Genomic DNA, 144179 nt, shown 5'->3' on the forward strand with positions numbered 1-144179 from the left:
TTTTTTATTTTTTTTCTTCTCCTTTCTTCTCCGTTGCCCCATGCGCTGCCACCCTTGCCTCTCCGCCACTTGCGCTGCCATGCACACCTCAATCTTGACTCCCGTGTTGTCTCACACGCCCTGGGCCCTCTTCCCCCGCATTGCATGCCCACGACCACTGCCCCCTACATCGTCGCATCCGGTGCCACCGCCCTTGGACCTCCGTTCCCATCACTGGTAGAGAACAGAGCTTTACTCCCGGTGGGGAACCCCCCCTAGTCCCGGTTCCCCACCCGGGAGCAAGCATCCGTGACTAAAGGGGGGGGTCCTTTAGTCCCGGGTCAGGAACCGGGACTAAAGGGGGACCTTTAGTCCCGGTGGGTAACATCAACCGGGACTAAAGGTGCCTCCTGACATGCCACGATGGCCGGCACCATTTAGTCCCGGTTGGTAATACGAACCGGGACTAAAGGTTTTTTTTTCTTTTTTCTTTTCTTTTTATTTTTTGTTTTCTTTTCAAAATAGGTTTTCGAAGTCGTATTGTACGCTGCTAATTATACATTTATACGCGCGTATAGTATGTTTCGGTTCAAGCACAATGAACGTATTAAATCACACAATTCAAGCACACACACACACACACACACATATATATATATATATATATATATGCATGCATGCATGCATCATATATATATTTACATGCATGCATGCATATGTGTATTTTACATTATATTATTTCATGTGCATATATTACAAAAGATTGCATTACAGTTGTTGTGATATAACAAGTTTCCTCTCATCCTCTAGCTTGGCTTCCATGGCAGTGTTGGGTCGAAGTAGAACTCGCCCTTGGAATCAATGACCTGGTCATTAAAAAATCTAGCTATAGACTCTTGAATTGCTTTGATTTGGTCTTGCCGTATGACCTTTTCCTCCAACCATCGAGCCTACAGGTTTGAATTAAAGAAAAATAAATTAATATATATATATATATATATATAAAGACATAGTAACACAATCAATAATAATAATTAAATGAATATATAGTGTATTTTTAACATACTTTGAGTCTCTCTGTAGGAGTTCTTTGGGAGACCACCTTGATAAACTTGCAAACATAGTAACCACAGTAGTTGTTCCCCTGTTCCTGCCTCAGACACCACTTTACGAGAAAAAGATTTGTCATCCAATCTGGTGATCTGGTGAAAGCTATATGTTTAATTAATAAAGATGATGCGATTTAGGGGACTTACTTTCAAAGGGATTACATTCAGTGGTGCTTTGCATTTTCCCATGTGTTGCTTCTCAATAAAGGTTTTCCAAACACTGCCCAATAAAAAATTTGCCACGTCATCAGATATAGTTAATCATCATGTTTGTGTGTATATATAGTTGCTAGAGATACCGAAATTACCTCTGGATAATATCTATCATATCTTGGTAGTCTTGTTGTGGTTTTCTCATCGAGTCATAGATTATTAAGTGACTTTTCATCAGATCGATGTCCATCAATATCCAGTGATTGATGCATGTGTTTATAGGATATAACGCATAACACTCATTAATTAACTAGAATCAATATATGAGCCATTAAGGATGATCGACATTATTAACACTCACTTGAAGTTGTAGGGAAAGAGTATATCCTTCTTGTGGCGTTGGTTCACTAAGAAGTTCATGAGGTTACTCTCTGACTCAGACTTCCAATTAGGCTTTGGAGTAACTGGGTCTTTGAATACTATATGGGGATCAACAAAACCAATTTCATTGCAGCCTTCCTTTCTAAGCTTTGTCATTGTAAATCTGCATATATATAGTACTTGTTAGGATAATTTATATGCATATACACATATGATGAGTTTAATAATAGATCAAAAGAATTATTACTTACAGGCAATAGCAGCTAATGATAATTTTGTCCAGAGAGGTCAGGTGGCATAGTTGATGAAATTCTGCAAAGTCAACATACATAACATCATCGCCACGGAACCAATGTTCGTCTCTAATTCTGACACCAACGCAGAAGTCTCCACCGGTAGACGCCTGCATGTACCACTTGTTTAGCAGGTACATTTGCGTCCCCAGATCACATAAGGCTTGAGGGTTGTATAGACTCTGGCCTAGTACAAATTTTTTCTTCCAAATATCAACCTCCGCCGCACTCTCAATGTTTCCATCACCAAACATTTGGTAAAGGTCGAGACCAGTCTCTTCAATAAATTCACCAAGGTGATCCAAATCGACATCCGGAGGTATGTTTGCCTGATGCATTAATCCTAAATTCGAACCATATTCATTACCAACAACTAGCGGGGGGACTGATTGGTGCGATTGTTGTCCGAGTTGTGCAACTACTTTCCCTGCCCGCTTCTTTTTCTGTGCCGCCTCAATTGACTTGGTGAGAGTGCGGTTATAGTCCGTTAACGTTGATTTGGACGGCTTACGAGATTCCCGCTGTTGTTGCTGGTAAGAAGCCACCTTTTTTCTTAGAATATCTGGAGCTACGAAGAAGTACGGTTTCTCCTTGCTTCTTGATCCTTTTTAAGTTTGTCATAGAATCTGGACATATCTTTTTTATATGCATCAGTTACTTCTTCCTTCTCTTCAGATATTATTTTGGGAATAGCCCTTGGTTTCACGGTGGCTTTCTTTGCTGGTGGGGACTGGTTCTTCGTTTGCGGGGCTGGCCTCTTGCTAGTACTTGGCTTCTTGGTAGGCGGGGTGAAAGGTCCTAATGGCTAGAGGGGGGGTGAATAGCCTAATAAAAATTTCTACAACAACACTTAACCAAATGGTTAGACAATTATGAGGCGAAGCGAGTGTTGCACTAGCCTACTTAAAATGCAAGCCACCTACCACAATTCTAGTTTAGATAGTGTCTATTCACACAATAGCAAAGACACTATCCTATGTTAGTGTGCTCTCAAAGACTAACTAAAGAGCCACACCAACCAAGCAAGCAAGCTCTCACAACTAGCTACACTAAAGAGCTTGTCAACTAGTTTGCGGTAAAGTAAAGAGAGTGGTTAGGATAGTTATACCGCCGTGTAGACGAAGAACCAATCAATCACAAAGATGAATAACAATGAAGACCAATCACCTCGGAATCAATGATGAAGACAATGATTTTTTACCGAGGTTCACTTGCTTGCCGGCAAGCTAGTCCTCGTTGTGGCGATTCACTCACTTGGAGGTTCACGTGCTAATTGGCTTCACACGCCAAACCCTCAATAGGGTGCCGCACAACCAACACAAGATGAGGATCACACAAGCCACGAGCAATCCACTAGAGTACCTTTTGGCGCTCCGCCGGGGAAAGGTCAAGAACCCCTCACAATCACCACGATCGGAGCCGGAGACAATCACCACCTCCGCTCGACGATCCTCGCTGCTCCAAGCCGTCTAGGTGGCGGCAACCACCAAGAGTAACAAGCGAAATCCGCAGCGAAACACGATCACTAAGTGCCTCTAGATGCAATCGCTCAAGCAATGCACTTGGATCACTCCCAATCTCACTATGATGATGAATCAATGATGTAGATGAGTGGGAGGGCTTTGGCTAGGCTCACAAGGTTGCTATGTCAATGAAAAATGTGCAAGAAAAATGAGCCACAGCCGGCCATGGGGCTATAAATAGAGCCCCAATCAAATAGAGCCGTTATACCCCTTCACTGGGCAAAACGCGCTCTGACTGGACGCTCCGGTCATACTGACCGGACGCTGGCCCTCAGCGTCCGGTCGCCCGATGGACGCCACGCGTCATCAGCTTCAAACGTTGTTCGTCAGATTCCAACGGCTACGAAGCTGACCGGACGCTCCGGTTAAAACTGACCGGACGCTGAAGCCCCAGCGTCCGGTCGTTTCTAGTAAGCTCCCCGAGGCATGTTTTTTTGACCGGACGCGTCCGGTCCACCTTGACCGGACGTAGCCCAGCGTCCGGTGCTCAACCCTACCTACTGTGCCGTCTGACAGCTCGACCGGACGCAGCCTTTCAGCGTCCGGTCGCTGAGTGACCCAGCGTCCGGTCAGTAGACCGACGCCAGCATCATTTCGACCAACTCCATTTCAACTCTAACTTCTTCACCCTTGCTCAAATGTGCCAATCACCAAGAATTTTGCATCCGGCACAATAGAAAATAGACATTTCATTTTCCCGAAAGCGCCGAATCCCGCCGAGCTTGCGATACGAGTGTTAGCATGTGTTAGCATATTTTCACAAATATTATCAAGGGTGTTAGCACTCCACTAGATCCTAAATGCATATGCAATAAGTTAGAGCATCTAGTGGCACTTTGATAACCGCATTCCGATACGAGTTTCACCCCTCTTAATAGTACGACTATCAAACCTAAATGTGATCACACTCTCTAAGTGTCTTGATCACCAAAACAAAATAGCTCCTACAAGTTATACCTTTGCCTTGAGCTTTTTGTTTTTCTCTTTCTTTTCAAGTTTAAGCCCTTGATCATCTCCATGCTATCACCATTGTCATATTATGATCTTCATTAGCTTCTTCTACTTGAAGTGTGCTACCTATGTCATGATCACTTGATAAAATAGGTTAGCACTTAGGGTTTCATCAATTCACCAAAACCAAACTAGAGCTTTCACGGGGGTGGGGGAGGCGTTGGAGACCTCCTTGGAGGTGGTGGCAGCGGCGTTGGAGACCTCCTTGGAGGTGGCGGCTGCAGCATTGGAGACCTCCTTGGAGATGGTGTGGATGTAGCCTCGCCTTCCAACACATTGTCATCGTACAGAGCACTATGATGATCTGGCGATTGAACAATTGGATTTAGGTTGGGGGAGGATCTGCTACAAAAAAGGAATGACATATTATTATGAGAAAATTGTTAATTATTTAAGCCAATATAAATTAATGATGTAGTGTTTTCATCCCTGGTGTCTTGGTTCGGTCGATAGGATTAACAAGACTGATAGCCACCTTGATTGTGGAATTCCCCTTTGGAATGTGTAGCTCACACAATGTACAAGGTTCAGTGATGTCATCCATAGGGAAGCGTAGTCCTGTGTCCCCTTGATTTGGTATCTCTGTGGAAGCGCAGCTGCTTTTCAACTGAATAGATTGGCTAATGTTGATTCCTGGCTCTGATGCCTGCTTGCTTGCACTCACTGCTATTTGCACTTGCCTTCTGATTTCCTCCTGCATTCTCGCTTCAAGGTTTTTTTCCTGCTCCTGTGCTTCACGCACCGCTTCCTCCAACCTCTAGAGCCGCTGTGCCTCTTCTTCCTTCTTTCTCTGGCGGCTTCTGTAGGAAGGTCTGTCCTGAGGGAATCCATGCTCCCATGAGACACTTCCTTTGCCTTTAGTTCGACCACCGTGTTCAATAGTCCCAATGGCGTATGTCAGTTCATCCTTCTCTCTGTTGGGCCTGAATGCACCACTAGCAGTAGCTCTCTAAGCATAAAACAATCTTTCTGCTGCTTCTTGCAGTCTTGCGCCATAAACACACTTTCCTGTCTCCTGGTCCAGTGTTCCCCCATGAGCAAAAAACCAATTCTTTGCACGCTCTCCCCACTCGAGTGATTCTGGTGTGATACCCTTGGCAAGAAGGTCTGCTTCCATTTTGTTCCACTTCTTAATGGCAGTCGGGTAGCCACCTGATCCCAAGTTATGGTGGTATGTCTTCTGTTGGGCATTACATTGGTTCTTTATCACCCGACTTAATATAGTGTTTAATTAAAATTATTAAAACTATTGGTTTTGGATAGTAAATTTGTTTTCACATCATTTTAACGTTAATATTTTAATTTTTCATCACTCAATATCCTAATTTAACTTTTCGAGAGAGAAATCCCACCAAATCAAACATTGATTTAATTTGAAACACGACATAATAAACATCTGAATTCATAATTATTATATAATATCTCAAACACACACTACATTAAATCACTATATCAAGTGGGCACAATAGTGAACTTCTTCTTTATGTATGTCCCTTGGTTATGATCGCGTCGTAACCATGGAGTGTCCTCATCATTTACCAAGATGCTAGGGTCTTTGTTCACTTTGAAGGGCGGAATTCGGTCATACTTTTCATAATCTTCTAAGATGTCCGACTTGTCCTCAATTCCCACGATGACTCTTTTCCCTGAAAGAACTATGTGGCGCTTTGGCTCTTTGGTTGAGTCATTATCGTTTTTCCCTCTTTTTGGTTTGGTAGACATATCATTGACATAGAACACCTGATTCACATCCTTGGCAAGGACGAATGGTTTGTCTTTGTACCCAATATTACTAAGGTCTACTGTTGTCATTCCATACTCGTTGTCTACTGTTACCCCACCTCCGGTCACCTTGACCCATTGGCACTTGAACAATGGGATCTTCAAAGTAGGTGCATATTCTAGTTCCCATATTTCATCTATGCGGCCATAATATGTCTGCTTATTCCCATTCGGGTCTGTGGCATCTATGCGGACACCACTGTTTTGGTTGGTACTCCTTTTATCTTGGGCTACTGTGTAGAATATGTTCCCATTTATCTCGTACCCTTTGTATGTGACGATATGCCATGATGGTTGCATAGCCAATAAATACAGTTGCTCATGGATGCTCTCATCACCTTGACATTTTTTTCGCAACCAACCGCCGAAAGTTTCCATGTGCTTACGCGTAATCCAAGCTTTAGTCTTCCCTGGAAACTCAAATCGTAAGAGATCCTTGTGTGTCTCAATATACAGATCTACCAAAGAGGAGTTCTATAGAACTGTGTAGTGCGCTTTATTGAAATAATCATCCTCCGTATCAATATATGTTTTCCTCCCTAGTGTCCCCTTTCCGCTTAGTCTCCCCTCATGTCTCGATTCAGGAACACCAATCGAGTCAAGGTCAGGAATAAAGTCAACACAGAACTCAATGACCTCTTCTGTTCCATAGCCCTTGGCGATGCTTCCTTCTGGGCGAGCACGGTTGTGAACATATTTCTTTAGGACTCCCATGAATCTCTCTAAGGGGAACATGTTGTGTAGGAACACAGGACCGAGAATGAAAATCTCCTTGACTAGGTGAACTAGGAGGTGTGTCATGATATCAAAGAAGGAAGGAGGGAACACCAACTCAAAGCTGACGAGACATTGAACCACATCATTCTGTAGTTTAGCTAGATCAGTTGGATCAATTGCCTTATGAGAAATTGCATTGAGGAATGCACATAGCTTCATGGTGGCTAGACGTACATTTGGAGGTAGAATTCCTCTTAATACAACTAGAAGTAATTGCGTCATGAGAACGTGACAGTCATGGGACTTTAAGTTACAGAATTTCTTCTCTAGCACATTTATAATACCCTTTATATTCGAGGAGAATCCAGATGGTACCTTGATGTTGTATAAGCATTCAAACATGATTTCCTTCTCCTCTTTGCTTAGAGTGTAGCTGGCAGGATGTAAGTAATGGCGTCCATCATCTGTCTTCTCTGGATGCAGGTTGTCTCTTTCTCTCAAACAACGCAGGTCCTGTCGTGCTTCAAATGTGTCCTTAGGCTTTCCATACACACCCATGAAGCCTAGCAGGTTCACACAAAGATTCTTCGTCAGGTGCATCACGTCGATCGAGCTGCGGACCACTAGGACTTGCCAATAGGGTAGATCCCAAAATATGGACTTCTTCCACATGGGTGCGTGACCGTTAGCGTCGTTCGGAATAGGTTGGCTGCCATGTCCTTTTCCAAAGATGACTTTCACATCATTGACCATATCGAGTACATCCTCACCAGTTCGATTGCGAGGCTTGGTCAGGTGGTCTGCCTTCCCTTTAAAATGCTTGCCTTTCTTTCTTACGGGGTGATTTGTAGGAAGAAATCAACGATGGCCAAGGTACACGACCTTTCGACATTTTTTCAAGAATACACCTCTAATATCACCGAAGCAGTGTGTGCATGCATTATATCCCTTGTTTGACTGTCCTGAAAGATTACTTAGAGCAGGCCAATCATTGATTGTTACGAACAACAATGCTCGTAGATCAAAGTGTTCCTGTTTGTACTCATCCCACACACGTACACCTTCTTTATTCCACAAAATGAGATGTTCATCAATAAGTGGTCTCAGGTACACATCGATGTCATTGCCAGGTTGCTTCGGGCCTTGGATGAGCACATGCATCATAATGAACTTCCGCTTCATGCATAACCAAGGAGAAAGGTTGTAGATACTTAGAGTAACAGGCCAAGTGCTATGACTACTATTCTGCTCTCCAAAAGGATTGATACCATCTGTACGTAAAGCAAACCTTAAGTTTCTTGCGTCATATGCAAACTCCGGGAATTCTCTGTCGATTGCTCTCCACTGGGACCCATCAGCAGGGTGTCTCAACATATTGTCTACCTTACAGTCTTCTTTGTGCCATCGCAACAATTTTGCATGTTCTTTGTTTCTGAACAAACGTTTCAAGCGTGGTATTATAGGAGCATACCACATAACCTTGGCAGGGATTTTCTTCCGTGGACGTTCACCCTCAACATCACCAGGGTCATCTCGCCTGATCTTATACCATGATGCATGGCATACCAGGCATGCATCCAATTTCTTGTACTCTTTGCCATGGTACATGATGCATTCATTAGGACATGCATGTATCTTCTCGATTTCTAGCCCCATAGGACAAACAACTTGTTTTGCTTCGTAGGTAGTGGCGGGCAATTCATTGTCCTTCGGAAGCATCTTCTTTTGGATTTTTAGTAACTCTCCAAATCCCTTGTCAGATACACCATTCTTTGCCTTCCATTGTAGCAATTCTAGTGTGGTTCCCAACTTTTTCTACCCTGCATCACAAGTTGGGTACAACAATTTCTTGTGATCTTCTAGCATCCGCTCGAACTTGATCTTCTCCTTTTCACTTTCACATTCTCTTTGTGCGTCATGAATGACCTGACAAAGATCATCAGCAGGCTCATCTTCTGCGGCTACCTCTTCTTCAGCTTCTCCCATTGCAGTATCATTGAAGCACGCACCATCGGGAATAATATTATTGCCGTCCCATTGTTCTTCTTCACCTTCTTGCATTACAATGCCGGTTTCTCCGTGCTTCGTCCAACAAATATAGTTTGGCATGAAACCCGACTTGAACAAGTGTGAATGAAGAGTCCTTGAGCAAAGATATTCCACCGTATTCTTACATATGGCACATGGGCAGCACATGAAACCGTCGCGTTTATTTGCCTCGGCCGCACGTAACAAAGAATGCACGCCGTCAATGAACTCTTGGGAGCGGCGATCAGCATTGTACATCCAATGCCGGCTCATCTGCATTACATGACATAAATACCATATTAAAACCTAGATCATAATTAATTATTTATACAACATGCGTGCCACCACAAAAAGGTACAAATTTATGAAAGCATCGCTACAATGTAGACAATCCCAACTACCACTAAAAGAACTAAAGCTAAAATACATTTCAGGAGCACAAGGATTTCGCGACCAATCTCAACTAAAACAGACAGATCCCCCGATTGTGCAACATCTTTGGGCTTCTTCGGCTGGATCACTGCCTCATTAGCCGCCGTATCTGCCTGTTGTGCAAGATATTTTTGCACGAGTTCAACATACTCTTTCTCCTAGTAGAAGCCTGAACATCGTCCACTGCCATCCCACTGAAATTAAAATAAAGAATTAGAACTTTAATCACAACCATCATGAAAATAGGTATAAATTAACCATAATCATTAAATACGATAAAATAACTCACATTGCGATCCGAACACTTGTAGAAGATACGATCCTTGTTGGGACCCTCCTTCTTCACTCGGTACTCCATCACAATCTTCGTCTCATCATGACACTTGCCGCATGGAATGAGAGGGAGGCCCGACCTAAGTCGCTTTGGAAACCCATGAGAGGCCGAGGACCCGGAAGCAGTTGCCATCTACTCTCTATACTCATTTTTAATACACTATAAATTTCTTATTTTATAAACAAATAAAATTAAGAAACTATAAAATTATCTATATCTCTAAACAATGATATTTTTAATGGTCATTGTGTTCTCGTCTTTTACTGCGGCAGGTAAGTAATTCACATGATATTTCTACAAATTAACAGAAGAATGGGAGTGTACACACATTACAATCAATTATCGTTTATATTTATATATATACTACGTTTGGGTACGGTGACTAACAGATTACTACGACGATATTGGGACGTGTGAATAAATAACCATCTGTACTAGTTGACCTTGCTTACGTTATCATCTCGGCGAGCATTTCTCCACCGGACGGCACCGTACTTAGCCACAGAAGAGCTCCGATTCTACGAGGAAGGGAACACGGTCTTCCACGACCATTGCTGCTCTCCCTCGTAGAATCAAAGCTCCTCCTTGACGTCTGTTACCGCTCGGCAGAGAACATGCTTGCCGAAATGAACACAGTCCGCTAGTTCAACTAGCTATAACCTTCCTTCATGTAAATATGCAAGCTTGAAGTGATTTTGAGCTCAAATTGCTTACAAATGAAAAAACCACAATAAAGAACCATATATATATATAGTGAACAAAATGGGATAAGACAATGATGAAACATGAGAGTATGAAGTTGGTAACCTTTAGAACTGAAGAATCGACGGAGGAATCGAAGAAATCGATGGAGGAATCGAAGAATGGATGGAGAAAGAGCAAGAACACTGCTTAAATTTGAACTTAAGCTCTCAGGCGGGCTCGGGGAGGAAGAAGACGGCCAGCAGGATTTATAGCTCAAAAACATGTTTTAATAAATAACCATCCGTACTAGTTGACCTTGCTTACGTGATCATCTCGGCGAGCATTTCTCCACCGGACGGCACCGTACTTAGTCAAGGAAGAGCTCCGATTCTACGAGGAAGGGAACACGGTCTTCCACGACCGTTGCCGCTCTCCCTCATAGAATCAAAGCTCCTCCTTGATGTCCGTTACCGCTCGGCAGAGAACATGCTGGCCGAGCTGAACACGGTCCGTAAGTTCAACTAGTACGGATTTTCTATAACTTTCTAACAATTTTCTAAGTTTTTCATTTCATAAAAAGTTAAAATAAAATGTTTAATGACCATATTTTGACCTAGCAACGCATTGTCAATTGTCATTGCGTTGCATTGCACCCCGGACCGGACTCCGGACAATAAAATACTATGGTCGATCGATGCCGTTCTTTGTTTACAGTCGCACGGCGACGGCCGACGGACCCGTTCAACCACCAAATCTGTCAGGCCTGGCTGTTCGAGCGTATCGTCAAAAGAGAACGGATTTGCTTCCTATTGCACGGCCTTGCATTGCATCTGTCATACCAGTCGGAGGCACTAGTCCCTATACTCATTTTTTAATACACTATAAATTTCTCATTTTATAAACAAATAAAATTAAAAAACTCTAAAATTCTCTATATCTCTAAACAATGAAGTGTGCTATGCATGCTACAAATGAACGGTGAATACTAGTTTTTAATAGCTACTTTAACCTTCCTTCATGTAAATATGCAAGCTTGAAGTGATTTTGAGCTCAAATTGCTTACAAATGAAAAAACCCACAATAAAGAACCATATATATATATAGTGAACAAAATGAGATAAGACAACGGTGAAAAATGAGAGTATGAGATTGGTAACCTTTACAACTGAAGAATCGACGGAGGAATCAAAGAAATCGATGGAGGAATCGAAGAATGGATGGAGGAACAATGGAGGGAGGAAGCAAGAACACTAGTGCAGTGAGCTTCAAAATGTGCTGAGCTCGGGCTCGGGGAGGAAGAAGGAGACGGCCGGGATATAAAGGGGGGACCTTTAGTCCCGGTTGGTGGCTCCAACCGGGACTAAAGGTCCCTCCCAACGGCTACTGCGCCAGACAGAGGTGGCAGAGACCTTTAGTCCCGGTTGGAGCCACCAACCGGGAGTAAAAGTCTACCTTTAGTCCCGGTTGGTGGCTCCAACCAGGACTAAACGTCTCTGCCACCTCTGTCTGGCGCAGTAGCCGTTGGGAGGGACCTTTAGTCCCGGTTGGAGCCACCAACCGGGACTAAAGGTATCTCTAGTCCCGGGCGCAAAAAATGCTGGGACTAAAGCCTATTTTAGCCGAGGATCAAAGGTCTGTTCTTTACTAGTGCATGCTACCTACACCTCATGCACTCGATAGCCACAATGAGGCCTCCTTGCTGACGGTCATAGGAGCCCACACATCACCCGCATCCTGAGCCAGAAATCGGCAACGTCTGTGCACGAACCGCTTGGGGGAGCGTAGGAGCGGTGCGAAGGCACTATCTCCGTTGGTGTAAGGGACCGATTCATGGTCACCTCCAGAGGCGCAACAACTGCTTTTGGGCGTGCCAAGCTGACCCGTTCCTCCTCTTCTTCGTGAGTCAGCATGCTAGGCTAAGAGAAACCCTCATCCTAGCTAGGACGAGTGAGTTTGTGAAATTTCTAAGGGTAGTCAAAGTGGGATAACCTATCTTGTCCCATTCCGTCCTTAGGGCCTGTTTGGCCAGGCTCCTTCTGGTTTTGGCTCCATGCTACAGTGTCGAGGAGCTGGAGCCGGAGGAGCCAAAAATAGTGGCTCATTCGGCTTCCACTTTATTTAGATAAGAGAGAGAAAAATGGCTCTAATAAACAGTAGCATAAACAGTCGCGCTTTGGAGGAGCCCAAGCCCCTGGGAGCTCTCCCAAACGACCCCTTAAGATCAAAGACTACGTAACATAGGCTCTTGGCTCTAGAGGCATGCGTGTTATGTACATAAGATAGATCTGGGTAAAACTGAGCAAGTTAATGAGGCCAGTCTCAGTGGGAGTTTCATGTGAGTTTTATTTGCATTAAATAGGTTGCCACATAGGTATTTTTGATGACATGACAGTGTATTTAAGAAGAAAGAGAAGAATGAAACTCTTATGGCACGATTACCAACTCTCTATAAGTTATGAAATTAAATGTCTATGAAACCATAAAATGAAACTCTCTATTGAGAGTAGCTGTTTCATACGAGTTTCATTTCATTTGGCATGACATGGTAGTATTGTAAGCAACACCATGAAACTCCACACTGAGACTGGCCTAATAGCACGTCATAGGGTGATGGTGCGCCGTGGGCCCAATCAGTCACCATGTCACATTTAGTAGCAGGAATTGACGGTGACGGTGGCACATTCATCGAGGAGTAAAGGCAGCTGGGCTTTGGGTGTGTTGGGCCGAAATCGATCAACTGGCACATTGGGTTTTCCATGAGTTGCGAACAGATCCGTCGGTTCACCAATCATTGATGGCTCTAGAACAATCCCAATCAAACCCTCTTCTGGTGGAAGAGTAGGTAGCTATTATTTATACCGGAATAAGATTTCATCTTTTTTTATTCAAGATATTTAATGCAATGAAAAATTAAAGCACGATTCCCCGTAGGGATATCTACATAAGGGGGCAGCATGCGTATGCGAGAAGGCCGCTCGTCGGCGGCGGCGGCAGAGCAAGCGGCACAGCAGCGCGTGCTGTGGCGGAACCTGCGCTCGGATCGGATGGAGTCCAGAGGCAAGGAGCGGTCTTTGGAGCAGGTCCAAGAACACGATGAACATGTCAGCAAGAAGCGGCGCCATGGAGTCATGGGAGCAGAAACGACAGAATCACTGGATCAGGTAAGCATCATCACTTGTGATTTTCTCCTTTCCCGCGCACGAGCTTGACAAATTTCCCAGCATGCTGTTCTTGGAACAACTCCTGATCCATTCCAGATCCAAGGTAACTCTAGCACCGACGAATGGTGCTCCGAGTTCGAGGCTGAGGAGAAAGTTGCTAGTCAACTACCCAAGAAACCATGTTTAAATCCAGCAGGTATATATATAGATAGATGTATATATACTTCAAACTCGATCGCTAGTCATGCATCAACAACTTTTTTTTGTGATGATTGACCATGCTGTTCGTACTACCTGTTCTCTTTCTTTCTTCAGATGTAATGGTGAACATAAAATCGGTTTCGCTTCTCTCCACTGAAATAAGATCCAGTTTAGAGCGCACCATGCAAGTATGGGGCTACATCAACAAGCTTCTTCGCCACCCCGAATCAAACCAAAAAATCGTGGTTCCTAAATCATACGATTCATGGATAAGCATGGCAATGGGATACGTGCGGCAGGATTTGGACAAGATCAAGGAGCTGATAGGTGCGCCTGTGATGGACAAGGTTGCTCTGGTCGCCAAGATATCAAAGAGCCTAGAGAGCTGGAAAATGCTGTTGCATGGTCATTCCGTCTCAAAGGAGGTATCCAGTTTGATGCGCGAGCTAGAGGATCTGAAGAAAAACCTCTCTGATGATGTCGCAAAAGCCACGAAGCAAAGCGAAGAAGAACAACAAATAATGCCGGGCTATCGGACCACGGAAAATAATTCCCTTCGCTCTGTGACGCGTGGCCTTGCCTCTATCAAGGATTATGATGCGGCCTTGGACTGGGAGAAACTCGTCGGAGAAGCGGAGGAGAGGAAGAGGCAGCGTCTCTCAAAGGTCAACGAGCTGGAGAGAGCACTGCGCCTGGCGCAGTCCGATCTCTCCAAGGAAGAGGAGCGTGAAGCAAACAGAGTGACCTCACGCGCCCGGTACAGCAACATGGTGAGCAGAGTTTCAGAAGCTGTCACAGATCTTGCAAAGCTACTGGCACAGACCAACACCTACTGGGAGGCCATGAGAGGTAGCATCCAAGACGAAGGGATCTCGGCACAGCTGTGGTTCCAGCTCAAATTCGTGGAGTCATGCCAAATTAAAATAGAGGGTGCTGATGATGATGAGTAATATATATAGTTGTACCATAATCAGTGGCATGCATGACTGATTATGATATATGACTGATCGACCTTTGCATACATATCATATCATATATTCTCTCATTTGCACTGAAATGTGATCTCTTCGGTCCTTCCCTTTGCTTGCTGCATTGTCATGGTCTTATGGAATAACTCCAGAGGATTATTATCACTTCAATTATCAATAATGTCATGAATCATGCATACATTAGGTTTATACCAGTGCATTGCAACGGGAGAAAAACATTAAGCTAAAGCAGTACAATAAAGCATGACACTGCATAACAAAACACACGAAAAATGATTGAAAATATTGAACACAATGATCCATGGTACATGCTTAAGACTCGTGAAAGGAGATGCAGTTCTCGATGATCTAGGTGACCGATAGGAACAGCAAAGGCAGCAGCATCATGTGCGATGTGTCCATCGTCTTATTGCTGCGGCACCGGAACTAAAAAGCAAATTAAACTAATGCACTGATGAGATAAATAGGAACAAGCTGCGCATGCCTGGCATTGCTGTAGTTTAGACAGTATAAACACCAATCGAGTAGAGATGTTTGCCAGATCTACCGTGGAACCCCACGATCCTGCTATCCTTATCAGCTTTGAACCTGAAAGGTGTTGCTGGCACATTTTGATGATGTGCATTTCCAAAAGGACCATAGGTTCTGATATTGGTGACAAAAGTAAGACTCGTCACAAGAACATTCCCAGAATGACTCCCATATGCTCCCGATACTTCTTCCACGAACTCAGAAATGTCAAAGCGGATCTGCAGACATTCCAAATAAAGGCTGGAGGGATGAAACTGGCGCCATATATAATTAACTATAGCAGCGCAAGGAGCAACTATCAAAACTAGATTATGCACGTGTATGAATGACAGACAGCATGAGAATTAACACACCGTTTCAATTTTGTCGTGATGGTATCCTTCGCCCCAGGGACCAATGCTGTGTTTCTTCCCAGCTTGGTCAGTGTATGAAAATGAGAATGCGTCGATCAGGCCCAAGTAGCTAATCGTTAGGCTCTCCAGACGCCAGGGCTTTTCGTTGATGTCACGGGCTATACCTGCACTTCCACCCCATGGTCCCGTTTTCGTGGGAGTGGGCAAGATCTGCATCCAAGTGTCAGCAATTAATCATCCAACGCAATGTTACGTCTGAGATAGTGTAAAATGGGAACCAAAATAAGCGGTTACAGAAAAAAGGGTCTCAATGGGCTGGGCGGTCATTCAGAAGGCCTGGAAAAGACATTGCTCCAGAATCTCGTACTTAAGAGAGGGTGATGCAAACTGAGAAAACAATTGGGATATGCCTTGGATTGCCCTAGTGTGATGAATGATTGACACATGTGTTTGAGAGGTTTAGAGCTTCCAGTGGTGCATCACATATTGCATGTGTGTGTCACACACCTAAATATGCCCCCCAAGTCAGGCCGAGCGAGGCCCAGCGCTGGCCCAGGTCGGCCTCGGCCTCTTCCTGCTCGGGCAGGGAGGCGTGCGAGTCAGGGGGCACGGCCGCCGCCGCCACCCCTTGATCCCCTCCCTCCCGGAAGAATCCGGAATAGATGAAAGTGTTGGATAATTTTAAGGAAAATAACATAGAGTTTTGTTTACAAAATAAGATTCTGTTTGCTTAGGAAATAGATCGGTTTTGTTAGGAAAGGAGAAGTTCAAATCTATAAGGACTCCTCTTCTAGTTTGCTTGGGATCCAAGTCCGCTAGGAACAATAAATATAGGGGCAATGTAACCGTTTCAATCTTAAGAAGAAATAGAGTTTTGCTTTTTCCCCTATCCCTCTCCCTTCTCAACCTCAGTTCTCTCTCCCTCCCTCTCCCGCTACCATCGCGCCACTCCTCTCTTCCTGCGCTCACTCCTTCCCTGCCCTAGCTGCCGCCGCTCCCTGCGCCCTCAGCAACAGCCGCAGCCCCCTCCCCCAAGTAGAGTTGTGATAGTGTGCATATGATTATGCTTTAGCTAACCAGAGAGTATTATTTGAGGATGAGGCATGATGGGTAGTGGATGAGTGGTGTGGTGAAGTGCAGGCTAGGCGCTTCACACCGATAGACCATGCAATGCTATGGCTTCGTGCCTATGGACTATGCTATGGTGAAGGCCGAGTTGAGACTTTGGTGCTGAAGGGACCGTCCTTTCCAAGGAGCCATGGGCAATCTGGGTTGCTCACATGGAGAGTGCAGTAAGAAATGTCGACAAAAGAATGATGAAGCTGGCGTCTCCCAAGCCGAGGAGGAGGATGATGGCATTGTGGCACTTGGCATAGGCTGGACACACGCCTACATTAGGATAGTGAAGATGATGTCAGTCAAGTCAAAGAGGAAGGCAAATGCATCTAGGCCTTGGCAAAGGTTGAATACACATTGATATTGGTGAGTCACACCTTGCGTGGTGTGTGGGGAGGTTCGCTAGTTTGGTCCTCAAAACTAGGCATAGAGGACTTTGTAGTTTGGGCCTCAAAACTACTGGTGGGAGGTTTGACCCGTTTGGCCGGGCCTCAAAATTGGGGTGACGAGTTTCATTATGCATGGCACCATCACAAATCTTGCAGTGAGGGAAAGCGAAGTCATGAATATGTTAGGAGCATCGGATGCACCGACAAAAACATGGATTGTTTGTGTTGACGGTATTTGGGTTAAGTGCTTTATGTAAGGGAAATTTGAGAGATAATAAGTGCCTATATATAGTGGAGGTGGATGGTTGGGGAAGCCATCCCTTGGAGGTGTCTATCTCATTTTGTGTGTGAAAGAGAAGGCTAGGATTAAAGGAAGAGATGGAGATTTTCACAACTATTTTTCTAGTATTTTTTATATTTTCCTTTGCATGAGTTATAGGCACAATTTTTTAGTGTATTGAGGTCCTTGGAACTTGTTCATATCATGGCTTCAAGCCTAGCTCTTATCACCCAAGTTCCTCCCTCCAAAAACCTTCTCTAATTGCATGCCTGTTTTGGTGGATTAGTGGCATGGTGGATTAGTGACAACTATTTTTCTATAGTGTTTTAGTGGCATGAGGATCGAAGGATGGTTTCTATAGTTTCTATAGTAGGCCGCACATCCACAAAGGATCGGAGGCTAGAGAATGGACCGTGTGTGGCTCTCACACTAGGCTACATGGGTGATAATGGAGATGACGTCGACTAAGTCAATGACAAGGCTTGGACCAAGTCACAGCGCGGTGCCATGAGCGCTTGGTGGACCATAGGGCCAAGGACAAGGAAGGTCGAACACGCGTCGATATCAGTTAGTCATGTCTGACGAGGCGTGCATGATGGTTTCGTGGTTTTGGGCCTCAAAACCATTGGAGTAGGGTTTGCTGGTTTGACCGGTTTGGTCCTCGAAACCAGGGAATGGCAGACTGACAAATACATGGTGGAATCTCGGAGCTTGCAACTAGGCGAAGTGAAGTCAAGAAGGCACCGTGTCCGTTGGATCGATGGCTAGAAACTTGGAACGTTTTACCCCTAGGGGTATTTAGGTTGAGTGCTTTATGTAAGCGAAACATGGGAAATAGCCAAGTGTCTACATATATGGGAGATGGCTGGTTGAGAGACCAAGCCTTTGGGAAGCCCTTGGATTAGACTCTCATTTGTTAGGCTGAGAGCTTTTGGTTAGGGCTAGAAGAGAGGGAGAGACGAGTGGCTCTTTGATTGAGATTTTTGCCATCAAGCTTTGTGATCTGCTAGGAGTGTCTTGTAATCACATATGGTGAAGTAATCCAAAGATCAAATTCATGCACCACTTGTTCTACTCCCCCAAATCTGAAATTTCTCATTTTCGGTGATTTTCGTGGTCATTTTTGAGAGAATTTCTTGCTTCTTCTTAGGCTGAGTCTTTGGCACATTTTTGGGAGTCTTTGGGATCCTTGGAACATATCTAATCCATGTCTTGTAGCCCAGATTTTAATCTCTTGGTTCCAAGCCCCAAAACTCTCCTTTTCAAGCCTCTTTTGGTGATTTTCTTGGAGATCTTTGAGCTGAAGCTTTTAGGTTGTTCTTGGTTGACATTTAGGTGCTATGAATTCTTGAGAACTTATCTAGCCACTAGTTTTTACTGATTTCCGATGAACACCTAAAAATCATCATTTGGAGTGCTCTTGACAAAACCCCAATTTGAGAGAGTTATTCTGAAATTCTGTTTCAAGCTTTGATGTTTTCAACTTGATATCTTGGGGACAACTTCTTAATGGGTTATTCAAGTTGTGTGCAAAGTTTCAAAAATTTTCAATTTGAATTGATTTTGAATTTTTCTTGGAGAGGATTCTGCCAAAAACAACAAAAAAAACTTGCCAGACCAGTTTGCAAAACTAGCCAAACCGGTTTTCACGACTTTCTCCATTTGAGGTGATTGTTATGGACATGTTATTTATGATGTTTTGACAAAAATTCATGGTATTTGGAGGTCATTTGATTGAGTTTTGACTTTTTCCTTTCCAAGTTTATGGGCTGAAAACAACAAAACCAGTTTTTGAAACCGGCTAAGCCAGTTTTGACTGAATTTGTTCAGATTTTGTCTTTTTTTTTTGCACCCAATCGCTTTCGTATCTCTCCAAACTAGTTTCTTGGGTCTGTATGTCTGTTGTGACTACGAGATCTTGGCTAGTACTGTTGAAAGAGGTTTGTTGGTAACGTTTGGGACATTGCCAACATATTATTCATCTGCTTGGCTTGAACAAATTGAATCCCATTCACCCCTTCTCTGGTCACCATTCCAGGCCTTCACTTATATATTTAGGGCCTGTTTGAGACTGCTATGCTTAAGTTTTCTCAGCTCTACTCCACTAACTCTTTCATAAAGGACCTCCACTCTGGAGTTACGAGAGCAGGTTGTTTGGCACATACTTGGAAAAGGTCTAATATATGCACCGCAATGATTTTTGGTGTATGCCCCTCAATGATGTTCGATATCTTTGTGTAATGGGGTGACAGTGGTGGATAATTTCCCTAACTCCTGAGAAAGTATATACGGAAGTCGAAATCCTGGAGTATCCCTTGAGGTACTCCTTTAAAAATATGGAGCTGGCCTCCAAATCCATCTTTTCCTCGAGCGGAGTTTTAGGAGCAGGAGGTGTTTTTTGGCAAGATAAAGTTGGAGCATAGCTGCAAAATCTGGAGCAGAGCAGTGTCAAATACCCCCTTAACATCCCACGGATATAAAGTTGGTAGGTGGACCAAATATTACAATATATATAATGTTGCTGGTATATATGTAAATAGCGTTAGAGTTCTTACCTGTCCTGGCATTGGGAGGGGCCGACGTATCTTTATATTGCTGGGGCACTGGGTCTGAAAGCAAATTAAACACCTCCATTAACTAAATTTTTGACACGTTGCATGCATCATAGTACGTGCTGTAATTCATACCATGTATACTCCAATTGAATAGAGGTGTTGTCCAGATCTACCATGGAATCCCACTATGCTACTGCCCTCTGCAGCCCTGAAGCTGAAAGGGGTTGATGGCACATTTTGATGATACGGATTTCCGAAAGGTCCGCAGGTTCTGATGTTGGTGACGAACGTAAGTGACATCATAAGAATGTTGCCAAAATGAATCCCATAAAACCCAGATACCTCTTCCACAAACTCCGATGGCTCAAAAAGGATCTACAAAACAACACACCAATAAACGATTAGAAAACCATATAGTTAATTATAGAACGGCATAACAAAAGATCCAAAGACTAGATTATGTACTGCATGCGTACAAACACACCGTTTCGGTTTTTTCTTGCGGGTGACTGTATCCTGCGCCCCAAGGGCCAACGGTTTGTTGTTTTCCAGCTTTGTCAATGTACGAAAACGAGAACTCATCGATTAATCCTAAGTAGCTAATTGTCAGACTCTCCAAACGCCATGGCTTTTCCTCTACGTCTCGTGCAGTACCTGCTTTTCCACCAACTAGTCCACTCTTAATGATGTCACTGGACAAACTCTGCATGGATGTAATTTGTAGATGCGTGTCAGCAATTTTTCATCCAACATAGACATAGATGGACTCAAAGTGAACCCAGTGAAAAATTAAAGCTACAATGGTTTGTTAGTCCACGAACAAAGACGTTAGTATGCGAACAATTAAGTTCAATATCAAAAGATTAGCCATACTGATAATACTCTATCCATCCTATTAGTAGACTTATATAAGGACAGTTCCATCCTAGAAACTATGAGTATGTAGACACTACACATATAAATATCCGTGCCTTTGATTTGCATATGAAACTGTGCATTAAGAGAGATTGTTTCATTCATCAACCTAAACCTTTAAAGATGACGTGGCACCTTTGGAAACCGCTTAACGAAACACCCACTAATATGGCCTAAACATTTCTTCCTCTCTCTATTCCTTAATTCTAAATCATCATTTTGCTTAGTTGGCACTCTAATTAATAACCATAATAGCTTCTGAGTTTTGACTGCCCTTTGTCTAAAATAGAGTTGGGACTGCCCTAAGATTACTTTTAGTCAATTAATTTATTCTCATTTAGCAGTCGCGACTTGTCAATTTTTGCTGCCGCATGTTCCCAACAAGCAGGCCCAGCTGGTTTGACCCGGGAGTGATCATGGACACTATTTATCTAGTGAGCTATACCATTGGTAGTTTGGGCCCAGTATATGTTGCCATTTCTGTGTACTTGTATTGTTTCAGATATACCTGATCCATGAGAAATTGTGTGTGATTGATGGATTCCTCCAGAAACCTTTTTTCAGTATCCTTGAGGATACGCACGATCTCTGCTACAGTAGGCCTATTGTTTCTTTCACCATCAACACATTTCATTGCTATTGTAATGCAGATATCCACTTGGTCAGATTCTGTTGATGCGCATGGTGATGCGGTTGCATTTATCTGTTTTGTCCAATCCATATTTACCTGTACATTCAGAACATAAAAGTGGAATTGAAAATGGAGGGATAATATAGTACTACGCAAACGAAAACTATTCTTAGAATCAAAGGATTGTTTCCCATACCTGATCAATAAATTGTTTTACGTCACCCATTTGACAAAATTCGTCATAACCCGTAGGTCCAGCCATTACCTCTATCATTGTAACCCCTAAACTGAAAACGTCATTCTTGGGCGAGATCATTTTTCTATATTGATACTCTGGCGCCATGTATTTCCTGCATGAAAGAGAAATATTCAGAAAAAAGTCTGGACCTGAGAAAACATGTCAAGTCAGGAAGTTCACTCACGTCGTTCCTGTAACACTTTCTCTTTGTGTGACATGGGTACTTGCTCCGTGGAAGAGCCTTGACAATCCAAAGTCTGCAATTTTGGCAACCATATTGTCGTCCAGCAATATATTGGCAGGTTTCAAATCCAGGTGAAGAATTGGTGTTCCACATCCTTCATGGAGGAAATATAAGCCCTCACAGACCCCCTTAATTATATTGAAAAGGGTGCGCCAGTCACGATCGCAAGATCCATTGTAACAAGCTAGTAGAAAATGAGAATAATATTGAAGAATTTATTTTTCATAAATTTTTGTTGCAAGAAAGCAATAGAATTAAGTTGAAGTGTATTTACCTGTTAGATACCTGTCTAGGCTTCCACCCTGCAAGTATTCTAAGCAGATAGCTCTGTATGTGCGCTGAGAGAAACGTAGTTTGCCATTGTATTCAACATGTTCTTTATGCATTTCATAACAATAACCAATTAACTTTACAATATGTGGATGATTGATACTCAAAAGATTACTAAACTCATTCTCAAATTGACTCTCGTCAGCTCCAATTATCTCGTGAAGCAATTTCACTGCAATGTCCTCCCCATTGTAAACTCCCTGTTAATTAGATAAGATATGCTTAATTAATACATGATGTTGTGGCATGCTTAATGGTTCTCGTATAGGTTGATGCATGTCATGTATGGATGGCAGAGAAGATTAACAGACCAGAGAATGTGTATGCAGAAAAACATGCATGAGATTTGCCTAAGGCCAGGAGGCAATCTAGTGGAACGATTCTCATACATCTTGCTCTGATTTCATGGTGACATGTCTACCTACCATAGGAATCTCTCAAAGTTTAGCTGTTTTAATTTTTCTAGTCCAACCTGGTCAATGTGGAGGACCAAGAATAAGATGGCAATAAAAAAACCTTCACTAACAGTCCAAGTGAGGTGACCTTTTTTGGTCTCTGCTTGCTGCATAAAGAGTTGAATCCTAGTGTCAACCATTTCATTTTTTTTAATTGAAAATGTTGTTTACTAGGCTGCTACACCGGCCCCTCGGGTAGTAGTAAGGAGGTGGGGACCACAACGCGTTGAGCTTGTACAGGACATGGCCGGTGGGATCGGGTCCCCAGGGCAAGCTGTGTCGGTCTGGGCCTTGGTTAGTGAGAGAGGGAGCGGTTGCCTTATGTGAGCCTAGCAGGGTTAGTACGGGTGTGTGTGTAGGTTTAATCCAGCTAGATGTTAATCGATTGCAATCGCCGTCTCTCCTCGGGTATAGACGATGCCACTTTGCCGTTGTCTACCTTAATAGTAATGCAACTGTAACCATGGAGGAGAAAATTTTGTTATGGGAACTTGATAATCTGATTGCTTACCACTTGCTTGAAAGTAGTTTTAGGTGCAAACTTAAACTGGTTAGGTAATAAACCTACACATGACTAGTAAAATTTAAATATAAGGACTTACTTCTAGTAAGCTTTCATAAAAGACAAAAGAACCAGCAAACCAAAAGCCCCATGCATATCCTTTGAGAGTTGGGAGACTACTCCCACCTTATTCGGGCAAGTCTTGTTGAGTACACTTCATTACTTAGGGTTTTACCCCCAATTTTGTAGGTGAGAGCATGGAGTAGTAGTAGGTCTTCATCTCCTTTGGGCCTTGCAGCTTGGTCCAAAATGGAGACCTTATGTTGCTGTGGTGGTACTCTCCTGGTGGGCACAGCGAGGGTGTCACATGTATCGTTGTTTAGTTAATTTACTTTATGTTGTGTAGTGGCATGTAGAGGCAAAACACTTGTCATTCATCCTCTATATGAGATGATGAACCCATGTGATGTATGAAATGTTCCTACGTTGTAAGTTTTATTCATTTGTTATGGATTCTGGCATAAATCATGGATTGTTTCGAGTTCTCCCATGGTGGTGTGCTCGATACACTTGTTTGTTTAACTAGGTCTATTGGGTACTTAGTGCTAAATGGATGGCGAGTATGCTTGGATTGAGTTTTGTCAGGCAAGTCTGCCACACAATCATTATGACTAATGTGTGTTTTCCAGCGTCATTACTTAAGTGAGGTCACAATGATGATTGATGTTGGGCAACTATGGTTTTCATGCCCTATTGGTGGTATCTATGTTGGTTTTTAAAGGATGAGCGCGAACATTAATGATTGTCTAGTTCTTAGTGTCAACGACATTGAGGGACACTTACAGTAGTGATAGGATCTTTGTTTTCTCCTTTGGCCTACTATAAAGGGAGTATGAATAAGTAGCTTGACCTGGTTAAGTCTAGTAAGTGGATATGATGGACACTTGTTAAACTAGCGCTATGTAGCACAAATGAAGCCCAAGGATCAATGAAATCAAAACCAAACTCAAAGGTGTTTGAAATGGATGGGTTTGGAGATGTTTACGGTGCATTGGAGTTCCCTGGAGTTGCACTAGAGTGTGCACTGGAGTTCCCCTATAGTGCACGGTTTCAGACAGGAAACGATTTAGTTGCACCTTGGTGTGCATCAGAGGTGTCACACCGGATCTTCTTTACAAAGAAGGTTTTCTGGTGTCCTAGCTGAGTTGTACTCATTAGAGGTGTCCGATGTGCATCGGAGCTATCACACTGGACAGCGACTCCAATATGTTTTTCAAAGGGGCTGAGAACCCACTGGATCCCTCCGGTGGTCCACCAGAGTGCCTGTACAGTAACAGCTACCAAAACTCTCTGGTGCTCATGTTTTTGCTGGGAGGAGGAGCAACGACTAGACTTTGGGGTTGGCCCTAAATATACCGCTCTATCTCATGATTAGAACTCTCTCTGCATTCTAAAGATACACCTACACTTGCTGGTGTCCAAGAGAGAGATTTGGCCTATGGAGTGATTGAGATTTTCTAATTGAAGATGAAGGACTAGTGCTTTGGGAGTAGCAAGTGTGCATCCACTCTTCTCATTAGGCTTAGTTGGGTCAAGTGAGAGTTTGTGCTTGTTACTCTTGATGATTGGCATCACCTAGACGGTTTGGTGGCGATCGGTGACTTGGTAATCTCTTAGAGGAGCTTGTGGGAGGCCCAAGTTGGTGTAAACGATTGTTGGTGATTCATCGTGCAGGAGTGGCGAAGAATTAACATAGAGAGAGCACTTTGCGCGGATCAAGGAGGAGCAATACCCTTGAGCATGTGCTCCAACGATGACTAGTGGATATTGCAGACTATCTCCAATGCCTTAGGGAAACATCGCCATGTTCCTAACACTTCTCCTTACTTTTGAGAATTTACTTTCATGCAATTACTTTGTTAGAGTTACCATGCTGAACTAGGGTTGGAAATAGTTTCAAGACTTTGCGTGGTAGGCTAGAAACACTTGTGTAGGCACTATGGTGAAATTGGATAATAAACGATAGATTCTAATTGTTTAAAACTTTTAGATTATTAGTCCAATTCACCCCCTCTTGGGTATCTTGATCATTTCAACACAGAAAGACATTGATCTATAAGTTGCCCTCAAGTGCTTCATAATAGATCATTGTGGATTTGTCATGAAGATTAAGGAGATTTTCTTTGCTTCTACATCTACAGCATCCACATCTGAGGTAGAAAGCAATGTAAGTGTGCTTTTATCCTTGAAAACCATATGTTTGATCGGTCTGCCAATATGTTTTTTTGATTGCAAAAATCTTTAGTCATAGTCGTAGACTATAGTTTAGATAAGTGGGAAGGGAAGAAATCTACACTCTTTCTAGTTTCTAATACTTTGCCTCATGATGAATATAAGAGTGGATCATCAATGGTTGTTGCTAGTCAACTTATGGGATGTTGTTCAACAATTACAAACGGCGACGAAAGGGTATACACAAAGTAGTCAACTCAAGTTATGCAATTCATCCATTGAGGCCGAAACATCCAATTTAGTGTTAGTGCCACACATCAATTTACAACACCCCCAATTGTTACTTTACCTCCTATTTCGGCTACGCTATGCCAAATTGACGTGTTAGATAATTTTGTGCCGCCATATACTACTATAGTATAACTCTGCCTATGTTGTCTCAACATAGTAGGTCCTAAGCCCTGGTAAAGGAGCAGGGTTGTGATAGGTGTGGTGAGCCAACATTAAATCTAGCTATTCTAATAGAGATGAAACCCAAAAGAAAACCGTTGGGGTGTAACCCTCTTAGCGACGTGCCATATCAGAACCTGGGTATGGTGTTAAATGGGTAAGGGCTAGGTCGGCACCCCCTTGGTGACGCGCTGTGTCATGATCTGGGCATGGTGTCAAGTGAGCAAGGATCGGGTCGTCGCTTCCTTAGTGGCGCGCTACATCGGCGCCCGGGTGTAGTGAAAAATGATCAAGGGTCTTCACATATGAGTCAACGGGTACGAAGGGTAAGGAAGCTAGTTGAACCAACTAGGATCCGTTTAGGTAGTTGGAATATAAGGTCGCTTACAGGTAAGTTAAGAGAATTAGTTGATAACGTGACTAGGAGGCGTGTAAATATATTATGCGTTCAAGAGACTAAATGGAAGGGTCAGAAGGTGAAGGAGGTGGACAATACAAGTTTCAAGCTTTGGTACACAAGGACAGTCATGAATAGAAATGGAGTAGGAGTTTTGATTGATAAGAGCCTCAAGAATGGTGTGGTGGGAGTGAGAAGGCAAGGAGATAGGATTATCTTAGTCAAGCTTGTCGTTGGTGATATGGTCTTGAACGTAATTAGTGCGTATGCCCCCCCAAGTAGGCCTCGACGAGGGTGCTAAGAGACAGTTCTAGGAAGACTTAGATGGCTTGATTAGAGCTGTACCTAGTAGTGAGAAGCTTTTTATAGGAGGAGATCTTAATGGGCATGTAGGTACTATAAGCACAGGTTTCGAGGCAGTTCATGGAGGTTTTGGGTATGGTAGTAGGAATCGGGAGGGGGAGGAAGTTCTGGACTTCGTGGTAGCTTTTGACCTGATGATAGCCAACACTTGCTTTAGAAAGAGAGAATCTCATCTAGTGACCTTTAGTAGCGGACAACACTCTAGCCACATTGACTTTGTCCTTGCAAGAAGAAAGGACAAACGAGCATACTTGGGTTGCAAGGTGATACCAGGGGAGTGTGTTGTTTCTCAACATAAGCTTTTGGTGGCAGACTTTCATTTTCAGGTGCGTACCCGTAGGGATAAATAAGCTAAGATTGAAAGAACAAAGTGGTAGAAACTGAAAGGGGAGACATCAGAGGTATTCAGGGAAAGGGTTATCAAAGAGGGCTCTTGGAAGGAAGAAGAGGACATAAACAACATGTGGGAGAAGATGGCAACCAACATTCGGAAGGTGGCCTTAGAGGTGTGTGGAGTAACCAAAGGAAGTGGAGGCGAGGCTAAAGATACTTGGTGGTGGAATGAGGAAGTCCAAAGGGCTATTAAGGAGAAGAAAGAATGCTATAGACGCTTGTACCATGACAGGAGTGTGGACAACATAGAGAAGTACAAGGTGGCAAAGAAGACTGCAAAGCGAGCTATAAGTGTGGCAAAGGGTAGAGCGTACGAGGATCTTTACCAACATTTGAGTATGAAGGAAGGAGAGAAGGATATTTATAGGATGGTTAGGGTTCGTGAGAGAAAGACAAGGGACTTCAACCAAGTTAAGTGCATTAAGGATGAAAGGGAGTATCTCTTGGTGAAGGAGGATGAGATCCGACATCGATGGCAAGAGTATTTTGACAAATTGTTCAATAGTAAGAATACGGACAGAACCTTTCAGTTGGATGACTCTTTTGATGACACTAATAGACGCTTTGTGCAGAGAATTCAAGAATCTGAGGTCAGAGAGGCGTTGAAAAGGATGAAAGAAGGTAAGGCAATGGGACCAGATGGTATCCCAATCAAGGTGTGGAGATGCCTCAGGGACATAGCTATAGTATGACTAACCAAGCTGTTCAACCATAGTTTTCGATCGAACAAGATGCCTGATGAGTGAAGGAGAAGTATATTAATACCGATCTACAAGAATAAAGGGGATATTCAAAGTTGTACTAATTACCAGGGAATTAAGTTGATGAGCTACACTATGAAGCTATGGGAGAGAGTTATCGAGAATCGCTTGAGAGCAATAACGCGGATCTCTATGAACCAATTTTGTTTCATGCCCGAAAGGTCAATCATGGAAGCCATTTTCTTAATAAGACAAGTTATGGAGCAGTATAGGGAGAAGAAGGACCTACACATTGTTTTTATTGACTTGAAGAAGGCTTATGATAAAATACCAAGGAATGTTATGTGGTGGGCTTTGGACAAACATAAAGTCCCAACGAAGTATGTCGGGCTCATTAAGGACATGTACAACAATGTTGTGACTAGTGTTCGAACAAGTGATGGAGACACGAATGACTTCCCGATTAGGATAGGACTACATCAAGGGTCAGCTTTGAGCCCTTATCTGTTTGCCTTAGTGATGGTGTGGGAGTACGGCCCCCAGTATCCACAAGACAAGATATGGGCTGCACCATCAGAGGTGGCGCAGCCCACAAGATCAAGGCGTGCACGGCGCTGCTCGGCGTGCACCGCAAGCTATTATATAGTACCAAATAGGATACTTTCCTTGTAACCCTACCCCTCTAGAGTATATAAGGAGAGGCAGGGGTCCCCTAGTGGACACGATCGATACATCTCAATGCAATACATCAGAACACAGGATGTAGGTATTATGTCATACTAATGGCCGAACCTGTCAAAATCTTGTATCTCGGTGCTTGTATTGCCATCTCGCTCCTAATCTCGCTGACCTCTACGACAAATCTACCATCGTGGGATACCCCTCGGTGGACTACCGAGCATCTTTTGTCGACAGTTGGCGTGCCAGGTAGGGGTGTGCGCTTGATCCATGGCGAGCCAGATGGACCTCAAATCAACAGCGCGTTCTCGTCATCAATCTCGTGGAGATCCATGCCGGTCCACGACAACGATTCATCGCTGGCTACACCAGCCCCCGCAACAGCAGATCTGATCTCAGAACCATCTCCGAGGTCGCCTTCACCAACAACTCACCGCCCGCCAGGTGCTCACCGTCAACGCCGACCAGATAATGCCATACGTCGCCGACCAGACTTTCTGTCTAAAGCTAAGTCATGTTTTAATATTTTTATAAATATTCTGCAATCTCCGTATATCATCATAATGTTTCTCCATGTTTGCTCTCCAAACGATTTTCTGAACCCCCGAACAGTCATGTTGATGCTCGGACGCCTCCAGAGACGGCCCTGTCTCCGGCTCCTCCCTACACGTGCATGAGCGTTTGCCCTCTGCGTTATGGGTGGTCGGCAGTGGCTCCTTAGCGACGCCTGTTCCTCCTACACGTGCACGGGCTCCGTGCTCGACGTTATGGACTATGGGCTAGCTAGGGCTAGAGACTCAGCTACACACTAACTGGCCGGGCGGTTTATATTAAATATAAATACATCTTCGCTCCAACTGATCGCCGAGCTACGTACGCTATTTTTTTCTCTGGCGTTTATATATTTTTACATCATGTACTACCCGTTCTACATATTTGTATTGCAGGATCATCGTCCAAGTGATCGGATCACCTGGTGCTCGGACTTCTCCACCGATCAACTGGTCAGACCGCTAGGTTCATCGACTTCATCGCTGACCAGTTGATCGGACTGTTCGCTTGTCGCTTCTACTCAATGCTCACTTCGCCGCCAACCAGTTGACCGGACTGTTCGTCGCTCGTGCTTCGTCGCCAGCTACGCCGATTACTCCTCAGTGCTCGGATTCTTCGTGCTCGAGGACTAAGTGATCACACTTCACCTCACGGATGTCGCTAGCTACGCTGGGGACTCCTCGGTGCTCGGACATCGCCAGCGACGTCGGGGACTCCTCGCTCTTCGGTGCTCGGACATCGCCAGCGACGCCGAGAACTCCTCGCTCCTCGGTGCTCGGACATCGCCAGCGACGCCGAGGACTCCTCGCTCCTCGGTGCTCGGACATCGCTAGCGACGCCGGGGACTCCTCACTCCTCGGTGCTCGGACATCGTCAGCGACGTCAGGGACTCCTCGCTCCTCGGTGCTCGGACATTGCCAGCGACGCCGGGGACTCCTCGCTCTTCAGTGCTCGGACATCACCAGCGACGCCGGGGACTCCTCGGTGCTCGGACATCGCCAGCGATGCCGAGGACTCCTCACACCTCGGTGCTCGGACATCGCCAACGACGTCGGGGACTCCTTGGTACTCGGACATCGCCAGCGATGCCGGGGACTCCTCGCTCCTCGGTGATCGGACTTCGCCAGTGATGCTGGGGACTCCTCGCTCCTCAGTGCTCGGACATCACCAGCGACGCCGGGGACTCCTCGCTCCTCGGTGCTTGGACATCGCCAGCGATGCCGGAAACTCCTCGGTACTCGGACATCGCCAGCGACGCCGAGGACTCCTCGCTCCTCGGTGATCGGACATCGCCAGCGACGCCGGGGACTCCTCGCTCTTCGGTGCTCGGACATCGCCAGCGACACCGGGGACTCCTCAGTGCTCCCTTGGTGGTCGGATCTTGCTATGTCTCATCGGTGTGCTATCAAGCTGCTCCACGCTGTTCGGATCAGGGTGCTGATCTTGGGCAGCACATCTGGGGTCTTGATATGCGCATGTCGGACGACGTCGGCAAAGCTTTCAGACTTCTTTTTCTTTGACCCTGCTACAAGATTCATTCTTCATCTTCCAGCAGGCTCGGGGACTAAGTGGGCACACTTCACCTTGCAGTGAATGTGCGTTTTTCTCATCTCGAGGTTACGCCCAGGGACTGGCTGTCAGCTCGGCTGGTCTTCTACTTTCTGACCCTAGCACCACGTGACTACGTCACCTACTGTTAGGCTCGGGGACTAGCTGTGGGGGTACGGCCCCCGGTATCCACAAGACAAGACATGGCCCGCACCATCAGAGGTGGCACAGCCCATAAGATCAAGGCATGCACGGCGCTGCTCGGCGTGCACCGCAAGCTATTGTATAGTACCAAATAGGATGCTTTCCTTGTAACCCTACCTCTCCAGAGTATATAAGGAGAGGCAGGGGTCCCCTAGTGGACACGATCGATATATCTCAATGCAATACATCAGAACACAGGATGTAGGTATTACGTCATACTGACGGCCGAACCTGTCTAAATCTTATATCTTGGTGCTTGTATTGCCATCTCACTCCTGATCTCGCTCACCTCTACGACAAATCTACCATCGTGGGATACCCCTCGGTTGACTGCCGAGCATCTTTTGTCGACAGATGGATGAGGTCACAAGGGACATACAAGGGGACATCCCTTGGTGTATGCTTTTCGCGGACGATGTAGTGCTAGTTGATGAAAGCCGGACAGGAGTGAATCAGAAACTAGAGTTATGGCGAGAGACTTTGGAGTCCAAAGGTTTTAGACTCAGTAGAACTAAAACTGAGTATATGAAATGTGACTTTGACACTACTACTCGAGAGGAGGAAGATATTAGTTTGGAAGGTCTAGTAGTGCCTAGGAAGGATACCTTTTGATATTTAGGATCAATGCTAGAGAGAGACGGGGATATTGATGAAGATATTAGCCATAGAATCAAAGCAGGGTGGATGAAGTGGCGCCAAGCATCTGGTGTCCTATATGACAAAAGGGTACAACAGAAGCTAAAAAGCAAGACGACATGTTCAACAGATAAGTGTCGCGGAAATACGTATGTTGCGTTGGATTTGCGGTCATACAAGAAGGGATCGAGTTCGGAACGATGATATACGTGATAGATTAGGGGTAGCACCAATTGAAGAAAAGCTTGTCCAACACCGGTTGAGATGGTTTGGATATGTCCAACGAAGACCTTCAAAGACACCGTCGCGTAGTGGAATCCTAAGCTAGGATAGTAACGTGAAGAGAGGCAGAGGAAGACCTAAGTTGACTTGGGTAGAGGCAATAAAAGGAGACTTAAAATTATGAAATATACCCAAAGACTTAGCCTTAGATAGGAGTGCTTAGAAAACAGCTTTTCACGTGCCTGAACCGCTGGGTTTTAACTCTAGCATGCCCCAACTTGTTTGGGACTTAAAGGCTTTGTTGTTGTTGTTGTTGTATATACTACTACAGTATATGAGTCTGAAGTTGTTCCTGTTGGTTTTGGAGTGCCATATGGTCTTACGGCCAATGAGTGACTCAAATATTATCTTAAAACATCTCCAAACAAAATATATATTGCCTAATCTGCCCAAATCTCTCCATAAAGAACAATGACACATACATCACAGCCTAGCACTTCCTACAATTAAGCAAAGTTTTTTTTGAGATTACAATTAAGCTAAGATTTGGCCACATGGGATGAATACTTTACAAAATTTATGAAGGATATAACTAACTTAATTCAAGAAAACCTAGGAGCAGAACTAAAGCCAGGGAAAGTATTCTTAATAGAAATCATATCCGTGCTACTTTGATTCGGCTGCTTACCCCATCAGGTGGAGAGTTCCTGAGTCATGTCAACTTTAATGGAGAGGATAGCAAAACCACCAGTGGAGCATATAAGTCAACATCATGCACAGTTGGGAGAAGCGAGTTCAATTGAAGTGGTTAAAATGCACTTGTTTACTGCAACAGTTTTTCTTTCATGGTTTTCATCCTTAGCTCCTAATTGTATTTATGCTTGGGAACAATATATTAGAGCATCAATTTCACGGACTTTTATAATGGAACTAATGAATTGAAATTGCACACGGCGGAGATCTACAAGGAAATCCTCTACCTTGGGCGCTTAATGGCAGATATTTGGAAGTAGCACCTAAGTCTGTGGCAAGAAGTACAGAAAGGTAACAATGACCGATATATCATATCTGTAAATATCACCCTTAGAACAACTTTTGCTCGACGTATTCTGTTCTAGCATCACCCTTAGCTTGTTTATGGCTGTAATATGTTTTTAAATTCACAAAATTCACCTAAAACAGGACAATATATGTTGACAGATGTTTTGAGACAATTGGGCTGTTTCGACAAAACTGGCATAGTCAGAGCGGTTTTCTCTGGTCTGAGTTGAAGTTAGGACTTCGTTGTAGAATATAAGTTGTAAATGATTCATATCAGGATAGGACCACTCTCACCTTACAAATATAAATGGCCACGACGGATATTAATGTATCCAATTGAATAAAAAATAATACACATCTACTTCATATCTCTCTCAAACCCTAAATTTTTCCACATGTATATTGTTCTGCAAACTTTTCGACATCCACGAGTTATGCCAGTGCGGCCATAGCAGTTAGCTAGGTAGGGATTGGCTCTCATTATTGCTGGATTTGGTTTGAGTGACATCAAACTGAGGGCTTGTTTGATAGCAATCGTGGACTAAGCTTTAGTCCCGTAAACTTTAGTCATAAGGTATCCGAAATAGGTGGATTAAAAGTGAACTAATCCTTAGTTTTGAACCTAACTAGTAATTAGTTTATTAGTTAGCAAATATGAACTAATATGTACTACGAGTCTTTGTCCAGAAAAACTACTTACTTTTTATCCATGTATCCAAATAACATTGGACTAAACTTTAGCATTTTAATTATCAAAGATTATTTAGACATTTCTAGAAAACATATATACTAGAAAGACTGGCGTGGCTTTGTCGAGCCATGCTTGGAGCAGACTAGCTGCCCAACCCATTTTATTCTTTTGTATGTCCAATGTCCTAGAGGACTTCAATTGTTGATGGCTTGCTATTCTAAGGAGTACTCTATTTTCTGGCTAGCTTTAAAGGCACACCAATTTGTGGCGTGGGCTGATTGAATTGGATTATAGTAAGTGCTGAGATTGTTCACAGAGATATTCTTTTTTTTTTTTTGCAGTGAATCAGTTCACAGATGTTGTATCAGTAAGAGAATGATAATTTATTTTGTTGGGAGTATGGATGTCATAGATGATTATAGATTCTTGTTTTTCTCCTGAAGACCTGAACTGAGTGAACTTTGCTTTGAATGAGATTTAAAAGTGAAAGCACTCAACAAACAGAGTCTGCCAACTCATCCACTGCTCTTTGAATAGACTGGGATAGTATGGTGTCATTGGGGAAAGAGAACTGAACATGGACTTAAGTAGCTTTCCGTCACTTGGCATGTGTGAATGAACAATCACACCCTCATCCTTTTCTCTATTACTCCCACTATATATAGAACTACTATCCTGTAGCTGGCTACAGAATAACTTATTCTGTAGCCACTTTGAGTTATGATAATTACTATGTTAATTTACGAGATTATAGTAACTCCTTACTAAGTGGTTTAATATAACGTTATGGTAAATATCCTCATGTATTATAGTAACCCAACTATCGTAAATATGTATTGACATTATGGTAAATTAGTATATAAAATTATAGTAAATGGAGGTGGCTACAGAATAACTTATTTTGTAGCCGGCTACTGAATAGCCTCTCCCTATATATATATATATATATATATATATATATATATATATATATATATATATAGAACTACTACTCTGTAGCTGGCTACAAAATAACTTATTCTGTAGCCACTTTGAGTTACGATAATTACTATATTAATTTATGAGATTATAGTAACTCATTACTAAGTGGTTTACTATAACGTTATGGTAAATATCCCCGTGTGTTATAGTAACCCAACTATAGTAAATATATATTGACATTATAGTAAATTAGTATATAAAATTATGGTAAATAGAGGTGGCTACAGAATAACTTATTCTGTAGCTGGCTACTGAATAGCCTCTCCCTATATATATATATATGGCCTGCGCGCTCCCCTGCTTGCTCCCATACCTCCAGGGTCATGCTGCGCAGCGCGTCATGGTGCGTCGGGTTGTTTGGCCAGACACGCGCGTTATCGTGTGCTAGGGCAACGACGCTGGAACTACGCCGCCTCCACACCCCGAGCCTCGCGCACGCCTCCTCAGCGCCACCTCTAGAGACTGCGCAGCGCGTCATGGTGCGTCGGGTTGTTTGGCCAGACACGCGCGTTATCGTGTGCTAGGGCAACGACGCTGGAACTACGCCGCCTCCACACCCCGAGCCTTGCGCACGCCTCCTCAGCGCCACCTCTAGAGAGAGTTACTATATATATATATATATATATATATATATATATATATATATATATAGTAACTCTCTCTAGAGGTGGCGCTGAGGAGGCGTGCGCGAGGCTCGGGGTGTGGAGGCGGCGTAGTTCCAGCGTCGTTGCCCTAGCACACGATAACGCGCGTGTCTGGCCAAACAACCCGACGCACCATGACGCGCTGCGCAGCATGACCCTGGAGGTATGGGAGCAAGCAGGGGAGCGCGCAGGCCCAGTGGTGCAAGAGGCGTGACCCCGGCACGCAAGGGTCCTCAAGTCGCCACAGTATGTGCAGGCCCTGTGGGCAGGAGGTGGCGCAGTCGGTCCATGGCGCTTGGGCAAGGTCACCTGCAGCATGCTGCCTCGGTTCGTTCTATCCGTGGCGGCGGTGCTAATGGCCGCTTTGTCGGTGAACTGCATCCGCTTCGCCGGGAGGGGGGCACTTGAGGACGGAGGAGCGGAACAAGCAGGTAACATGGTTCAAAGAATGGAATGATTTGAGTGTCCTGACTTAACCTCTAGAGAATGCAAGAGCTCAGGGAATGTGTTGCCGGCTCGATTCGGTATGATCAGTCTGAGGTTTTTCTGTTCACGTGGCCGTATGAGGTGCGAGTGTCTCTGGTGCACGTTTCGTCTTGTAAAAGATTGTAAATGCAGATATCTTTATAACATATATATAGTTATTGGTGTACCAAATACTACAATGTTAATTCTTATTCCCGCATATACCCCAACCCTTTGGGTCTTTCATGCTTCACGCATGACAATCCATGTACCATCACAAGGGCAATGATAAGCTAATTGATAGCTAGCTAAAAATTAGTCAAAATTAGCTCAAAACCATCAAAACACGAGGACTAATAGACCCTAAGTTTTTAGCTAAGTCTTTAACTAGTTGTTAGCCAACTAGCTAACCAACCTCAGCTTACTATGTTAATTTTAATTCAACTAGTGACTAGCTCCAGCTCATCTAAATACACCCTATAGTAATACCCTGAACATTCGCTGGTGTAAAAATTCTATCGGATGGCATGTAGCGGCAGCTTTGCTCTTTCTTAGGGCAGTCTCAATGGTGCATTGATGATGGTTTCTATCCTCATTAAATGACTTGCCACGTAGGCAAAACGCTAATATGGCAACGTAATTAATGAAGAAAGAGAGCAAAAATCATAGAAATGGTTTCTTCATGAAGAAACCAGGTCTACTCTTGACCTAATGCACCAAGAAACCATGAAATCGCCATTGGGGAGAAACCACCAGTTTCTAGGGAGCTCGTGTCGCACTCCCATTGGAGGAAGAAGATAGAGTTGAGAGAGAGAAAGAGAAAATAATTATTACTCATAGAAACCATGGGTTGGAAAGCAGTATTTTTTTTATGCGGTATCCTATGTTATAGAAACTACTAGTTTCTTTCATCGTGACTGCCCTCAACGTACCTTGAAAACATGTCCGTACCCCCCATTTCCAATCTTCTGCTCGTCAGAGAAGTTATTGGTAATTTCCCGTAGGTTGTGAAGCTCTATTCTCATTGTTGTAATAGTTCAATGGTGCAAGGTGGACCCTTTTCTGCATGCACAAAAACATGTATATAAGCAAAATAAGTATTGCTAGTCAAGACTATATATATTTCTCCAAGGCTGTTCCCTCGTATAAAAAATACAAGTTCACTGGAACTGCGTCACGGCTTACGATATGACACATTGAATAGCAATTCAATTTAGATGTTTAACATAAATAAAAAAAATCCTTCTTTTGAAGGTGAAAAGCATCACTGCAGGTTTTAATAAATCTAATGGGGTGAAAGTGTTGCTCACGGAGTATGGTGTCTAGAAATGCCTGAAGAAACCTTTGACTCATCCAATGCTAATTGGTTGTCCTAAATTCTAGAACAGATGAATCAATGGCATTTCATATGTTTTGATTCCAATTCTTTTTTTGATAAATAATTTTCAATTAAACCACATCTACCCCGATTAGGTAAAAGGTATACTATACTTTATTTTTTATTTTTAATTTATTGCTGATGTTATCAATGTTACGGTCCATGTTATTATTTTCGCTGTATCTTAACTTTATTTTCTCCTCGGCTACTACTTTTAGCCTATTTTGGATTAGAGGAATTTTTTCTGTTTCCTGTGTTTTTCCTATGAAAATAAACTCCTGTTAAATTTCCACGTTCCGAAGGGGACCTCAAGAAAGAGAAGGCGGGGCAAGAGAGGCAAGAAGAAGTGGGAGAGAGAGAAAACGAGAGGAGTTGGAAAAAATGGCAAAGGATGCAAAAGATCGGCACCCCTCGCTAGGCCCTTGCCCCTGGGCTGCCTATGCGATTGAGGCTCACTGTGCACAAAAAAAAAACAGTAGGGAGCATGAATGGAAGGAACTGTGGAAACGTGATAAAAAAAAAGTGAAGGGCTAGACAAGAAGAAGATACGGGTATCTAGTTGCTGATACTGTACTGTTTCCTATATCTACCATGAAGTTGCTTCCAAAATAAAAGGTTGCGGTTGGGTATGATCATAATCCATCTACATAAAAAATAAGAATATTTAAAATATATATATATATATATAAGAATGGTAGCAGGCAGAGAGAGAAGGCTGTCCCATGGCGTTGGAAGGCATGAAGAGAGCTATGAACTATATACTCTCTGTCTTATATAGTTGAAAGCACTACTCCCTAGCTCGGACACTAAGATCAAAGAGTGAATTAACTTCTGCTAATTAGAGCCGCTCTAGCTCGATCTGCATCCAATTTACTGACATGAGTCCATGACACATGCGTGCACATGCAGAAACCGATTGTCCAATTAACTTCCACATGAAATCAACTAAGGTAGGTGTTGTTCTAGCTAGCTGCTAGCCACACACTCTTGATTTTCTGGGCAATGCAAGCGTACACTCACAGATGCATACACGCATGGAAGCGGATGAGTCAATCTGGCATCGTATTCATGTTGCATGCTCATGTCATGTATATATGCAAATCTAAGACTTGGCCGCCCTGTATTACAGGACTAGAGAAAAACACAGTTGCGTCCTCTATTATCTCTAGAGAATGGGAAGAGTATTCGAAGAAACAACTATTGAAAATGTCCCATGAAATAACTCTGCTATATGAGTGGTACCCTTGACGCTTCCCAGGACTATGTATAATGTAAATAAATTAATAAGCACAGTGTTGGGGGCGCTTGAACTTACGTGGAGATTGCCCCTGAAGGAAATGAGTGGTCTGCTCCTTGACGTACGAGGAGGAAGCCCCCATCTAGCAGCTTGTTAAGGGTTTGTTTGGCACGGGTCCTCCCGAGAAGCTCCTCCGGAGGAGTCGGAGCTTTAAAACGGCTCCGACTCCTCTATTTTTTACTAAAAAACGACTCCTCTAAGAAAATGTTTGGCAGGGCTCCTCTAGAAAAACCAAAATCAGAGCCGAAGAGAAGCCCTGCCTAACCAGCCCTAAATAGAGGCCGGTGAAGCTCGCTGGCCTGGCCCCGATGTCTTACGATTGATAAACAAAGTACTAGGTTCATTGACTTACTCTGATCTAAGAGAAAAGGCTGTGTCAAGAGGGACCCAACCCAATGGATGTCGACATTGATCGATCCTCCGACCAATAAGCATGCAGATCTCGCTGTGCCAGTACCAATGGATGTCGACATTGATCCTCCGACCAATAAGCATGCAGATCTCGCTGTGCCAGTACCAATGGATGTCGACATTGATCCTCCGACCATCGTGAAATAAGACCAGTTTTTTCATTTGACTTTCATTTACATTAAATATGTTGTCGCATAGGGTTTTTTTTATGATATAGCAGTGTATTTAATAAGAGAGAGGAAATAAGTTTTATGGAACTCTCTTAACACGATTACAAACTCTCTATAAATCATGAAATTAAATAACTATGAAACTCTACTATTAAACTTTGCGTTGAGAGATGGTGTTTCATTCAAGTTTTATTTCATTGTATATGACATGGCTGCTTTGAAAACAACGCCATAAAATTCACCACTGAGATTGACCTAACTCAATAGTTACCATAGTCAGACCAGGTTATACTACCCGTGGAATTAAATAAGGTAGCGTTTGGATCAGGGGCTAAAAAATAGCCCTTGTTTTTGCGTACCAACTAGAAAGATCAAATGTGGGCTAATAAAGGCTAATTGGTGATTATTAGAGTCCATTAATTAGCCCATGTTAATCTATTTTTATAAGATAGGCTAATTTTTAGCCATAGGATCCAAACAATCCATAGCCTCGAAGGCCCGAACCCTGAAGGCAGGCCTTGTCATTTATCAAGTCTTTCAATCAGCGACAACAAATGGAAGAGAGTTTAATATGTATGCTTGCATAATAAGTGGATAAGCCAATCAGAAGGGGCATGCAAAACGCCAAAACCTAATAGCAATACTATAATCTCTCTGTAACACCCTAAAATTTGCCACTTTTGAAAATAGAGTTAAAATGATTTATTTATGAATTATTGTACACATGAAAAATAGGAAAATAAAAATTTTCATTAATTTAAAATTTATCATAAGGTAGAAACGTGTTTGTTGCATTCATGCCGGTCGCACCTCGTGTTTCTATGTGCAAAATATGTGTTTTTGTATACGTTTAGGAGACGAATATCTATCTCTAGGAATTTTCCAGCTTTTTTCTGGAATTTAATTCCTACCTCCTTCACCTTAATCTTTATGTTTTATGTTCCCAACAATATTTTTATGAGCCCCAAATACTTTATTTGGGTTCATCATGTTCCAAAGTGTCTCTGAGAATTTTCTCCAAATTTTAGGAGGTCTCGGAGTATTTTTCATGGCTTAAATATTAATTTTGGACTTTTCTAGAATTATTTTATCCATAAAATTAATTAATTCCGAAAATAATAAATCTCTCATTTATCCCAACGCTCAAAGCCCATGTGCAATAATCCTAATAAATCCTAAAGGCCCATGCATTTATTTACTAATGGGCTTTAATGTTTATTTAGGCCCATTAATAAATGTGGAGGGAGTAACATCAATTAGTATCATATCGTTAGTTGGCGTGGATGTGGGGAGTTTTTCTTCCTATATATATCAACCAATCCCTTGGGCAAAGCACACCAAAACTACCGTAAGGGGAGCCCCTAGTTTGGGAAAATCCCTCGTGTAGTAAATTATATTTTTCTCTTCTTTCTCTCGTCGTTGCTATCGTCGTCGTCGTCGTCGTCACCGTTGCCGTTGCCATCTTGCTCCTCCAACGCCGCCGAGGGACCCCTAGGTAAGACCGCCATCCAAAATATTTTTCCACACTTCGTCTTCTTCTTTTAAAAGCGTAGTTTCGTCGGTTTTTGATCCAAAATATGTTCACTTATTTACATATTTGCTACTGATTTTGTTTTAGCCATAACTTCTCCGTTTTAACTCTAATTTGATCCGTTCAAATTGCGTTAGGTTCGTAATTTCATAATCCATGTGTTCATACTACTGTTCAGTATGTTTTTAACTTTTAAAATTCGTGATTAGATATAATCTATTATTCGATTAAAAGAAATCTTGTTTAAATCATATCTTCTGCGTCTTAGATCCGTTTTAGTTCATTCAAGTTGCGTTAGATTCATAGCGTCAAGATCTACACGTTAGTAATAGTGTTTATCATGTCACTAATATTGGAATTTCATGGTTTGAATCATATCTTAAATAACAATTATGCAACTGGATTTTATAAATAGAATATGATTTGTTTCACTTTAGTTTTATAAATCAAATCTAAATTTGACTTAAATTATAATCTCTATAAAATATCTTATATATGTTTTTATACCATTAAGACACATGAAGCTAATAGTTTTATGAGTAAATCTATCGATAGTTGTATCTTTTTAACCATAGCTCCGATTAGCGTGCTTTTTCGCGTCTGTATGTTCATAGTAAGACGTAGATTCGTTTTACAAACTTTTCATCTTAATTTGATGTTTGGTGTATTGTTCTAATTTAGATCTATTGTTTGCTTCGTGTATGATTGCATGGATGCCTGTGTGGTGTTTTATGATTACGTCCAGTCAGTGAGATATACGTGGTGACCAAGAAGGAGTATGTTGAAGATTAAAGCTTACCGAAGGATCGGTGTTTTAAGGCAAGTATAGCATGTGATCTTCCTTGTTGTCCTATACACTTTTAATTATTTAATTCATACTGCATGTGTCTACCTTGATTACCACTAAGGATTTCCTAGTACTTTGTTATCTTGTGCCTTGATACCTATGGGGTATTGCATTGGGTAGTATGATGCTAGTGCTCAACTACAACCATGATCTTGTAACTTGACTAATGGAATATGCAATAAACATTAAAAGATACTTTTTAGCAACATGGAACAAGGGGGCTAGAGCATTGGGCTGTTTTATGGTGCTCTAGATTTCTCTCCCTAAGGACTTATCTGTAAGTGATCATCTGGGACTTATAGTATAACTATGAGGGCTATATGGCTCTAGCTTTAGCTTAGTATGAGGACCTTTTCTAACTTGTTAGTGGTTACCTTTATTGGCGTAAGAATGACTTGACGAATCGAGTATAGGACAGCCTCTACTCTTATGTGTATAGCCGTGATGGAATTATGCCATTTGACAGGGGAGTTCCTACATCTGTTTGCCGAGTGAATCTAATGGCCCTAACTTGTTAGACGAACCTTTGAAAGGCTTCATAGTGAACCATGCCGACCTTCCTTGGTAGTGGGTCAAGAGGCTGATCATCTCGGACGAAAGGGTAAATCATGACTTATAGTAAAAGTGTACAACCTCTACAGAGTGTAAAACTGGTATATCAGCCGTGCTCACGGCCACGAGTGGCCTTGGAACATTTACGGAATAGATGATGAACACAGATGATACTGAAGATGAAGATGCTCACTAATGGTTAATTGTTTATGCTATTCATTATTCATGTTTACCTGATCATGTGTTTATGGGCTTAAGGTGAACATGTTGCTACTCAATTGCTAAAATCATAACTCATTAAAAGCTAATCACAGTTAAACCAGTGTCAGCCTTTTGAGCCTCATGAACCTCATGTTATATTTGTTGAGTACGACATGTACTTACGCTTGCTTTATTTTTAATTATTTGGATAAAAATCTCGGATGGGTAACAGATTGCTAGAGTTTGAAGAAATTAAGCTTATAATCAACCAGTCAGTTGTCCCTGTGGAACTGGAGTCTTCGCTTGAGGATCAGAGTTGTCTTTCCGCTGTCTATGCTCTGAGGTTATATTCTTTATACTAATACATTATGTATTTAAGCGTTGTCTATTGATATTACCCTTATTTGTAGCTATATGTGAGATTTGACTTCCTGGGGTTACATATGGTGTGTATCTGATTTTGTTCTTAAAACCGGGTGCTACACTCTCGCTCCATGCTATAAAAAGTGTGATTCTCGTTTTTCGAGGGGTCATACTTTATCAACTTTGACCAAATATATATAAGAAAATATAGATATTTATAGTGCATAATTAGTATCATTAGACGCATATGATTCGCTAAATATATTTTTCATAATAAATTTATTTAAAGATATAAATATTGCTAATATTTTCAATGTCCGCCAAAGAGATTCAAGAGAGGGAAAATGATCACCCGAATATATTTTCATAATAAATTGATTTAGAAACATAAATGTGAATACTACTCAATATAGTCAACTTGAACTACTTTAACGGAGACGGAAACCATAGTTGTATTCTTTTGTGAACGTAGTGAGTATTATACATTAGAAATATTAAATATTTTTGTATACATTCGTTAAACTTTAATATATTTGATATACTATATCACAAAGCGCTACGGACATAAAGTAAGCCGGTCATCAGGCTATCTCCAATAGGAGACCTATTGAGATACCCAAATCCAAAATGGATCTCCAGCAAGATACCTATAGCTCCAACAGAGTATCTCTATGGAAGACTCATTTTGGATGTCAGGAGAGGCATAATTTAAATCTGAGTATCTCTCTCCTAGAGGCCCATTTGTAAAAATGGGTTATCTTTTGAGTCGTGTTGTTGAAGAAGACCAAGAAAAAGTATCAAACATTTTGACTATAACGCTACCCAAAAGACAAATGAGCCCTTGTTTAGTTCCACCCCAAAATCCAAAAAGTTGCTACAGTATCTGTCACATCGAATGTTTGCGGCCCGTGCATGGAGCATTAAATGTAGACGAAAAGAAAAACTAATTGCATAGTTTAGTGGGAAATTGCGAGACGAACGTTTTAAGCCTAATTAGTCAATGTTTAGACACTATTTGCCAAATAAAAACGAAGATGCTACAGTAGCCCCAAAATCCAAATTTCACGAACTAAACAAGGGCTGAGTTTGAGTCACAAAACACTCTCAGTCCTAAAACAAAAGGTTCTGTCAAAGGGTCGGATAGGGTCGATGGGTGTCGGCATCGATCCTCGGGCCAATAAGCATGCAGACCTGGCTGTGTCAGGTCAGGTTTATTGCCCCGAGCCCCGGACGGTAGGCTGAGGCATTTTATTTCCGCGACAATAAAATGGAAAATAATTTAATACCTACTACGTTTCTTTAGATAAAGTTTTGATACCTAGGTCATGTTTAGTTTCAAAAAAATTTACCTTCTACAGTAAAAGAGCATGTTTGGATATATTTATAGAATACCAAATGTAGGCGAAAAAAAATTAATTGCACAGTTCTCGGCAAAATCGCGAGACGAATCTTTTAAGTCTAATTAGTCCATGAAAGCCTTAAGTGCTACAGTACCCACATGTGCTAATGACCGATTAATTAGTATCATTAGATTCGTCTCGCAGTTTCCTGATGGGTTCTGTATTTTTTTTATTAGTATCCAAAAACCCCTTCCAACACATCCGATGTGACACCCAAAAATTTTCACCTCTGTGTTTAGTTCACGAATTTTGGTAATTGGTACTGTAGCATTTGTTTTTATTTGGCAATTAGTATTCAATCATGGACTAATTAGGCTCGAAACGTTCGTCTCGCAATTTCCAACCAAACTGTGCAATCAGTTTTTTTTTCCGTCTACATTTAATGCTCCATACACGTATCGTAAGATTCAATGTAATGACTACTGCAGCATTTTTTGGGAAACTTTTTTTTTGAACTAAACAAGCCCTAAACACACCCATAGTAGAGTATAGCATAAGCCAAAAGGGACAGGCAAAACGCCAAAACCTACCTTCAATGATAGCGTGTTTGATGGGTGCAGATGCGTCGGGGTGGCCCGTGATAGCCTGATGGGTGCGTATGCGTGTGCGTGGCCCGTGACCAGCCGTCGATGCAGGGGACAGGAAGGGCTGTTTGGATGCTACATGCTACATTATACTGCTACAGAACTCATACTCCCCCATCCTAAAAAGAATGTTACATAGAGTTTAAGCCAGTCAATTTTTTTAAGTTTGACTATATTTATAGAAAATATTAGTAAAATTTATATTTCCAAATAAGTTTTTCTTTGAAAATATGTTACGCGATTCATATAATGATACTAATTATGCAATATAAATATTAATATGTTCATATATATATAATATTACTATATGGTACCTGGGTACTAAATAATTATTCAGTACCCAGCGTCTTATTGGCAGACAAATAGGCCCACAGCGCCTGCACCCCGCCGTTCAAGCTCACAGGCCCGGCCCACCAACGGACGAGCTCGATTGGTTTAGCAGCTCGGGAGCTCCCCAACCCAGATGCGGTTTCAATTTCCTCGCCCCCATCCGCTCGGTCTCTTCCCTTCCTACGTCGGCACCGCCCGTTCGCCCCCTCTCCGCTCGCCTGCTCCGGACCAACCCTCGCCGGCGCTCCTCCTCAAGCCACCTCCACCGGACCCCATCCGCTCGCCGCCGGTGTCGCCCCACAACCCACTGTCGCTGCCCTGCTTCGCATCCTTGAGGCCTTGAGGGGACGGAGACAGGACGCCGCCAGTCGCGCCTTGCCGCCGTTGGCCGCGGCCTGCTGCAGCTGCTTGAGGGTGTTGGAGCAGCAGACTTGCACGGCCACGGTAGTGTCCAGCAGCCGCAGCGCGCGGGAATACCACATCTTGGCCAGCAGACATTCAACGCCGAGCAAAGCTGCCGCGTCCCCTCCAGGTACCGGGACTTCACCTTGTCGTTGTGGTTCACATTTATAATTCTTGCATTTTAATTTCTTATTTTTGTTCCACCTGTTGGGTATTATTTTTCCACATTAATTTCCGATTTTTCTTCTTCCACCTGTGAGAGGTTCTTCCCCTCGAACGATGGCCACCAAGCATCCACCTCCATTTGCAGTAGCTCGCAGTTCCTCAAATCAATATTTGTAAATTTAAGCTGTATAGTATAGGAATGCGGTATTCTAAATAGATTCTGATTCAATGTCTTTAGATTCCGGTTGGAGCTGGTTGATAAGATGCTTGACACCCCCAAAAAGGATTGTTTTTTAGAGCACACAACAATGGTAAGTACATGTTTTTTTAGTGGCCTTTTTCATGTGTTGAAGCTGCTTTTCTCTCTAGGATGATGTTAATGTGATTATTCCCCATTTAGATACGAGGTCCCTCTGCGACAAGAAAAGGTTAATCTATTGCAATATGGAATTAGTTTTTTTCTAAATGAATAGACAAAACTAGGTACATTCATTTACAACTTATCTAATCTTGTTTATGATTCTTTTCTTTTTAAATTTATATGTAAATGATCTGATGCCTGGACACAATTAGAGAACAATTTAATATACATGTATTTCAATTTTGCTATCACAAATCACCAATATTCTTTCATTGCACTTTGGCTTGTCATTTTGTCAATTACCACTGTTCATCTTGTTATGAAAGCTCACAAGATTTTCAATTCTTTAAAAGCATCTACCTTGTCCTGCATTTAACAACGATCAATGGCACTTTCAATTGCACATGTATAAAGGATCAATGTTTTGCCATCTGCATCCATGTGAATATGTTTGAAGTTCTCCTCTGGCTGCCAAAAACGATCTGGATATCAAACCTTGATCTTTGCTCCCTCTGATTCCAAGTTGTTGTATGATCTCTGTTGTCAAATAGTCAATTTATTTAATCATCAATATGTCAACATTTGTGTAGATTGAGAACATAGAGTTAGTACTTCTGGATTCTTCATTGAAAACACATTTACATTGAGGGAGGATTTGATATTTATTATTAGAAAGCACATCATTTCTCTTCTACCTGTAACCTGCCTCCCTATACTAGTATTTCAGTTCATGCTAGCTTATAGAAATTGATACGTGGTTATATTCATGAATAATTGTGTGGAGCAGCTATTCTTATAGTGGCCATCTAGTGCTGCATTTTTAGTTGCCAAATATCTAAAATTTTTACAAATATTATCTTGCCACCTTATTATATCCGTTCTTTTCTGCAAGAGAGCAGCAGCTCCATGTTGTTCAAATTCTAGCATGCATGTTATATAGAGTTTTTTCATCACTTAGCCACGGCCAGTTGTTGCTCTTTCAGCTCTTTGTATGGTAGAATGCTTTTGTGCATTTGACAGATGTGTTGACTTATTATGTATTATTTATGCTTGTTGATAAATTTGCTCAGTCTATTGAACTAAAAGATTTGATCTTGCAAATTTTATCTGGCTAATTACAATGTTTTTTTTTGCAACAAAAGATTTGTGGCTTGAAATATGATTTGTGGCTTGAATAGGTTTCTATACACGCAAGGTATCTTTGTTTCTTGGTTTCTAGTACATGTTAATAGCATGCCCTTTAACTATGATATTTAATTTTTCTCCCAATATGACTTTTCTATATTAAGTTTCAGCTCCCTCTCCCATCCACTCGGTCTCCTTCCCTCCCTCTGCCGGCACCGCTCGTCCCTCCCTCTCTGTACCACCGCTGCTGCGCCGCTGGCCATCTATCCGCCATGCCTCCCACCATGCCGCCCCACAGCGCTGTGCCGCCGAACACACACATTGATTGCCGAGCTTGCATCATTTTGGATGGAGCCGCCCGGTCCCTCAGGTTTCCTTTACCCTCCTTATTCATGCATCTCGCTTTGATGCCCCATTAAGGTAGTGTCAAATTTGCTTGACTATTTAGATTCCCTGATATGGTTACTGTTTGTTAAAGAATGATTAATGTGTTTCCATTTCATTTTTTATTTTCTCTTTTATTTTAGTTTTGGTAAGCATTATGCAGATATAATTCTTGAACATCCTGTTGAACTTCATTAATTCATTATGCGATGATCTAATTGGTTTCTTACAACCATACACATGGATTCAGCTTTGCATTGTGTTTTTAGATCATACACGTATGTTTTTACTTATGGCGTGATTATAGTTTCATAAATCAATTCTATTTATTCTGCATTTGCAGAGGATGCCCATGTCAAAAAAGGCCCTGGTTCGTCAACTAAAAGGTTCTTTTTTTTATTTCCCCATTATGTTTTACTTATCTTATTTTAGACATTCACATTGAGTCAGCACTTGCAACTACATTGTTACATGGATTGAGTTTGTAATTTTAAGTTATAGACTATACGAGTGCAGTATTCTAATTAGATTCTGACTCAATGTCTTCAGATTCCGGTTGGAGCTAGTTGATAAGATGTCTGACAACCCAAAAAGGCTTGTATTTGAGAGCACTCAACAGCGGTCAGTACATGCTTTTTTTTTTATTTTAGTAGCCTTTTTCATGTGTTGTACCTACTTTTCTCTGTACGATGATGCTAATGTGATCATTGCCCATTTAGGTATGAGGTCCCTTTGCGACAAGACGAGAGGTTACCCTCCTCTCCTGGTACAACCTCTGCATCGGCTCCACCAAATAGAGGTGCAAAGGGGAATGGTTGTACTATAATTTTAATCTGTTGCAGTATGGAGTTAGTATTTTACAAATGACTAGATAAAATTAGATATATTCATTTACAGCTTATATGATCTTGTTTATGAATTTTTTATTTATATTTATATGATCTGATGTATGTACACATAATTAGAGAATAATTTAATATTCATGGATTTTAAATTTTGCTATCTTAAATTTCCATTATTCTTTTCATTCCACTTCGGCTTGTCCTTTTGTTAATTAACACTTTTCATCTTATTCTGAAAGCTCACAAGATTTTTCTATTCTTTAAAATCATCTACCTTTGTTGTTTATTATTTTCCTTGTCTGGTCCTTTTGGTATTCAGATGCAAGGCATTCCCCTTCTAAGAATCCTGCGGTAGCACCTACTTCCCGTGACCACTCTCAGAGAAGGTATTGTTTTCTTACAATCTTGTGTACCAAATTTCCCACCAATCATAATCGTCTGAGGCATATCAGTGTACTCTTCCAATTTGTATATTATGTACTAACATGCTACACAAAAATCTCCTTATATCTCCTATTTAACCATACCCCTGGTTTTATTTTTTCCCCAAAAGTTCATGGATCATTTTTTTCTATTTGTTTGTAGGACTCATGCTGCTCAGCGTACTGTGGATAGGGTCCCGTGTAACCTTAAGAGGGTGGTTTTTGAGAGCTCGCAGGAGAGGTTCATACGTGTTTCAATTTATTATAATTCTATTTATTTCCAAGAATCACCGATTAATGTTAATTCTTAGTCTGTTGTTAAAGTTTATCTGTTCGTGGCCTTTTTTTAGGTTTGAGCATCATATTCGACGAGAGCATGTGTTGCCTTCTAGAGCTGGTCATGACAGTGACGACGACGACTTCATGCCCATTCCCAACACCCGTTCATCCTCACACATCGACAAATCTAAGGATGTTGGTCTGAGGAAAACTAGGCAAACACGAGCAGGATTGTCGACCGGTGCATGTACAGAGGTGTATACCATTTATTTACTTCTGCACTTTCTTTTCATAAGAGTTATCATTCTAAAGCTCCTCTTCGTATGTATCACTAGTTTGTTTTTTCCTTCAATATACCACAAATCTACTCTCATATCTTTGTTGCCAAATCTCTACTTTTCTATACCTGTTTTGCTTTCTACTACCCCTGCAATTTTTTTTTCAACTACACTACCCCTGCATTAGTTTATCATTCCTACATCCCTTTCCCCAATTATTAGTTTTTTTAGAAATCTGTCTTCTTCTCGACTACCCATGCATCAGTTTATCATTTCTACAATGCTTCTCATAATTCCGAGTGTCTCTTCTTTTTTATCCATTCTTGTCCTTACTATTTCTAAAATTCTTGTTATTTGTCCCAGGCAAGACAAAGGAAAAAGAGAGCTACCAGCCGTTCTTCCATTGTAAATGTTCGGTGCAATCCCAGAGATGTTATTTTCACCACTAACTTGTTGAACCCACAACAATATGCTGCTATCGAAGCTGATGGGTTTGGTCATTTGCTGAGAAAGAAGATTGATGCTGTAGAGAACAAGAATCTGCTAACTTGGCTATTAGACCACACTGACCCTGATCGTATGCTAATTAGGATTGGTACAGGCAAGGTCCTTCCGATCACCCCACAAATAATTAGCATGGTTCTTGGTTTGCCTATACGTGGTGAAAACTTCAAGCAATACTCATGGATGGAAGGTATCATATTTCGTCAGCAGCTTATCTCTGATCTTAACCAAAGTCTCACTGAAGATTGTGACATACATATATCAAACCTGCAACAAGAGATCTTAAAGGGAAATGTGAACCCCCTCATGAAGAGATGCTTCTTCATGATACTTTGCAACAGGCTTCTACTTCCTAGCAGCAGTAACACCATTGGTTCAGTTGACATCAAGAGGACAATGGATCACTAATTGTTCGGAGTTGTTGATTGGTCCCAGGCTGTATTCAATGATCTCCAGATAGCTGTTCGCAGCTGGCACGATCGTGACAAAAATCAACTCACTCAAAACATATATGGCTGTGCCATTTTCCTACTAGTAAATTTCTTTTCATCCATCCATCTTTTTATTTATTTTTTGCAGCTTTCCTACCACCTAACAATGTATGGTTGTGCCAATTTTTTCACCCTTCTTTTTTGTCAACAGGTATACTATCTCGACAACATTGACCACCCTGTCTCATTGGTGGACCGGACTTTGACTCCACGCCTCACCTTTTATGATAATGCTCTAATAGATCGCTTAAATGTTGCTGATACAACTATAACCACTCAGGGTGCACATACTTTTGGTGTCCAACCTGTGAGTCAGCTATCTTATCTGTTATATTCCTTTTCTTTTTTACAACCATATTATTAAGAAGCATGTTTTCTTCACTTCAATGCTATCTCTAACAGTTCAAGCCATGGAGTACCACCTGCTATGCTGCTGCAGATGTCCGTGGTGCTCCCTGTCATAACATAAATGTTCTTGCGGTAGGAATACCCAATTTAGACAGCCCACGCCTCCTGGATTTGTTATTTGAGCCGCTAGATGATCTGACTGGCTCGCATAGAGAGAGAGAGTACGGGGTTTCTTTTCTGAGTTTGATCACACACTCTCTCAGAACAAAAGGTCCATTGAGAATTCTATTGCAAACATTGTGAGAGCCCAGTTTTGGTTAGCTGATCAATTTCGTCCATTCATTCATGAACTCGTGGCATCACAAACCCGGGACACCAACGTTCCAGGTGACACTTCTAGGACAATGCATACACGCAACGATCATGGTACCCGTGAATCAGCCCATTGTACTCCGCCTTCAATGCCAGGCAAACTCTTGCTTTAGTTGATAAATTTGTTATCTCACCCTGTGTCTTATTGCTACGTATCAAATATAGTCACACATTTTTTCCATTTATGCCCAGGTCATGAGATTTATTCTCATGGTAGCTTTGTTTCTGCTGGTACTTTACTTCGGAGCCAGATTGATGAACAATCACCCGTTCGCAACACTCCAGGTATTGTCTACTTCCCCGATTGCATGTTTTTTATCTCCATTTTTTGCTATTTCTATTTGTTTTGTTATGTCATTTTCATTATGTTTCATGTCTTCTACATTTGTAGGTCCTAGTTCATTTAACCCCACTTCACCGACAGGCCCATTTGGCTCCCCTGTTCATTGTGTAGTTTCACCCCCTGACATTTCTGAGGACTTACCTCGTCCATCAACTGCACCGATGTGCACCTCTTCAAAAGATGTTTTTGGTGCACCCCTCATAGTTTGTTTTTCCTCATATTTTCGACTATTGTTCCATTGTGCTAACTGCATCATTTTTTTACTATCCTTTATTATGATTTCTCTTGACTGATACTTCAGTTTTCTCACATGCTCCTAACTCTTTTCCCACCTCAGGTATGTCCACGGCCTCCTTTTCATGTTTATAATTTAGTTCTTACAGTAAACTGAAATTATATATTTTATTTCCTTTTCGTCCACACAGGTTCCTTCATTGTCACAAATGATCCTACTGTTCATCCTAACAGTCCAGTTCACACTCCGATTATGGCTCCAGTACGAAGCACCACCTCGGAAGATGGCAGCCCAACACCTTCTCCACACGGTTACCATGCTATTCTTTTTTGTTTCATAGTTTTCCCTCAATTTTATGTCTACCATTTTTCATCCTATGTACTTTCAGCCTATGGGTTCGATTATTCCCCACTTTTTCTGTCAACAATGGACCAATCAGGCCATCAACAATCATCGTCTATTGTGACCAGCCGTACAGATGTGAGTCCGTCTAACGTTCTTCCAAAACTCATTCCACCCTTCTTTTTAAATTAACAACTAAATTACATTTATACAACATCTATCATTTCCTTAGTTTCAATATTCCTGAGGTGGCATCTGTTACTAGTTTCTTGATTTTTCTCTTTTTGGTAGACTAAGTTGGTACAAAATGATCCTCCTTTACATAGAGGCTGAATTATTCATGTAAGTGCACCTATCTGTTAATTCAATAACATTAGTTTTGTATACATGCTTGTGTTTTTGGCACCATCCTGTATGCTGTTAGATAACATTTTACTGCCACAAGTCACTGGTTTTCTGATTCATCTAAAAAGGGATACCTTTTGTCTTGTACTTAGTGCACAGTCATTTTCATTGACATGTCAATGTCGACAGCACCCTTCATTTGATTTTGAACTTGTAAACCAATTTTCTAATACTATTCTACTGTTTTTATTTGAACATTCAATTATTTGTCCACCATACCTTATTTCATTTTCCTATTTGTTATTCAGTTAGTCATGTATGTCTCAATTCCAATTTCAATGTCAGCCCCTCTTTTGATTTTTAACATGCACACTATTATTTCATTGCTATTTTACTGACTTAGCTTCTTGTTCTCTCAATAAATCTAAAGTCTTTTATTTTGATTTTTAAATTATATTGATCGAGAATCTTATCTTTTCTTTTTTTCTTCTTTTAGCCACAAGGCTTCTCTTATACTAAAACTATTCCTACTTCATCTGCCTCCCACCATTCCCGTTCTGAGCATAACTCTCCTTATGCTCCTGAACTTCCTTAAGCATGCAGTAACAAAACAATCAGAAAAGACACCACTTCTGCATTAAAGTGGCCGATTCTAGATGATCTGCCTATGTTCAAGTTTCCTGGAAAGAGACTAACCAAGAAGCCATCCAAATTTTATTCACCCTTCAAGCATGGCATTCTGTCTCGTCCTCCACCCAATTTAGAGTTTTCTTTGCGTATGCATGCCTTCCTTTGTGCAGATGACTCTCCATTGAAAAGGTTCATTCTGATTTCATTTTCAAGCTTTCATTCTTTTCCTTCCATACTCCAGAATGCTTATTGAATTCCATTCAGGAAAACTTTGATGCACTTTGGGACAGAGTCATTGATGGATGCATTTGTCAAATGCATAGATGAAGATGACTTTAATGTTCGTCATGAATGCCATGGGTTCAGAATATTCCTACAACCTCTTGTCTCGGTACGTCTCCCTCATTTTTCAAACTAATCATTTCAAATTTTATTTTTTGATTACAACATTGATAACAATCCAATCATACTATATAGGATATTCTTAAGTCAGACTCCTTCGGTATTCACAAAACTCAGCCTCAGTGCAGCCAGGACATTGTACTAGAAACTATCAAGCGATGCCTCCCCACGACTGACTTACAAAAGGCAAAGATGGTATGTGTATCACGAGTACATTTTTTTTCTTTCTTGCTTTTATCGCAGTAGTATACTGCTAAAATCATATTTCTTTCGTATACACATCTTGCAGATATTTCTACCGGTGCAATGCTGTTTTCTTTCCCACAAAACATTTCTTCATAATAAAATTAATGCTTTCGCTGCGTTGTGTAGAAGCCATTCTTCCACAATATTCACCTTTGAAATACGCGGGGATATACCTGCTGCGTTGATCATAAAGGCTCTGAAGTGCACTATTTTTTCTAGATTAAATTATGTTATTAGTTCCTTCCATGCCTCCTCGAACTCTCCTGGTGTTAGTGGATGGTTTAGCACAGAATTAAATTTTTCCTTGAAGTCTTCTTTCTCATACATGCTATACAATTCATTCAGGTTGGCTGATAGCTTGTTGACTACATGCCACCTGCATATTTTGTGAGTTGTCCCTGGAAACTCCTTCTTGATTGCTGCTTCCATTGCTGAATCTTGGTCTGCAAGTTTTGTTTCACATGCTTTCATTTAAATCATGAAAATTGACAGTATATCACGAAACCACATTACACTTGGTTATTCCAAGCAACTAAATTTATCATATAAATAACCTTATGCAAAATATAAAAAATTGGACACCTGTCAGAATACATCTTATTTGGTTTTTCCCATGCATTTTTTAAATGCTCTGAAAACCCACTCAAATGTTTTCGTTGTTTCATCTCCGAGTAGTGCACATCCAAAAACAATGTTATGGAGGTGATGGTCAGAGCCAACAAACATAGCCAGTGGTTTATCATAAACATTTGTTTTATAGGTTGTATCAAATGACATTGCATCTCCAAAATCTACATATTCCCCTTGCATGCTGGCATGACTCCAAAATATGCTATGTATACATCCATTCAAGTCAACCTTTGCCTCCGAGCGGAATTGGGGGTTTTCTGCCTCACAGTCTTTGAAGAATTCTAGCAGCTTGTTGACGTCATTTGCATGCTCCGCCCTCATATTAGCCGTCTTTCTGCAGGTTAGTCATACATAAGCTCATCACATATCGACAAGAATTGAAAAATATATTATGTTTTACCACTCACCGGTTTTCCAAATCTCTATCTGTCATCGCTATAGTCTCCTCACCTCCATGCATATCTCTTAATATGTTTCTAATGCTATGGTTAGGAACATCATTTGATTGTAAGTCATCAACATATTCTAGAAGCAAAGGATTCTTGTACTTGTGTGCCCTCATCTGTTTTGTTTCTGTAGGTTTTGGGAGCAACACGTGGTTATGGTTCAGTCTAACATCTGTAATCTCTGCAAATTCTTCACTATTTTCTTTGTCACGTCTAAACTTTAGCTTGATGAATGCCAGGCATGATGTCTTCTTTGTTGTCTTGCCCCTGACATGTTTTGCCTCGTTCCCCTTGTAGTATTTACCTATTCCATAATTATTGCACCTTAAGTACCTAGTATAATCTGTTTTGTTAGCCTTCTTTGGCTGGAAACCTGCCTTCTCAGCATATGTACAGTAGAATTTATGTGCTTCATCCTCTGTTTTGAAGCACATACCCACTCTAGGAATCAAAGCTTGGTCCAAGTTTTCTTTCTGTTTAAAAAAATAATTCTCATAACCATTTCAGAATTATATGCTTACCATTTACACTACTGAAACAAATAGCCTATTTTTAAGATCTACTCAACTCAAATTACCGGCAAGGCCAATATTACACTTACATGGCTGTATTTATGCTCTTCTTCTGGTGTCACAATCACTGATGGGTCAACAGTTGCAGGTGGTGAGAACAAAGTTATGCTACATCCTTGTTGACCTGAATGAGAATAAAGCTTAAAATGTATGAAGTTGTACAAACCTTGAAATGGAATAACCAAGCACTAACCCTCGGTTTGGCAGCATGCTTGCGGTGTGTGGTTTCCTTCGGTGCTTCTTTCATTTGATCCATTCCCCTAGATTCCTTGATTTTCACCAACCAGTAAAGAATCGACAAAGTTGCATCTTGTCACCTCTTCAACAGCGACACCCTCTTCGTTCATCTCTGCAACACATCTATTCTTTCCTACTTCATCAAATTGCAGCCTTCTCGTTGCCATCCTTATTCATAGATCAACAAATGTTTAAGAAGCTGCTAGATGGGCTGACTTTTTTATTTTTTAGTCTTTTTTTTGAAATTTTTTCACAAATATGTCCCTGGAGTTAAGATTTTAAAATCTAGACCCTTAGAGCTTACACGTCACATCTCGGCGCCAGCTCTTGGGCTCGAAGCCGACGTGGCGGTGATTTAGCAGGCATCTCGGCACCGGTAGCCCTGGTGCCGAGCTCAGCGCCAGGGTTACTAGCGCCAAGCCTGTCTTACGTATGGGCCCCAATCCTTTCTCTCTTCCTCTCCCTCTCTCTCGCGCACCTCCCTCGCCTCACCCGACCAGCGCACCGCTGCTGTTGGACGCGCCCTCTCCCTCCCCTGGCCGCTCGCGCTCATGTGCCCTCGCCCTCGCCCGCGCCTGGCTGCCCACGCCCAACCGCCTGAGCCCGCACCCACGCCTTGCCACGCCCTGGGCCTACGCCCGGCCACCCTCACCTGCGCCGGCACTGCACCTGCACCGGTCCCCACGCGCGCATCGCACCCTCGCCTCGCCCGATGTGCCGCCCGTGCCTATGGTCGCCTTGGCCGCGCTCCGCTGCGCCGGCGACGTGCCCGCCGTGTCGTGGCCGCACCGTCGTCCTCGGCCACGCCCACGCCATGCCATGGCCACACCACCGTCCTCGGCCGCACCCCCGCCGGCCCTGGCACCTACAGCGCCTGGCTGTGCCACCGCCGGCCTGGCTCGTCGGCCTGACCCACGCCCGGCATTCGCTACGACTCTGTCGATGTCCGTGACTCTGTTGTCGGACAGGTAAAAATTGTGAATTTGCAATGTGCGTATTTAGTTAGCTTTGATTGTAGTGTAGTAGTTTTGGCATTTATTATTTACTAGTTAATATGATGACTCAGGTAGTTGATTTAGTTAGTGATCTAGTGAGATAGATATGTAGATAGATAGAAACATAGATACATAGGTACATAGATATAGTTAGATAGCTACTTAGATATGTAGTTATATATTTAGTTAAGTAAATAGGATCTAGCTATTTAGTGAGTACAATGTATCTATGTATGTAGTTATTATCTTATTTACTTAGTTTGTAGTTAGAAAGTACTTGTTAGGTACTATCTATCGTCTAATTTGGACTAAAGGACATGTGTTTTGTTATGTGTTTGAAATAGATGGACAACCTAGTGACCATTTATCATGGAGGCACCGTTGAAAGCGATCGCTATGGATATGTTGAGTTTGTTGACATGCAAAGCGTGCCTGTGCTATTCAATAAGAAGCCATCGTTTAGTGAGATGGTTGCAAGGGCTCAGGAGGAGCTGCATTGCCTTGGCGATGATGATGATGATGGCATTGCAGTTGAGGGTGTACTGCACCTAGGTTCTCCTCCCAACATCCTTAGGCGAATGATCCCAATTGGATGTATGGATCAGTGGGAGAACTATGTGAGATCGGCAATGAAGAGCCAGCTACAATGTTTGGATGTGGTTGTGCGTCGGGTATTAGTTGATCCCATCCCTCATAGGGTTTCCCCACCAATGGGTCAATAGGCACACTTCGACCCTCCGGTCCTAGAACCTGATATGGATGTGGATGTTGCACCTATAGTTCCTGATGCTCAATCTGCCCCAATGAGCTAGTTGGAGATGCTTGTCATACTCATGATGTTGTGGCAGATCCTCCTCATGAGATCCCTTTGACACAGAATCATCCGAGTGTCTTATCTGCATGGTTATTGGGAGCTTACCCCCTTCCTTACATCCATTTCTTTCATTCTTTCCTCAATTTTCTACTTATGTTGTAGTAGACATTCCTAACAATGTGGATGTGCCCAATGTTGCTACGCAAGTGCTCTGTGGAGATGGATTCTGTGGATCCAATAGTGTTGAAATTATGAATGATTCGAAGCCATATGAGATGGCAAGGGCTCTTGATTCTGATGATGATCGCCCTATTGGAGAGCTGACAGAGAGTGATGTTGAGATGTTGAGGCGTATCTTTCTCAGCCGCCGTGATCCAAGAGTTCACGAGTTCAGCGATCTTGCTCATTCCGATCAGGCGTGTGTAGAAGGACGTGATGATGAGCTCCTAGAAGCTTCTAAGGTCAGCCCTAACATGGTCATTGAGAATGGGAGGGTGTTCAAGGACCTCCCTGCATTGAAGAGGTGGTTGCAGGTGTTTGCAGTGATACGAAAGAGACCTTACAAGGTCTTGCATTCATATGCGGAGCGCCGTTACACAGTTGTGTGTGACAAGGAACGCTGCCCATGGAGGGTTTGTGCAAGGAAGCAAAAGGTCACCGGAAAGTGGAAGATCATAAAAGTTGTCAGGCCACATAATTGTGCTGACCATGAGCTAATACTGAAGCATCGGCAGTTGACATCTACCCTCATTGCCAAGCGGTTGATGGGAATATTGCAGGGAGAACCTAACATGAAGGTTAGGACAATTATCAGGACCGTTGAGGCGTTGTATGGTGGTTATGTGATAACTTATGGTAAAGCTTGGAGGGCTAAGCAGCGAGCGTGGAAGATGATATATGGGGACTAGGAGGATGGGTACGAGTAGCTGCCAGTGCTTTTTAATGCAATCAAAGCGGTGAATCTTGGCATGCATTATGAGTACATCCCAAAACCAAATGCATGGAAGGATGGGAGGCAAATATTCTTTCATGCTTTCTGGTGCTTCCCTCAGTGTGTCAAGGCCTTTAGGCACTATCGTCCTGTCTTCTCCATTGATGGTACATTCTTGATTGGCAAATACCAGGGCACACTTCTTATAGCCATATCCTATGACGCAAACAACAAGTTGGTTCCTTTGGCATTTGCTTTGGTTAAGAAGGAGAACAATGACAGTTGGGGATGGTTCTTAAGGCTAGTCCAGATACATGTGGTAGGGCCTGGCAGGGAGGTTGGCATCATATCTGATAGGCACTAGGGCATACTTAATGCCGTGCGAGAGTAGATAGAGGGGTATGCACCTTTGCACCATTGTTGGTGTATTTGGCACCTTGCCGAGAATCTACTCTGGAAGGATGGTGTGAAGGATAACTTTGATATGTTCTAGGAGGCTGCTTGATAGCTTGAGGACAAGTACTTTTAGAAAAAGTTGGAGCAGGTCAGAACCGCATCAAATGCAGAAGGTAGACAATGGCTCACAGGTTTGATGAGGGATTTGGAGAAACGGACAAGAGCTCACGACGATGGTAGATGGAGGTACAAGTTTTAGTGCAGCAACATGGCGGAGTCATTCAATAAGTTGCTATTGGGGATACGTGGTATGCCTGTGAATGCAACCGTTCAATTCACCTTCTACAAGCTTGTTGCTTGGTTCAACGATAGACATGCCCATGCATTGAAGTTGCGGAGTGATGGAGAGATATGGGCTTCGAAACCAAAGGCACACCTAGAGAAGGCAAATGAAAGGGCTGGCACACATGAGGTTACATGCTTTGACCATGCCATAGGGACTTATCAGGTCGAGCATAGGGGCGGTACAACGTCCGACGGTGAGGTCTAAGAGTCGAGGATACATGTGGCTATCCTCCAAAATTTCATATGCACTTGTGGTAAACCAAGACAGTACCACTTTCTATGTTCCCATTTGGTGGTAGCAGTTAGACATCACAACTATAATATCGAGAGCAGGATACCTCATGAGTTCAGTGTCGACACGCTTGTGCACACATGGAGCCCCCGCTTCATGCCTTTTTGGGACCCTAGAGAGTGGCCTATATATGATGGGCTAAAGTACATTGTGGATCCATCTTACCATTGGAACAAGCGTGGATCATGGAAGAGGACGAGGCACAGGATGGTTATGGATTAGATACCCGGAAGAACGAGGTATGGGAGAGGAACCCCATTTCTTACTAACCCCAAGCAGTACAAGTGTGGCAAGTGTGGTAGACTTGGCCATAATTCACGCAGTTGCCATTGGCAGATTAGTGAGGTGCGACTATTGGTTGTTTTCATTATTTTAGATTTGTCGTATTCATTTAATTAATTATGCATGTAATTGTGTCAATTACTTGTACATTTCTAAGTTCATGTTTCATTGTATATTGAATTTCTAATTCATTGGTTTTTTGTAGGATGGCGCAATTCCACCTGCTCGACCCGACATACGAGACAACCCACCGAGGATGTCTCATAGTGCAGGGGCAGGTAATAATCTATACATTTTGTTCAAATTTTGGTGAGCGTACATGTGTTCATGAAGTGATAGGAGACTATGTTTTATTCCATGTAGGACCTTCTGCTCCTTCGTCCTAGAACCCACAATGGGTTCTTGGACATGCAGTACAACGACAGGTACACTCCTTACCTACAGAGAGCTGGCCTAGATGTCATCTCTTTTTAGGTTCATCGTGGGTTGCCCAAGTTCAACTCAGCAACCATAACTATGTTGGTTGACAGGTATTATCGTCAATCATTGCCTCCATTCATGGCCATTTGTTCATGCACTTGCCTTTTTGACATGTAATCTTGATTTGTCTAAAATGTAGGTGGTGATCGGAGACTCACAGCTTCCACCTACCTTTTGTGGAGATGACAGTCACACTCCAGGACTGTTAGAAGATGCTAGGCCTAAGGATTCATAGCAACGCAGTCACCGGGTAGTGCAGGTCAGAAGGCTAGAGAGCATAAGTAGAGGCCTTCCTTGGGCGTGAGGTTGGTGAGCAAGGGGCTCGCACTTCTAGAGTTCTCATCTCCTAGCTCCAGCAAGACTTCGCACAGTGCCCCGAGGAAGCAGATGAGGAGACAGTTGGGTACCACTACAGGGCATGGATCCTACACCTGTTTGCCTACGTTCTCTTTCTCGATGCCATGGGTGACACTGTGTCATGGATGTGGGTCCACTACCTCAGTGACTAGGACCAGGCAGGTCAGTACAACTAGGGCTCTGTGGTCTTGGGTTTTCTTTACCGGCAACTTTACGAGGGGTGTCATCAGACTTCATCCACACCGTCACTTGGTGGATGTGTGTACCTGCTTCAGTTGTGGATGTGGGCTCGTCTACCAGTTGGCCGTCCTGAGGTTCTGGCTCCTCCTGAGTGGTTCCCAGGCCAGCCACCACGTCGGCAGCCGATGTGGGCGTACCTTTGGAACTTGGTTAGGGTTCCGCATGTGAGGTTATAGCGAGCATACATTGAGTTAGTGAACGAGCTAGACATGCTCACATTGTCTAGTGTAAGTAAATTTTATTTACTATGCTGGTTTGAAATGGTTTAGTATACCATCTAACATCTTGTTTGGACATGTTGCAGGTGGAGTGGGAGCCGTACGATGGAGAGGGGGCACTTCCTTTTCATTTGAGCAACATGTGTGGGTTCGATGATGACTTCTATAGGATGAGGTGCCCTCTAATCTGTTTCTGTGTTGTCGAGTTTTACCTACCAGATAGAGTTGCACGCTAATTTGGAGTGAGACAACTTTGGCCAACGGCTCCGTTCTCGACTGGCGTTGACTTACACAAGTAAGTGTTTTGCTATTTCAAATGTCTCATGATGGTCCATTTCCACTAATATGGTGACATGTACATGGATTCAAGTTACGATGACATACGTGCAGGTTGGATCATCAGAAGAACAGAAAGATATTTGACTGAGAGAAGCACCACCAGTACTACATTGAGCAATGGGAGGAGATGCATGACAACGTGGATGAGAACGACGAGCCGCACACAAACCATGAGTTTAGGTAGTACCAAGCTTGGTATCAATGTGCGACACGTTGCAGGCTAAGGGTATAGTGGACAGAAGATGATTACACTGACATCGAGTCCTCCGACGTTGAAGACACGACGTACGACCAATCTACTCATGTAGGAAGGTAGGTGGAGGCAGGACCAATCTTGGACAGAGTGGTAAGTCAATTGCCTTATTTTTCTACATTAAGTTGCATACCAATACATTATGCATTAAATGTATGTATTTTAGTTAGTGCCACCTTCGAGCCGTAGCATCCTTAAAATACGTTAGATTGTTGTACAAAAGAACACAAAACCTATTGCTATCTGTTTAGAAGTATTATCACTGAGAACTTTGTTGTGGTTGCAGGACAGACACGACGCAAGACATTGAGAAGTATTATCCTTAAAATACATGAGAAGTATTATCCTTAAAATACACTCAAATGCTCCATTGAAGACATTGAGCGCTATCGTCCGAGAGTCAGGGACGACGACACGCGTAGCTTCCTAGATGTAAGATTCAAAATATTCTTTCAAACATATTATTAATACATTAGATTCTTTTGGTTAACATAATTTTGTACAACAGAGGCTGTCACGTCGGCTACGCCATGCGACTGCTCATTGTGGTTGTAGGACAGACACGATGCAAGACGTGTACGTTCCTTCTATTGGCAGAGGAGGCTTAGGTTCCTCTAGCCAAGCAGCTACAGGAGATGAGGACGACGACGACGTGGACCAGAGGCACGAGGAGCTTGGCCCCTCTCAGCTCCAGGATACTCCCTCGACTCAGCCTACACAGCGTCCAGGCACTAGGTGACGCCATCCACATGACCCTTACACTCTGGTACTAGCGCTCTTGGTCACAAGGGTAAGGGTAAGACTAGGAGGCAGTGAGGGTTTGTGGTAGATGTTAGTATATACTATTATGGATTTTGTAGTTACTTTTGTGTAACTATTTGGGACTGTATGGACTTTGTGGATTATTTGGACTATGCAGGACATGTTATGTTGATTGTGATGTTCGTTGTGGTTGCATTGTACTCTTTGGACGATTAAATGTTTGGATTATATTATGATGTGACAGTCCTAAAACAAGGGAAACTCTTGTGAATTTTTTTTGTGAATCATTAATTATACTACACTACTAAAAAGGCACAAATGTAGTACACAGATTCAATGTAACTTCATTAGAACGTATATAGTCCAATCGTATCGTATAGACTATCGTGAGTTCCGACGTACGTTGGGACTTCCGACGTGCGTAGACAGTCGGCCAGCAAAAACCCAGGTGTCGAGAGTTCCGACTCACGTCGGGACTTCCGACAGCCACAGTCACTGCACAGGCTAAGTGACTAGGTGTCAGGACTTCTGACATGAGTCGTGACTTCCGACGGTCGGGAGTTCCGGCTTAGGTCAGGACTTTCGACACCAATAGTCAATGAAAAATATTCTACGTGCTCGTGGAGTGCTAGAGTGTCTCTCTTTTGATTTTATTTTTATGCTTGAGCACTCTATCTTCCTCAAACCAACTAAGTTTGCATCCCTCTTTATAGTGCGGCGGATCCTAAACTCAAAAACTAAAATAAAACCTTTGGAGAGCGCTTTGAGTTTGTCCGCCTTTATAACTTCAAGAATTGAGGGATATCATTTCATCTTTATCAACTCTTTGAATCTTTCATGGGACTAATAGCTGTGACATATCTCATTAAGATCACATTAGTCCCTAATTTAGATGTCATCAATACACCAAAACCCACATAGGGGGCAAATGCACATTCAAATCCTCAGTTTGAAACATACTGAGTAAGCAACTCATCATCCGAGTACCAGTCCTCTACCACAACCTTGTTGCTGTGGCTAGGCTCACCTACATTGCTCTGACCTACGTGTTGCCTGTAGTAAGCAGCCTCCACTTCATCTGTGGCCTCAGCGGCCTGAGTGAAGAATGTGTTGTCATCCTCCTCCGCCTGCAAACCCGCCTCTGCTAGAGCGATGAGCTTGCTCAGTCTGCTAGTGTCATCCTTAGCCTCCTCCGCCTGCAAGCCCACCTCTGCTAGAGCGATGAGCTCGCTCAGTCTGCTAGTGTCATCCTCTGCCTCCTCCTCCTACAAGCCTGCCTCAGCAAGAGCGATGAGATCACTCAACTTGGCAGTGTCATCCTCATCCTCATCTCTCTCATCAGACAACACAATCGGTGATTGAATGGTGCTACCAGCTCGCGTTCTGTGCTCATCTAACTTTTTTTCATCATACCTTGCACGAGCCACCTCTGTGGCATGGTCCTCGCTGCATCCAATCCCTTCATATATAAAATGCAATCAGTTAGCAACGCGATTATATTACATTTAAAATCAGGCAACGAAAAAAAGGCTTTCATGCACTCACTGGCACATAAAGCAATAACATGCTCATTCCAGACCTGCATCTGTACTCTTGTCTCCTCCCTTGCCTCCTTCCTTGCCCTCTCCTCCTCTAATGTCCTCCGTCTCTCCAAACCCCATTTGTCAAGCCCAACATCGATCGGGTTACAAATACTACGTTGTCTAGCAAACTCACGCATCTTGTTTTTGTGATGTTTAACAAATAGGTTGACATAGTTAGGTCCATATCCCCTCTTCTGTGCAATTACTTGCCTCTCCTTCAGTTCATCCAAGAACTTAGCTTGACCATCATAACATTCCCACCTGCATTTCCTCATGCTCTGTTCAAACAAAAAATTATATATTATATATCTTAGCAAAAGAAACAAAATATGATTTCATATTTACCACAAAAATAATCAACCTCATCATAGTCAACCATATGGCCGCAATAATGGCCTATTCCAAGCTTTGAAGGGACTAGACCGAAGCTGGATTTAACACCACATTCGCACTTGACTGGAGGTCCTTTGTAAATTAACCTTTCTTTCTTCTTTTCCTTTGCCTTTGGTGCCTCCGGCCATTGATTCTTAGGACCATAGAGCCACTCATTGAAACGACACTTCACAAATCCATAACGCTACAAGAGAATACATAAGTACATGCACACCTATAGAAATAAACATTTAAATAGATACACTTTCCACTTACTTCGTGTTTGTTCGGACACACAAACTCCAACGTATTTTGAGGGTTTATCACAGCTCGATCTCCGCATTTGCACAGAGGAGGTTCCTCGAGTCGTCTAACTGTGGCTAGGTGCTTCTCCTTAGCCATCATTGGCGGGGGGTTATGGGGGGTGGAACCCAACGCTGGAAGTGCTCACGTGAATGTCTCCCTCTACACCAATTGTCGAAAAGGAGGTACCTAATGTCAAACTTGTCTGCACCGTCAATCCACTAAAAGAAAAAGCACCTCTTAGGGTCCTACACAACAAGATTCCAACAAAATATTAGTAGCCTACTTACACAAATGAAGAAAAAAAGATAGTGGAAACAATTACTTATATTAAAATGTCTGCATGTGTAGAAGCAACGCGTCGCTATGTCTGGATGTCTCAATTGAAACACGTCGGTCGGGAAACCATAGTCATAGTTAGGGACAGGGAGGTCAGGAGGGATGGGGGCATCTTTGCTAGATGCATTGGGGTATATTTCTCGAGGACGACCCCATTTTCGCCCAAGCTCCTCCCAATACATTTCTTGCATCTAACAAAACGGTTGTAATTTAACAAACAAAAATCAAAACATCACAAATTAATGTCAATGAGAACCATAACTACAATACAACCAATTTCGTTCTAAGAACCGAAAGCAATTAACATTAAACCCCAAACCTAGGGTTGCCCATTTGATGCACAACAATGAACCCATAACATAACAACATGCGTTGCGGTTACCTAGGTTTGCTAGCTTTTTCACACATTGGCATCATTCTACGGTTGTATAATACAAATATTAAAAATTGAATGAAACCCAAAGTAATGACGATTCTTAGGTCGAAAAATCCGATTAATATATACCGACTCAATGTGAAAAAAACTAGGAGGGGAGCGAGGATACCTTGCGCTCGAAGATCTACGGATCAAATCAAAGTTTTCAAGGTCCAATATGCCAATTTGTGAGGTAGGACCAAGTGGGAGAGAAAAAAAACCGAAAGGGAGGAGAAAGAAGAGGAAGAAGGCTCGGGCAAGAAGGTTGGGATGGGGTTAAAACAGTAGCTCGGTGCCATAGACCACGGTACCAAGCTCAGTGCCAAGATCTACGGCGCCGAGCTCAGCACTAGGGTTACTAGCACCGAGATGCCTGCCAAATCACCGCCACGTCAGCTTCGTGCCCAAGAGCTTGGTCCAAATTTTAAAATCTTACCTTCAGGAGCATATTTGTGAGCAACCACCTCTTCAATGCAGGGAGGTCCTTGAACACCCTCCCATTCTCAATGACCATGTTAGGGCCGGCCTCAGGAGCTCATCATCACGTCCTTTTGCACACGCCTGATCAGAATGAGCAAGATCACTGAACTCGTGAACTCTTGGATCACGGTGATCGGGAAAGATACGCCTCAGCATCTCAACATCACTCTCTGTCAGCTCTCCAACAGGGCGATCATCATCAGAATCAAGAGCCCTTGCCATCTCAATTGGCTCCGAATCATTCATAATTTCAACACTATTGGAGCCACGGAATCCATCTCCACAGAGCACTTGCGTAGCAATAGTGGGCACATCCACATTGTCAGGAATGTCTACTGCAACATAAGTAGAAAATTGAGGAAAGAATGAAAGAAATGGATGCAAGAAAGGGGGTAAGCTCCCAATAACCATGCAGATAAGACACTCGGATGATTCTGTGTCAAAGGGATCTCATGAGGAGGATTTGCCACAACATCATGAGTATGACAAGCATCTCCAACTAGCTCATTGGGGGCAGATTGAGCATCGGGAACCATAGGTGCAATATCCACATCCATATTAGGTTCTAGGACCGGAGGGTCGAAGTGCGTCTGTTGACCCATTGGTGGGGAAACCCTATGAGGGATGGGATCAACTAATACCCAACGCACAACCACGTCCAAACATTGCAGTTGGCTCTTCATTGCCGATCTCACATAGTTCTCCCACTGATCCATACATCCAATTGGGATCATTCGCCTAAGGATGTTGGGAGGAGAACCTAGGTGTAGTACACCCTCAACTGCAATGCCATCATCATCATTGCCAAGGCAATGTAGCTCCTCCTGAGCCCTTGCAACCATCTCACTAAACGATGGCCTCTCATTGAATAGCACAGGCACGCTTTGCATGTCAACAAACTCAACATATCCATAGCGATCGCTTTCAACGGTGCCTCCATGATAAATGGTCACTAGGTTGTCCATCTATTTCAAACACATAACGAAACACATGTCCTTTAGTTCAAATTAGACGATAAATAGTACCTAACAAGTACTTTCTAACTACAAACTAAGTAAATAAGATAATAACTATATGCATAGATACAGTGTACTCACTAAATAGCTAGATCATATTTACTTAACTAAATATATAACTACATATCGAAGTAGCTATCTAACTATATCTATGTACCTATGTTTCTATGTTTCTATCTATCTACATATCTATCTCACTAGATCACTAACTAAATCAACTACCTGAGTCATCATATTAACTAGTAAATAACAAATGTCAAAACTACTACACTACAATCAAAGCTAACTAAATACGCACATTGCAAATTCACAATTTTTACCTGTCCGGCGATGGAGTCGCAGCGGACGTCGGGCGTGGGTTAGGCCGACGAGCCGGGCCGGCGGTGGCACGGCCGGCGCTGTAGGTGCCGGGGCCGGCGGGGGTGTGGCCGAGGATGGCGGTGCGGCCACGGCACTGCGGGGGCGCGGCCGAGGACGACGGTGCGGCCACGGCACGGCGGACATAGCCGAGGACGGTGGGGGCGCGGCCGAGGACGGCGGTGCGGCCACGGCACGACGGGCACGGCACCGATGCGGCGGGGTGCGGCCAAGGCGACCGTGGGCGCGGGCGGCACGTCGGGCGAGGCGAGGGCGCGACACGCGCGCGGGGACCGGCGCTGGTGAGGGCGGCCGGGCGCAGGTGCGGGGCGCGGCGAGGCACGGGTGTGGGCTCAGGCGGCTGGGCGTGGGCGGCTAGGCGCGGGCCAGGGCAAGGGCGCGCGGGCGCGGGCGGCAGCGGCGGTGCGCTGGTCGGGCGAGGCGAGGGAGGTGCACGAGAGAAAGGGAGAAGAAGAGAGAAAGGATTGGGTCCCATACATAAGACAGGCTTGGCGCCAGGGTTACCGGTGCCGAGATGCCTACCAAATCACCGCCATGTTGGCTTCGAGTCCAAGAGCTGGCGCCGAGACGTGACGTGTAAGCTCTAAGGGTCTAGATTTTGAAATCTTAACTCGAGGGGCATATTTGTGAATTTTTTTTAAAAAAAATGTTAAAAAATAGAAAATTCGGCCCATCTAGCAGCTTGTTAAATAGAGGCCGATGAAGCTCGCTGGCCCCGATGTCTTACAATTGATAAACTAAGTACTAGGTACATTGACTTACTCTGATCTAAGGCGTCTTCAAGAAAAGAAAAGGCTGTGTCAGAGGGACCCAACCCAATGGATGTCGACGTTGATCCTCCGACCAATAAGCATGCAGATCTCGCTGAGCCAGTACGTCCGTGAAATAACTCAATAGGTAGGAGTACGATATTCAGACCAGGTTATATTGCCAGTGAAATGAAATAAGGTAGCATTTGGATCAGGGGCTAACAAGGGCTAATTGGTGGTTTTTAGAGTCCATTAGCCCATGTTAATATATTTTTATAAGATATGCTAATTTTTAACCTAGGATCCAAACAGTCCTAGAGCCTGAATGGCCCGAACCCCGAAGGCAGACCTTCTCATTTATCAAGTCTTTCAATCAACGACAACAAAAGGAAGAGAGTTTAATACGTATGCTTGCATAATAAGTGGATAAGCCAATCAAAAGGGGCATGCAAAACACCAAAACCTAATAGCAATAATATACTCTCTCTGTACTTATGATTCACACTTCCCAAGAAGTCATACATTATCAACTTTGACCAAATATATATAAAACATATTAATATTTATAGTGCATAATTAATATCATTAGATGATTCGCTGAATATATTCTCATAGTAAACTTATTTGGAGATACAAATGTTGCTAATATTTCTGATGTCCACCAGAGGTTCGAGAGAAGGAAAATGATCACCGGATTACTCTGGTGCCTAGCACCAAACAAAGAGCTTGATGATCGTACACAATAACAACTAGTTTGGACTAGTCTGGTCTTGGTTCAAAGGACCACCAGACTTTTTCGGTGTTGCCGTTTCAGCTGAGTGAAATTCAAACAACTTATTTTTGGAGTGGGGGTTATATATATCCCGCCATCTCGTGCAAGAGATGGCTCTTGGCATTCATATCAGTTGCATACTCATATTTGTGTCCAAGGGAGAGCTCAATGCTAGTGGAGTGATTGGGATTTGGTAATTGCAAAGAGTAAGGCGGATTCCATTAGTGCAAAGGGAGTAGCGTGCATCCACCCATATCATTAGGCTAGGTTAGGTCAAGTGAAAGTTTATGCTTGTTACTCTTGGTAATTAGCATCACCTAGACGGCTTGGTGTGGTGTTGTAGAGCTTAGTGATCTCTCTCGCTGGCGATTATGAGAGGCCCAACTCATAGTGTAAACGGTTGCGGGTGATTCATCGCGTCGGAATGGCGAAAAAATCAACCCGTAGAGCACTTAGCCCTTGCGTGGATCAAGGGGGAACTATACCCTTGTGTGGGTGCTCCAATGAGGACTAATGGGGAGTGTCGACTCTCTGATACCCTCGGGGAAACATCGATGTGTTCCTAACCCTTCTTTTACATCTGTGCAATTACATTCATGTTTTTACATTCCTAGAATTGCCATGTTAGATTAGGGTTGGAACTAGGTTGCGAAACTTTATGCGATAGGCTAGAAACACATTTAGGCACAATGGGTGAGACGGGCTAAGCAGTAGGTTTTATTCGTGAGAATTTCATAATAGCCTAATTCACCACTCCCCACTCTTGGCCATCTTGATCATTTCGGTGCACCACTTTGACTATGAAAGAAGGTGTACGTATGTGGAGGAATTTTCTCCTAGAAATAGGGACATTCCTCCAATAGAGAGTGCATCTTGAGATTACAAATGAATGGTGAAACAATGACTGCATGCTACTAGATCCATATGGGCTACAAGAAGGGCAACTCAGCTATCCGATGTCCGGACACATGATTTATAACCAGAAGCACGGTTGTAGCTAGATCCGACGGTGAAGAACATAGTAATTGGTAGTGGGTGGATCATCCAACGTGCGAAAACACTGTCAGGCCAACCCATAACCTGGTAGTGATGTCGTTCTACTGATGCCAAGTAAAGCTATGACCCCATAGTGGCATATCACTGCCAAGTTATGTTCATGAGTATTGTGGCGTCGATAGTGACAAGTAGCTTCATTGCTGGGTTAATAGGATCCCTAATCATTGCTAGGATCTTAGGCTTACAACTCTATGAAGAAACTATATCACTGCTGACTTATGCACACTCAAAGATCAATGAGCCAACAGGAACTACTCATTTTACAAAGAGTGTCAATCTCACTTCTTGTTTCAACTTTAACCATATATATATATAAATGAAAATATTAATATTTATGGTGCATAATTAGTATCATTATATGAATCGCGTAACATATTTTCAAAAAAAACTTATTTGGAAATATAAATGTCGGGTTCATAAACCCGGGGTCCCTCGTAGACCGGCTTCACCAGCAAAGGCTCGGCCTAGCAGACAACGTTGCGAACAACGTGCGACTCCTGGGCTAGCCCAAATACCAGAACGACAGGCCAGAAGGGCCATCCAATCTCCGACCGGAAGGCCTGGCCGAGGAGGAACGGCACCAGCTTCCGACTCTAGCCCGCCTCTCCGACCGAAGTGCTCGCTTTCGACTCCAGCCCACCTCCGGACGGTCTCTTCTACCAGAAGGCCTGGCCAAACACCACTTCCGACTCCGACCCGCATCTCCGACCGGGGATGCGCCGAACCCCTGCTTATAGCTCTTCTCCGGCTGGCGCAATCAGAGCCAACTGGGACCAACCGACTAGGGACGCCCGCTCGGTGAGAACTAGGAAACGGATGGAGAGAGTAAAGAAGGGCACTCAAGTCAACCGCAATACCGAGGACCGTACCCTGTACACCTGCAGGGCAGTACTAACAGGGCATGTCAAAAGGGTACCCTGCACCCTTCCTGGCATGACAGAACCCAAGCATGTTGTGGGCACCGACATTTACCCTACAGTGTTGTGGGCGCCATCAACTCCCATACCAGACAAACACGGTAAGGCTCCCCCATGCGCCTCTGGGCATCAATAGTGTTGTGTGCGCCGGCATTTACCCTACCAGGTGAGCACGGTAAAAACCCTTGCATGCCTCTGGGCATCAACAGTATGGCAGGCATCGACATTTGCCATACCAGAAGAAGACGACGCAACCTCCCACATGCATCTGACATAAACAGTGTTATGGATGCCTACAATCATCCTGTACCCGATGACGTGGGCAACAAGACTTAGCATTCATACTCTCTCTCTCTCTCTTGTAAAGCCATCCCCTTCTTCTATAAAAGGGATGCGCTTTCTCTCAAAAGAGGGATCAGTTCACTTACATCGATTCAACACACCACAACAGAACCACCAGGTTCAGACCTCGAGCACATGCTCGAATACTTAGCACATAGTGGAGCTCCCGTCTCTCCCGGTCCTTCATACTAGAGTCCGACCGAACCTCTTGTACCCCCCCATCTTTCTCCTTCTCATTTGTAACCCCATTGCAAACTTCGTGCACCTGGGCTTAGGAATAAAGTCACCGACTGACTCAAACTGGACTTAGGGAACATTACCTGAACCAGTATAAATCCTATGTCATTGAGTGCTAGGCCACATCCGATCACAACATACAATAAAACTGCAAATATTTATGTGTTGGTCACTTTCTGCACTGACAGTTGGCGCTGTCCGTGGGAAAGATGTTGTACGTTCACACTTTTGGTCATCGGATGGCCCACTTTTCTGCCACCTTCGCCATGGCAGGCTCAAGCGATACGACTCTCTTTGGCTCGTTGGAGTTTCCTGCACTCCCACCTGTTGGGATGTGGGTTCCACCCGTCTTCGAGCCATCCTAGGCCTTCCTCTTTGGAAGCCTGGACTTCGTCGCCGACCGGCTCGATGTACTACACCTCCACGAGGAGGCACTTGTTCCGGTGCCCATCGGAGGGGCGCCCTCCATCGGCTCCAGGACACCTAATGACTTCAATGATGAGGCACCAGCGCTTCATTTCAAGCAAACTGTTTGCTCAAACCTCGCTGTGAGTAATGTAAATACTGTTATTTACTCGCTTTTTACTATCTTCCGCCGATTACACAGAGGGACTGCGTTGTCCGCACCACAATCACCATACGCTTGGTTCCCCTATGGCCTCGTGTCCTCCGTGGACACGTACGCTCGAGGGCTCCAAAACATGCTGACGTCGCCTCCTCTCACATCCGAATTTGTGGGGACGGCGAGCTATGCTCCCACCTGTTTCTATGAACTCCTAGATGACAAGGTGGAGAGCGACGGCTCTAGCATCGGCGACGTGGCAGCTAGCCACCGTCCATCCTAGGAGTGCGCTATGGCGGACGCTTTGGGATAGCCATCGGTGGTAGCGGAGTCCTTGCAGACTCACACCCCTCTGGACCCTCGTGTAGGCGCGGGACTACAGCGAGGAGCTACGACAAAGGCGGTAGGACCAGCCGCCACATGCACCGGCGTGCTCGGCACAGCACGTTGCACCGCGCGCGTATGACTCGGCGGGCGGCTGTGGCAGAACTGCCTAAAATAGCATACTTACGGAGGCGCTCGTCTTCCACCTGACACTAAGCGCCCCAAAAGCAAGCTACAATGAGCGGTGTCCATCAGGCACACCCCGAGGGAGAACCCAAAAGATCCACATTTTTCTCAAGGATCCAATAATGAGAACGAGTTACAGTACAAGTCCATTTCATGCATCTGAGTTTCTTAAAAAGTACATTATTACAATACCAAATACCAGAGTGTGGAATGATAAACAATGGAATTTTTAAAAATAACAACTAGCGGTAGGGGCGAGGATTCCGTTTGAGCCCACCAGAAGGATCCTCCACACAAGGGTACTCTTCAAGCATTACCTGCAACAGGGGTAAATAAACCCTGAGTACACAATATACTCACAAGACTTATCCGACTATTGAGAATAATTTCCCAACTCCAAGGAATATGATAGGCTTTATGGTTTGCTGATTTTCTTTAGCAGAAAGCAATACTAATAGTGAGTCCTTATTTATGCATTTTTATCAGCCGTATTAAGTTATCATCTAGCCAGTCTATATAAGCACCTGTTCTACTTTCAAGCAAGAGTTGAGCAATCAGTTCCATGTCTTCTCCTTTCAACTTTCAGTTCTTGCTACGATGCTAGAGTTAAGACAAGTCGTACCGACTCGGCGGTGATTCGTGAACCAATGTGCGCAGCTGGATACCCCGAAACACACACCCGCTTGTACCCTAGGCACAAGCAGGACCAACCCATCACTCTTGTGTCCCGGGTGTTCAGGTCCTCGTCCAAACTTGGACTCCAAGCCCCCGCCCCTGAGTCCCAGACTTAGTGTGGTGCAAGGACCTCCACCATCTTCGCCTCCAATCAGTCGGTCCGGAAAGAGCCGGATCCACGACAAGAGAGCAACAAGTCTTCCCTGCGTCCATACCCAACTATGCGCTCGGGACAATAGATCTGTGACTTGCCTAGCGTACTCCTCGATCATCTCGTTGTACTCTAGCTCGTCGGCGGGCACGAAATCTACCAGTTCATGATCTACATGAAATGATGATGCAATGCTTAGGAATATAACATCAGCAACTTTTACAATAACGGTACATTGATTTAACTACTAAGCTATAGCTATCGACCACGGTGCTAAGTTATCTATTGCTATCGACAACAAGCATAAAGAACGACATTCATCATTATTATAGCCACTACCGGTATTTTTACTCCTAGCGCTGATTTATGCTATATACCAATAAACAAGGGTAATATCTACTCTATTTAACAACCCATTCTAAGACCACAAAATTTATACCAAGTATGTGATAACCTAACGAGTCTACTATAAAATTTTTGTGTTTATAGCTATCACCAATTACCCCCAAATATTCCTACAATTATTCACCTACCTAATATTCGTTCTCTAGTTTTGAATTTATCACCCAATACTCGCCGCACCTAACTGTAACCCAACCGAATTATCCAGTAGATGGTATTTTTGTGAACCTAACAAAACTAGTCTCCCTATTTTTGGACAAATATGCAATTTACTACGATTTATCGAAGTTCAATTCATAACTAAAACATTTCTTATTTACTGGAAATTGAAGAAACCAAACTCCAACTCACAACCCACATGGTCCAGCTCAGCCCAGCAAGCGGCGACGCAGCGCAGCAAACGGCGGCGCAGGCGCAGGCGCCAGCACGACCTAGTGGCGGGCGGACTCGAGCGTGCGGGCGCGGCCAAGCGCGGTGCGGCAGGCCAGCCCACGGCGGGGCACGGTGCTGGCCCAGGCGGCAGCACTGCAAGCGCGCGGTGCGAGCAGGCCGCGGGTGCAAGCGGTGAGCGCGGGAAGCTGGCCCAGGCGGCTGATGCGCGGACACAAGCTGAGCAGGCTTATTCCTAAGGTATTCGGGATTGTTTTCCTACACGAAAATGGCCATAAAACGGGTGTGACGTAGGGGTGACGTTAGAAAGCTAATAACAGCAGTAACGCACCGCCGGTCGCTTGCTTGCTCTGCTCGGGCGAGGTTCCGCCGGCCGCGGAGAAGACGCAAAACAACGGTGGAGCTTTGAATGAGGTGGGCAGTGCGATGAGCAGCTGGAGAATAGGCTAGCAGTGTGGCGAATTGAAATGGCAAGCTATGGTTTAGTGGCTGGACGACGACAGAGGTCACTTCATTCTTATGGAGCAGGCGGAGCTGTGATTCCAAAATTGAAACACAGTGAGGCGCTACAATCGGCGAGGTGGTGTCAATCGAGCTGCTGGCTATCTAGGGAGCCGAGGATGCGACAAATTTGATTATAGCGCTACGGTCATGGCAAACTGAAAGCAAGAGGTCGCGCCGGTCATGGCTATAGCGAGGACAGGGGTTCTGGCGCGGCATGGCTCGGCGCAGCCGTGGTCGTCAATGCAACGTACTCGCGCACATGACGACAGGAACAGCAAGGCATGGTCCAGGCGGCTGTCCGCATGGCCGAACCCGCAAGCCGACGAAGCTCAAACCTACGTCCGCAGATGGTGTCGAACAAGGAAAAACCAAAACGCAATGCGATGCTGAAGTGATGATGGAGCAGGTGGCCGTCTAATGCGCGCAGCTGAGGATGGTCAACTGGAGCAGTGCTGCGCGGTGGCGATGGACGACGCGCAACGCGACGAAAGTACCGCATGACGCGACGATGAGGCAGAGCTGACAGGACCCGTGCATAGTACGCATGCGTGCAGTGGTAGGCAGCCGAGGCAACAGTGGTGACCACAGCCAGCCCAGCATAGTTTGAAATAGGTGACGTGCATGGTTTTTAAAACGGTTGCAAAACTCTCTCCGAAGGTCCAAACGCCAAACCAATTCTTTTAAACGCAAGATGGTACGTAAGACTACTGACCAATGCCATGACACCATGTTACTTCTTAAGCCGATTTCTCTACAAAAACTGCCAAATGTGGCTTCGTCGACCCGTTTTTAACTTATGCGAACGACGTCGATTTGAAAGATTTCGCGTCGAATTCCAATTCCGACCTACGGGATATACTAGCTAGTTACCCTTGTCCTCAACCGCACATGTTTTATCGCCGTTCACAGAACGTTCTATAGCCTTTTTGTTTTAACAAGAATTCAATTAGGATAATAAACAATGCTATGTGACACGAAACGTAACATTCGCTTTCTTGTTTCATATAAATGTTTCAAGGACCGAACATTGCTTTATAATGCGGGTAGTACACATATGCACACAATTATGATGCTCATGCGATGTTTTGGCAAAACAGTACAATGTAACACCGAGGGTGTTACAAATCTACCCCCCTAAAACAAAATCTCGACCTGAGATTTCATGTGCCTAGTGTGAGAAAGATACAGGGAATACATTTTTGGTGTAGCAACTAACTATCCGAACCAGAGAGGAGGTGGGGGTAATGCTTTAACATGTAGCTCTCCTGTTCCCATGTGGCTTCCACCTCAGAATGATTTTTCCATTGCACCTTGAAAAAATTTATCACACTGTTCCTGGTCACTCTCTCCTTCTCATCCAAGATTTTCACAGGATGCTCAACATAAGACAGATCAGGTTGGAGTGGAAGTCCTTCAATTTCCATAGCTTCTTCAGGAACCCATAGGCATTTCTTCAGTTGTGTTACATGAAACACATTGTGTACCACAGATAGAATATATGGAAGTTCTAGACGATAAGCAATAGGGTTACACCACTTCAAAATTCTGTAAGGACCCACATACCGAGGAGCTAGCTTACCATGGATACCAAACCGATGCACTCCCCTCATAGGAGACACCTTGAGGTACACATAATCTCCAACTTCAAATTCCAAAGGCCTTCTTCGCTTGTTGGCATATGCTTTCTGTCGACTCTAAACTGCCTTCAAATGACTCCGAATAAGAAGGACTTGCTCCCGAGCTTCCTCTATGAACTCTGGCCCAAAATATCCACGATCTCCCACTTCAACCTAGTTGAGTGGAGTCCTACACTTCCTTCCATATAGAGCCTCAAAGGGCACCATGCGGATGCTTTCTTGGTAGCTATTATTGTAAGAGAATTCTGCTAGCTTCAAGCAGGCCTCCCACTTCTCGGGGAAAGAAATGGCATAGGCTCTCAACATATCTTCAAGCACTTGATTTACCCTCTCGGTTTGGCCGTCAGTCTGGGGGTGATAAGCTAAGCTGCGAAGGAGACTTGTCCCAAGACACTCCTGGAGTTGTTCCTAGAAGCGAGAGACAAAAACCGATCCCCTATCAGAGATGATAGTTAGTGGAACTCCATGTAGGGTCACAATCCAGTCCAGGTATAGCTCAGCATACTGTTTGGCAGAGTATTTAGAATTTACTAGGAGGAAGTGAGCGGACTTGGTGAGGTGATCCACAATGACCCAAATAGAGTTATAACCCTTGGTTGTGCGGGGTAAACCCACAATGAAATCCATAGAAATATCTTCCCACTTCCAAACAGGAATGGGCAAGGGCTGCAGATATCTAGGAGTATGCATATGATCTACCTTGACCCTACCGCAAGTGTCACACTCTGCAACAAACTAGGTGATATCTTGCTTCATGTAGGACCACCAGTACAATTGGCGCAGATCATGGTACATCTTGTTGCTGCCAGGATGGATAGACAGCTTTGAATGATGGGCTTCATTCAAAATCTTTCTTTTTAGCTCTTCATTGGACAAAACCACCAGTCTATCCTTATATCTCACGACCCCCTGCTCATCAATGCTAAAATGAGGGCCACACCCTTCAGCCATCAACTTCCTGATGTGAGGAATCTCTTCAGGGTCTTCCTTCTGTTCCTGAATAATCTGCTCCAGCAATTCCGAGGTCAATGCAATATGAGCTAGCACCTCTGTGTGGTTGAGAGACAAAGGTATTTCCTCAACCTGATGTGACTTACGGCTCAAAGCATCAGCTACAACATTGGCCTTTCCTAGGTGATAATGGACTTCCAAATTATAATCCTTTATCAACTCTAACCATCTCCTTTGCCTCATGTTCAGCTCAGACTGAGTGAAAATATACTTGAGGCTCTTGTGGTCTGTAAAGATATGCACTTTGTTGCCCAACAGATAATGCCTCCAAATCTTCAGAGCATGGACCACAGCAGCCAGCTCTAAGTCATGAGTGGGGTAGTTCACCTCATGCTTCTTCAGTTGCATGTGAAGCATAAGCTATCACATGCCCATCTTGCATCAGCACACACCCCAACCCCATCTTCAAGGCATCACAGTATACATCAAAGGGCCTATCAATATCTGGTTGAGCCAACATAGGAGCAGTGGCCAGAAAAAGTCTTCAGAGATTGAAAAGCTTCTTCACAAGCAGGGCTCCAATCAAACTTAGCTTCTTTCTGGAGTAGCTTAGTCATGGGTTGGGCTATCTTGGAGAAATTAGGGATGAAATGCCGATAGTATCTAGCTAGACCAAGGAACTAATGGATCTGGTGCACAGATTTGGGAGACTTCCAATCCAATACATCATGCACCTTGCTGGGATCTACAGAAACGCCTTCAGGTGTCAACACATGCCCCAAAAACTGCACTCGATCTAACCAAAACTCACACTTGCTGAATTTAGCATACAGCTTGTGCTCCCTTAGTCGAGTTAGTACTATCTAGAGGTGTCGGGCATGGTCTTCATCATTCTTGGAATAGATCAGGATGTCATCAATGAAAACCACCACAAACTTATCCAGTTCTGGCATGAAAACTGAATTCATCAGGTACATGAAGAAGGCAGGAGCATTGGTGAGACCAAAAGACATCACTAGGTACTCATACAGCCCATACCTAGTAGAGAAAGCTGTCTTTGGTATATCATGTGGCCTGATCTTGATCTGATGATAGCCCGATCGGAGATCTATCTTCGAGAACACCTTGGCACCAGCTAACTGATCAAACAAAGTATCTATGTGGGGCAAGGGATACTTGTTCTTAACTATTACCGCATTAAGAGGGCAGTAATCCACACACATCCGCAAGGTACCATCCTTCTTCTTCACAAAAATAGCTGGGCAACCCCATGGTGAGGAACTCAGACGGATGAAACCTTTGTCCATCAATTCTTCCAGCTGCTTCTTCATCTCTGCTAGTTCTCTTGGAGCCATGCGGTATGGGCGTCTGGAGATAGGAGCAGTACTAGGCTCAAGCTCAATGGAGAATTCTACCTCTCTGTCTGGTGGCAACCCCAGAAGGTCTTCAGGGAAAACATCCAGGAACTCACATACTACCGGAATGGAGGTAAGATCAGGAGCAGCTTCAGCATGGGCAGCAACAGGTAAGACTAGATCTAAGGGTACAATAAGAGACATCCTATCCTTGGAAGAAGGAAGCCATAACTCCACACTTCTCTACATATCCAATACTACCCCATACACCTGCAACCAGTTCATTCTAAGAATAGCATCAATGCCTTGCCCAAGCATTATCATGAACTATAGACGGTAAGTGTGGGTGGCTAATACCAAACTTACTATATCCGTGTGGGTATTGATCAACATTTGTGAACCCGTAGTACAGATCTTATAGGCATACGGTATAGCCATAAGTGATAAGTTGTGCCGCTCTACAAACCCCATGCTCATAAAGGAATGCGATGCACCAGAATCGAACAACACCAACGCTTGATGGGAGTCAATGGTAAACATACTAGCCATAACTGCCTCCTGCTACACAACATACTGAGCATCCGTGAAGTGTACCTGGCCAGATCTGTTGGGCACCTTCTTCTTGATGATGGTCCTCTTGATAAGCCTAGAATTTGCGAATGGCTGAGATGACTGAACTGGTTGATGTTGGGGATACTCCCTGGCATAGTGGCCATCCTTGCCACACTTGAAATAAGCACTAGGCTAGTTCCTAAACCCTGACGAGGTGGGACCTACTGTCCCTGAGACTACTGAGGCTGCACCTGTTGCGGAGGTGCACGGTACTAAGTAGAGGAAGTCTGCGACGTCTGCTGGGGTGACCGGAATGAAGGCCTGTCGGATGGTTGATAGGCCCTCACCATACAACTTGTACCTTCTGTGTGTGAGGGTGGCTGGAGGATCTAGCTGCCACCTGCTTCCTCTTCTAATCAGCCTAAGATGTCCGCTAAAAACCCTCAAGAGCAATGGCGGCGTTCATCAGAGCCCCAAAGGTCTAATAGTTCATCGTGTAGAGCTTTTCCTGGAGGAGGGGAGCTAGACCACGAAAGAAGCATTCCCTCTTCCTATCATCAGTATCCACCTGACGGCCAACATACTAAGCCAAGTGATTAAACTGGGTCACATATTCCATTACTATCCTGTTCCCCTAGCGTAGCTCTAGAAACTCCGTCACCTTCTGGTTGATGACACCAACAGGGATAAAGAACTCTTGGAAGGCTGTGGAGAACTCCTGCCATGTTGCCGTATGATCCGGCAGCTTCGTGGCCTGGAAGGTTTCCCACCAGGCACCTGCGGACCCCAAAAGCTGCTAGGCCGTAAAGTACACCTTCTGCTCGTCGGTCACTCTGAGCAGCCGAAACTTCTGCTCCATGGTGCGAAGCCAGTGCTCTGCCTCTAGAGGCTCATCAGATAGGGTGAAGGTGGGTGGGTGAGTCTTGAGGAAGTCCTAAGAAGAGGACTATCCCTCAGGGCGGCGGGCACCACCCCCATTCCCACTGTGACCCCCGTGGCCTCCACAAGCGAGACCCATGACAGCCTGTGCCATAATGTCCATGGCACGGGCTGTTTGCTAGCAAGTAGCAGCTGACTCCCGACGAGCAGCCAACAGCTCGGCCATAATCTCTACGGGAGTCAATGATAGAGGCAGTGGCGACGGCGGGAAAGGATGAGGACCAGAGGTGGAACCTCCTAACCTCCCCCGTTGCCGCGCTCAATGGCCCGGCCACTATCACCCTGGCCCTTGTGAGCCATCCCGGAACTGGTGCTCCGGCGTCTAGACCTTAGATTCATCTGTAAGAGAGACGAACCATCCATTAGAACACCTTCCTGGATGAGACATAAGGAATTAGAGAGATGGCAGCACAATTATTAAAGCATTCACTTAGTTAGTCCTATTAATTTACTAATTCCATTATACATGAAGGGGATTTTAGTTCAAGTAAGATGCTATTATCATGATGCATGCTTCGACCTATATGTTCACTCAAGCTAGAATATAGTAGCATCCGTAAAATTTTGGCACATCGTACACTCACTTTCTGTAATCCTAAATGGTTTCTTACGCAACGTAAGTCAGTGTACGTATAGAAAGTTGATTAGATAAAACCAGTGCCGCTATCCTAGATATAACATATAGCTAGGGCTTATACTTATGTAACTTAACTTAATCGCATCCTACTTTTCATAAAGCTTTTGTTGGTCAAATTTTTAAGTTTCGAAAAAGAGTGATGAAACTCGTAACCATTATTGGCTCTGGTACCAACTGTGGCAGAACCACTCAAAATAGCGTACTTATGGAGGCGCTCGCCTTCCACCAGACACTAAGCGCCCCAAAAGCGAGCTACAGCGAGCGGTGTCCGTCGGGCACACCCCAAGGGAGAACCCAAAAGATCCACATTTTTTCCAAGGATCCAATAATTAGAACGAGTTACAATACAAGTCCATTTCATACATCTAAGTTTCTTAAAAAGTACATTATTACAATACCAAATACCAGAGTGTGGAATGATAAACAGCGGAATTTTTAAAAATAACAACTAGCGGTAGGGGCGAGGATTCCATCTGAGCCCACTAGAAGGATCCTCCACACAAGGGTACTCTTCAAGCATTACCTGCAATAGGGGTAAATAAACCCTGAGTACACAATGTACTCGCAAGACTTATCCGACTATTGGGAATAATTTCCCAACTCCAAGGAATATGATAGGCTTTATGATTTGCTGATTTTCTTTAGCAGAAAGCAATACTAATAGTGAGTCCTTATTTATGCATTTTTATCAGCCGTATTAAGTTATCATCTAGCCAGTCTATATAAGCACATGTTCTACTTTCAAGCAAGAGTTGAGCAATCAGTTCCATTTCTTCTCCTTTCAACTTTCAGTTCTTGCTACGATGCTAGAGTTAAGACAAGTCATACCGACTTGGCGGTGATTCGTGAACCAATGTGCCCAGCTGGATACCCTGAAACACACGCCCCGCTTGTACCCTAGGCACAAGCAGGACCAACCCATCACTCCCATGTCCCGAGTGTCTAGGTCCCCGTCCAAACTTGGACTCCAAGCCCCCGCCCCTGAGTCCTAGACTCAGTGCGGTGCAAGGACCTCCACCATCTCTGCCTCCAATCAGTCAGTCCGGAAAGAGCCAAATCCGCGACAAGAGAGCAACAAGTCTTCCCTACGTCCATACCCAAGTATGCGCTCGGGACAATAGATCTATGACTTGCCTAGCGTCCATTACAATGACCGGTCCTTAATCGACATGGACAGGGAAAAATGTAAACCGATCGTGCCCCATTGGCCGCAGGACACAACCACTTACACCCACCAGTACCCAACCATATCCCTGCTCGGTCACCATTTTTCCTTTCCACCATTTTATCACAAGTGATCATATTTTATCACCTATTTGTGAGTAACGGTAGGTTACTCACGCTACCGATATCCTGAGCATAGCAGCTACTCGACCTGTACTAGTAGGACTCATAGGTAGATATATTTATGCACGTAATTTCCATAAAATGCCTGTAACTTAAATGCACATCACATGTATATATATTCAGTGATCATAAAAATATGGGTTATGCACCAGGGCTTGCCTTGGGCAGGCGCTGGGTTAGTAGGGTCAGCACTAACATGTGTGGCAGAACCTCCTAAATTATAGGGCCCACATGCACCTATCACTGTCCAACGACCTTTGACATCTATGCATATATTCCTAGTAACTTAAGAAGACTGTCGGGTGTCCTCGGAGAACCCCGAATCATCCACGATTTCCGAGCAGGATCACATTATAGAGTCATTGCAGTATTACAACATTTATTCAAATAGATACACCAGAGTAAAATAGCGGAAGTCTTACCATAACTTAGTTTACAAAATAGTAGTTTCAAACCTTACAAACTAAGTTCGATAATTATTACAAAACGTAATAGTAGAGTTGCATTATAATATAATACAAACACACAAAAGGATTGCCCTGCCCAAGGGCCATGCATTTACTTATCGTCATCGCATTGAACAATAGTCATGCAGCACGGTCCACAACAGACCTACTCATGAGGCTCACCTGCAACAAGGGTCAACGAACCCGGAGTACAAAAGTACTCAACAAGACTTAACCGAAATAAAAACTAAGGAGACTCAGGAATGCAGGCTCAGGGATTCAAGGTATAGCTTTAGCAATAATCAAAGTAAATTTTTTGCGTAAAAGCTCTTTAATAAAAATTCTTTAATTTGACATTTAAAACTTCATAACATCATATACAAAGATGACACGATCCGTATTGAGATCATGAAACTTCATATCCAACACTTTCTCAATTTCAGTTATTAATACTACGATGATGAATAGTGAGTTGAGTCTCCATAACCGAGGAGCAACGACGATTCGAACCGATTATAAACCTAGTTGGGAATTCTAGACCACACGACATATGTAGGTCCCCGACCTACATATACCAACCTGCACTTAGATCCTCTAAAACAAGAACGGGTCCGTGCCACCCGAGAATACAGTACTCCACCATTCCAGCCCATGGCCACGTGGGTACACGCTACTCTCGCCATCTCTCCACTCCTAGTGCGCGAGTAGCCATTCTCATAATCGACACAGGCAAATCAACAACGGTATGGACCTTAATTGACACAGGCGAAAAGAACCCGTTCACAAGACCTCCATGTCTTGTGGCTAACACACACCGAATCCGCCCGATTTAGATTTATTACTCCACATCCCCATATCACATGATAACATAAGTAACCAAGGTTCCATTAAACTTGCAGGTGGCAGGTACTCACTCGACTTTCATCGTTCTACGCATAGCTAAGCAAAACTAGGCATATACGAATTTAAAACTGGTAATATGGTAAATATGGAGTAACAAGGGTGGTAATGCACCAATTAGGCTCTTACTTAACTCCTAATCACTTAATGCAGTAATGGAAAGCAAAAGCAAAATTAATTTGTAAAACACAAGGTAGGGTTGTATGCATCCGGGGCTTGCCTTCGTTGACGGAAAAGTCTGGTTTCTACGACGTTTCACAAGTATTCGATCCGACCTCAACAGTCGGATTAACCTCCTTAACAACTTGATTAACTACCACATGTTCACCTTCGTTCACTACATGTAATAACAATGCCATGTTTAACCTGATGCGGAATACGAAATATGATGCTCGATGATGGATACAAAAATTAACAATTTGAATACAACTTTCCTTCGCGGTACAGTTGCAAGTCAAATAAACTAAATCTTTTTTGTAACACATACATCAATTGCCAAGGATCATTATCAACTAATGACCCAAGGTCATCACTCAATCCAAAATTTCAAACAAAACCTGAATCATTAAAGGTTACTATTTGCTTTTATGAATTAATTATTTAATTCAAAATTATGAAATAAATCAACTTATTCTAATTGAGCTAAAAATTTTAGTAAATGTTCATTACATGATAAGTAAGTGGCAAAACAAATTTCATAATTTTTGGACAATTAAATAAGGCCATAAAAATCATGGAAATCCATTTATTAATAAATTGAGCAATTTTTATCACATTCAAAAGTGCTGAAAAACAATATTTCAAATTTTTATTAAATAATATACATCACAGAGAGGTCACACAAAAATTTTCATAATTTTTGGAGCTCTAATTAAATTTATACAAAAATAACAAAAACAGTCACTATTTATTCAAATCTGAAAAATAGAAAAATCCATTTTGAAATCACTGAGTCGCTGACAACCCGACCCCACCTGTCATCCCTAACCTCCGACGTTGACCACGGCGGCACGCGTGCTGATCAGTGAATTCTCGCCGCCGGTGAGACCAACAGCGACGGCGAGGGTACTAACATGATTACTACATCACAGCGCATCGATTTATGGCACTAACACGACCAATTACGGACTAAACCGAGCACTACGCCGACCATGGCGGCCACGACGGTGCTGCTGCACTACGCCGACGATGTGAGACCTATAAAGCTTAAACGAATGGCTTAGGAAGCACCAGCAGCTCACCCCGAATGAGTTGGAGCCAAGAGCCGAGCTGGATGATCAATGGAGGCGCTGGTCGACGTTCACAGCAACCACGGCGGAGCACGCAACGACGACGGCGATGTTCCGGCTACTATGGTGGACAAAATGGTCAATCAACTGGGCACAAAGCACCACGGCATCACGGAGAAGCTGAAACAATGCTTCCTGAAGTCAGAAGCTCACTGTAGAGTGCTGACCACGACGGAGCAGCCACGACGGAGATGTGCCGACCGCGAGGAAGAAGAGCGCGCACAGCAAGTTCTTGGCGAATACAGGCGACCAAGGTTAGTTGGCTAGGTGCGCAAGGAATAGGCGAAGCTGGGACGGGCTTTGTCGAGACGGCAATGGCGCTAGGTCGACGGCGAGAGCTCGACGGAGCTACGGTGGTGGTGACGGGAAAAACAGAGGAGGAAGAAAAACGACGATGACGGCGTCTCGGTTCTTATAACATGACTCAGAAGCTCAAGGAAGCCACGATGGAGCTGTTTCCATGCTAGCGCGACGCCAAGGATGGCCACGACGCGCCTGGAACGCCGAAGAAGGTCGCCGGCGGTGTAGCTTGAGCGGCGAGTACTGTTCCACTTAATTACAGAATTGCCATCCAGTTAGAAACTCAAATTACTCCCAAATTTTCATAACAACTCAAAAATCTCCAAAAACAAAAGTTGTTCAAAATCAAAAGTTCTACAACTTTGCTTTTATAACCATCTCCTAATTCAGTCTAGATTTTGATATGAACTTTTGAATTTGAAGAGGGAAAGTTAACGAATTACGCCTTTTTGAATTACTCAAAATTTTTCTAAACAACTTGAAAAACTCCAAAAACAAACTTTGTATAACTTGCCAAGCTCTACACTTTAGCTTTTGGGCTCAACCCCAAAATATGCTTAGATTTTGAAATGGATTTTCAGGGTAGGATTTAAATGCTGAAAAGCGGGGTTTTCTCAAAAAATTCAAAATCCAAATAAACTTTGAATGTGAGTCAAACAATACAATTCAACACATACCACATAAATATAAACATGTTTTGGTGTATGCATCTCAAAGTTTTCACCGATTGCCAAATGCTTTGCAATGCGTATGATGACATGTCAGGTTTTAGTTTTTAAACACCCGAGGTGTTACAATCCTTCCCCCTAAAAGAAATCTCGCCCCAAGATTCAAAGCCATAGAGTAAGTAATGGAAAAGGAAATGTGTCAGTCCAAAAACATCCAACACCTGTCCATAAAATAGCTGAGTTCCTTTTACAAAACACAACTTGTACTCCCGAGCTCAACTAACATTACTCTATTCTATATTGACGCTAGAAATTCTGGAAACTTTTCTAACAAGTAATCTTCTGATTCCCAAGTAGCTTCCTCTTCTTAATGTTGATTCCATTGTATTTTATAGAACTTGATTGTCCGTCTTCAAGTAACATGATCTTTCTGATCTAACACTCGGATAGGATATTCGGAATAAGTTAAATCCGGTTCTAGTTCTACTCCTTCAACTTCAACATTTTGTTCAGGCACTCGGAGACACTTCTTCAATTGAGAAACATGGAACACATCATGTACAGCTGCAAGATGTTCAGGTAATTTCAAGTGGTATGCCACTTTTCCATACCTCTCCAAAATTTGATAGGGTCCAATATATCGGGGTGCTAACTTTCCTTTAACACCAAAATGGATAACTCCCTTCATTGGTGATACTTTCAGATATACAAAATCTCCTTTGTTAAATACCAATGGTCTCCGTCTTCTATCCGCATAACTCTTTTGTCGGGATTGAGCTATCTTCAAATTACTTTGTATTTGCTTAACCTTGTCTTCTGTTTCTTTCACAAGGTCAACCCCAAAGAATCTTCTTTCTCTAGGCTCAGACCAACTCAATGATGTTCTACATCTACGACCATAGAGTGCTTCAAATAGAGCCATTCTAATGCTTTCCTGATAACTATTGTTGTATGAGAACTCGGCCAAAGGTAAGCATTCATCCCACTTATTGGAATAGTTAAGGACACAACACCTTAACATATCTTCAAGTACCTGATTAACTCTTTCAGTCTGTCCATCAGTCTGCGGATGATAAGCTGTACTATACAGATGTTTGGTACCCAATGAAGAATGTAATTGTTTCCAAAAATTTGATACAAATTGTGTACCCCTGTCTGACACAATAGTCTTGGGTACTCCATGGAGACTCATGATTCTTGCTAAATGCATCTTGGCATATTGGATCGTAGGATATATTGTCTTGACTGGAAGAAAATGTGCTGACTTAGTGAGTCGATCTACAATAACCCATACTGAGTCAAATTCCTTTGATGTCTTGGGTAGACCAACAATAAAGTCCATACTTATGTCCTCCCACTTCCAAGATGGAATAGGTAATGGTTGTAATTCACCAGCAGACCTCAAATGTATAGCTTTCACCTTTTGACAAGTATCACACTTTGCTATATATCTAGCAATCTCTATTTTCATTTTAGTCCACCAGAATCTTTACTTCAAGTCATGGTACATCGTGTTGCTTCCTGGATGAATAGATAACCTAGTAGCATGTGCCTCTTCTAGTATTGACTGTCACAACTCAGGAACTTTTGGTACCACCAGGTGATCCTTAAACCACAACACATCTTCATCATCAATGCTAAAGCATTCCGCTTTTCCATTCTTGACTCTTTCCTTGATATGGGCAATACCCTTGTTTTCCTTTTGAGCAGCAATAACTTGATCTTGAATAGTGGCTTCAACAATTATGTTGGTCAAACTTCCTTGTTGAATTACTTCTACATTCAACTTCTCTATCTCTTGACATAAATTCAAGCCCATTGTTCTCACTGTCAGACAATTGCAATAACTTTTGCGACTGAGGGCATCTGCAACCACATTTGCTTTACCAGGGTGATAATGTACTTCCAAATCATAATCCTTAATCAGTTCTAACCATCTTCTTTGTCACATGTTCAACTCTGACTGAGTAAAGATATACTTTAAGCTCTTGTGGTCTGTATACATATGGCACGTATTACCAAGCAGGTAATGCCGCAAAATCTTTAGAGCATGAACCACAGCTGCTAACTCCAGATCATGAGTTGGATAGTGTTCTTCATGCTGCTTAAGTTGCCGGGATGCATAGGCAATGACTCGGCCTTCTTGCATCAACACACATCCAATACCAATACCTGAAGCATCACAATAGACATCAAACGGCTTTTCGATATCAGGTTGGGCTAGCACTGGTGCAGTAGTCAACAGTCTCTTCAAAGTCTGGAAAGCCTCCTCACAATCTGATGACCAGACAAACTTGACTTGGTTCTTCAAAAACTCAGTTATGGACTTTGATACTTTAGAGAAATCTAGAATAAACCGACGGTAATACCTCGCCAAACCCAGAAAACTCCGAACTTGATGAACTGTGGCTGGCGGTTTCCAATCAAGCACATCCTTCACTTTGCTGGGATCAACTGCAACTCCTTCGGCTGACAAGACATGTCCAAGAAATTGTACTTCCTTAAGCCAAAAATCACACTTGCTGAACTTGGCATATAGTTGATGTTCTCTCAAGCGGGTCAGAACAATTCTAAGATGTTCCGCATGTTCTTTCTTATTCTTGGAATATACTAAAATGTCATCAATAAACACCACTACAAACTTGTCTAGCTCAGACATGAATACTGAGTTCATGAGATACATGAAATGAGCTGGAGCATTCGTCAAACCAAAAGAAATTACCAGGTATTCATATAATCCATATCTTGTGGTAAATGTCGTTTTGGGAATATCTTCAGGCTTTATCTTGATTTGGTGATATCCAGACCTCAAATCTATTTTGGAGAAAACTTTGGCTCCGGCCAATTGATCAAAAAGCAAATCTATCCGAGGTAATGGATACTTATTTTTGATGGTCACTTCATTCAATGGACGATAGTCAACACATAACCTCAAGGTCTCATCTTTCTTTTTCACAAAAATTGCCGGACATCCCCAAGGTGAGGAACTAGGTTGGATAAACCCTTTCTCAATCAATTCTTGTAACTGAGTCTTCAACTCGGCCAATTCCTTAGGTGGCATCCTATAAGCTCTCCAAGAAATTAGAGCTGTTCCAGGTTGTAACTCTATATTAAACTGTACATCCCTATCAGGTGGTAGACCGGGTAAATCTTTAGGAAACACATTCGGAAATTCACACACTACCGGAATATCTCTAATCTCTTTGATAGCAGTTGCACAAATCTTGCCCACTGATCTTCTTAAGGTTGGAAGTTGGATGAGAAGTTGAGAATTACTATCAGGCAAACTCACTCTTAATGTCCTATTCAAAGCATCTATAACAGCCTTATGCTGATACATCCAATTTATTCCCAAGATTACATCTATATCCTGATCCTTAAGGATAATCATGTTAGTGGGAAAAATATGCCCACCCAGGTTTACGAGTACCTAGTATACCATTTCCTTAGTACACAGACGTCCCCCAGGCGACTGTATAAAGAAATTTTCCTTTGTTGCCCTAATTGAAATTTCATACTTCATGACAAATGTTCTATTGATGAATGAATGTGATGCGCCAGAATCAAAAAGTATAACCGCAGGGTGATTGGCAACAGGAAACATACCCATCATCACTGGCTCCCCTTCCAAAATTTCTCCAGCTTGAATATAGAACACCCATCCTGTCTTCCTCTCATCTTTGCCCTTCTGAGCATTCTGATTGTGGTTCTTGTTTGGTGCCTGACCCTGTTGTTGATTGGCAGGGGTCTTCTAATAATTTTGATTAGCCTGCCTAGGATATGGACATTCCCTAGAGAAATGACTAGTCCTTCCACAATTGTAACATGGATAGTTGTGACCCTAGGACGTTGGAGCATTGCCACTAGAAGCATTGGTTGACTGTGAATTCGGATAGGTTATAGCAGGACAGACATTTGACTGTTGCCTAGCTTGGAACTGCGGTGGACGATAAGGAGGACGATTATGATGTACTAGATGATAAATCACCCTCTGCCTCTTCTGATTTCTCCCAAAAGATCCAGACAGCACACTCTTTTTCTTCTTGAGCTCCTTATGCTGCCGATACTTTGACTCTGAAGCAATTGCAATATTTACTGCCTCATGATAAGTAACATTAGTACAAGTGGTCATCATAGTCTACAACTTGGTATTCAGGCCTCTCATAAACCACCTCTTCTTCTTGGCATCGGTATTGACATGTTCTGATGCATATTGGGACAGATGATTAAATCTTCCCACATACTGCATCATAGTTTGATCTCCTTGCTTCAAAGCAAGGAATTCATCTAGCTTCATAGCCATCACTCCTTCAGGGATATAATGGGCTCTGAAGGCAGTATGGAACTCAGCCCAAGTTATTGGAATGCCAGCTGGTTGCATAGCCACTAAGTTTGCCCACCAAGCACTTGCTGCTCCTCTAAGTTGTTGGGCGGCAAACGCAGGTTTCTGATACTCCGTGCATGGAATAAGGTCAAATTTCTACTCCATGGTTCGAAGCTAGTCATCAGCCTCTAATGGTTCATCTGCCTTAGTGAACACCGGTGGTCTTGTGTCTATAAAATCAACATATGTAGCCTCCTGTCTGTTATGGTGGTGACCATGGTTTCCGTGCATCTGATTCTGATTACTCTGAGCCATCTCATGAAGCAAACGAGAATTTTCAGCCGTCACATTAACAAGTGCGGTTATAGCATCAGCTAAATTTGTTGGAACTGGTGGTGGATCTAGAATACCGTCCTCATCTTGTGAAGTTCCAGGAATATATGAACCCCGCGTACGACGCATCTGCTCATAACAAACCAAACTTTATTCACATGTCTTTATTGAATTGTACCAAAGTTTACTCTAGACAAATTACATAGAGTTTACTAATGTACAAACAAACCCGCGAGTACGAAAACAAAACTACATAACTTAACTAGAGCTACTATTATACAACTCTACTCCTTTCCTCAATTACTTCAAACTTCAGGCTCGGTATCCATTCCAGAATTATTACTGCCTTCATCATCACTTTCATTGATCATTACTAATTCTTCAGGATCTTCTTCTTCTTCCTCTCCTGATTCATCATCATCGGCAAGGATGACACCGGGGTCCATGGCATCAGCTTGGGGCTCATGATTGGGATTTAACAGATTGCTAAGCCTATGAACTTCCTCATGTAGATAAGTATTATGTTCTTCTAAATCTTCTACATAGAATTCTAACTCATGAGTTCTAGCTCTAGCTACATTTTCTCTCTGCCAAGCTTCATTTCTTCCCTCCACTGTACGAACCAACATACATTCGCAGTTCTAATGCGCGGTGGTGAGATGCCTCAATTGACCCTGTAATTCTCCTACATGTATAGCATCCAAAGCCCTATCTCTAGTAGCTTGTGCTAACTCTACAGAAATCCTCTGTATCTCTGCCTGGGGATCAGGCCTAGCACTGCTACTTCTAGCACCATCATTTCTAGGGGCAAGTTGGTGATGAGGAACTCCTTTGGGTCCAGTGGACTTACAGGGCGTCATCTTGGCACGAGCCATACTGTAGGAAGCCAATTTAATCCAAGTAAGACCATTGATCAAAGTCTAAAGAGCAATTATGATGGATTACATTACTCAAACCAGTCTCACTACTCAACTCCAGACTAAGAGGTGAAGGAAGTAACAAGTGAATTATTCATGATGCATGAATCGTTCTTATGAATAAAAACATCAAAGTTTATAATGCACATAAACAACCTTTATTTTTATATAGGGCATAGTAATATTACTACTCCACCACACAAAACCTTTTTAATCAAATATGGAATGGTGAGAAAGAAATAAGATAAGTCAGAAGCAATTTGGACCAAATTATCAAGTTAAATTTAGTCATCCCAAATTATTTTGAAGTTTTTGTAAAACAATACAACAAGGACCTTGTAACGAATGCTCTGATACCATTCTATGGCAGAACCTCCTAAATTATAGGACCCACATGCACCTGTCACTATCCAATGACCTTTGACATCTATGCATATGTTCCCGGTAACTTAAGAAGACTGTCGGGTGTCCTCGGAGAACCCCAAATCATCCATGATTTTCGAGCAGGATCACATTACAGAGTCATTGCAGTATTACAACATTTATTCAAATAGATACACCAGAGTAAAATAGCGGAAGTTTTACCATAACTTAGTTTACAAAATAGTAGTTCCAAACCTTACAAACTAAGTTCGATAATTATTACAAAATGTAATAGTGGAGTTGCATTATAATATAATACAAACACACAAAAGGATTGCCCTGCCCAAGGGCCATGCATTTACTTATCGTCATCGCATTGAACAACAGTCATGCAGCATGGTCCACAATAGACCTGCTCATGAGGCTCACCTGCAACAAGGGTCAATGAACCCTGAGTACAAAAGTACTCAACAAGACTTAACCGAAATAAAAACTGAGGAGACTCAGGAATGCAGGCTTAGGGATTCAAGGTATAGCTTTAGCAATAATCAAAGTTAATTTTTGCGTAAAAGCTCTTTAATAAAAATTCTTTAATTCAACATTTAAAACTTCATAACATCATATACAAAGATGACATGATCCATATTGAGATCATGAAACTTCATATCCAACACTTTCTCAATTTTAGTTATTAATACTACGATGATGAACAGTGAGTTGAGTCTCCATAACCGAGGAGCAACGACGATTCGAACCGATTATAAACCCAGCTAGGAATTCCAGACCACATGACATATGCAGATCCCCGACCTACATATACCAACCTGCACTCAGATCCTCTAAAACAAGAATGGGTCCATGCCACTCGAGAATACAGTACTCCACCATTCCAGCCCATGGCCACGTGGGTACATGCTACTCTCACCATCTCTCCACTCCTAGTGCGCGAGTAGCCATTCTCATAATAGAATAGCCGAGTAAAGGCTTACCAGAGTATGTGGTTAGTACTACAAAGTCTCACCTCATGCAATTCAACAACGGTATGGACCTTAATCGACACAGGCAAAAAGAACCCGCTCACAAGACCTCCATGTCTTGTGGCTCACACACACCGAGTTCGCTCGGTCTAGATTTATTACTCCACATCCCCATATCACATGATAACATAAGTAACCAAGGTTCCATTAAACTTGCAGGTGGCAGGTACTCACCCGACTTTCATCGTTCTACGCATAGCTAAGCAAAGCTAGGCATATACGAATTTAAAACTGGTAATATGGTAAATATGGAATAACAAGGGTGGTAATGCACCAATTAGGCTCTTACTTAACTCCTAATCACTTAATGCAGTAACGGAAAGCAAAAGCAAAATTAATTTGTAAAACACAAGGTAGGGTTGTATGCATCCGGGGCTTGCCTTCGTTGACGGAAAAGTCTGGTTCCTGCGACGTTTCACAAGTATTCGATCCGACCTCAACAGTCGGATTAACCTCCTCAACAACTTGATTAACTACCACGTGTTCACCTTCGTTCACTACACGTAATAACAATGCCATATTTAATCTGATGCGGAATACGAAATATGATGCTCGATGATGGATACAAAAATTAACAATTTGAATACAACTTTCCTTCGCGGTACAGTTGCAAGTCAAATAAACTAAATCTTTTTCGTAACACATACATCAATTGCCAAGGATCATTATCAACTAATGACCCAAGGTCATCACTCAATCCAAAATTTCAAACAAAACCTAAATCATTAAAGGTTATTATTTGCTTTTATGAATTAATTATTTAATTCAAAATTATGAAATAAATCAACTTATTCTAATTGAGCTAAAAGTTTTAGTAAATGTTCATTACATGATAAGTAAGTGACAAAACAAATTTCATAATTTTTGGACAATTAAATAAGGCTACAAAAATCAAAGAAATCCATTTATTAATAAATTGAGCAATTTTTATCACATTCAAAAAGTGCTGAAAAACAATATTTCAAATTTTATTAAATAATATACATCACAGAGAGGTCACACAAAAATTTTCATAATTTTTCGAGCTATAATTAAATTTATACAAAAATAACAAAAATAGATACTATTCATTCAAATCTGAAAAATAGAAAAATCCATTTTGAAATCACTGAGTCGCTGACAACCCAACCCCACCTGTCATCCCTAACCTCCGACGTTGACCACGGTGGTACGCGTGCTGACCAGCGAATTCTCGCCGCCGGTGAGACCAACAGCAACAGCGAGGGTACTAACATGATTACTACGTCACAGCGCATCGATTTATGGCACTAACGCGACCAATTACGGACTGAACCGAGCACTACACCGACCATGGCGGCCACGATGGCGCTGCTGCACTACGCCGGCGATGTGAGACCTGTAAAGCTTAAATGGATGGCTCAGGAAGCACCAGCAGTTCACCCCGAACGAGTTGGAGCCAAGAGCCGAGCTGGATGATCAACGGAGGCGCTGGTCGACGTTCACAGCAACCACGGCGGAGCACGCAACGACGACGGTGATGTTCTGGCTACTATGGTGGACAAAATGGTCAATCAACCGGGCACAAAGCACCATAGCATCACGGAAAAGCTGAAACAATGCTTCCTGAAGTCAGAAGCTCACCGTAGAGTGCTGACCACGACGGAGCAGCCACGACGGAGATGTTGCCGGCCACGAGGAAGAAGAGCGCGCACAGCAAGTTCTCAGCGAATACAGGCGACCAAGGTTAGTTGGCTGGGTGCGAAAGGAATAGGTGAAGCTGGGATGGGCTTTGCCGAGACGGCAACGGCGCTAGGTCGACGGCGAGAGCTCGACGGAGCTGCGGTGGTGGTGACGGGAAAAACAGAGGAGGAAGAAAAACGACGACGACGGCGTCTCGGTTCTTATAACGCGACTCAGAAGCTCAAGGAAGCCACGACGGAGCCGTTTCCATGCCAGCGCGATGCCAAGGACGGCCACGATGCGCCTGGAACGCCGAAGAAGGTCGCCGGCAGATTAGCTTGAGCGGCGAGTACTGTTCCACTTAATTACAGAATTGCCATCCAGTTAGAAACTCAAATTACTCCCAAATTTTCATAACAACTCAAAAATCTCCAAAAACAAAAGTTGTTCAAAATCAAAAGTTCTACAACATTGCTTTTATAACCATCTCCTAATTCGGTCTAGATTTTGAAATGAACTTTTGAATTTGAATAGGGAAAGTTAACGAATTACGCCTTTTTGAATTACTCAAAATTTTTCTAAACAACTTGAAAAACTCCAAAAACAAACTTTGTATAACTTGCCAAGCTCTACACTTTAGCTTTTGGGCTCAACCCCAAAATATGCTTAGATTTTGAAATGGATTTTCAGGGTAGGATTTAAATGCTGAAAAGCGGGGTTTTCTCGAAAAATTCAAAATCCAAACAAACTTTGAATGTGAGTCAAACAATACAATTCAACACATACCACATAAATATAAAGTTGTTTTAGTGTATGCATCTCAAAGTTTTCACTGATTGCCAAATGCTTTGCAATGCGTATGATGACATGTCAGGTTTTAGTTTTTAAACACCCGAGGTGTTACAACATGCTCCTGGGCTTCCTCCTATGCGAAGATCTCCTCCTCGTACTCCTCGATCACCTCATCGTACTTTGGCTCGCCGACGAGCACGAAATCTACCAGTTCATGATCTACATGAAATGATGATGCAATGCTTAGGAATATAACATCAGCAACTTTTACAATAACAGTACATTGATTTAACTACTAAGCTATAGCTATCGACCACGGTGCTAAGTTATCTATTGCTATCGACAACAAGCATAAAGTACGGCATTCATCATTATTATAGCCACTACCAGTATTTTTACTCCTAGCGCTGATTTATGCTATATACCAATAAACAAGGGTAATATCTACTCTATTTCACAACCCATTCTAAGACCACAAAATTTACAGCAAGTACGTAATAACCTAACGAGTCTACTGTAAAAATTTTGTGTCTATAGCTATCACCAATTACCCCCAAATATTCCTACAATTATTCACCTACCTAATATTCGTTCTCTAGTTTTGAATTTATCACCCAATACTCGCCACAGCTAACTATAACCCAACCGAACTATCCAGTAGATGGTATTTTTGTGAACCTAACAAAACTAGTCTCCCTATTTTTGGACAACTATGCAATTTACTACGATTTATCAAAGTTCAATTCATAACTAAAACATTTCTTATTTACTAGAAATTGAAGAAACCAAACTCCAACTCACGGCCCACACGGTCCGGCTCAGCCCTGCAAGCGGCGACGCAGGCGCAGGCGCCAGCACGGCCCAGCGCGGTGACGCGGCCCAGCGGCGGGCGGACGCGAGCGCGCGGTGCGGCAGGCCGGCCCACAGCGGGGCACAGCATGCATGGTGCAGCGCTGGCCCAGGCAGCAGCGCTGCAAGCACGCGGTGCAAGCAGGCCGTGGGTGCAAGCGGCGGGCGCGGGAAGCTAGCCCAAGCGGCTGCTGCGCGGACACAAGCTGAGCAGGCGTATTCCTAAGGTATTCGGGATTGTTTTCCTACACGAAAATGGCCATAAAACAGGTGTGACGTAGGGGTGACGTCATGGTGACGTCAACAAGCTAATAACAGCAGTAACGCACCGCCGGTCGCTTGCTTGCTCTGCTTGGGCGAGGTTCCGCTGGCCGTGGAGAAGACGCAAAACGACGGTGGAGCTTTGAATGAGGTGGGCAGTGCGATGAGCAGCAAGAGGATAGGCTAGCAGTGCGGCGAATTGAAATGGCAAGCTATGGTTCAGTGGCTGGACGACGGCATAGGTCACCTCGTTCTTATAGAGCAGGCGGAGCTGCAATTCCAAAATTGAAACACAGTGAGGTGCTACAATCGGCGAGGTGGTGTCAATCGAGCTGCTGGCTATCTAGGGAGCCGAGGATGCGACAAATTTGAGTATAGCGCTACGGTCATGGTGAATTGAAAGCAAGAGGTCCCGCCGGTCATGGCTATAGCGAGGACAGGGGTTCTGGCATGGCATGGCTCGGCGCAGCCGTGGTCGTCAACGCAATGTACTCGCACACATGATGATGGGAACAGCAAGGCATGCTCCAGGCGGCTATCCGCACGACAGAACTCACAAGCCGATGAAGCTCGGACCTGTGTCCGCAGACGGCGTCGAACAAGGAAAAACCAAAACACAACACAACACCGAAGTGATGGTGGAGCAGGCGGCCATCTAATGCGCGCAGCTGAGGATGGTCAACTAGAGCAGTGCCGCGCGGTGGTGATGGACGACGTGCAACGTGACCAAAGTACCGCATGATGCGACGATGAGGTAGAGCTAACAGGACCCATGCGCAGTACGCATGCGTGCGGTGGCAGGCAGCCGAGGCAACAGTGGTGACCGCGGCCAGCCCAACATAGTTCAAAATAGGTGACGTGCACTGTTTTTAAAACGGTCGCAAAACTCTCTCCGAAGGTCCAAATGCCAAACCAATTCTTTTAAATGCAAGATGGTACGTAAGACTACCAACCCATGCCACGACACCATGTTACTTCTTAAGCCGATTTCTCTACAACAACTGCCAAATGTGGCTTTGTTGACCCATTTTTAACTTACGCGAATGACGTCGATTCGAATGATTTCGTGTCGAATTCCAATTCCGACCTATGGGATGTACTAGCTAGTTATCCTTGTCCTCGACCGCACATGTTTTATCGCCGTTCACAAAATGTTCTATAGCCTTTTTGTTTTAACAAGAATTCGATTAGGATAATAAACAATGCTATGTGACACGAAACGTAACATTCGCTTTCTTGTTTCATATAAATGTTTCAAGGACCGAACATTGCTTTATAATGCGGGTAGTACACATATGCACACAATTATGATGCTCATGCGATGTTTTGGCAAAACAGTACAATGTAACACTGAGGGTGTTATAGCGGCGCCTGGGGTCGTGCCCGCTAGGTGCAGCGCAACATCATGAACGAGGGGAACGACCCTCCATAGTTTGCTCGGGCTAGCCAAAACATCGCCGCTGCAGCAATGCTTTTGCGTGGCATCCCTGAGCCCGTCGACCCCCAGGAGCGAGCGGTCCACCGGAACCTTCGAGCGCTAGTTGAGGTCACCACCGTTCAATAGGCGGAGAGCTCCGCATTATGACTCTGACTAGCGCCCTCTCTCCCCACTAGGGGAGCGGAGACGCACTAGACAGATCACTCCATCTGCTCACTGCTATAGCCACCAAGCGTGGCATGGGAGGCCACAGCTATGCCTCGGTCTGACCCAGCGCATGCTCCACACCGACCGCTGGTACACGAACGACTCGGTCCAAGCCAAGACGCTCGTAGCGTCATTAGCAAGCGGCATCAGGCCTAGCGTGATGATGACGTTCATCGGGAGTCGGTGAGGGTAGGCGACATGGGCCCCGGCCGGACCATCAAGGGGAGCGGTGAAACATGCCCTAGGCATGGTCGCCGGCCAGATGACTAGAGTCCCAGCCCAAAGGGCCTAGGACCACGGGCCTTTGGACGACGCATCTGGAAAGCCCTGTTCCCACAGCGCTTTTGGCCGCCCACCAACATCGCCAAGTACACCGAGGAGACAAACCCCGGTATATGGCTCGAAGATTTCCGGCTCGCTTGCCAAGCCAGAGGGGTGGATGATGACCATTTCATCATTCAGTATCTTCCCATCTATGTGGGGGAACATGTTCGAGCATGGCTCGAATTCCTCCCGCACGATAGCATCCGTGACTGGGCGGACCTCAAGAGGATCTTTGTTAGAAACTTCTAGGGGACGTATGTTCACCCTGAGAACTCCTAGGACCTCAAGAGCTACCAGCAGGAGCCTAGCGAGTCCCTGCGGGATTACATCCACAGGTTCTCCCAACGATGCAACTCCCTCCCTGATGTCTTTGATGCAGACGTCATCAGCGCATTCCTCTCCGGGACAACCTATGAGTCCTTGATCCACAAGCTTGGGTGTCTGAAGCCCCATACCACCTGTGACCTACTTGACGTTGCCACAAACCATGCCTCCGACGAGGAGGCGGTCGGAGCGGTCTTCAATGAAGGCTAGGACAAAGGCAAGGCCAAATACGAGGACCAAGACAAGGGCCCCTCCATGTAGAGGGGCAAGAAGAACAAAAAGGATCAGCGCTGACTGGACAACACCGCGTTGGTCACCGCAGCATATCGCACGAGCAAGCAACCCTAGCAAGGCCTGCTTGACCACTTCAACAAGCTTAGGGATAGCCCATGCACCAACCACGCCTACCCTGTCAAACATCTCTACAAGGACTATGAGCTCCTCAAACATTTCCTACGATAGGCCAGCGGGCCAAAAGAAGGAGACGGCAAAGAGGCGGTAGCCAAGAAGGGAGGCACGGTGGGTTAGGATAGGGATAGCTTCCCTGACCCTAAGGAATGCATCATGATCTTCGGGGGGTCCGACGCCATCTGCTCCAAGCGCCGGCACAAGGTACACTACCGAGAGGCATGCGCCGCCAAGACAGTCGTCGCCTCCTTCCTCAGCTGGTCAGATTCTTCAATCACCATCGATCAGAGGGACCATCCCTCCCACGTCGCCAGAATAGGACGCTACTTGCTCATCGTTGACCCCATCATCCGCAAGAAGCGCCTCACCAAGGTGCTAATGGACGGAGGTAGCGGCCTCAACATCCTCTACATCGACACCCTCGACACCATGCACATCCCTCGGTCGAAACTCTACCCGGCAGGCTCTCCCTTCCATGGCATGATCCTGGGAGCGTAGGCATACCCGCTCGGGCAGATCAACCTACCCTTCACATTTGGCAACTGAGCCAACATCCGCTCGGAGGTTCTCACCTTTGAGGTGGTGGACTTCCTAAGGTCCTACCATGCCATCCTGGGGCAGCCATGCTACACCAAGTTCATGGCTATCCCCAACTACACCTACCTCAAGCTAAAGATGTCGGGACCGAATGGCGTCATCACTATGGGTAGGGCCTTCTCATATGCCTTCATGTGCGACCACGAGCATTTTGAGCTCGCCACTACGGTCGTCAACTCATCCGAGCTCCTGTGGCTCGAGGAGACATCGACCCTAGCAGTCCCGGACTACAACAAACCAACCTCCTCAATGGCCTTCCACCCACTCGAGGAAACCAAGGTGGTGGGAATCGACCCCACTGACCCCATCAAGATGGTGCGGATCGGGACCCAACTCCCAGCCAAATAGGAATGCAAGCTCGTCGACTTCCTACGCGCTAATCACGATGTCTTTGCATGGCAGCCTTCTAACATGCCAGGCATACCATGGGAGGTCGCCGAGCACGTGTTACGTCTCATCTCAGGCTCGAAGCCCACCAAGCAGCGCCTACATCACTTCAATGATGAGAGGCACAGGGCCATAGGCGAAGAGATCACAAAACTCCTGATGGCTAGATTCATCAGAGAGGTATTCTACTCCGACTGGTTTGCCAATCTTGTTCTTGTTAAAAAAAGATCAGGAAATGGAGAATGTGTGTTGATTATACTGGCCACAACAAAGCGTGTCCAAAGGATCACTTTCCTTTGCCACGCATAGACTAGATAGTCGACTCCACCTCGGGGTGCGAGATCCTCTCCTTTCTGGATGCCTACTCAGGCTATCACCAGATTGCGATGAAAGAGTCTGATCAACTCGTAACCTCATTCATCACCTCATATGGTTCATACTATTACATAACCATGCCTTTCGGTCTAAAGAATGCTGGCGCCACCTACCAAAGGTGCATGCAGCAATGCTTCACCAACCAAATCGACCCGCTCGATTAGCCTGATCAGGCCGAGCGACCAAAACCAACAATCACCATCTATGTTGATGACATAGTGGTCAAAATGGCTCAAGCTTGTGACCTAATCGCAAACTTGGCCACAACATTCGCGAACCTCCGAAGGTTCAACATCAAGCTGAATCCCAAAAAATGTGTTTTTGGGGTTCCAAAGGGGAAGCTTTTTGGATACATTATGTCTGAGCGCGGCATCGAGGCCAACCCCAAAAAGGTCACGGCCATCTCCAACATGGGCGCTGTACACAATGTCAAGGGCATACAAAGGCTCACCTGCTGTCTGGCTGCCCTAAGTCGATTCATCTCCTAGCTCAGCGAATGGGGGATGCCACTCTACAAGATCCTCAAAAAGATGAACACCTTCGTCCAGACTGAGAAAGCTTAGCAGGCTCTAGAGAGCCTCAAAGCCTCACTGATGTTGGCCCTAATGCTCGTCGCTCCCGAATGGGGAGAACCCCTCCTCCTCTATGTCGCAGCAAGCAACCACATGGTGAGCGCCGCCCTGGTCGTCGAAAGGGAGGAACCAGGACACCACCTCAAGGTCTAGTGACCCATATACTTTTTTGGGGAGATACTCACCGACCCCAAAGTCTGGTACCCCTAGGTGCAGAAGCTCCTATACACCGTGCTAATGGTGACCCAAAAGCTCTTGCACTACTTCACCGACCACAAAGTCATGGTCATCACTTCATACCCTCTCGGAGACATCATCCACAACCACGACGCCGTGGGACAGATCTCCAAGTGGGCACTCGAACTCATGGGCCACAACATCAGGTATATCCCTTGTACCGCTATTAAGTCTCAGGCTCTCGTAGATTTTGTCACTGAATGGATAAATTCCAGGGGATCGAGCTGCATCATGTCCCCCAAAAGGACAACGATGCCGCTGATTTTCTCGCAAAATTGGCCTCCAGACGGGATCCATCTCCAAGTGGGATCATCATCAACGATCTCTATGAGCCGTCTGCCCATGTCCTGGAAGGTCCAATCCAGACACACCCCGACGCCAAGCCAGTGCCCGGGGGCTCTGACCTCAACGCCAAGTCGGCGCTCGGGGGCTCCAACCCCAATGCCTCCATGATGATGTCGCCCACTGACATCACCATGTTGGCACTCAATCAAACCAACTGGCGAGCATCGATACTCGCTTATCTCCTTGAGGAGGTTCTCCCATCTGAAAGGACTGAAGCCCGACGGATCGCTCGACGCGCCAAGACCTTCCTCACGCTCGGTGACGAGCTCTACAAACAAAGTCCATCAGGGGTGCTCATGAAGTGCATCCCTACCAACCAGGGGAAGTAGCTCCTCTGTGACATCCATGCTGGGATCTGTGGACATCACGTGGCCCCAAGGTCGCTAGTCAGAAAAAACTTTCGCCAAGGTCTTTACTAGCCCACCGCGCTACAAGATGCAGAGGAGGTCATCCGTAGGTGTGAAGGATGCCAGTTCTATGCTTGGCAAACCCATTTGCCGACACAGGAGCTCCAAACCATCCCCATCACCTGGCCATTTGCATCCAGTGCCTCAACATGGTGGGACCCCTCAAAACAGGCCCAGGCGGCTTCACTCACCTACTCGTAGCGGTCGATAAGTTCACTAAGTGGATAGAGGCCAAGCCCATCACCAACATCCGCTCGGAAGAGGCGATCAAATTCTTCCTCGACATCATCTACATGTTCGGCGTTCCTAACTATATCATAGCTGACCATGGAACTAACTTCACCGGGAAGAAGTTCCTAGACTTCAGCGATGGATACAGCATCAGGATCGACTGGGCCTCGGTCAGACATCCACGTACTAACGGTCAGGTCGAGCATGCCAATGGCATGGTCCTCCAAGGACTTAAGCCACACATCTTCGACTGACTCAACAAGTACGCCGGGCGATGGGTTGCAGAGGTCCCAGCAATCCTCTGGAGCCTGAGAATGACCCCAAACCGATCCATAGGGTTCACACCCTTCTTCCTAGCCTACGGAGCTGAAGCAGTGCTGCCATCCGACCTCGACCATGGCGCCCCAAGAGTGAAGGCTTTCGACCATGACCGGGCCGCGGAGGCTCAGCAAGACGCTGTCAACCTACTCAAGGAGGCCCATGAGACGACCATCATCTACTCCGCTCGCTACCAGCAAACTCTCCATAGGTACCACGAAAGGAAGATCAGGGGGAGGATCCTCGAAGTCGGTGATCTCGTACTCTGGAGGACCCAATCAATGAAGGAGAAGCACAAACTCTCTCCACCATGGGAAGGTCCCTATATGGTGATCCGATCGGGCGCCTACCAACTAAAAGACGACAACGGCAACATTCTCACCAACACTTGGAACATTGAACAGCTATGTCATTTTTCCCCTAAATTCGGTCTTACCACTTTTATTCAACACTTGCTCTTATAAAACCCCCTAGCCTGAACACTTTCAGCCCAGGTCGCTCAGTGGCTCCATGAGGGTACAATACTAAATACTACCTCTCTTTTTTGCTATCACATGGTAGAAACTTTTTGCCCTCCATTCCTTTGATTACCCTACGTAATTTTGTTTTTACTCCCGACCGAGCGCACCCCGCCACGACCAACTGTTACGAGCAGTCGAGCCTCGCGGGCCACACCTGGGCTCTTAAAGTTGCAGCCTATGGAACAAACAGGTAGGTGCAAAAAAGAAAGGATAAAAATAAAGCTATGCTAGGACAAAAAAACAAGGAGTGGATAGCGATTCTATCACAAAGCAGAACTAATGTATTCATTGATACAAAAACTGTTCACATGGGGGCTCCCCCATGAACTTAACGGTTACATTTGCTGACTACTTCTACTCTAAATGTTACTATGGCCACTCGGCGTCATCGGCTGATGCCAAAGGTGAGGCCATGACACATGCCGCTAGACGTAACCACCACCGCAAGGACCCTGCTCGATTCCACTCCCTTGACTTTGGCGAGTGCAATGGGTACCTCAAGGGCGTCGCACCCATAGATGCTCTGCAGAAGAGCATGGAACACCAAACCTTCTCATGTAGTCGAGGCAGCTCCTGGAGTGAGACGCCACCAACCAAAGTATGACCGCCTTGGCTGGGGGAGGCCTCATCAAACTTTGTGAACTAGCCTACCTGAGCGGCCACAAGGGTGAAACCCCCACTAGCGTAGACTTGGGTGGCTACCCCTCCGACAAGGCTTGCCTAGAGAAGATTCGCCAGAAGGAGTCCACGTATGACTCCATCCGGATGAAGTCCTCACAGACGGTGATGAAGTCGGCAACGTACAGCACCCTCCAGTGCGCCACCTCTTTCGATAGAACCAACCCCTTCTCGACGAAGGCGGCCAGCACCATCTATCTACATTGGGTGACCTCCAACTCGACATTGCGCTCCGAAATCATGAACGTGTCTGTGAGTTCTCCTTTCCCTCTCCCTTCCCCTATTTAAAGAAGAGGCGGAGCAGTTCAGGAAAGGTGAAAGGATTAGGGCGAGAAACCCTCTCCCTTCCTTCATTCAATGCAGATGGGAAACGATGGGATGCGCCCTGACCGATGGGACACACCCTGACCGACGGAACGGCGCCTAGTCAGACAGGACGTGGCCTGGGTATGGCCCACCACTACCGCATGTCAGGCACAAGAAACAAAGCACCACCATGCGCAGGTGCCTCTCCGCCTTCCTAGATGGGACTTGGAAAGGACAAACTATGGGATCTCCGTCCAGGAGAGACCATCGGGCTTCCTGAGTCGATCGGACGGCTCAGGAAAACACCAAGAGACAGATAAGGATCAAAGGGATGCCCATATGGGCCATGCCGACTCCATCACGAATGACGAGCGTGGATCCCAGTTGGACATTTCTGATTCAAGCACCTCGAACCCTGTCACTCGAGTCATCAAGGTAACGTTACCGACCCCCACTATTTCTTTTTAAACATTCATTCATCCATGCACGCATTCATTCATTCCATACATCCAAAAGCATCGCATATGCAGTTAAATGCATCACAACACTTCGTGTTGCATCACGAAGTGGCAGTTGCCTCATTCATCATGAGTAATGACTGACCAGGGTTCGAAGGCTAGCCCATGAAGGACTCGAGGCTGCCTCGTGTCAAATAGAGCTAGGGGATAAAACGTAGATGAGCCCCGAGCAGCCCTCACCCAGTCTGCCCCATAGCAAACAGGGTCATCTCAACCTTCTCGTTCGATCCAAACCTGCCGCTAAACCCATAGAATCTCCATCAAGGGGAGGCCAGTGGGCCACCCAGGTCAGTCTCCAAAACAACCTAGGCATCTACTGGGTTACAGCTTAAGGAGCAGTGGAGTGCCACATGAGGGCTATGCCGACCCCATCATGAACGATGAACCCAGACTTCACATGAATATACCCGCTAGCGAGCTCACCAAGCGCGTCACTCGAGCCATCAAGGCAAGCGATGTTAGCTCAGCTCCTCCGATTATGAGAAACCATGGATGGGGTAATGCACAAAACTCAATCGACCCCTACCAAGCCCAAATAGGGCTCAGGGGCCTAAGATGCCCAAACGCCTCGGTTGCACCCAACGCCTAGATCCGTGAGTCCGCCTCGCCCAATCCCTTGGCTATCCCCCGGCTACACCTGACACACGGATCTGTGACCCCAAACTCGCCCCATCCCTCGACTACGCCTCGGCTACGCCTGATGCCTGGATCCGTGAGTCCACCTTGCCTGATCCCTCGGCTATCCCTCGGCTACACCCGATGCATGGGTCTATGACCCTGAACTCGCCCCATCCCTCAGCTATGCCTTGGTTGCGCCCAACACCTAGATCCATGAGTCTGCCTCACCTGATCCCTCGGCTGTCCCTTGGCTGCACCTGATGTATGGGTCTATGACCCCAAACTTGCCCCATCCCTCGGCTACACCTCAGTGGCGCCCGATGCCTAGATCCACGAGTCCACCTCGCCCGATCCCTCGCCTGCACCAGATGCACGAGTCTATGACCCCGAACTTGCCCCATCCCTCGGCTATGCCCGATGCCTGGATCCACAAGTTCGCCTTGCTCGATACCTCGGCTGTCCCTCAGCTACACCTGACCCATGGGTCTATGACCCCGAACTCACCCCATCCCTTAGCTATGCCTTGGCTACGCCTAACGCCAAGATCCATGAGTCCACCTCGCCTAATCCCTCGGCCGCACCCGACGCTAGGGTCCGTAAGCCCATCTCGCCCGATCCCTAAACTGCCTCGGCTACACACGATGGGTCCACGAGTCCACCTCGCCCGATCCCTCAGCCACACCCAACACTAGGATATGCGAGCTCGTCTCGCTCGATCCCTAAACTGCCTCGGTTGCACATGATGGGTCCATGAGTCTACCTCGCTCGATCCCTTAGCCGCGCCCGATGCCAGGATCCGCGAGCTCATCTCGCCCGATCCCTAAACTGCCTCGGCTGCGCATGATGGGTCCACAAGTCTGCCTTGCCCGATCCCTCAGACGCGCCCAATGCTAGGATCCGCGAGCTCATCTTGCCCAATCCAAATCCCTACGATCGACGCCTTAGTTAAAACAACTCTGAACTTGACCAAGGTGCACACACTCATGCCCACTAACTAAACCCCCCAGACGATTCTGCCCGAATCACCCGGGGGCTCAGGGGCTACAACCGCGGGTGTGCTTGCACGCACCCACTAACGAAATGAAAACTTCCCCCGCTGGCAACACAAAAAAACACAGATGATTCTACCCGAATCGGCCAGGGGCTCGGGGGCTACAACCATAGGTGCGCTCACGCGCACCCGCCGTCAAGACAAAAATCCCCGAGACGATTCTACCCAAATCGCCTAGGGGCTCAGGGGCTCCTATTGGGTTCATAAACCTAGGGTCCCCCATGGACCAGCTTCACTAGCAAAGGCTCGGCCTAGCACATAATGTTGCGAACAACGCGCGACTCCTAGGCTGGCCCAAATACCAGAACGATAGGCCAGAAGGGCCATCCAATCTCCGACCGGATGGCCTGGCCGAGGAGGAACGGCGCCCGCTGCTGCCTCCGGCCTGCCTCTCCGATCGGAGGGATCACTTTCGACTCTAGCCCACCTCCAGACGGTCTCTCTGACCGAAAGGTCTGGCCAGACACCACTTCTGACTCCGACCCGCGTCTTCGATCGGGGATGCGCCGAACCCCTGCTTATAGCTCTTCTCCGACTGGCGCAATTAGAGTCGACTGGGACCAACCGACCAGGGACGCCCGCTTGGTGAGAACCAAGAAATGGACAGAGAGAGTAAGGCAGGGCACTCAAGTCAACCGTAATACCGAGGACCGTACCCTGTACACCTGCAGGACAGTACCAACAGAGCATGTCAGAAGGGTACCCTACACCCTTCCTGGCATGACAGAACCCAAGAAGTGTTGTGGGCGCCGAGTACCCTATAGTGTTGTGGGTGCCATCAACTCCCATACCAGACAAACATGGTAAGGCTCCCCCACATGTCTTTGGGCATCAATAGTGTTGTGGGCGCCAGCATTTACCCTGCCAGGCAAGCATGGTAAAAACCCTTGCGTGCCTCTGGGCATCAATAGTATGGCAGGCACCGACATCTGCCATACCAGAAGAAGATGACGCAACATCCCACATGCATCTGACAGAAACAATGTTATGAGCGCCTACAATCATCCTGTACCTGATGGCGTGGGCAACAAGACTTAGCATTCATACACACTCTCTCTCTCTCTTGTAAAGTCATCCCCTTCTTCTATAAAAGGGGATGCGCTTTCTCTCAAAAGAGGGATCAGTTCACTTACATCGATTCAACACACCACAATAGAACAACCAGGTTCAGACCTCGAGCACATGCTTGAATACTTAGCACATAGTGAAGCTCCCGTCTCTCCCGGTCCTTCAAACTAGAGTCCGACCGGACCTCTTGTACCCTCCATCATTCTCCTTCTCGTTTGTAACCCCACTGCAAACTTCGAACACCTGGGCTCAGGAATAAAGTCATCGACTGACTCAAACTAGATGTAGGGCACGTTGCCTAAACTAGTATAAACCCTATGTCATTAAGTGCTATGCCGCATCCGATCACAACGTACGACAAAACTATAAATATTTACATGTTGGTCACTTTCTGCACCGCCCCTACAAATGCCCCGCGTATAATTACCTACCATTTGTAGGGGTTGCTCAATCACCAGCCGCCCCTACAAATGACCCACATATAAAAAACCTGCAGCACCTTCTTCCTCCTTGGGTCACTCACTCCAACCCATGAAAGAAAGGTGGGGAGGCCTTGGGCACCTCCCCAAAATTACTCTACTAAGGGGGAAAGGTTTTGGTCTCAAATCCTTTGTGGAGAGGTTGTAGAAGGTAAGAAAATACTATTCCACACTTTTTTTGAAGTTTTAATGTTTGGTTAGTGAGTAATTAGAGTTTTGTTTTTCTCTCTCTTCTATGGTGCTTGAGCTAATTATGAAGCAAATTAGACCCAAGTTTTGAATGTACTAGGATAAATTAGGTAGGAGAACAAGATCATACCCTTAATTGGTCCATGTTTCTTGATTTTAGTGAACAATTAGTTAGTTTTATGGATGTTTCATGTGCATGTAGATCTAGATCTAGGGTTTGGTTTTTTTATTAATTTCATTTTTGTAAATTTGTGTTTGATGAAATTGGACTAGGGTTCGCATGAAAGATATTGGGTAAAATATAATTATTGCTAATTGTTGTCTTTTAAATTATTTATTATAATCAACAAATATGTATTTTAATTATTTATGGATAAATGGGCCATTAATTAATTTTCCTCTACCATGGTGTGTTTGTATGCTTCATGTAATTATATTTGATTTATATTCATATATATCTGAAGTATATACAATTATTCTCAAGTAATTATTAATTTGATTCATTTTTATATATATCTGAATAAGTAGCCCTTTAATGTTTGTTTTGTTGTTGTTGTAAAAGATGGAGTACAGGAACTCTTGGATGTATGGTTCGTTAAGGTTCAAGGCAGGTTTCCGTAAAGAGGTGGATAAATTTATTGAAGCCGCAAAGAAGCATACAACGACATTGATAGAGAATAATGATACAATTATTTGTCCCTATAAAGATTACAAGAACCGTATGGCATGGACAGATGTGACTATCATCAGATCACATTTGATTATGTGAGGATTTGTTGAGGACTACATAGTGTGGATTCATTATGGTGAAGCAGTTATTGTTAACGACGAGGATGAGGAGGAATACGACGATAAAACCCTAGAATCCCTGTCCCAATATTCAGTAGAGCTTGATGCACGAATGGATTCCGAGTTTGGCAATGAACAAGGTGGTGATGCTGGTGGTTGGGATGGTAATGACGAAGGTGGTGCCAATAATGATGGTGGAGCACGTGTCGGGGATGAAGATGGTTTGGAGGACATGATTCGAGCCCTTGGACTAGAGATTTTACTAAATAGCCCAAAAGGTCTAGAAAATTTGGAAAGGGTGACAAAAGCATCAAAGGAGACTGTGTATGGTGTTGAAAAGGGTTGTCCGACACATTGGACATTGCTACATTTTGTGCTTGAGCTACTCATCCTGAAGGCTAAGTATGGCTGGTCAGACTGTAGTTTCAATAATCTATTGCATCTCCTGTCATGGGTGCGGCCACAATGAAACTCAGTTCCTACCAACACATACCAAGCAAAGAAGATCATAAGTCCATTGAAAATGGGGGTTGAAAAAATCCATGCATGCCCCAACCACTGTATACTTTTTCATGGCAAAACATTCAAGTCACTAGATAAATGTCCCTGGTGTGGGGCTAGTCGGTACAAGAACAATGACCTTTACGGTGGGGACGAAGCCTCCACGAGAACAAGAGGAATAATAAGGGTACAAAAAAGGTGGTACAAGAATCTCAGCCCCTAGAGGACACTCCATTAGGCAATGATGCAAAGCAGAGAAGAATTCCTACCTTAGTAATGTGGTACCTGCCAGTGACCGACCGCTTGAGACGTATCTTCCAAAACCCTAAAGAAGCCGCACTCATGACATGGTGGGATGATGAGCGCAAGGTGGATGATGATAAGATTGCACACTCAGCTGATTGTAGTCAGTGGCAAAGGTTCGATGAGAAGCACAAAGAATTCAACGATGACCCAAGGAATGTATGATTTGGCTTGAGCATCGATGGAATGAATCCCTTCAATGAGAGGATGAGCGACCACAGCACTTGGCCAGTGATCTTGACCATGTACAACATCCCAATGTGGTTGTGTTAGAAGAGAAAGTACATTCTCCTCATTATTCTTATTTCTAGCCCTAAACAACCAGGCATTGATATAGACGTGTTCCTCGAGCCTTTGATGCAAGAAATGGAGATGCTATGGAGGCATGGGGAGCCAATGTACGATGTGTTCCAAAAGGAGGACTTCATATGTAGAGCAATAATATTTGTTACTACCAATGATTACCCCACGTTGTTTGCTTTGTCTGGACAGATCAAAGGGAAGACAGGATGCTTGGTTTGCTTGGATGGTACTACATGGGTGTACCTGGATGCATCCAAGAAGATAGTTTACCTAAGGAACCGACGCTTCTTAAAGACAAGTCACAAGTACCGCAGTAAATTATTCTTTAGATTTTATGACAACACCCTAGAGATTGAACCCCCTCCGGAGAGACGTCATGATGGAGAACACGTGTACAGAATGGTGAAAAACATATGCGTCGTATATGGAAAGAAGAATCCAGATGGGACGAACAGAGATAGAAGCACACCTCCTGTCGAAGGCATACCTTTCAAGAAACAATCGATTTTCTTTCAGTATCTACCTTATTGGCCAGACTTGGAGGTCCCCCATGCCATTGATGCTATGCACATGCAGAAAAATTTCTTTGAGAGTCTCATTGCTACCTTGATGGACACAGGCAAGTCAAAGGATGGTCTGAAAGCACGGAAAGACATGGTGCAGCTAAACGTGATGCCATAGCTTCACCCGGTACCTAAGGCAAATGGAAAATACACTCTGCCCATGGCGTGCTTCAACAAAACACCAGATGAGAAGAGAGCTATATACACTTTCCTGAGGGGGGTCAAAGTCCCGACTGGGTTTTCAGCAAATATGAAGAAGCTAGTGTCGATGAAGGACTTGTTAATAACATACTGCAAGGCTCACAATGGTCATGTGATGCTGACTGTGTTTCTACCTATTGCAATCAGGGCTATAAAGCCAGAGTTCTTGAAAATGGCCATCACCCGCATGTCCTACTTCTTTTCGAAGATCTCACAGAAGACGATTAGCAAGCAAGAGCTGAGTGACCTACATGAATTTGTGGTGGAGACACAAAATCAACTAGAGATGTGTTTACCTCCTGCTTTTTTTGATATAATGCCACATCTCATGATTCACATGGTCATCAGATACAGGCGATGGGCAATTGCTACTTGCATGAAATGTGGTCCTACAAGCGGTTCATGTCGGTTTTAAGTTGATACATGCATAATTGAGCATACCTAGAGGGCTCCATGATAGAGGGTTACAGTACTGAAGAAGTCGTCGAGTGCTGTCAAGAGTACCTAAAAGTATAGAAAGAGATTGGTAAACCTGATTCTCATCACAAGGGTAGGCTGGCTAGGAAGGGCACCAGTGTTAGAAAAGTGTTCATCAACCATGATTACAAAGAGGTGAGTAGGGCACATTACAGTGTCTTGCAGAGTACACAACTAATGTAACCATACATTGATGAACACTTGGCTATCATTATGGTGGAGAGAAAAGATCGTTTGGATGATTGGGTCATGAAATAGCATAAGCAACGACTAACTACATGGTTCAAGGACCAAAACATACTGCCTAGAGAAACCATAGACTCTATTATCATCAGTAGATTGGCGAAGGGGTCATCGAGACAAGTGACATCTTGGAATGCTTATGACATCAATGGATATACATACTATACCCACGCAAAGGATAGTAAATATGTGAACCAAAACAACAACGTTTGAATAGAGGCTCTCGATGGATTGGGGCGAAAGATCCAATACTTTGGCATCATTGAATAGATATGGGAACTTAACTATGGAAGGGATATAACGGTGGCCCTGTTTCAATGTTGTTGGATCAAACAACACCAACTAAACGAGATCGGATTGAGAGTCCTGGACCTCGAGAATCTAGGCTACCAAGATGACCCTTGGGTGCTCGCTTCACGTGTCGCACAAGTTTTCTATATGTCTAACCCACAAAGTAACCTCCCCCCGAAGAAGAAGACAAAGCACGTGGTTGCCTCCGGGAAATAGCACATTATCAGAGTTGATGGCGTGGACGATGTTGAAGCTTACAATAACTACGATAAGATGCCACTATTCATAGACTTTCCTAAGAAGATCAGTGTTGTGGAAAAGAACCTACCCAAAGACATATTGCCATGGGAACGAAAATGTATCAAGGGAAAAGTCGTTACAGCGGGCTAGCTAGTTGTAGAACATGGAGTGTTTGTGTGTGTGTTTGTAAGACATCATTTATGCATGCGTGTGAGACTATATACTTATGTATGTGTGTAAGACTATATATTTATATATGTGTGCGAGACTACATTTATGCATGTGTGTGAGACTACCCTTTATAATATCTACATGAATCTATTTCAACATCCACTCTATTACTAATATTGATGTGTTCAACAACTTTTATATTCATCATCTTTACGGTTGAAATCATTTAGTGGTTGAAAATCAGGTTTGAAGCTGTCATTTTCTGAAATTCAAAATTTGAACTGTTCAAATTTTTTCAAATAAAAAGATGACCAAAATAAAAGTTGTAGATAGTGATGTGTTCAACAACTTTTATATTCATCACCTTTACAGCTGAAATTATTTAGTGGTTGAAAATCAGATTTGAAGCTGTTATTTTCTGAAATTCAAAAATTAAATTGTTCAAAATTAGTGACAAAGATAGATGACTAGACTAAAATAATAGAGCATGATTTTAGAAAAAAATTAAGAAAAACCCATCACATTTGGAGTTAATATGAGCAAGAAAAACTAGTTACAAGTTTTAGCTACAGATTAAAAAGAGAAATCACACTTGTTCATCATTAATCATCATGAACAGTTATGATTTTTTTTAATCTCTGGGTAAAATTTGTAACTAGTCTTTCTCCCTCATACTAACTTCAAATGTGATGATTTTTTTCCTAAAATTTTCTAAAATCATGCCCTATCAAGTTACTATGTTGATTTGGTCATTCTTTTCATTTGATAAAGTTTGAGTAATTTAAATTTTCAAATTTAAAAAATGACAAGTTCTAACGAGATTTTCAACCATTAAATGATTTTAGCTGAAAAAGTAATGAATACCAAAGTTGTATAACTCATCAAGATCTACAACTTTTATTTCTGTCATTTCTTCATCTGACAAAGTGATAGTAAATATTGTTCACAAATCAACATGTCTCTCGTATAGTTTATGAAACTATGAGTCATATGTGAATTTATGAACAATGTTTACTAATACTTTGTCACATGAATAAGTGATCAAAATAAAAGTTGTATATAGTGATGAGTTCAATAACTTTTATGTTCACGACTTTTACAGTTGAAAGTATTTAAGGTTTCAAAATCTTGTTTGAAGTTGCTATTTATTGAAATTCAAAATTTCAACTATTCAAATTTGGTCAGATAAAAAGATGACCAAAATAAAAGTTGTAGATAGTGATGTGTTCAACAACTTCTATGTTCATGACTTTCCTATTTGAAACCATTTAAGGTTTCAAAATCTTATTTGAAGTTGATATTTATTAAAATTAAAAATTTGAACTGTTCAAATTTGGTCAAATGAAAAGATGACTAAAATATAAGTTGTACATCTTGATGAGTTCTACAACTTTGATGTTTACAAAAATTTTATTTGAGGTCATTTAGTGTCCTAAAATTCTCTTTATTGTTTTGAAATTCAAATTTTAATTTTTTAAAATATTATTTTTGTAAAGAAGAAAATATAAAATTATTTCTGTATATATATATCATGAAATTGTTTATATTTATATTTATTTATACATATATAGAATAATCAAAAAAGTATTATATAAATTTATATTATGTTCTTTATATATAAATTACAAAATTATTAATTAAAATAAATTGAAAAATATTTATAGGGGCGGCTTACTCAGGAACGGCCCCTATAAGTCGATTTGTAGGGGCGGCTGCCTCAGGAACCACCCCTAGAAATGACCTGCGATATAAAACCAAGAGCTCGCGGGAGGCTGAAATTACTCTAAGTCCTAGGCGCTTTATTCTTCTCGGACGTCGGTAGGCTGCCGATTTTTTTCTCCACCGCCCCCATTGCCGCCGCCGCCGTCTCCGTGGCCTACAACCGCCTTCTCTGACCTCCTCCATCCTCACCGAATTGCACCTCCGTCCACTGTTCCCCAACCGCCGCCTTTCCGTAGGCCGCCGGGGCTAGGGTTTGAGCTCCGCCGGCTCGGCTACGTGCTCTAGCTGGTGTCCCTGCCACCGGAGCTCTCTCTCTAACCTCGACCACTGAACTCTTCGGCCCGTGCGCGCTCTCCGACATCCCTCCACCTCGCTGTCGCTTGGTCTCTCTCGTGCATGCGATGTCGACGCGGGGGTCGCTCTCGGGTGCTCCTCCACCGCTGCCACCTCGCTCCTCGTCCGCTGTCGCCATCTCCACCGCCATTGCCATCCGTCTTGAAGGCCAGTGCACCTCATCTCCTTCGTTGCAGTAGTTTCTAGATCCGCTAGGGTTTGACCCACACCTCATCTCCCCTTCTTCTCTTGTCACACCGTTTAGGAGATCCCGATGCTTTCCATGAAAATTGCATTATCCTTTATACCTAATTAGGTCAGTGCACTACTAGATTTTTCTACAATTTGATGAAGCTACATCACTTGCGGTTTTCATATATGTTCATTATTCCACTTAAATAACTAAATAAATTAAGAAAGGCATTAAAAGAAATGAATTGGTGGTGAACACCTTACTTTCTGGTGATCTTATATCATGTGTGAACTTGTGATACACATGGTTTGGTCAGAAATCATATTTGGCACATAAGTAAATATTTAATTTTAGCATTTTTATAATTCTGAACAGTTTCTAGCACTTGGTGAATTAGGCTTTGATAATGGTGTTTGCTGGGAATCATGTGAATACCAAAGTTGTAGTTAACTTACTAAACTAGCTTGTGTTAAAATTTGGTGGCATTTGGCCAAGTAGTTTAGGAGATATGGCTGTTCTCAGTTTGAGTCCAGTTTTGGCTGCTCTCTGTCTTGTGAAGACAGATTTCTGTTGTTAAGTGATTTCGACCTGGTAAAAGTTGGAATCATGCCTTGAGGTCTAAAAATGAATTTTAGGAAATTTCATAAGCTTTCCAAATTGTCTTGTTGCGTGTCATTTGCATTTGTAAATCTCCAGTTATGGTTAGTTTACTATGCTACTGTTGCTCTCTTACTACTGTTACTGCTCTCTTACTACTGCTACTACTCTGTACTATATTCCATTCCTCTCTTTTGCATGCTTTGCTGTGCAGCTACTACTACCTAACTGCTCTGCTATGTCTCTATCTCACTCTTTTCTGGCTCGACTGAACTGCTCTTTTCTGGCTACTCTTCTATTAGTTTTGTATCGTCAGGGAAATTCCCGTTTCTAGTAGTGGAAGGGTCTTTGTCACCTAGAGAGGGGTTAATAGGTCCTTATACAGAGTTTGAAATGCATATGCAGAAGCTGATTGCATGTTTCAACTCGAATGATCTGAACTTCTGATGTTCTCGAATTTTGATCTGCTACAAGTTCAACCAAATCAAACTAATTCTAGTCCAAACTAACTTTAACAGGGCATGAAGCTATGTGATTTAACACAACTAGAAGCAAATATATTACGCATCAGATAATATATGAATTATATTCAACAGATTTGAAATAGACATGAAATTTAACACAACTAGAGGGGACACGTGATGATATTGTTCCAAAAATCCGGATCATCAAGTGGATTCTATATCTCCATTGAAGAGTTTGATCACCAAGACAAACATATGGGTCTCCTTTAACCCTTTATCCTCCTGAGTTGCACAAATGCACTCCTGAGCTCTACTTTGTATGTGTTTCCTTTCTGAGGCGAATTCCAACTTTCACTAACTTCTTAGATGCATCACTATTCAATTGAAAGCCTCAAACTCTAAGAATCACAATTGACCATGATGAACGCTAGCTTTGCATATAAACTCAAGTACTAAAAGAACATCAATCTTTGTTACTCACTACTATAGGATACATTAACAAAGATGGACAAAACAATTTACAAAGGTAGGGCGGCCGCCGACTTTATTTTAAGGTTTATGTTGAACTTACTAAACTAGCTTGTGTTAAAATTTGGTGGCATTTGGCCAAGTAGTTTAGGAGATATGGCTGTTCTCAGTTTGAGTCCAGTTTTGGCTGCTCTCTGTCTTGTGAAGACAGATTTCTGTTGTTAAGTGATTTCGACCTGGTAAAAGTTGGAATCATGCCTTGAGGTCTGAAAATAAATTTTAGGCAATTTCATAAGCTTTCCAAATTGTCTTGTTGCATGTCATTTAGATTTGTAAATCTCCAGTTATGGTCAGTTTACTATGCTGTTGTTGCTCTCTTACTACTGCTATTGCTCACTTACTACTGCTACTACTTTGTACTATATTCTATTCCTCTCTTTTGCTTGCTTTGCTGTGCAGCTACTACTACCTAACTGCTCTGCTATGTCTCTATCTCACTCTTTTCTGGCTCGACTGAACTGCTCTTTTCTGGCTACTCTTCTATGCTTCGGGCAGCCCTTCGAGGTCGATTTGAAACAGCCGAAGGACTTAGCATAGGGCAAGGCAGGTGCTTGCTATGCTTGCTCTCTCCCTCTCTGCTGTTGTCTGGTGCTTGCTGTGCTAGCTCTCTCCATCTTTGGTGCTACTGGCGTTGTCTGGTGCTTGTTGTGCTTCCTCTCTCCCTCTCTAGAGCTGCTGGTGCAAATACCAGAGACGGCGTGTTTGTTTTGCTTCGAAGCGGGTTTTGGTGGGATGACAGAGACGGCGTGCAAATACAGACACACGCTAGTTGCTAACTTGCTACCCTCCTCGACTCCTCCCCTGTGCTACCCTCCTCTCCTCTATTTTTGCCACCTTTCCTATCCTCTATGTTTGGGAAGCAGCAGCTACTTTTTTTTACACCTTTTCCTCTCTATGTTTGTTAAACAGTTGTTGCTTTTTGTGCCAAATCTCACCTCTCCTCTCCTCTCCTTTGTTTTGTTGATGATGAAATTGTCTAAGTCCATACATTATATGGAATATGAGCTGATGATCAAGAACTTGTGAGGAACTTGGCATCATTAGCAGCCGCCCCTACATTACCTTCTCTTTTCTCTGTTATGATGCCTTGATGCTCCAAGTTCATGATCAAATGATGATTGACATGTTTCTGAGGCCTCTACTACTGCTACTACTCATTTTTTGATATATTGTTGTTTTATAGGATTACTTTGGTTTATAGACCTTTTTGATTTCTTATACCTTCTCGCGTACCTAAAGCACACTTTCTTGCATCTATTAGAACAAAGCGTGAAATAATGTCGTGGACACCAGATAGTGCAGCTCGATGCCTCGAGCATGATGAACAGCCAACCTATGAGGAGCAAGCACTAGAGGACCAGCTTACTTAGGAGCAGTTCAATAACGAGTTAGAAAAGGATCTAGAAGTGATGCTTACTCAGGAGCAGTGTGACGAGGAGAAAGGGGGAGTAGAAAGAAGAGCAGGAGAGGCTGCTCAAGGCAAAGAAGAAGAGGATGATGATGATGACTCAAAAGAGGGATATGTAAGTCCCAAGGATCCTTTCCCATGTGAAGCCAGAAGGAGGCCAATGGAGGAAGATTTGGACAAGGATTTTGACCTAAACGAGGAGGTAGGGATAAAGCCTTAGCTTGTAAATTTTGCTAAAGCTTTGGTTGTGTTACCTCTGCTAACACTTTGACCTATCATATATACAGGTCCCTCCTGAAACTCAGAAAAGACGATGTCGACGTCCGTGACATCTCGCTAGACAAGACGGAGTAGAGGAAAGAAGAGCAGAGGCGACAGCCATAGAGATGGATATTGAGGCCTCTGCTCCACAACCTCAAGACACAACCACGACTACCAAGCCTAAGAGAAAACGAGGGGATATAAAAGCAAATCTATATCTAGATAAGGCATGCTATGTGATAACGGAGGTTGGACCAGCAAGGGAGATCCTTGAGCCAAAGGAATTAAGAGGAAGATTCTGTAATGCGATCGAGACCCTAGTAAGAGATAAATTAAATCCAACAATCCCTAACTAGAAAGAGGTACCAGAGAAGAAAAAGGATGAACTATGGGATAGACAACTGAAGCTCAATTTGAGATTTCCGGAGGGTAAGCACGAACTGGTAAAAAAATGCTTTCAGGATGATGGGAGAGTCATTCCGACATTAGAGGTCGGATCTCAACAAGAAGTATATCCAAAAGGGGTTAACTCCCTTCAACGAGTTTGGCAAAATAACTCCTAGTCAATAGGAGGAGCTCGTGGCTCAGAAGACTTCACAGGAGGCATTGGAGCTTAGTGCCTGTAACACTGAGCTGGCGAAGAGGAACAAACACCACCATCATCTAGGCCCCGGTGGCTACTATACCAAGGAAGAGCAGTTTAGGAAGATGGACGAAGAGGTCGCATCTGCTAGGAATATCGATGTGACGAATTTGAAGGTACGCTCAAGGAATTGGATATATGCGAGGAGTATAGAATCATCCGGCGGTAATCTCAAGTTTGATAAGCCGGAGACCCAAGAGGCAGTATCAAGGATACTGAAATATGTTGAAGACAAGGAGAAGGGCTCATTCAATCCTTCTAGAGAAAGGGACGAGCTTAGCATTGGCTTGGGAAACAAGGACTGTCTATGGAGCCAAGGACATTAATGACGCCGCTAGGACAACTGGCATTAGTTGGCAACCCTTCGAAAGTTCCTAGCAGCCAAGGTTCCACTGTAGCCACAACCCCCATCGATCGCATATGGGAACCAACTAGTTGCACCTTGGTGTTTCTCAGTGGCCGGCAGAACATTGTGATGGAGGTGGCAACAGGTGTGGTACATCCTCCCGGTGGCTTACATCATAATAATAAGGTACCACCGGACTACACTAAGGTCGAGGTACATACCGTGAAGCCCGAGTTCTTGCAGTGGAGGATAGACCACGCAACTCATGAGGGGCTGGTGTTACTCGGAGATGTAATGGGGTAGTTCATCCTCTAGCACAAATGGGACATTATATTGATTGCTTCTTTACCGCCTCCCCCTCTCCCAAATTTGGAGCGAGTTGTTGAGGTCGGGGAGATATTTTCACCATCTCGTGACCACCACATTCCTGAGATGCCACATTCTTCCCTACCTCCTAGCGAGCATGTGCCTAATAAGCCACAACCTTCTCTAGCTTGTACCAAGCAAGTGCATGATGAGATGCCACAGTCTTCTCAACAAGCACAGCCGATACATAAACAACGAGTGCCTCCTAAAGAAGGTGATGCACAAGAAGATGAGGACGTGCCTGAATGGGAACTTCGAAAGAAGCATCCAATCACCGTAAGACCAGTTTATGTTCCAATGAAAGACGTCTCGTCGGTGCATAAGTGGTATTCCCATGACCAGTTCAAGCCTGAGAACCAAGTTAAAAAAGTCACATCATGGCGTTCTGAGGAGGCTGTCACTAGCAAACTCCACCAAACAGCAAAGTAGTATCCAAATGTTGATGCCATCAAATGGTCAAAGGATTGCCTGAAAACATATGAAAGAGGCAAGCCCTTCCTACCAAATCAGGACATCCAATGCCTACCACTTGGAATGAGAAGGTTCCATGATTGGTACTTGTGTGTTCTCCCAACGAGCATAGACCTCGTACAAGCATGCTTCCCCACCGGCACATTTTGAAGCCTAGCCGGGAAAATTGTCTTTGACTTCAATGACATGCAGACATGCTTTCACCTCAGAGAAATGGAGATGAATCTAATTCGCACGTGGTGCCTGTAAGTCCTTGTCCTCCCGATATGATATAAATGTAATCTTTGAATTTTGTTGTAACTAACCCACGTCGTGATTTGTAGAATGCAAGTACACATTGTCAAACAAATGCCAAGTGTGAAAGCCGGGTATATAGACCCTCAAGCTATAGCACAAACAAATTTTAATTACCCTAAACAGTGGAAACTGGATGCCAAAGAGCTAGCTACTGGAAAGACCCTTCGGAAGAAAGAGCATATCCGTACGGTGAAACTAAGGGAAGAGTCCATTAAGGTTGCGGCATACATTGCCCTGGCTTTCAAAATTCTCCAACAGTACTCTACTATATGGCTATCATACAACTTCGAGTAAGTTCAACTCTATACTTAAAGCTTTGTTCAATATATTGTATTCGATGCAAAAGAGCTTATCTACTTCTATGATTAAATCCATACAGAACCACTAGATTTGTATAGGCGTCGATGTCGAGAGAAGCATAGCATAGGTCTTTGATTCAATAGATAGGGACCCGGTGACATACAAAGACTTCATATCGATTCTCAAGACGTATACATATTGACAATCCTCATTAGCTTATATGTTTGTATACATACTTGTAATGTTCACTTTTGGATACTAACAAGTTGTATTTGCTAAAATAATTCGAACAGGGCATTTAGGTTCTATGTCACTAAACATCACGGAAGGCATGATTCAGTAAGGAAAGAAAAGCTGGCTATAAAGCTATAAAAACACTATGTGCGGTAAGTGTAACTTATGTTAGTACTCCATTACATAGCTGTTAAAAGCATTACTTAACTTTTTTATATGCAAAACACACAGTACCCCAAACAGAAGCCTAGGAGTGTACATTGTGGATACTATATATGTTCTATGATGAGTAACACCGGTGCCTACAGGAGACACCCCTTAAGGGTAAGTTTGAACCTCTTCACCCGTAGTATAAAAACTTCATACATGGTATGAAATACAAAACCAAAACTTGTTCTCTCGTAGTGAAAGAAGAGAAAGAAATGAAAAGAGACCCATACAAGGATGACCAACTCTTAGAGCTCATCGGTGACCTTTGTAACTTCATATTGGACCAGATTGTACACGTCAAAGGCACCTAGCATGACCGAGAGTCTGACTTAGGTAGAAATCCTCAGTACCAACACCTTCGTAAGACCGAAAGGCTAGCCCTAGGACGTTGATAACAATGTGTATGGAATTTGACATTGGTTTTACCTTGTGAATTATGTCTATTTAATGATGGATTGTATATATTCTTGTGAATTGGACTTGTTATTGTAGTTTATATAATACTCTTGTGCTTATAGTTTATATAATACTCTTGAGCGAACGCGATTCGGAACGTTGGTCGCGGGGCGTTCGACGGGATTATCTCGCTTTCCATGCTCTCGTTAGTCGCGGGGCGTTTGGCGGAACGTTGGTCGTGGGGCGTTCGGCAACGCGAACGCTGGATGGAATACGCGGAAACAAACAGTGTTCTTGTCGAATTTGAATTGTAAATTTGATTTTTTGCGGAAAAATGTACTGTAGGGGCGGTTCTAGGCTGAACCGCCCCTACAAACAGGTATTATAGGGGCGGTGGTGGCCTAGGAACCGCCCCTATAAATGCATGATTTGTTGAGACGATTTGGTAGGGACAGCTAGCCAAACCACCCCTACAAATGGTCTTGAGCCGCCCCTACAAAATGTTTATGTAGTAGTGATTAGCAATATTTGTAACTTCAAATAAGTTTATTATAAAAAATATATTTAGCGAATCATATGTATCTAATAATACTAATTATACACTATAAATATCTATATTTTTTTATATATATTTAGTCAAAATTGATAAAGTATGACCCTCGGAAAACAAGAATCGCACTTTTTATAGCATGGAGCGAGAGATTATAGTATTGCTATTAGGTTTTGGCGTTTTGCATGCCCCTTCTGATTGGCTTATCCACTTATTATGCAAGCATACATATTAAACTCTCTTCCATTTGTTGTCGCTGATTGAAAGACTTGATAAATGACAAGGCCTGCCTTCAGGGTTCGGGCCTTCGAGGCTATGGATTGTTTGGATCCTATGGCTAAAAATTAGCCTATCTTATAAAAATAGATTAACATGGGCTAATTAATGGACTCTAATAATCACCAATTAGCCCTTGTTAGCCCACATTTGATCTTTCTAGTTGGTACGCAAAAACAGGGGCTAATTTTTAGCCCCTCATCCAAACGCTGCCTTATTTAATTCCACTGGCAGTATAACCTGGTCTGAATATGGTACCTATTGAGTTAGGTCAATCTCAGTGGTGAGTTTCATAGCATTGTTTTCAAAACAGCCATGTCATATACAATGAAATAAAACTCGGATGAAACACCATCTCTCAATGCAAAGTTTAATAGTAAAGTTTCATAGTTATTTAATTTTATGATTCATAGAGTTTGTAATCGTGTTAAGAGAGTTCCATAAAACTTATTTCCTCTCTCTTATTAAATACACTGCTATATCATAAAAAAAAACCTATACGACAACATATTTAATGTAAATGAAAGTCAAATAAAAAAACTGGTCTTATTTCACGATGGTCGGAGGATCAATGTCGACATCCATTGGTACTGGCACAGCGAGATCTGCATGCTTATTGGTCGGAGGATCAATGTCGACATCCATTGGTACTGGCACAGCGAGATCTGCATGCTTATTGGTCGGAGGGTCAATGTCGACATCCATTGGTACTGGCACAGCGAGATCTGCATGCTTATTGGTCGGAGGATCGATCAATGTCGACATCCATTGGGTTGGGTCCCTCTGACACAGCCTTTTCTCTTAGATCAGAGTAAGCCAATGAACCTAGTACTTTGTTTATCAATCGTAAGACATCGGGCCAGGCCAGCGAGCTTCACCGCTGAATTTTTTACTATTTGACCTTTTTTTCAAAAGTTTTTTTTAAATAGACCTCTGGCGTAAAGAATTTTAGAAATGCACCTTTGGCTCGGCGTCAGAGTGAGTGGCGCCGAGCTCGGCGCCACGGTGACTGGCGCCGAGGTCCTAGCCACGGGCAAACGGTCTGTAAGGGGCTTGGCGCCAGAGTGGATGGCGTCGAGCTCGGCGCCGTAGATCTTGGCGCCGAGCTCGGCGCCATTCACTCTGGCGCCGAGCTACCTACATTTAACCCCAGCCCAGCCTTCTTCCCCGAGCGTTCTTCCTCTTCTTTCTCCTCGGGTTTTTTTTCTCGCCACTTCATCCTACCTCACGAATCGACATATTGGACCTTGACAACCTTGATTTGATCCGTAGATCTTCGAGAGCAAGGTATACTCGCTCACCTCCTTGTTTTTCTCACCTAGATTCGGTACATATTAGTCGGATTTTTGAACCTAAGAATCATCATCACTTAGGGTTTCATTGTATCCCTCAATATATGTATTATACAACCGTAGGTTCATTTTAAGGCGTGAAAATTGCTAGCAAACCAAGCCGCATGTAGTTATGTTATGTGTTTATTGTTGTGGATGAAATGAGAAACCCTAGGTTTATGGTATAATATTAACTGTTTTTGGTTCTTATAATGAAATTGATTGGATTGTAGTTATGGTTCTCATTGATATTTTGTTGTGATGTTTTTATTTATGTTTGCTAAATTACATCCTATTTGTTAGATGCAAGAAATGTTTCGGGAGGAGTTTTGGCAAAAACGGGGTCGTCCTCGAGAATTATACCACGACGCGTCTAGCAAAGATGCCCCCGTTCCCCCTGACCTTCCTGTCCCTAACTGTGATTGTGGTTTCCCGGCCCATGTTTTTCAATCGAAACATCCGGACACAGTCGCGCGTTGCTTCTACACATGTAGTCGGTTTAATATAAGAAATTATTTGTACTATTCTTTTTCTTTATTTGTTTAAGTATGGTACTAATATATTATTAGAATCTCGTTGTGTAGGACCATGAGAGGTGCTTTTTCTTTCAGTGGATCGATGGTGCAGAAAAGTTTGATCCTAGGTACCTCTTTTTCGACGATTGGTTTAGATGGAGACATCCACGTGAGCACTTCAAGCGGTGGGTTCCACCTCCCTAACCCTCCGGCAATGACGGCTAAGGAGAAGCACCTAGCCGCCGTTAGACGACTCGAGGAACCTCCTCTGTGCGATTGCGGAGATCGAGCTATGATAAACCCTAAGAATACGTTAGAGTTTGTGTGTCCAAACAAGCATGAAGTAAGTGCAAAGTGTATGTGTTAAAATCTTGAGCTATATGTGTTTCTGTACTAATGTCTCATTATTTAGGTGTATTCAATGGCGAAGTGTCGTTTCAAGGAGTGGTTGTATGGTCCTAAGAACCAATGGCCGGAAGAACCGTGGAGGGTTAAGGAAAAGAAGAAAGAACAGGTAATCTACAAAGCACCTCCTGTCATGTGCGAATGTGGTATAAAATCCAACTATGGCCTAGTCCCTTCGGAGCTTAGAATAGGTCATTACTGCGGCCATATGATTGAGTATGATGAGGTTCATTATATTTCTGGTAAACATGAAATCGTATTTTGTTTGTTTTCCTAATACATATATGATATAATATTTGTTTTGAACAGAGCACTAGGAAATGTAGTTGGGAATGTTATGATGGTCAAGCTAAGTTCTTGGATAAACTGAAGAAGAGGCAAGTAATTGCACGGAAGAGGGGATATGGACCTGACTACGTCAACCTATTTGTTAAACATCACAAAGAAAAGATATATGAGTTTGCTAGACAACGCGGTATTTGTAACCCGATCGATGTTGGGCTTAACAAATGGGGATTGGAGAGGCGGACGACGTTAGAGGAGGAGAGGGCAAGGAATGAGGCAAGGGAGGAGACAAGAGTACAGATGCAGGTCTTGGACGAGCATGTTGCTACATTATGTGCCAGTGAGTGCTTGAAAACCTTTTTTCGTTGCCTGGTTTTAAATGTAATATTATCGAGTTGCTAACTAATTGCATTTTATACATCAAGGGATTGGTTGCAGCGGGGAACATGCTGCAGAGGTGGCTCGTGCAAGATATGAGGAGAAGAAGTTAGATGCCCATAGATCATGAGCTGATCGCACCGTTCAATCACCGATTATGCTGTGTGATGATGGAGACGAGGATGAGGACGACACTAGCAGACTGAGTGAGCTCATTGCTTTAGCAGAAGCGAGCATATAGGCGCAGGAGGCTGAGGACGACATAAGCAGACTGAGCGAGCTCATCTCTCTAGCAGAGGCGGGCATTCAGGCGCAGGAGGCTGACGACGACACTGGCAGACTAAGCGAGCTCATCGCTCTAGCAGAGGCGGGCTTACAGGCAGAGGAGGATGACGACGCGTTCTTACAGGCAGATCAAAGTTTTTCTTGACACTATCCTTCCGTAGTAGATTCTCGGCAAGGTGTCGAGTACACCAACGATGGTGCAAAGGTGCATACCCCTCTAACTGCTCTCGCACGGCATTAAGTATGTCCTGATGCCTATCAGATATGATGCCAACCTCCCTGCCAGGGCCAACCACATGTATCCGGACTAGCCTCAAGAACCATCTCCAACTATCATTGTTCTCCTTCTCAACCAAAGCAAATGCCAAAGGAACCAACTTGTTGTTCGCGTCACAAGATATAGCTATAAGAAGTGTGCCCTGGTATTTGCCAATCAAGAACGTACCATCAATGGAGAAGACGGAACGACAGTGCCTAAAGGCCTCGACACACTGAGGAAAGCACCAGAAGGCACGAAAAAATATCTGCCTCCCATCCTTCCATGCATTAGGTTTTGGGATGTACTCATAATGCATGCCTAGATTCACCACTTTGATTGCATTGAAAAGAACTGGCAGCTGCTCATACCCATCCTCCCAGTCCCCATATATCATGTTCCATGCTCGCTGCTTAGCCCTCCATGCTTTACCATAAGTTATCACATATCCTCCATACAACGCCTCAACGGTCCTGATAATTGTTCTTACCTTCATGTTGGGTTCTCCCTGCAAAATTCCCATCAACCGCTTGGCAATGAGGGTAGATGTCAACTACCGATGCCTCAGTGTCAGCTCATGGTTAGCACAATTGTGTGGCCCAACTACTTTTGTGATCTTCTATTTTCCGGTCACCTGTTGCTTCCTTGCACAAACCCTCCATGGGCAGCGTTCCTTGTCACACACAACTGTGTAATGGCGCTCCACATATGAATGCAATACCCTGTAAGGCCTCTTTCGTATCACTGCAAAAGCCTGCAACCACCTCTTCAAAGCAGGGAGGTCATTGAACACCCTCCCCTCCTCAATTACCATGTTAGGACCGGCCTCAGGAGCTTCTAGGAGCTCATCATCACGTCCTTCTGCAAACGCCGGATCAAAATGAGCAAGATCACTAAACTCATGAACTCTAGGATCACGGCGGTCGGGAAAGATACGTCTCATCATCTCAACATCACTCTCCGTCAGCTCTCCAACAGGACGATCATCATTAGAATCAAGAGCCCTAGCCATCTCATATGGCTCCGAATCATTCATAATTTCAACATTATTGGAGCCACGAAATCCATCTAAAAAGTGCACTTGCGCAGCAACATGGGGCACATCGATATTCTCAGGAATGTCTCCTGCAACATCATTACAGAAATGAGGAAAGAATAAAAGAAATAGATGTAAGGAATGGGATAAGCTCCCAAAAACCATGCGGTTAAGACACTTACTCGGATGATTCTGTGTCAAAGGGATCTCATAAGGAGGATCTGCCACGAAAACATGAGTATGACAACCATCTCCAAATAACGCATTGGGGGCAGATTGAGCATCAGGAACCGTAGGCGCAATCTGCACATGCAGGTAAGGTTCCAGAATGGGAGGGTCGATGTGTGCCGGATGATCCATTGCTGGGGTAAACCCATGAGGGATTGGATCAACTAACACCCGACGAACAACCACGTCCAAACATTGCAGCTGGCTCTTCATAGCCGATCTCACATAGTTGTCCCGCTGATCCGCATAACCAATTGAGATCATTCACCTAAAGATGTTCGGAGGACAGCCTAGGTGCAGTACACCATCAACTGCAATGTCATCATCTCCAAAGCAATACAGCTCCTCCCGAGCCCTTGCAACCATATCACTAAATAAAGGCCTATCATTGAATAGCACAGGCACGCTTTGCATGTCAAAAAACTCAACATATCCATAACGATCGCTTTCAACCGTGCCTCCATGATATATAGTCACTAGGTTCTCCATCTATTTAAAAAACGTAACAAAACACATGTCCTTTAGTCCAAATTAGACGATAGATAGTACCTAACAAGTACTTTCTAACTACAAACTAAGTAATCATGATAATAACTACGTATATATTTATAGTGTACTCACTAAATAGCAAGATCATATGTAGTTAACTACAAATATAACTACATATCTAAGTAGCTATCTAACTATATCTATTTATTAATGTATCTATGTTTCTATCTATCTACATATATATATAACTAAATCAACTAACAAAGTCATCACAATATAACTAGTCAATAACATACACCAACTAAATAGGTACATTGCATATTCATATTTTTTACCTTTCTGGGTCGACGGACGATGGACGTAGGTCAAGGCGAATATCCGGGACTGCGGTGGCGCGGCCAACGACAGAGGTGGCGCGCGGCGGTCGTGGGGTGGCCGGCGCTCCGCGCTGCGAGACCGGCTCGACGGCCGCGGGAGGCGGGGCGAGGCGAGGGCGGCGGTGGACGTCGGCAAGGCGGGGCGAGGCCGGCGGTGGAGGGGGCAAGGCGGGGCGAGGCCGAGGCCGCCGGTGGAGACAAAGGCTAGGACGACGGTGGAGGGCGTGGCGGCTCGGCGCTGCAGCCAACCAACGGCCAACAGCGCGAGGGCACGGCGGCGCGGTGTGGGCTCGGGCGAGGGAGCCGAGGCAGCGGCGCGGCGCGGGCTCGACCGCCGGAGCAGCAGCGGCTCGGACGGGCCCGGCGCGGCGCGGGCTCGGCGCTGGCGGGCGCGCGCGGCGCGGCGGGCGCGGGCGGGCGGGTGGCGCGGCATGGCGCGGCGGCGGCGGGGGCTGGCTAGGGCAAGGAGATGGGGAAGAAGGCCGGCCGAGGGTAGATATTTAGGCCGAGCTCGGCGCCAGATTGAATGGCGCCGAGCTCGGCGCCAAGATCTACGGCACCGAGCTCGGCGCCATCCACTCTGGCGCCGAGCCCCTTACAGGCCGTTTGCCCGTGGCCAGGACCTTGGCGCCAGTCACCGTGGTGCCGAGCTCAGCGCCACTCACTCTGGCGCCGAGCCAAGGGTCCATTTTTAGAATTCTTTCTGCCAAGAGTCTATTTGAGAGAAACTTTCGAAAAAAGGGTCAAATAGTAAAAAATTCAGGCTTCACCGGCCTCTATTTAACAAGCTGCTAGATGGTGGCTTCCTCCTCGTACGTCAAGGAGCAGACCACTCATTTCCTTCAGGGGCAATCTCCACGTAAGTTCAAGCGCCCCCAACACTGTGCTTATTAATTTCTTTACATTATACATAGTCCTGGGAAGCATCAAGGGTACCACTCATATAGAAGAGTTATTTCATGGGACATTTTCAATAGTTGTTTCTTCGAATACTCTTCCCATTCTCTAGAGATAATAGAGGACGCAACTGTGTTTTTCTCTAGTCCTGTAATACAGGGCGGCCAAGTCTTAGATTTGCATATATACATGACATGAGCATGCAACATGAATACGATGCCAGATTGACTCATCCGCTTCCATGCGTGTATGCATCTGTGAGTGTACGCTTGCATTGCCCAGAAAATCAAGAGTGTGTGGCTAGCAGCTAGCTAGAACAACACCTACCTTAGTTGATTTCATGTGGAAGCTAATTGGACAATCGGTTTCTGCATGTGCACGCATGTGTCATGGACTCATGTCAGTAAATTGGATGCAGATCGAGCTAGAGCGGCTCTAATTAGCAGAAGTTAATTCACTCTTTGATCTTAGTGTCCGAGCTAGGGAGTTGTGCTTTCAACTATATAAGACAGAGAGTATATAGTTCATAGCTCTCTTCATGCCTTCCAACGCCATGGGACAGCCTTCTCTCTCTGCCTGCTACCATTCTTATATATATATATTTTTTTTAAATATTCTTATTTTTTATGTAGATGGATTATGATCATACCCAACCGCAACCTTTTATTTTGGAAGCAACTTCATGGTAGATATAGGAAACAGTACAGTATCAGCAACTAGATACCCGTATCTTCTTCTTCTTCTTCTTCTTCTTGTCTAGCCCTTCACTTTTTTTTATCACGTTTCCACAGTTCCTTCCATTCATGCTCCCTACTGTTTTTTTTTGTGCACAGTGAGCCTCAATCGCATAGGCAGCCCAGGGGCAAGGGCCTAGCGAGGGGTGCCGATCTTTTGCATCCTTTGCCATTTTTTCCAACTCATCTCGTTTTCTCTCTCTCCCACTTCTTCTTGCCTCTCTTGCTCCGCCTTCTCTTTCTTGAGGTCCCCTTCAGAATGCGAAAATTTAATAGGAGTTCATTTTCATAGGAAAAACACAGGAAACAGAAAAAATTCCTCTAATCCAAAAGGGGCTAAAAGTAGTAGCCGAGGAGAAAATAAAGTTAAGATACAGCGAAAATAATAACATGGACCGTAACATTGATAACATCAGCAATAAATTAAAAATTAAAAATAAAGTATAGTATACCTTTTACCTAATCGGGTGAGATGTGGTTTAATTGAAAATTATTTATCAAAAAAAGAATTGGAATCAAAACATATGAAATGCCATTGATTCATCTGTTCTAGAATTTAGGACAACCAATTAGCATTGGATGAGTCAAAGGTTTCTTCAGGCATTTCTAGACACCATACTCCGTGAGCAACACTTTCACCCCATTAGATTTATTAAAACCTGCAGTGATGCTTTTCACCTTCTATTCATAATACGAGCCGACAGTGAAAATAGTTATCACCGCCGATTCATGTTACCAACGGGCAGTGATAATGAGGCTAGTTTTCACCGTCAATTGGTAACACGAAGTGACAGTGATAGCCTATCATCACCGCCGGTTGGTGACACTGCTGGTACAATGACATGAGGACAAGAAACATGATGAACTATGTCAATCTTCTGGAAAAAAAATTTGAACTTTGACATTCACTGCTATAGTCTAATGAACAGTAAGGATTTTTGTCTAAAAAATTCTTTCAACATATTATTGAAAATTAAGAAACACTTGAAACACTTCAGATCTATTTTTGAGTAGATAAATTCATGTTAATTTACTGAATTCATCAATAAAGCTTACATAGTATTGATAGCTTACATAGTATCAATAGCGCTGGAGTCCACACATCTGAAAAGATTAACTCAAAAGGAGCCGAAGAAATACTACTAGACTTAGTATAAGATAACCGGCGACTCTTAGCTCGTTGACAAGCATCACAAATGAATGTAGTAGACTCACTACTATAAGACAATTATTGTCAAGAATGACACGACAAAAAATGGAAGAAGAACAATGTCCTAGACAACGATGCCATCGAGAAGTCGATCGTAGGCTTGACAATATGATGAACCTGGGAAGATGACCTTAGCATAGGATAGAGACCATCTCGACACTTATTTTGAAAAAGAAAGGTCTTCGTTTGCTAATCCTTAACACAGAAAAAAGTAGGTTAAAATTCAAGGAGTACGTCATTATCAATACTGAATTTGTGAACAGAGAAAAGATTTTTTGTAGTGGATGAAACGTGAAGAAAGATCACGAGTGGGGGTATGAAGAATAGAGTTACCAATATGACATATACTCATACCATTGCCATTAGCAACATGGATTTGATCTTGACCATTATACATCTCCCGGATAGACAATTTCTCGAGCTCATTTGTAATATGATCCGTAGCACCAAAATCCATGTACCAATTAGTGTCTATTGCATAAGAAGACACCATAGATGAAATTGACTTCTGTGCATTTAACGGGGGTTGCTTAGCACCACCAACTCTAGTGTTTGGCGGAACATGTGGCTAAAATGGTACCAACAATTGTGAACTGTATGACCAGTATGTTCACAAAGCTAGCAAACAGGACCATAGTCTTGATCTGCGTTTTATTTGATGAGAGCCACTAGTGCCGCCGTCACCAGATGCAGAGCCATGACCCTAACCAGAACCATGACCACGCCGTCCACGCCCACAACCGTACCACTAGCAAAAAGATTGGCCAAGGAATAAAAGTGGCCAGCATCATTATGTTGCTATGTAAGACGAGCCCCAAATGAAAGGACCAAGGAGTCATCGTCATCGTGACATTGTCCTTCTAATCCATTCAAGATCTAGCCAATGATGTCGTCATCGTCAAGCTTCTTGCCAGCGGCAGCCATCTCATCAGCAATGCTCTTCATCTTGGAATAATAAACTGATGCCCAAGCATCCCTTTTCTTCTCCCTAGGAATATCGGAGCAGAGTTGTAGAATGTTGCAATGGCTTAACCTCTTTGGCAGCCGCTGTACTCTTTTATATAGAACAAGTACAATCACATATCAGTTCATGACCGATTGCAACTAGAGTTAGAACTCTTTCAAGTACTAATAGAATACAGGAACTCTGTGTAATTGAACCAAACTAGCTATATATGTATTTGTACAGAAACCAGTGCAAGCAAGCTTTTGATGCCTTGCTTTCATGAGAGAGCGAAAATGGCTCTCCTAGCTTAGCTTGGCAAGCTTCTCGTTGCTCGTGTCATCAGAGAGGCGAGGCAAGGTTGTCTTGTCTAGAAACCGCCCCTATGTCTGTCAGTGAACCGACATGAATTTTTTATTTCCGTATTGGTTTATCCTTGGTTATTTCAAGTCGTTTCACCATCTAGGAGATGGTTTTTATGTTTTCCTATTAGCTATTTGTATTTATCTATTAGTTTTGTATCGTCAGGGAAATTCCCGTTTCTAGCGAAGGGTCTTTGTCACCTAGAGAGGGGTTAATAGGTGCTTATACAGAGTTTGAAATGGATATGCAGAAGCTGATTGCATGTTTCAACTCGAATGATCTGAACTTCTGATGTTCTCGAATTTTGATCTGCTACAAGTTCAACCAAATCAAACTAATTCTAGTCCAAACTAACTTTAACAGGGCATGAAGCTATGCAATTTAACACAACTAGAAGCAAATATATTACACATCAGATAATATATGAATTATATGCAACAGATTTGAAATAGACATGAAATTTAACACAACTAGAGGGGACACGTGATGATATTGTTCCAAAAATCCGGATCATCAAGTGGATTCTATATCTCCATTGAAGAGTTTGATCACCAAGACAAACATATGGGTCTCCTTTAACCCTTTTTCCTCCTGAGTTGCACAAATGCACTCCTGAGCTCTACTTTGTATGTGTTTCCTTTCTGAGGCGAATTCCAACCTTCACTAACTTCTTAGATGCATCACTATTCAATTGAAAGCCTCAAACTCTAAGAATCACAATTGACCATGATGAACGCTAGCTTTGCATATAAACTCAAGTACTAAAAGAACATCAATCCTTGTTACTCACTACTACAGGATACATTAACAAAGACGGACAAAACAAAGGTAGGGCGGCCGCCGCCTTTATTTTAAGGTTTATGTTGATCAGAGATAACAAAGACAGAGGGTTCACACCCACCTTCATAAACCAGAAAAAAGGCGCTGCTGAGCCTGGCAGGGAGGCCCGCTACCCGAGCCCACCTCCACGCCCCACCCTCAGTGAAGCTATTGATCAGCTCGTCGGTGCATCTGCAAACAGAAGATCCACACCACTCCTGCACCTTTGAGGCGAGAGAGATAGAGACTAGAGAGTATGCTGCATCAGGTGGAGCAGAGGGAGAGACGAGACCACACCGGGTCGTAGGAGGTCGCCGCTCTCCCACTGCTAGAGCCATTCATCGCAGTCGCTCGTGGATCCCGGTTGGTCTGCGCGCTCGAGGAACCCTAGCCAGCAGCTCCAGGTTGTGCACTCAAGGAACCTGACACGCAAATCGACAATGCTCAGCTCGTGATGGATTCAAGGAGGGGAGCGGGCGGCAGCACGAGAGGAATCTACCAAGGGGAGGATTAGGTGGTTGAAGAGAGACAGAGAAGTGTTGGGACCAGACAAGGGTTTTTTCTAGTCTAGGCCCTAGCAACAACCCATCGGAAGAGGTATATGGGCCTAACAAATTATGTTCATTGAGATCTGTGTTGGCAAAATAAACAACCATCCTTTCTTGGGGAAGGGCGACAGCTAGGGACCAGGGGCACCGGGCCTTCTTTGTGGGCCTGGAGGCCCAATCCAAAACAAGCACGAAGTTAACAAGTGATAGAAACCCTTAAGGGAAGATCCTCGCATTCGATCCCAATCATAGAGAGATCTCCACCATATATATCTTGCTCAGCAGAACAAGATGGAGGTTATGGAAGACTGATGTTCATGGACACACCATATTTTGAGGCATGCCAAAACACTGGATGTTACTTGACTGGGAAAATCTCCTCTTGATTCTTGCTGTTGTCAATCATAATAATAAAAAAAGTTCACACAATCAACTGGAGTCTTTGCTTTACTGCACCATCGAGTGTTTTTAGGCTGTCCCATAGGTATTAAACAATAACTATTCTATATGAATACACTATTGTTTCGTAGTGGAATATTTACTATTCTTTGTGAAAGTTAAATAATATTAGCATCATGTCTCATTGAAGGCTGTCCTGAGGAAGAACTAATAACGACGTCGTCCTCGGTTAGCCCTTTTTGGAGAGGATGTCCTCGTCGTCGGAGGTAACCAATATCTCATTGCAGTTGATAAAAACAATTACAGATGATTTCTCCGAGAAGAAAAAAATCGGTAGTGGTAGCTATGGGGAAGTTTACAAGGTATGAGTATGATCATTACCATTACGTTTCCTCCAAGTTAATAGAGTAATAGCAGTACCTATAACAACAAAGCTTTCTCTTCTACTGTTGTACATGAACAGGGAGTACTTAATGGGGAGGAAGTTGCTGTAAAGAAGTTGTTTTTGGTGCCCGGACTTAAGGATGAGGCGTTTGAAAATGAATTTAATAATCTTATGAAGGTTAAACATAAAAATGTAATCCGGCTGATTCGATACTGCTATGAGATTGCACACAAACATACTGAGCACAACGGAACACTTGTTTTTTCTCAAGTAATAGACCGAGCTCTCTGCTTCGAATATATGCAGCGAGGAAGCCTTCTCAAGCATATTTCTGGTACGATATATTGGTGCTCTACCTCCTCGATTCTACTATTATACTCTATATATTTAGATTAGCCGAAAATGGTTTTATCCAATTTTTCATTGAGAAATGCACATTTGTATCCCTTCTGCAGATAAGTCGTGCATACATGATTGGCCCACAACCTACAAAATAATTAAAGGGACTTGTGAGGGTATACACTATCTTCATAAAGGAAGAGGTGAGAAGAATTATATTTACCATCTCGACTTAAAACCTGAAAACATATTGTTGGATGAGAACATGGTGCCCAAAATTGGAGATTTCGGTTTGTCTAGGCTCTTCGGTGAATCAATGACCCACAAAACAAGCACTACGAAAGGAACACTGTAAGTTGACATATGGTTCTAGTGGCCATACTCGATATCCCTGTTATGTAGATAAATCCTTAAGTAAGCATATTTATGTTGCTCTTGCTGTTACTAGTACTTGCTAACTATACATGTGGTTCTTATGATTTCATACAGTGGGTTCATGCCACCAGAATTCATACATAATCGAATAGTCACACCAAAGAATGACGTGTTCAGTCTTGGCATCATAATTTTCCACTTAATGGCGGGAGAAAATGGCTACAACGATTATTGCGACTCACGCTCCAATCAACAGTTCCTAGAAAAACATCGTCCAGAATTTCTTGCGAGTGTAAGAAACGTCCGTTATTCCTTTAATTCTTTTCACATTATGCCATATTATATATATTTCATGCACACCTAGACATATATATTAATGGTATATTTATATTGTAACTTCGCAGGTACAAGAATACTGGAAGAAAAAGATGCAGGCAACTGCAGGCGAGTGGAACGAAACAGACCTCCTAGGAGTGAAGAAATGTACTGAAATTGCAATGAGTTGTGTGGAGACTAACCGAAATAAAAGGCCTACAACAGAGATGATTATTAATGATCTCGATGAGCTAGATGCTCAAATCGAGAAAATTTTAAGGAAAGATCCAAAGTCACTTATTGCCCAGGTATATAGCCTGTCATACTCATCACCTAATGATTTTTTTATTAGGATAGCTACCAGACTTTTTTTTTCTTTCATTACCAGAAAGAAGAACGTTACAACACTATCATAGGAGGCCTAGGTTTGCTAAATGGTACTTCATCCCTAAATAAACCCAATCCTAGAGGTGTCTAAAGTCATTTTTTTTATGTTTGACCGAATTTTTAGAAAATGACATAGATTGTTTATGAAAACAAATAAACACAATATATAAATATATTTTAGGTGTATCTAATGGTACTAATTTGGTATCATAAATCTTTACATTTTTTTATAAATTCTGTCGAATTTTAAAAAGTTCGACTTACAACTCTAGAAATTGTTTATTTAGAGACGGAGGTAGTTATAACAAAGATAAAAGTCTAGAGCATTGATATTACTCCTATGAAACATTTTTTTGCGATCTAGTCAACCAAGAGGCCTAGATTTGGGTTTGAGTCTTTACAACGCCGGTTCAAACCAACAACAGCCATGCATGATAAACTATATACACGACAATAAGAGTATACGAGTACATAACAACCAAATAAATGTTTGTTTTATGATACAAAAGAAAACACCGAATATTACAGAGAAAAAGTGAACCCTATTATTTAGCCCTATCATTTCCAAAACATTTTTCAAAGGTTTGCACTTGCTTCCTTATTGTACATGCCACTCAAACTAATATATATAGATTGTTAGTTCTCACCTGGTGGCACTTAGACACACTAGCGGAGCTACGTTAGGGGCAAACTGGGTCCTGGCCCCCTCTTGCTCTGCAGTTCTACCATGAATACACGGCTGCACCAATGGAAGTTTGCGAGTCGCTGCATGCATGCAATTAACTACTACCTCTCTCGTTGTCCTATATATGCTTGCTAGCTACTCCATTCTTGCTGATGAGCGAAAGGCGGCTTGCAAGTATGCCAATCTGCGCATATTCTTCATTCATCTTTGACATTATTTTTTTATTGTTCATTGTAGTCTGACTAGAACTTGAAAAAACAAAGGTCATTCCATGGAATTTCAATCGTCTGTATTACTGTTGGTAATTTACTGTAGCAGTGTAGGTTTAAATTTGCCCCCCTCCCCCCCTACACATTCAGGCACGCTCCGCCACTTCTTAGACACCCATATTAGCCAAATAAAATCCCTCTTCATACCGGTCAATCACTTGTCTACGCACCGAGGCCGATAAAAGAGAAAAACCCTACTCGGTTATACCTTAGCCATCGGGTTTGCCTCCATCCTTCTCATCCATTCATCATCTTCATCTCTAAGTTGAGCACCTGCATTATGGACTTCATCATCTCCACCATGCATGCCATGTTCAACACCATCTTATGAACTAACCTAACGTACCCATCTCAAGCAAAGCATTAGTCTATTAGTTGACACTCAATTAATGAAGAGATGGCAGGGGCATATTGGGTCCATTTGGGCCGTACCGATAGGCCAGGAGATCTCTATCGGGCCGGGGGCCTTTTGGCTGGGATGTGGTAGGTTTTAGCTGGGCCGGATCATGTCCTCTGACTTCCAGGCCTCGACCAGCAGAGCAGAAGGGACAGCGGTCACTTAAGAGCGCTTGCCAGCCGCTCGAGCAAATGCCCGATGGGACTTGTCGTGTGCCAAATCGTGGCATCTGTGCACAGTGCACGTGACCTCATGGCGAGGCAGGGTTGCGATGGCTGGCATCTACGGCTCGGCAGCAGGAAGAAGAGGTGGAAGACTTAGGCTTGGTGGTGCATACTGGCAGACTAGGTGAGGGAGAGAGACAGAGGGACTAGGATGGCGAGTTGTCGCGAGGGATGGCAGACTGGCGTGGGTGTGCCGGTGCTGTGTCTGTGTGGGTGGCTGGGGTTCGAAGAGCTCCGCGCAAGGGCATCCTGTGTGGAGGTGACTTCAGGGCTGGCCGGTCTGTATACAGTGGCTCGAAGGCCGGCAACCCATCCACAGTGGTGACAGCAAGGAAAGATGATCTGATCTGAGTCGGCCCCTTGGGATGCATTTAGATATAACATATGTCTGGTTACATAGTAAATTCTATGTATGAAAAAAGTCAAAGCGACATATAATTTGGAACGGATGGAGTAATTGTTAGGAATAGAGATTTTGATGGGAAAATACCCTCCAACCGCTTTTGTTTGGTTATCTAAATATAGCCATCTTCTATTCCAAATTCCACGCTAGCCAAAGATAGAAAATAAGAATGACTCTCTAGAGTGCACACAAAATATAGAAAATTTATTAGAGAATAGAAAGATATAGAAAGCGATTTCTATGGAAATGGCTCTCTCCAAATGATGATTTAGAGAGTGAATTTTGAAAAAACTCTTGGAGATGCTCTTAGATACGAGTGTCCCACTATCGTCCCCAGCTATTGAATCGGATAGCACATTTTCAAAATATGAAGATCAATATAGATCCTATATAATATGAATAATCAGATCTTTGGCATCTGTCTCCAATTCGGATATCATAATGTTCAATAATAATTCTATTTTTTTCATTTCAACAATTAAAGGTTATATATTAGCTTATGGACAAAAATATATTTCTTTTATTCGTAACTGATTACTAGTTCAGCCTTGAAGTCAGAAATTGCTAGGGAAAAGAATATTATAGGTCTTGTTGTTTTAATCCATTAATATGTTCTCAAGATACTAAATAATGTTCATAGTAGCTGCAATTGCTCTCACGAAAACAATGTAGTAGTAGTAGTAGTATTATATATATATATATATAAACGGTACCATTAAAGGTAACTTTTAAAAGTAACGCATTAGAATTAGTAATGACTGCTAAAGAGTTTTTAGACCTTACACTAATGATGTTTTGATCCAAGTATTGTTTTTTTTATCTCCAATTAGAGGCAATTCTAGAGCTGACTAGGCATGATAGTGCGGTGTTCCACGTAGGCCAAGTGACGAATTTGGGCTAAAAAGAAGAGTTTGAGGATTGAAAATACACTTGATAGTTCTTGGGTAAAATTGAGCCCAAAACGCAAAGTTTGAGAATTAAAACGGTCAATTCACTAGTACGAAAACATTTCACATACAACATTTTTTGCATTTGTTCTGATAGTTTTGTGAACCGCCAATGTGAAAAGCCTATGAAAATGGTGATGTTCCACTTGTGTCACTTGAGATCCTCCAATGTAAATGTTTACACTAGCGGTTAGCTTAGAGCTACCGGCATTACACTGGTGGCATGCTTACACAAACCACCAATATAAATATTTTTATATAATTCATAAAATGGGCCAAAAAAAGAATTTTTGTTTACCCTGGAAGAAGCCAACTCACAACTTTAGGCCTCACGTGTTGCTTTCTTACCATAGCGTCTTAGAGTCACTTGTGACTAAGTGGCTGATGCATTTCTTTTATATTCAGTTTAGTAAATATTAATGCATATTTGAGATCCTAAACAAATTTAAATGAAAAAGTTTGAAGAAAGTTTTAGATTTCTTCGAGTACTAGAACTTTGGTTTAGGTCAATTTTTTATTGTAGTCATCTAAAAATTCATAAAAATATTAATTTCAATCATTAATCTTAAAATAGATTTTTGGGGCTCTAAATGATTTCAAATGGAAGAAGTAGTCAACTAAAAGGTCATATATCTTTTTGACTACAACTTTGGTTTAGGTTATTTCTGCATCCAAGGTTATTTGAAAAAAAAATCCAATAAAATTAATTTTAAATTATTTGTACTGCTGGCGGGTTAAGAAAATCGTGGATGTAAACATATCTATACTAATGGTTAAGAAAACCGATACAAATCCTAGATTTACACTATTAGTAGATTTAAGACAACCGCCGTTATAAATCAATTCCCACGTGCGGTTGTTTTAAGCCTACTACTAGTGTCAATAGAGGATTTGTACCGGCGGTAACCAAATCCATAGGTAGAGATGTATCTCATGTGGTGGTTCATACCTAGGCCCACAGTTCTATTTCTATTGACGCCTATTCTTTATGACGAATCGTCAAGTGGAAAAAAATCCCAAGCATTGACCAAAACTATTTCTGTAGAAATGATTTGGTAGTTCTGAGATGAAACTAAGCACAATAGTTGACTTTGAAGACTGAAACGATCGTTTGGAAAATTCAAGGAAGAAATTGAGCCATATTTAGGGGACAAAAATGACTACTTTGCCTTTAGAAATGAATGAACTTTAAGTGATGTCCGCAATAAAATACCTAACGGTGCCGAAATGACGACCTAATAATCCCATTTTTTGCTTTCAGTTATCCAAGTTCAAGAATGATATTGCACTCGACCCATCCTTGGAGCTGCGCTTTCCGTTTGAGCCAAAGAGGGAGCTGTCTTGCTGCCTGCAGATAACCAACAAGGCGGACAGCTTCCTTGCATTTTTTGTAAAGACTGATCAAAACAAGTATTGCGCAAAGCCAAACAAAGGAATCATGTCGCCAAGTTCCAGGTGTTATATCACTATTAAGTCTCAAGCACAGGAGAAGGCACCGATGTGCCTTGACATGATAATTGTGCAAGGCACGAGAGTGACCCAGGACTTCACATCCGACAAGATCACTGAAGACTTCCTCAAACATGCGACTGCGGTGGATGAGGTGACATTGCCTATTGTTTATGTCTAAGGTAAAGTACCTCAAACATGAAAACAAAATAAAATCGGAGCACCATGAGTTATGCCACGCATGTGTCACCTGGATAGAAATTCTCTAAATTGAACTTATATCTTGTCTCCTATGAGATATGCATTGGCTAGCTTTGCTAGCGCTCAACTAAACCGTGATCTTGTAACCTGACTAATGGTATATGCAATAGACATTAAAACATGACTTTTTTAGCAACATGGAAACAGGGGGCTGGAGTGTTTAGCTAGTTTCTAAATGCTTCAGATTCCTCTCCCTAATGACTTATCTGTAAGTGATCATCCAGGACTTACAGTACAGCTGTGAGGGCCACATAGCTCTGGCTTTAGCTCAGTATGAGGATCTTTTCTAGCTTGTTAGTGGTTACCTTTATAGCGTAAGAATGGCTTGACGAATCGGGTATAGGACAGCCTCTATTCTTATGTGTATAGCCGTGATGGAATTGTGCCATTCGACAGGGGGCTCCTATATCTGTTTGCCGAGTGAATCTAATGGCTCTAACTTGTTAGACGAACCTTTGAAAGGCTTCATAGTGAACCCTGCCTGCTCACCTTTGAAGTGTTTTGGGAGTAATTAACCCGAGCATATGGGTATCACGACCCACAGTGAAAGTGTACAACCTCTGCAGAGTGTAAAACTGGTATATCAGTTGTGCTCATGGTCACGAGCGGCCTTGGAACCCTTTATGGAATAGATGATCACTATTAATTATTCATTTATGCTATTCATTATTCCTGTTTACATTGATCATATGTTTCAATTGGGATTAAAACAACTTGTTGCTACTCTTATGCTAAAATTGTGACAACTAAAAGCTGAATGCTATTAAACCTGTGTCAAGCCTTTTGAGCCTCATTAACCTCATGTTACACTTGTTGAATATAACACGTACTTACGCTTGTTTATTTTTATTATTTGGATAAAAATCCCGGATGGGTAACAGATGGCTATGGTAATAACGACTTATCTGAGGATTACTAGACTTGTGGTCAACCAGTTGACATCCCTGTGATATGGAGCTTCCGTAAGAGATTTTTGTTTATACTTCCGCTATATTTATGTGAGGACTCTATCTTATTATATGTGATGTAATAAACATTTATGATGGTACTATCTATAATTTGTCGGCTTATGTGTGTGACTGATCTCTGGGCGCACATAAGATTATGCATCCTATTTTTTCCTTAAAATCGGGTGTGACAATATGCAACATCTAGATAAACACACTTGCAACATATGACTGAAAAATAGATGAAACATTGAGAACAGACCCTTGCAACATACATGTACTACCATTACAACATCCCGATCTACTTTACAACATCCGTATGAAACACTTAAAACATAGGTTTGCAACATGTCTGAAAACGCCTGAAACACAGTGTCGCTGGCGGCCACGGCCTACATGGTGGGGAACAGCGGTAGCGCAGGCCTCCCCTTCTTGCGGACGACTCGAGGTGGATGGGGGCGCAGGCGTAGGTGCATGCACAAGTTTAGCCTCCTCTACCTCCCTGACAGGTTCATAAACCCGGGGTCCCCAATGGACCCGCTTCCCTATAAAAACTCGGTCCAGCAGAAGGCGTAGCGACAGCACGCGCCTCCTGGGCCGGCCCAGTTACGTAATGATAGGCCAGGACAATGATCCAGTCCTCGACCAAAAGACCTGGCCAAGGTGGGACACAGTCCAACTTTGACCCCCTTTTCCGACTGAGGATACGCTGGACCTCTGCTCGTGACTCTTCCTCGACCGACACGGTCGGGGCCGACTGGGAACGACCGACCGGGGACGCCCACTCGATCAAGGCCCGGGGATCAAGCGGAGCAGATAAGGTAAGGCACTCAAGTCAATCATGATACCGAGGACCATATCTTGCCATACCCTACGCACCTACAGGACGGAGCCACCAGGCCATGCCAGACGGGCACTATGCAACCTTCTAGGCGTGTCAGAGCACGAACAGTATTGTAGGCGCCGATGTTTGTCATACCAGGCGAACAAGGTAGAGCCTGCCACATGTGTCTGACATAAACAATATTGTGGGCGCCGACGACCATCTCATACCTGACAGCGTGGGCAACAAGACTAGGTAGCACACGTATACATTCTCTCTTTCTTTGACTTTTGTAAGGTCATCCCCTTTGAATATAAAGGGGGATGAGCTCTCTCCTAAAAAGCTCTCTGACCGGCTCTGGCTCTCCTCCAAAAAAGTGAAGCTAGACGATTTGAGGACTCAACGATCTAAGGACTCGAACAGCTCAATAGCTCTAGAATTCTAAAGCTATATAGAGCATATGCTCCAGTACTTAGCGCACGTTAGAGCACCTGTCACTCTCGGCCCTTCGGTTCAGAGTCCGACCGGGTCTTTAGCACCCCCTTCTCACTCCTACTCGTTTGTAACCCCACAGCAAACTTTGAGCACCTAGGCTCATGAATAAAGTCACCGATCGACTAAAACTGGACATAGGGCATGTTGCCTGAACCAGTATAAATCATATGTCATTGAGTGCTAGGCCATATTCGATCACAACGCATGACAAAACTATAAATATTTACTTGTTGGTCACTTTTCGCACCGACAGTTGGCACCGTCCGTGGGGAGAACGTCGTGCGTTCATGCTTTTGGTCATCGAATGGTCCACTTTTCCACCATCTTCGTCATGGTGGGCTCAAGTAATACGATTCTCTTTGGCTCGCTGGAGTTTCCTGCGCTCCCACCTATTGGGATGTGGGTTCCTCCCATCTTTCAGCCGCTCTAGGCTTTCCTCTTTAGGAGTCTAGACTTCATCGCCGACCGGCTCAGCGTACTGCGCCTTCATGAGGAGGCGCTCGTCCCGGCATCCACTGGAGGAGGAGCGCTCTCCACTGGCCTCGGGGCACTCGACGACTCCAGCGTCGAGACACTCGCACTTCCTCTCAAGCCCATACTGGGCTCAAACCCCACGGTGAGTGATGTACATTTTGTTCTTTACTCACTATTTTATACCTTCCGCCAACTCTCTGGAGGGATCTCGTTGTCCCTACCACGACCGATGTGCGACCGATTCCCCTACGGCTTTGCATCCCCTATGGATAGGTACATGCGGAGGCTCCAAACAATGTTGATGCCACCCCCTCTCACATCCGAATTCGTGGGGATGGCGGGCTACGCTCCTGTCTCCTTTCACGACCTTATCGATGACGAGGTCGAAAGCGACGGCTCCAGCATCGATGATGTCATGGCACCTGGCCACCCTCTGTCCCAGGAGTATACTATGGCGGACGCCCTAGGATAGCCACCGGTGGTAGCGGAGTCTCTGCGGACTCACACCCCTCTAAACCCTAATGTGAATGCCCTCGCGTGTGCATAGGAGCACGACGAGGAGTTATGATAAAGGCGGCAGAGTCAGCCGCCACCTGCGCTGACGCGCTTGGCGTAGCACGCTGCGTGTGGGGGTATGGCCCCCAAGACGTGGGCCGCACCATCGGAGGTGGCTCGGCCCACAAGATCAAGGCGTGCACGGCGCTACTCGGCGTGCACCGCAAGACATTGTATAGTACCAAATAGGATACTTTACTTGTAACCCTGCCCCTCCAGAGTATATAAGGAGAGACAGGGGTCCTCTACTCGACATCATGTATTCAATACAATACACCAAAGACATAGGACGTAGGGTATTACGTCGATCAGACGGCCTGAACCTGTCTAAATCGCTGTCTCTGCGCCTTGTGTCACCATCTGGTTCCTAATTACGCGCATCCCCACCGATAAATCTACCATCGTGGGATACCCCTTGGTGGACTGCCGAGCATATTCTGTCGACAGTTGGCGCGCCAGGTAGGGGTGTGCGCTTGATCCATGGTGAGCCAGATGGATCTCAAGTCAACAACGTGTTCTCGTCGTCAATCTCATGGAGATCCATCCCGGTCCACGATGACGATTCATCGCTGCTACACCAGCCCCTGCGACAGCAGATCCAATCTCGAAACCACCTTCGAGGTTGTCTTCACCAACAACTTGCCGCCACTGCCCTCATCAGCCCTCGTCGATGACTCGCCGCCGCTGCCCTCGGCGGCCTTCGCTGACATCTTTCGCCGACGTCCCTCGTCGACGACTCGCCGCCACTGCCCTCAGTGGCCTTCACCAACAGCCATCGTCGACATCCTTCGACGACGGCCCTCGCCGTTGTCTCGTCGTCATTACTCGGCGGCCCTCACCGACATCCCTCGTCGCCGCCGAGCTACAAGCAAGCTGCCTGCGTCACCGACTAGATAACACTATACGCCGCTGACCAGACACTCTGTCTAAAGCTAAGTCATGTTTTAATATTCTTCTAAATATTCTCCAATCTCCGTATATCGTCATAATGTTTTTCCAAACTGTTTTCTCCATGTTTGCTCTCCAAACGATTTTTTGAACCCTCGAACAGTCACGTTGATGCTCGGACACCTCTAGAGACGGCCCTGTCTCCGGCTCCTCCCTACACGTGCTACGGGCTCCGTGCTCGACGTTATGGGTGGTCGGCAGCGGCTCCTTAGCGATGCCTATTCCTCCTACACGTGCACGGGCTCCGCGCTCGATGTTATGGACTATGGGCTAGCTAGGGCTGGAGACTCAGCTACACACTAACTGATCGAGCGGTTTATATTAAATATAAATATATTTTCACGCCAATTGATCGTCGAACTGCATACGTCGTTTCATCAACATTGCTGATTTTTCTCCAGAGTTTATTTATTTGTACATCATGTACTACCCATTCTACATGTTTGTATTGCAGGATCATCGTCCAGGTGATCGGACCACCTGGTGCTCGGACTTCTCCACCGATCAACTGGTCGGACCACTTGGTTCATGGACTCCATCGCCGACCAGTTGATCGGACTATTCACCGGTCGTTTCTACTCAATGTTTACTTCGCCGCCGACCAGTCGACCAGACTGTTCGTCGCTCGTGCTTCATCGCAGCGACGCTGGTTACTCCTCGGCCCTCGGATTCTTCGTGCTCGACGACTAAGTGGGCACACTTCACCGCATGGACGTCGTCAGCTACGTCGGTGCTCGGACCTCACCGCCTACGTCGGGGACTCCTCGGTGCTCGATCATCGCCAACGACGCCGGAGACTCCTCGCTCCTTGGTGCTCGGTCATCGCCAGCGACGCCGGGGACTCCTCGCTCCTCGGCGCTCGGTCATCGCCGCCTACGCCGGGGACTCCTCGGTGCTCGGTCATCGCTAGCGACGTCGGGGACTCCTCGCTCCTCGGTGCTCGGTCATCGCCGCCTACGCCGGGGACTCCTCGCTCCTCGCTCCTCGGCGCTCGGTCATCGCCGCCTACGTCGGGGACTCCTCGCTCCTTGCTCCTCGGTCCTCGCCGTCTATGCTGGGGACTCCTCGCTCCTTGCTCCTCGGTGCTCGGTCATCGCCGTCTACGCCGGGGACTCCTCGCTCCTCGCTCCTTGGTGCTCGGACATCGCCAGCGATGCCGAGGACTCCTTGCTCCTCGGTGCTTGGTCATCGCTAGTGACGCTGAGGACTCCTCGCTCCTCGGTACTCGGTCATCGCCAGCGACACCGGGAACTCCTCGCTCCTCGGTGCTCGGACATCGCCAGTGACGCCGGGAACTCCTTGCTCCTCGGTGCTCGGTCATCGCCAGCGACGCCGAGGACTCCTCGCTCCTCGG

At 43.9% G+C, this 144179-nt stretch overlaps 5 protein-coding genes, 1 long non-coding RNA gene and 1 pseudogene across 7 annotated transcripts; 5 read left to right on the forward strand and 2 right to left on the reverse strand.

The window, feature by feature from the left end:
* Positions 1–13336: 13336 nt before the first annotated feature.
* On the forward strand, positions 13337–14852 carry LOC136511776 (uncharacterized). The gene is made up of 3 exons (XM_066505805.1): positions 13337–13587; positions 13684–13783; positions 13903–14852. Exons 1-3 carry the CDS (start codon positions 13381–13383, stop codon positions 14736–14738), a joined length of 1143 nt encoding a protein of 380 aa, XP_066361902.1. The 5' UTR covers positions 13337–13380; the 3' UTR covers positions 14739–14852.
* Positions 14853–15027: 175 nt separating this feature from the next.
* Positions 15028–38495, reverse strand: LOC136511775 (uncharacterized). 2 transcript variants are annotated; one of them, XM_066505803.1, is made up of 11 exons: positions 38208–38495; positions 36447–36576; positions 22304–22559; positions 21970–22213; positions 21744–21897; positions 21425–21643; positions 20486–20704; positions 20134–20376; positions 20002–20055; positions 15662–15871; positions 15028–15526 (listed from the first exon to the last, which is right to left on the reverse strand). In XM_066505803.1, exons 2-11 carry the CDS (start codon positions 36537–36539, stop codon positions 15278–15280), a joined length of 1941 nt encoding a protein of 646 aa, XP_066361900.1. In that variant the 5' UTR covers positions 36540–36576; positions 38208–38495; the 3' UTR covers positions 15028–15277. The 2 variants fall into 2 exon arrangements, with proteins under 2 accessions (XP_066361900.1, XP_066361901.1); XM_066505804.1 differs by lacking the exon at positions 36447–36576 and having other exon boundaries at positions 38208–38493.
* Positions 38496–46931: 8436 nt separating this feature from the next.
* Positions 46932–49748, forward strand: LOC136510474 (uncharacterized). Its single transcript, XM_066504904.1, has 8 exons — positions 46932–47001; positions 47359–47401; positions 47565–47636; positions 47735–47814; positions 48177–48243; positions 48443–48520; positions 48630–48813; positions 49200–49748. The coding sequence occupies exons 1-8, from the start codon at positions 46980–46982 to the stop codon at positions 49746–49748; spliced, it is 1095 nt and encodes a 364-aa protein (XP_066361001.1). The 5' UTR covers positions 46932–46979.
* Positions 49749–50738: 990 nt separating this feature from the next.
* On the forward strand, positions 50739–51523 carry LOC136509844 (uncharacterized). The gene is made up of 3 exons (XR_010772555.1): positions 50739–50836; positions 50943–51231; positions 51320–51523. It is a non-coding gene; the product is annotated as an uncharacterized lncRNA (long non-coding RNA).
* Positions 51524–51555: 32 nt separating this feature from the next.
* On the forward strand, positions 51556–53250 carry LOC136510475 (uncharacterized; annotated as a pseudogene).
* A 69-nt stretch (positions 53251–53319) lies between these two features.
* Positions 53320–55800, reverse strand: LOC136510477 (protein FAR1-RELATED SEQUENCE 5-like). Its single transcript, XM_066504905.1, has 5 exons — positions 55632–55800; positions 54772–54866; positions 54132–54643; positions 53937–54058; positions 53320–53537 (listed from the first exon to the last, which is right to left on the reverse strand). The coding sequence occupies exons 1-5, from the start codon at positions 55798–55800 to the stop codon at positions 53320–53322; spliced, it is 1116 nt and encodes a 371-aa protein (XP_066361002.1).
* Positions 55801–127003: 71203 nt separating this feature from the next.
* LOC136512190 (cysteine-rich receptor-like protein kinase 44) lies at positions 127004–139693 on the forward strand. Its single transcript, XM_066506172.1, has 8 exons — positions 127004–127093; positions 132338–132509; positions 132611–132866; positions 132988–133222; positions 133361–133538; positions 133651–133869; positions 138135–138504; positions 139465–139693. The coding sequence occupies exons 2-7, from the start codon at positions 132396–132398 to the stop codon at positions 138501–138503; spliced, it is 1371 nt and encodes a 456-aa protein (XP_066362269.1). The 5' UTR covers positions 127004–127093; positions 132338–132395; the 3' UTR covers position 138504; positions 139465–139693.
* Positions 139694–144179: the final 4486 nt, after the last annotated feature.

This window comes from Miscanthus floridulus, chromosome 16, assembly GCF_019320115.1.
Source record: "Miscanthus floridulus cultivar M001 chromosome 16, ASM1932011v1, whole genome shotgun sequence".
Classification (NCBI taxonomy): Eukaryota; Viridiplantae; Streptophyta; class Magnoliopsida; order Poales; family Poaceae; genus Miscanthus; species Miscanthus floridulus.

What these genes read in the sequence shown, in the direction of transcription:
- LOC136511776 (XM_066505805.1), top strand. Translation starts at nt 13,381, where the DNA reads ATGCGTATGCGAGAAGGCCGCTCGTCGGCGGCGGCGGCAGAGCAAGCG. An exon ending in CGACAGAATCACTGGATCAG is followed by an intron (nt 13,588 to 13,683) that starts GTAAGCATCATC and finishes GATCCATTCCAG; the next exon opens with ATCCAAGGTAACTCTAGCAC. An exon ending in ACCATGTTTAAATCCAGCAG is followed by an intron (nt 13,784 to 13,902) that starts GTATATATATAG and finishes TTCTTTCTTCAG; the next exon opens with ATGTAATGGTGAACATAAAA.
- LOC136511775 (XM_066505803.1), bottom strand. Translation starts at nt 36,539, where the DNA reads ATGAGAATAGAGCTTCACAACCTACGGGAAATTACCAATAACTTCTCT. An exon ending in CACAATTTCTCATGGATCAG is followed by an intron (nt 20,705 to 21,424) that starts GTATATCTGAAA and finishes ACATCCATGCAG; the next exon opens with AGTTTGTCCAGTGACATCAT. An exon ending in ATCACGACAAAATTGAAACG is followed by an intron (nt 15,527 to 15,661) that starts GTGTGTTAATTC and finishes GAATGTCTGCAG; the next exon opens with ATCCGCTTTGACATTTCTGA.
- LOC136510474 (XM_066504904.1), top strand. Translation starts at nt 46,980, where the DNA reads ATGGAGCCGCCCGGTCCCTCAG. An exon ending in CGTGACCACTCTCAGAGAAG is followed by an intron (nt 48,244 to 48,442) that starts GTATTGTTTTCT and finishes ATTTGTTTGTAG; the next exon opens with GACTCATGCTGCTCAGCGTA. An exon ending in CGACCGGTGCATGTACAGAG is followed by an intron (nt 48,814 to 49,199) that starts GTGTATACCATT and finishes TATTTGTCCCAG; the next exon opens with GCAAGACAAAGGAAAAAGAG.
- LOC136510477 (XM_066504905.1), bottom strand. Translation starts at nt 55,800, where the DNA reads ATGGCATGGCGTGGGCGTGGCCGAGGACGACGGTGCGGCCACGACACG. An exon ending in CAGGTGCAGTGCCGGCGCAG is followed by an intron (nt 54,867 to 55,631) that starts GTGAGGGTGGCC and finishes ATTCTCATTCAG; the next exon opens with GTCAACAAGGATGTAGCATA. An exon ending in AAGAGCATAAATACAGCCAT is followed by an intron (nt 54,644 to 54,771) that starts GTAAGTGTAATA and finishes TTTTTTAAACAG; the next exon opens with AAAGAAAACTTGGACCAAGC.
- LOC136512190 (XM_066506172.1), top strand. Translation starts at nt 132,396, where the DNA reads ATGTCCTCGTCGTCGGAGGTAACCAATATCTCATTGCAGTTGATAAAA. An exon ending in GTCCAGAATTTCTTGCGAGT is followed by an intron (nt 133,539 to 133,650) that starts GTAAGAAACGTC and finishes GTAACTTCGCAG; the next exon opens with GTACAAGAATACTGGAAGAA. An exon ending in CAAAGTCACTTATTGCCCAG is followed by an intron (nt 133,870 to 138,134) that starts GTATATAGCCTG and finishes TTTTGCTTTCAG; the next exon opens with TTATCCAAGTTCAAGAATGA.